Source organism: Ranitomeya variabilis, chromosome 1, assembly GCF_051348905.1.
Source record: "Ranitomeya variabilis isolate aRanVar5 chromosome 1, aRanVar5.hap1, whole genome shotgun sequence".
Lineage (NCBI taxonomy): Eukaryota > Metazoa > Chordata > Amphibia > Anura > Dendrobatidae > Ranitomeya > Ranitomeya variabilis.
Window position 1 is genome coordinate 441,711,309 of NC_135232.1, and position 138,540 is coordinate 441,849,848.

Sequence of the window (138,540 nt, forward strand, 5' to 3'; positions counted from 1 at the left end):
ATGATCAAGCAGTACTTGGCCAACCAAACCAGCATACTCCCTCTGTGACCTTCAACTATTGGTTCTCAAAACCAGTCACCTAGCATGAGCTGTCCCTCTATGCCTTGGAGGTGTTGTGCTGCCCTGCCACTAGCGTCTTGTCCGAGCGGGTTTTTAGTACCGCTGGGGGGGGTCATAATAGAGAGGCACTTTTGCCTATCAACAGAAAATGCTGTCAGGCTCACTCTGATAAAAATGAAGTCTGACTTAGTCCCGATTTTTCCACACCACCAGATGACAGCAGCACATAAAGTGTTTTTAATCTTCAATGCTTGAATGAGGCCCTCCCTTCAAGGGTGCATGGTTGACCCTCCTTATAATTCTGTAATTTCTGTATTTGCACTATGTGCAGTGCCTTTATGAGTGTAGACGTATCACAACTACACTTTGTTCGCAATATTTGAATGAAGTGCTACACTTGGTGCCTTCAAGAGTGTATGGATGACCCTGCTTGTAATTTTTGGCAGGCTTTGCATTTAGTGCATAGCCTTTATGAGTCTAGGAGTACCACTACATGACAATTTGAACAGAATGTGTATGATACCCTCCTTAATGTCTAACTCAGGGTGTATCCGAGTCCCTCTTCCATCTAATTTTTTGGCAGTTCTTGCTTCCTTTATAAATTACACTGAAGTTTCCATTTTTTTAATACAGATTTCAAATTTGGTTTACTTCAATTATTTTTTTTTTTAAATCCTTTTTAAATTTTGCCTGATGTACAAGTCGTTTTACAGGAAAGAATGTTTAACTTTTTTTTTTTTTTTTACAAACTCCAATTTCTCTTTGATTTTGAATGTTTTGTCAGTCCTTAAAGTAGGGTAAAAGTGTGACACCATTGTTCAAAGCAGTGATTTGGGAGGCAGAGATGCTTCCAGGGGTCTTCCCCATGCTGTTATCCTTTCAATTAGGCACTTTTTCCATCCATTTCAACATTTTCACAGTCCCCAGACCTCCTGCCAGAAAAATGCTCAGATGTCCCATTTACTTCAATTATACTCGTTACTCAAAAAAAAAAAGCATCCGAGCATTAGGAATTACTCGGTTTGAGTAATGGATCCAATCATTTTAGTGCTCGCTCATCACTAGGGGACCTGAAACAGAAAAAGGGAGTCAAAAATCGAGTGGGTCTAGTTGTGCCGGTTGCACCCATGTATGTTGGCATAGTCCTCTAGCAGGTCAGGAGACCCACAAGATTTGGGATTCTCTTGTGTCGATAGCCACAGACAACCAGAAAGGTAAGTTCCCCTCTCCCTGTTCAGTTGCTGTTTTGCTAATTGCACATTCCCCTGCTGGCAGGGGCGTAACTACCGCGGTCGCAGCGGTCGCCATTGCGACCGGGCCCCGCAGGTCAGGGGCCCCGGGCCGGCAGGTCTGAGCAGGGCCAGGCTGGCCATCGGGCACTTCTGGCAAATGCCAGAAGAGCCGATGCCAGTAGTGGGCCGCTGCGCTGTTCCTCCCCCGGAACCCCCCCAGTGCCGCCGCCGCATTTAACTATACCGGCGTCTATGACACCGGTATAGTTCAATGCAATGATGGGAGGAGAGAGCGTCACCTGACGCTTCCTCTCCCATCATTCCCCGCTCTGCCTCTGACAGTACACTGCGGGTGCGCGATGACGTCATATCATCGCGCACCTGCAGTGTCCTGGGCAGACTGCAGCCGCCGGGAGCAGCGCGGGCAAAAGGAAAGGTGAGGAGAGTTTTTTTTTTCTTTTTAACCGGACTGTGGGGCCATTATCGGGGGGGGGGGGGGATGAGATGAGATGTGGGCTGTGCTCTATATACCCCTGTGCGGGCTGTGCTGTATATACCCCTGTGGGGGCTCTGCTGTATATATCCCTGTGCGGGCTCTGCTGTATATATCCCTGTGCGGGCTCTGCTGTATATATCCCTGTGCGGGCTCTGCTGTATATACCACTGTGCGGGCTCTGCTGTATATACCACTGTGCGGGCTCTGCTGTATATACCACTGTGCGGGCTCTGCTGTATATAACACTGTGCGGGCTGTGCTCTATATACCACTGTGCGGGCTCTGCTGTATATAACACTGTGCGGGCTGTGCTGTATATACCACTGTGCGGTCTCTGCTGGATATACCACTGTGCGGTCTGTGCTGGATATACCACTGTGCGGTCTGTGCTGGATATACCACTGTGAGGGCTGTGCTGGATATACCACTGTGCGGTCTGTGCTGGATATACCACTGTGCGGTCTGTGCTGGATATACCACTGTGCGGTCTGTGCTGGATATACCACTGTGCGGTCTGTGCTGGATATACCACTGTGCGGTCTGTGCTGGATATACCACTGTGAGGGCTGTGCTGGATATACCACTGTGCGGTCTGTGCTGGATATACCACTGTGCGGTCTGTGCTGGATATACCACTGTGCGGTCTGTGCTGGATATACCACTGTGAGGACTGTGCTCTATATACCCCCTGTGCTGGCTGTGCTGTATATACCCCTGTGCGGGCTGTGCTGTATATACCCCTGTGCGGGCTGTGCTGTATATACCCCTGTGCGGGCTGTGCTGGATATACCACTGTGAGGGCTGTGCTGGATATACCACTGTGCGGTCTGTGCTGGATATACCACTGTGCGGTCTGTGCTGGATATACCACTGTGCGGTCTGTGCTGGATATACCACTGTGCGGGCTGTGCTGGATATACCACTGTGCGGGCTGTGCTGGCACCCAACACCATGTTGCAGTGCAGGAGATTCCTGCAACAGTCCGAGGCGTATCTAGGGGAAGCGGGGCGGGGGAAGGTGGGGGGGTTGCGGGGGCGGGGGAAGGTGGGGGGGTAGGGGGGGGGCCCCATTTGGAAGTTCGCACCGGGGCCCATAACTTTGTAGTTACGCCACTGCCTGCTGGATTGCTGAGACTCTGCAGCCATTGGAGGGTCCTAAACTCAAAGCTAGGACGGAGTTCCAGCAGACAGGAGAGGAAACAGTTAAAGGGACTGTGCCCAGTGTGAACTGTGTCCTTGTCACAAGTACCAATGTTTGGGGGGATAAACGATCCCAATGCCTCAACCAGATTGAAGCCTCATTGATGGCTTATGGGCCTTGGTGCAGCAAGGCCAATGTAGCCTCGGCAGGACTATTGCTGAGATTGAGTTGCGTCATGCCCATGAACTAGTTGTAGTGTTGGCCTGCGGGCCCAAAGAACTTGAGCTCTATATTCCAGGGTCCAAACCTAGAGGGATCGGTGTCAATGCTGACCAGTAGAATAGACACTATATACCACTGGAAGAGACCATTGTTTAACACCTTAACGACCGCCGATACGCCTTTTAACGGCGGCAGTTAAGGTTACCTAAACCACAGCGCCGTTAATTAATGGCGCTGTGGAAAAAGTGAATAGCGCCCCCCAGAGTCGGATTTTCTCTGGGGTCTCAAATGCCGGGGGTAGCCAAGACCCCAGAGAACATGATTCGTTTTTTTTTTTACTGACCCCCGAGTTGCGATCGCCGGTAATTAACCGTTTACCGGCAATCGCAAAAAAAAAAAACCGCGATCTCCCTTTTAATTTCTCTGTCCTCCAATGTGATCGCACATCAGAGGACAGAAAAATGGGGTCCCTGATAGCCCCCCGATACTCACCTGTCTCCCCCGGTGCTCCTCGTGGCTCCCGATGGGTGCCGCCATTTTCTTCCGGCAAAAAAATGGTGGGCGCATGCGCAGTGCGCCCGCCGGCCGGCACCCGGAGGATCTTTGGGGTCTCGGCTGCTGGGGGTAGCCGAGACCCCAAAGAACATGATCGGGGTCGGTTCTTACCGACCCCTGTTTTGCGATCGCCGGTAATTAACTGTTTACCGGCGGTCGCAAAAAAAAAAAAGCAATCGGTCATTCTCTGTCCTCTAATGTGATCGCACATCAGAGGACAGAGAAATAGGGGGATTCGGGGACCCTGCTATACTTACCGGTGTCCCTGGGTCCTCCTGCATCCCCTCCTGCCTGCCGGCTTCTTCCTATGGAAAGAAATTGGCGGGCGCAGTGCGCCCGCTCTCTGCTGCCATCTGCCGGCCGGCAGGAGAGAGGAGTTGGGGCTAAAATTAGGGTTATTGTTAGGGTTGGGGCTAAATTTAGGGTTAGGGTTGGGGCTAAATTTAGGGTTAGGCTTCTTTCACACTTGCGTCGGTACGGGGCCGTCGCAATGCGTTGGCCCGATGTACCGACGCACGTTGTGAAAGTTGTGCACAATGTGGGCAGCGGATGCAGTTTTTCAACGCATCCGCTGCTCACTCTATATCCTGGGGAGGAGGGGGCAGAGTTACAGCAACGCATGAGCGGAAATGGTGGACGCGACGTACAAAAAAAAGTTACATTGAACTTTCCGCCAAAACACAACGGATCCAGTGCACGATGGACGCGACATGTGGCCATCCGTCGGCAATACAAGTCTATGGGCAAAAAAGGCATCCTGCGGGCACATTTGCAGGATCCATTTTTTGTCCAAAACTACGGATTGCGACGGATGCCACATGACGCAAGTGTGAAAGTAGGGTTAAGGTTGGGGCTAAATTTAGGGTTGGGGTTAGGGCTAAAGTTAGGGTTAGGGCTAAAATTAGGGTTAGGGCTAGGGTTGGGGCTAAAGTTAGGGCTAGGGTTGGGGCTAAAGTTAGGGCTAGGGTTGAGGCTAAAGTTAGGGCTAGGGTTGAGGCTAAAGTTAGGGTTAGAGTTGGGATTAGGATTAGTATTAGGGTTAGGGTTGGCATTAGGGTTACACGTTTGGGATTAGGGTTAGGTTTGGGATTAGGGTTGGGATTAGGGTTAGGGGTGTATTGGGATTAGGGTTAGGTTTGAGGTTAGGGTTGAGATTAGGGGTGTGTTGGATTTAGGGTTTTGATTAAGGTTATGGTTAGGGTTGTGATTATCGTTAGAGTTGTGATTAGGATTATGGATCGGGTTGGGATTAGGGGTGTGTTGGGGTTAGGGTTGGAGTTAGAATTGGGGGGTTTCCACTGTTTAGGTACATCAGGGGGTCTCCAAACACGACAGCCAATTTTGCGCTCAAAAAGTCAAATGGTGCTCCCTCCCTTCTGAGCTCTGCCGTGCGCCCAAACAGTGGTTTACCCCCACATATGGGGCATCAGCGTACTCGGGATAAATTGGACAACAACTTTTGGGGTCCAATTTCTCCTGTTACCCTTGTGAAAATAAAAACTTGGGGGCTAAAAAATCTTTTTTGTGGAAAAAAATATATATTTTTATTTTCACGACTCTGCATTATAAACTTCTGTGAAGCTCTTAGGCATTCAAAGTTCTCACCACATATCTAGATAAGTTCCTTGGGGGGTCTAGTTTCCAAAATGGGGTCACTTGTGGGGGGTTTCTACTGTTTAGGTACATCAGGAGCTCTGCAAACGCAACATAACACCCACCGACCATTCTATCAAAGTCTGCATTCCAAAACGGAGCTCCTTCCCTTCCGAGCTCTGTCGTGCACCCAAACAGTGGTTTACCCCACATATGGGGTACTAGCATACTCAGAACAAATTGGACAACAACTTTTGGGGTCCAATTTCTCTTGTTACCCTTGTGAAAATAAAAACTGGGGGCTAAAAAATCTTTTTTGTGGAAAAAAAAATATTTTTTATTTTCACGACTGTATTATAAACTTCTGTGAAGCACTTGGGCTTTCAAAGTTCTCACCACATATCTAGATAAGTTCCTTGGGGGGTCTAGTTTCCAAAATGGGGTCACTTGTGGGGGGTTTCTACTGTTTAGGCACATCAGGGGCTCTCCAAACGCGACATGGCGTCCGATCTCAATTCCAGCCAATTCTACATTGAAAAAGTAAAACAGCACTCCTTCTCTTCCAAGCTCTGCGGTGCGCCCAAACAGTGGTTTACCCCCACATATGGAGTATCGACGTACTCAGGAGAAATTGGACAACAACTTTTGTGGTCTAATTTCTCCTGTCACTGTTGTGAAAATAAGAATTTGTGGGCGAAAAGATCATTTTTGTGTAAACAAATGCGATTTTTTATTTTCACGGCTCTACGTTATAAACTTCTGTGAAGCACTTGGGAGTTGAAAGTGCTCACCACACATCTAGATAAGTTCCTTAAGGGGTCTAGTTTCCAAAATGGTGTCACTTGTGGGGGGTTTCCACTTTTTAGGCACATCAGGGGCTCTCCAAACGCGACATGGCGTCCAATCTCAATTCCAGCCAATTCTGCATTGAAAAAGTCAAACGGCACTCCTTCACTTCCAAGCTCTGCGGTGCGCCCAAACAGTTGTTTACCCCCACATATGGGGTATCGGCATATTCAGGAGAAATTGCACAACAAAATTTATGGTTAAATTTCTGTTTTTACACTTGGGAAAATAAAAAAAAATGGTTCTGAAGTAAAATGTACGAAAACGTGGACACTCCAGCTCCAATAAAATGGTGAAATTCTTTATTAGTCCAACTTCATAAAACGGACAATCCTTACAGTGATGAATAGACACAGGTGGTTACACAGATATTGGCAACGCGTTTCGATCACACAGGATCTTACTCATGCCTATATGATTCCTTCCTTCAGTATTATACATATAGAGACCCTAGACCTATCACAAAAGCTTTAACAGTCACATGACAAATTGAAAGGTCCTACAGATCTCAAATGCGAAAATTTTAGCAAGAAACTGAATGAAAACAGCAAAATATAAAAAACATATAATTAAAATATCAACAATAATGATATAAAATTTCATTCCTTTTGTTCAAACCCGCAGGGAAACGAGTATTCAAATTATACATCCAAAAGGCTTCTCTGGTAAGTAAACGCCTCTTTATATCCCCCCCGCGGCTGTGGGAGTGAACTTTCTCAATACCCTGAACTCTTAGGCCATGTGCACACGTTCAGGATTTTTAGCGTTTTTTTCGCGTTTTTTCGCTATAAAAACGTGATAAAAACGCGAAAAAAACGCTAACATATGCCTCCTATTATTTACAGTGTATTCCGCATTTTTTGTGCAAATGTTGCGATTTTTTCCGCGAAAAAATCGCATAGCGGAAAAAAAAGCAACATGTTCATTAAAAATGCGGAATTGCAGGGATTCCGCACACCTAGGAGTGCATTGATCTGCTTACTTCCCGCACGGGGCTGTGCACACCATGCGGGAAGTAAGCAGATTATGTGCGGTTGGTACCCAGGGTGGAGGAGAGGAGACTCTCCTCCACGCACTGGGCACCATATAAGTGGTCAAAAAATAAGAAATAAAATTAAAAATAGGCCTATACTCACCCTCGATGTCCCGCGCAGTGTTCCCGCCTCACCGCTGCACGCTGCCGTTCGATTACTGTAGCTGGTGTGCGGCGAAGGACCTTGCCGATGACGTCACTGTCCTGTGATTGGTCGTGAGCGGTCATGTGACCGCTCACGTGACCGTGACGTCACGGAAGGCCCTGTGCGCACAGACCAGCTATAGGAAGACGAACGGACGCCGCTGATGAGATGTCTGGGTGAGTATAAGCATTTTTTTATTTTTTTTATTATTTTTAAACATTCTATCTTTTACTATAGATGCTGCATAATAGTAAAAAGTTGGTCACACTTGTCAAACAGTATGTTTGACAAGTGTGACCAACTTGTCAGTCAGTTTTCCAAGCGATGCTACAGATCGCTTGGAAAACTTTAGCATTCTGCAAGCTAATTACGCTTGCAGAATGCTAAAAAAACGCGAAAAAAAAAATGCGGATTTCTTGCAGAAAATTTCCGGTTTTCTTCAGGAAATTTCTGCAAGAAATCCGCAACGTGTGCACATGGCCTTAGGGCTGTGGTATCGCCATTATGTATCGTACTAAAATGTTTAGAAACCATGGAAACATTCCTAGTTGTGAAATTCTGATTATTAGCATCCCTAATATGTTCCGTGATACGTGTTTTTAATTTGCGTGTTGTACAGCCTACATATGATAATTGGCAGGCTGTACATTCTACTTTATATACTACATTCTTTGTGTGACAATTAATAAAATTATTTATATTATAATTTTTATTCTTTTCTGAATTTGTAAATGTTTTCCCCAAATGAGAATGTGCACACGTGCTGCACGCTGTGGTGCCACATTTAAAGGAATATTATAAAAAAAAGACTACCTATTCTATATGAAGATCACATTCTTATGGATATTCTAAAAGATGGGGTAAATGTGGTAGCCAGGAGAGCACAAACCATTGGGGATATTATTGCCCCAAATACAATCATGGCTAAACCTAAAATGAATACATGGTTACAGTATAAAGGTTTTTTTAAATGTGGCACCACAGCGTGCAGCACGTGTGCACATTCTCATTTCCACGTTTTCGTACATTGCAACTGCTTGGCGTCCAGGTCAGGACGAATCTCCGTGCTCAATTCCTGATGGTCTGGTTGGTGAGCTGGCTACGGCTTTTGGCCGATTTATTTTCTGTTGCATCTGAAGTAAAATGTTTGCAAAAAAAAGTTAAATGTTCATTTTTTCCTTCCACATTGTTTCAGTTCCTGTGAAGCACGTAAAGGGTTAATAAACTTCTTGAATGTGGTTTTGAGCACCTTGAGGGGTGCAGTTTTTAGAATGGTGTCACACTTTGTTATTTTCTATCATATAGACCCCTCAAAATGACTTCAAATGTGATGTGGTCCCTAAAAAAAATGGTGTTGTAAAAATGAGAAATTGCTGATCAACTTTTAGCTCTTATAACTCCCTAACAAAAAAAAATTTTGTTGCCAAAATTGTGCTGATGGTAAAGTAGACATGTGGGAAATGTTATTTATTAACTATTTTTTGTGACATATCTCTGTGATTTAAGGGCATAAAAATACAAATTTTGAAAATTGCTAAATTTTTAAAATTTGCCATATTTCCGTTTTTTCATAAATAATCGCAAGTAATATCGAAGAAATGTTACCACTATCATGAAGTACAATATGTCACGAAAAAAACAATCTCAGAATCAGCGGGATTCCTTAAAGCGTTCCAGAGTTATAACCTCATAAAGTGACAGTGGTCAGAATTGTAAAAATTGGCTCGGTCAATAAGTACCAAATTGGCTCTGTCACTAAGGGGTTAAGTGTTGTGCAGCAGAGTGATTCAGATGCTTCAGTGCTTAGTGGTCTTGACCGGCAACAATTTTTAAAATTCTAAGTAGCATGCAGGAGGAAGCCTGGCAACAACTCAAATTGTTATATATATGGTATTGTGCCTGGCATTGGAGTCTTCCAGGGTCGGATGGTCGAGGACAATCATCATTAAAATGGGGAGGAAGGTAAGGGTGGTGCACTATGCCGTCACATTCCTATCCCTGAAGTCAGCAATAGCGTCAAGTGTATTATGGCATGCTTCTTTGTATACATTGTCATGTGAATTGTATTGCATTGTGTTTACCTGTGTAATGTATAGTGTGTGAATAGTATTGTTAGTAGAATATGCATAGTGTGTAGCAGTGTTATAGGGAATAAATAATGTAAGATGAGTAATGTAGTACATAGTGTGTAGTGTGAGGAAGTTTTGCCCAGCAACAGACAGCCGGGTCAGAAGTATTTAAGTGTTAGGAATAGCCTTCAGTGGGAGGAAATAGTGATAAGGACAGGACTGTGCTTCCTGGTTAGACAGAGTTTGGAGAGTAAGAAGTATGCAGTGCCACCAAGGGGTCATCCACAGCTAGAAGAGACTGGAACGAGGAATAGCAAGATCCTAAACAGAGTTACTGATGAGACTGAGAGACCTTCTAGAAAGCGTATTCGTATAAGATGCCGAGTCACAAGAAACCTGAGAGCTTGCTATTGCCAAAGGTAACTGACCTAAAGAGGACTGAGAGTGTAGGACTATTGGGGGTCCCGAGTGGTAGATTCAGGGCATCCATAGTGATAGGACGCAGAACTGCTGAGCTTCTTGCTGTAAAGGAAATGTTCTTAAGACTGTGTACCCTCTATCCCTTATACATAATCCTTAACAAGTTCAGTAAAGTCCCCATGTTTAAACCGAAGTCTCCTTTATTAATATTTGGAATTTGTGGTCCTGGCCAGCCAATACCATCGGCTACTGGCAGCCTGCTCGGACATAAGGCCCAACACCAAACAATCATCCACTCTTTCATGTAGCGCACTGGGGCTTGATAGAAGACAAGTGCCTTGCCCACGGTCACCACCTCACGCCATGTCACATAGGGAAAATACAAACTGAGACTCTATAGTTGGTCTACATGGAGAACTGGTGCTTTGATCTGGTTGATCACATTCCTCCACGTTAACACAAAATCATCTAGTAATGTCCCGAAATGACACTCACAAACAAGCAAAGGAGTTTCTTGTTTTGTTGGATGAGTGGTTGTTGCAGAATCAAAGACAGTTTATACAGTAAATGCTTCAAGGTTACTAGGATTAGGAATATTGGGGCCCTCATCTGAAATATGGGTCTTCCTCCTTTTAAAAAAACAAACAAACACTTTTTTGCATTAATCTTTAACCAAAGTACTTTGAAACCTTCACATCTGTCCAATACTCTATTCTTAACACAAAGCATGCAGGATTCCACCAACTTACGATTTTGTTAAAGAAAATGCAGTTTTTTGTGTTATAAATCTTACATATCATAGTTTAGAATAGTTGGCAGAACATCCAGGCCTGAATATCATGGAGTCCATGCAGTAAAAGGGTGGAGAACTTCCTGCATCAGCAAATTTTCATTTTCAGAATTGGAGAGGATTGCAGAGGTCACCACAAATTCTATCAATATGCCATCACTTTCAGAGAGGGGAACGTCCCTTTAATTATGAAAACATTAACGAGTTTGCCATGGATTTTCTGCGTAGACTTCTTACTATTAGATGAACTTTAACTGGTGTTTTTATTTTAAACTTAATTTCGGCTGTAATTAGTGCTACTCCACTAATTTTGGAAAGATATTAATTCTACTTCTTTGCTTCCCCATTCCAATGTTATTGCCCCATGATAATAATGATGCAAAAGTTCTCTTAAGCCAACTGGGCATATACCACAGAATTTGGTGGTGTTTGCTTTTTCTCCTCTGATGCTCGTCAAACAAAACATGGCCATGCTTACAGAGAAGTTCAGTGGTATATTCCTTGTTGTTGAAGGGAAATTGTATTCCTTTATAACTAGTGGGCATAGCTATAAAACAGAGGAGCAAAGTAGAAAAAGAAAATCCATTCCACGATCAGTGAATCCTTTTTATGGCTGTTTGTCCACTATGAGATTTTGACGCTGCGTATTTTTGCTGTGCTAAAAATGCAGCATCTTACTTTTCCAGCAAAGTGGATGGGTGCCCACTGTGCTTTTTTTGTTACTTAGTGTAAACTGGTCTACGGTTCGTGTTACAAATCCACAACATGACAATTTATCTAGCTAGTATGCAGATTTTTCCCATAAATGTGCATTAGATGCCGAAAATCTGCAGGTAAAAAATGCACATAAATTTTTTGTGCATTTCCGCTGAGGAAACGCATAGAAAAAAAAAAAATCTTGTAATCCGCGCATGACATCATCAATAAAGGTTTGTCAAATACCAAATGCATGTAGGATAGCTGCGGAGACACCATCACGTGTTTCTCAACGCAAGCAGTGAATAGCCAGACCTTTCCCCGGGAAGGAACAACCACGGGAAGGGCAGCATCCAATAAAGGAGAACATCCAATACAGGAAAACCACCTATGCTATGTTCTCCTTTATTGGATGCTGCCCTTCCCGTGGTTGTTCCTTCCCGGGGAAAAGTCTGGCTATTCACTGCTTGCGTTGAGAAACACGTGATGGTGTCTCCGCAGCTATCCTACATGCATTTGCATATTTCCCATAAGGGATGGGGGCAGTGTTCTGGATCACTGCGTTGAGAAACACGTGATGGTGTCTCCGCGGTGTTGGATGTTTTGGTCTCCCCGAGGCCAATCATCTGTTCCTTCACAGCCTTTTACTAGGCACTGCTCCTAATTGCCAGATTCCTACTCCACACTGATGAGCGGCAAACACCCCGAAACAGCTGTCTGTGGATGGATACCATGCTTGGCATAGGTGGTTTTCCTGTATTGGATGTTCTCCTTTATTGGATGCTGCCCTTCCCGTGGTTGTTCCTTCCCGGGGAAAGGTCTGGCTATTCACTGCTTGCGTTGAGAAACACGTGATGGTGTCTCCGCAGCTATCCTACATGCATTTGCATATTTCCCATAAGGGATGGGGGCAGTGTTCTGGATCACTGCGTTGAGAAACACGTGATGGTGTCTCCGCGGTGTTGGATGTTTTGGTCTCCCCGAGGCCAATCATCTGTTCCTTCACAGCCTTTTACTAGGCACTGCTCCTAATAGCCAGATTCCTACTCCACACTGATGAGGGGCAAACACCCCGAAACAGCTGTCTGTGGATGGATACCATGCTTGGCATAGGTGGTTTTCCTGTATTGGATGTTCTCCTTTATTGGATGCTGCCCTTCCCGTGGTTGTTCCTTCCCGGGGAAAGGTCTGGCTATTCACTGCTTGCGTTGAGAAACACGTGATGGTGTCTCCGCAGCTATCCTACATGCATTTGCATATTTCCCATAAGGGATGGGGGCAGTGTTCTGGATCACTGCTTTGAGAAACACGTGATGGTGTCTCCGCGGTGTTGGATGTTTTGGTCTCCCCGAGGCCAATCATCTGTTCCTTCACAGCCTTTTACTAGGCACTGCTCCTAATAGCCAGATTCCTACTCCACACTGATGAGGGGCAAACACCCCGAAACAGCTGTCTGTGGATGGATACCATGCTTGGCATAGGTGGTTTTCCTGTATTGGATGTTCTCCTTTATTGGATGCTGCCCTTCCCGTGGTTGTTCCTTCCCGGAGAAAGGTCTGGCTATTCACTGCTTGCGTTGAGAAACACGTGATGGTGTCTCCGCAGCTATCCTACATGCATTTGCATATTTCCCATAAGGGATGGGGGCAGTGTTCTGGATCACTGCGTTGAGAAACACGTGATGGTGTCTCCGCGGTGTTGGATGTTTTGGTCTCCCCGAGGCCAATCATCTGTTCCTTCACAGCCTTTTACTAGGCACTGCTCCTAATAGCCAGATTCCTACTCCACACTGATGAGGGGCAAACACCCCGAAACAGCTGTCTGTAGATGGATACCATGCTTGGCATAGGTGGTTTTCCTGTATTGGATGTTCTCCTTTATTGGATGCTGCCCTTCCCGTGGTTGTTCCTTCCCGGGGAAAGGTCTGGCTATTCACTGCTTGCATTGAGAAACACGTGATGGTGTCTCCGCAGCTATCCTACATGCATTTGCATATTTCCCATAAGGGATGGGGGCAGTGTTCTGGATCACTGCGTTGAGAAACACGTGATGGTGTCTCCGCGGTGTTGGATGATTTGGTCTCCCCGAGGCCAATCATCTGTTCCTTCACAGCCTTTTACTAGGCACTGCTCCTAATAGCCAGATTCCTACTCCACACTGATGAGGGGCAAACACCCCGAAACAGCTGTCTGTGGATGGATACCATGCTTGGCATAGGTGGTTTTCCTGTATTGGATGTTCTCCTTTATTGGATGCTGCCCTTCCCGTGGTTGTTCCTTCCCGGGGAAAGGTCTGGCTATTCACTGCTTGCGTTGAGAAACACGTGATGGTGTCTCCGCAGCTATCCTACATGCATTTGCATATTTCCCATAAGGGATGGGGGCAGTGTTCTGGATCACTGCGTTGAGAAACACGTGATGGTGTCTCCGCGGTGTTGGATGTTTTGGTCTCCCCGAGGCCAATTATCTGTTCCTTCACAGCCTTTTACTAGGCACTGCTCCTAATAGCCAGATTCCTACTCCACACTGATGAGGGGCAAACACCCCGAAACAGCTGTCTGTGGATGGATACCATGCTTGGCATAGGTGGTTTTCCTGTATTGGATGTTCTCCTTTATTGGATGCTGCCCTTCCCGTGGTTGTTCCTTCCCGGGGAAAGGTCTGGCTATTCACTGCTTGCGTTGAGAAACACGTGATGGTGTCTCTGCAGCTATCCTACATGCATTTGCATATTTCCCATAAGGGATGGGGGCAGTGTTCTGGATCACTGCGTTGAGAAACACGTGATGGTGTCTCCGCGGTGTTGGATGTTTTGGTCTCCCCGAGGCCAATCATCTGTTCCTTCACAGCCTTTTACTAGGCACTGCTCCTAATTGCCAGATTCCTACTCCACACTGATGAGGGGCAAACACCCCGAAACAGCTGTCTGTGGATGGATACCATGCTTGGCATAGGTGGTTTTCCTGTATTGGATGTTCTCCTTTATTGGATGCTGCCCTTCCCGTGGTTGTTCCTTCCCGGGAAAAGGTCTGGCTATTCACTGCTTGCGTTGAGAAACACGTGATGGTGTCTCCGCAGCTATCCTACATGCATTTGCATATTTCCCATAAGGGATGGGGGCAGTGTTCTGGATCACTGCGTTGAGAAACACGTGATGGTGTCTCCTCGGTGTTGGATGTTTTGGTCTCCCCGAGGCAAATCATCTGTTCCTTCACAGCCTTTTACTAGGCACTGCTCCTAATAGCCAGATTCCTACTCCACACTGATGAGGGGCAAACACCCCGAAACAGCTGTCTGTGGATGGATACCATGCTTGACATAGGTGGTTTTCCTGTATTGGATGTTCTCCTTTATTAGATGCTGCCCTTCCCGTGGTTGTTCCTTCCCGGGGAAAGGTCTGGCTATTCACTGCTTGCGTTGAGAAACACGTGATGGTGTCTCTGCAGCTATCCTACATGCATTTGCATATTTCCCATAAGGGATGGGGGCAGTGTTCTGGATCACTGCGTTGAGAAACACGTGATGGTGTCTCCGCGGTGTTGGATGTTTTGGTCTCCCCGAGGCCAATCATCTGTTCCTTCACAGCCTTTTACTAGGCACTGCTCCTAATAGCCAGATTCCTACTCCACACTGATGAGGGGCAAACACCCCGAAACAGCTGTCTGTGGATGGATACCATGCTTGACATAGGTGGTTTTCCTGTATTGGATGTTCTCCTTTATTGGATGCTGCCCTTCCCGTGGTTGTTCCTTCCCGGGGAAAGGTCTGGCTATTCACTGCTTGCGTTGAGAAACACGTGATGGTGTCTCTGCAGCTATCCTACATGCATTTGCATATTTCCCATAAGGGATGGGGGCAGTGTTCTGGATCACTGCGTTGAGAAACACGTGATGGTGTCTCCGCGGTGTTGGATGTTTTGGTCTCCCCGAGGCCAATCATCTGTTCCTTCACAGCCTTTTACTAGGCACTGCTCCTAATAGCCAGATTCCTACTCCACACTGATGAGGGGCAAACACCCCGAAACAGCTGTCTGTGGATGGATACCATGCTTGGCATAGGTGGTTTTCCTGTATTGGATGTTCTCCTTTATTGGATGCTGCTCTTCCCATGGTTGTTCCTTCCCGGGGAAAGGTCTGGCTATTCACTGCTTGCGTTGAGAAACACGTGATGGTGTCTCCACAGCTATCCTACATGCATTTGCATATTTCCCATAAGGGATGGGGGCAGTGTTCTGGATCACTGCATTGAGAAACACGTGATGGTGTCTCCGCGGTGTTGGATGTTTTGGTCTCCCCGAGGCCAATCATCTGTTCCTTCACAGCCTTTTACTAGGCACTGCTCCTAATAGCCAGATTCCTACTCCACACTGATGAGGGGCAAACACCCCGAAACAGCTGTCTGTGGATGGATACCATGCTTGGCATAGGTGGTTTTCCTGTATTGGATGTTCTCCTTTATTGGATGCTGCCCTTCCCGTGGTTGTTCCTTCCCGGGGAAAGGTCTGGCTATTCACTGCTTGCGTTGAGAAACACGTGATGGTGTCTCCGCGGTGTTGGATGTTTTGGTCTCCCCGAGGCCAATCATCTGTTCCTGTCAAATACCAAGACGTATAAAAAGAAAAGCAGCTTTATTTAAAATACGACAAAAGCAAGAGACAATAAAAATGCGTTTAAAAAGCATGTAAAAAAAGACTCCAAAAAATATGTAACGTTATTTAATTAACCCCTTAGTGACCAAGCCAATTTTGGAAACCACATCCCTCAAGTATTTTATCCAGTGGTATATTGGGCATTTTGAACGACACAGAATTTGATAACATTAGGTCGTCATATTGAATACGTCGTTATTAGTATTGAGCGCAAGTGCTCGCTACTCCAGTTTGCCTAGGGTGCTCTGGTATGCACCAAGTATCACTGGTTCTTGAGTCCCTGCACCGCATGTTTCGCGGCTGTTAGACACCCCCCCAAAAAAAATGGGGATCAGCTATACTCTGCATACCCAAGCACCAGATGGAAACTCGAGTAGCGAGCACTTGCGCCCAACACTAGCCATCATATCTTTTTTACTTTTGAAAACCCCCAATTCTAACTCCAACCCTAACACTGCCCTATCCCCAAACCTAACTGCAAAGAATGGAATTTTTTTTGTAATTTTTATCTTACTAAGGGACAGGGGGTTTGATTTACTATTTTTTTTATTGTGATCACTGTGACAGGGTCTATCACAGTGATGAAAAGGAAGCAATAGGAAAAACTGCTTAGGCTAGGTTCACATTGCGTTAGTGGGTGATCGCTAACGGACAGCGTTGCACGGCGAAAATGTTGCAATTAACGCCGTGCAACGGGTCCGTTAGCGCACCCATTGACAGCAATGTAAATTTCGCCTGTAGCGCATCGCTAGCGCGTGCCTTTTTCGTCTCGCGCTAGCAATGTGCCGTTCTTTTGTAGCGTATCAGAGGAGAGGAATTAATTTTAAATCAAACTTTTTTTGTGATCGCTGTTATTATCACACCCGTGGAACCCTTTTTGATGAGCAAGCCTATTAGTGGATATCTTGATATATGCATTCTAGGGTGGGGAAAATGATGCGATATTGCACGTCTCAATTGAAGGTATCTATACAAGTCTCTGTGTGGAACTCCGGATTTTGTATAGATATGGTTAAATGATAATAAAATGTCATTTTTACAAACATGGTCTAGTGTTATGTTATATTGTTTCCAGAACATACGGTTCTGTAGGTTTTAAAGGTGCGGAAACTCGGAGTTATCCCATAACTGATTCTCACCCATTTGGTCAATAAACTTTTGAACGTGTTTACTCTCTTTCAATATCTGAATCACCAGGCTGTGCGCACACAAAATTCCCACTCAAGAAGAGGTGAGCCTCTGCATTAGGCAGTTTCTCACTTCCTAACCAATACTTTTAAGTAGCACAATTGGCTATAGAAACAAGTCAGGTACCATGTGACTACCCTGGTTCTTGGGCCTCTGCACGGTTCCAATACTAAGTTGAGGACTCGAGGAACCCTGTTTAAATGCTGCCATCATGCTGTGTAGTTTCTTGAAAAATATTTTAGAGATTTAAATAGAGGAATGTTCCATTATATTGAGGCATTTCAGAAGGATTATCATCTTACAAAGGTTGATTCTTCCAGCTACACAAAGGGTGAGATGTGACCAACTATCAATTTAAAAAAAAATATGTTAGAGGACAGGGACATCTCGGTTACCGCATTCATTCCAGTAAGTTATTTGCCGTGACTTTGTGCTTGCATTATGGATAGGCTAGGCTTCAGCCACCATTGATTTACCGGTATGTATTAATATTCGGGCACACTCTACTGTCACATTGCACTTTCTCATTTAGCTGATAACATTATGTGGTCTTTGCACGGTCACAGACACAATCACTTTATTTACTACATTTAGCGGCTTTTTGCATTTTCCTTTGAATCTGTGTTATATTCTTGCCTTTTGATTATACTGCGGTTAGGCACTCTTTTTTTTTTTAAGTCACTGCCATCATTCTTGCATTGCCACTTTCAATCTTTGTATTTGCACATTGCACTTTTTGTCCTTTGGTGCTAATCCATATGTGGCATTTTTGTGCTTCAATGTATTAAAACTATCAGGCCCCTGCGATCATAATGGTATCAATGAAAACAAAATCATCTCAAAAACAAAACAAGCCACCACACACCTCTTAGGCTACGTTCACATTTGCGTTGTGCGCCGCAGCGTCGGCGCCGCAGCGCACAACGCAAACAAAAACGCAGCAAAACGCATGCACAACGCTGCGTTTTGCGCCGCATGCGTCGTTTTTTTCATTGAATTTGGACGCAGCAAAAATGCAACTTGCTGCGTCCTCTGCGCCCCGACGCGGGCGCCGCAGCGACGCATGCGGCGCAAAACGCAAGTGCGCCGCATGTCCATGCGCCCCCATGTTAAATATAGGGGCGCATGACGCATGCGGCGCTGGCCGCAAATGTGAACGTAGCCTTATGGCAATTTTTTATTTTTTTTTTTTAAGTTACAGTTCTCAGAGTATGGCAATGCAAAAAACAATTTTTGTAAAATATTGTTTTTAATGTGCAAAAGTAGCAAAGAATAAAATAATGTATCTGGTATTGCTATAATTGTACAAAAACAACTAAATTGCTGTTTTTTTGTTCATTCTGCGTCTGAAAAATTGGAATAAAGAGCAATCAAAAAATTGATGCATCCCAAAATTGTACAAAAAAAGTCTATTCATCTAGCAAAAAATAATCCCTCATACAGCTCAGTATACCAAAAATAAAAATGTTATAGTTCTCCGAATAGGACGACGAAAAACCTTTATATAAAAAAGCATTTGTGTGGGATAGCAAAACTTAAAAATAGATATATTTGGTATGCTCATCCACCCAGCTCTCCTGCTTTGTCTGTCTATATGAAGTGCATATAATCCCCACCTTGTACATCACCCAACTTTCCACACAGACTCTTACCTCTGCTCCTAGTAGTCACATGGTATGTCTTTCAACTAACCCCTGCATTACCCCAGAGTTATTTATGACCTTGTTTACTTTGGCTTGATTATATGCATCTGGTCCACCCTTAATTCTCTGACCAAGATGAACAGAGACCACTCCTCTCTGCTTCACACCTGAAGGCACTTTGCAGCACATATATTGCAAAGACTTAAGTCTGCTGTGTGGATCCTATAAGTGTGAAGATCAGAATTAAAACCAGAATTGAACCAGAGGGGAACTAAAGGTAACTGGACACAGTCACTGTAAACAATGTTTCTGTTTCTTTTCACTCTCACCCCTATAATCCTTAACTTTCTGCTAACTCCCCTAATCCCTACACCTAGTAAGGAACTGTTCATCTCTTCAATCCTCCCCATCCATCTCACCTCCTCCTCTGAACTGTTTCTCAACATACAATCCTCTGCCTCCAAACACAGACAGCCACCTCATGCCCACTCCTGCTCCCACCTGCTAACACTTTCTCTGCTCCTCACTGTTGGTGATACAGTGCCTTGCGAAAGTATTCTGCCCCTTGAACTTTTCAACCTTTTCCCACATATCATGCTTCAGACATAAAGATACCAAATGTAAATTTTTGGTGAAGAATCAACAAGTGGAACACAATTGTGAAGCTGAACGAAATTTCTTGATTATTTTAAATTTTTGTGGAAATTCAAAAACTGAAAAGTGTGGTGTGCAATATTATTCGGCCCCTTTAACTTAATACTTTATTGCGCCACCTTTTGCTGCAATTACAGCTGCAAGTCGCTTGGGGTATAACTATCAGTTTTGTACCTCGAGAGACAAATTTTTGCCCATTCTTCCTTGGCAAACAGCTCGAGCTCAGTGAGGTTTGATGGAGATCGTTTGTGAACAGCAGTTTTCAGCTCTTTCCACAGATTCTCGATTGGATTGAGGTCTGGACTTTGACTTGGCCATTCTAACACCTGGGTATGTTTATTTGTAAACCATTCCATTGTAGATTTTGCTTGTTTGGGATCATTGTCTTGTTGGAAGACAAATCTCCGTCCCAGTCTCAGGTCTTTTGCAGACTGACAGGTTTTCTTCAAGAATGGTCCTGTGTTTGGTTCCATCCATCTTCCCATTAATTTTAACCATCTTCCCTGTCGCTGCTGAAGAAAAGCAGGCCCAAACCATGATGCTGCCACCACCATGTTTGACAGTGAGGATGGTGTGTTCAGGGTGATGAGCTGTGTTGCCTTTATGCCAAACATATCGTTTGGCATTGTTGCCAAAAAGTTCGATTTTGGTTTCATCTGACCAGAGCACCTTCTTCCACGTTTGGTGTGTCTCCCAGGTGGCTTGTTCCAACCTTTAAGCGACACTTTTTATGGCTATATTTGAGAAATGGCTTTCTTCTTGCCACTCTACCATAAAGGCCAGATTTGTGCAACGTACGACTGATTGTTGTCCTATGAACAGACTGTCCCACCTCAGCTGTAGATCTCTGTAGTTCATCCAGAGTGATCATGGGCCTCTTGGCTACATCTCTGATCAGTCTTCTCCTTGTTTGAGATGAAAGTTTAGGGGGACGGCTGGGTCTTGGTAGATTTTCAGTGGTATGATACTCCTTCCTTTTCAATGATCGCTTGCACAGTGCTCCTTGGGATGTTTAAAGTTTTGGAAATCATTTTGTATCCAAATCCGGCTTTAAACTTCTCCACAACAGGATCACAGACCTGCCTGTTGTGTTCGTTGGTCTTCATGATGCTCTCTGTGCTTCAAACAGAACCCTGAGGCTATCACAGAGCAGGTGCATTTATACAAAGACTTGATTACACACAGGTGGATTATATTTATCATCATTAGGCATTTAGGAAAACATTGGATCATCCAGAGATCCACAATGAACTTCTGGAGTGAGTTTGCTGCACTGAAAGTAAAGGGGCAGAATAATATTGCACGCCCCACTTTTCAGTTTTTGAATTTCCACAAAAATTTTAAATAAACAATAAATTTCGTTCAACTTCACAATTGTGTTCCACTTGTTGTTGATTCTTCACCAAAAAATTATATTTGGTATCTTTATGTTTAAAGCATGATGTGGGAAAAGGTTGAAAAGCTCCAGGGGGCCGAGTACTTTCACAAGGCATTGTATCTCTCCAAATCCTGGTCCTCACCACATCCCCACTGTCATTTCTACCTCCCATCCACGCTCTATCACAAATTTCCGTAAACTTTCTAACCTTAGATCCATTCGCCCAGCCCCCGCTTTCCCAGTCCCGCTCTGTGGAACGCTCGCTGTCTGCAGCAAGCTTTCCTACATCCATGATCTTTTTTGTTACTATCAAACTTCCTTCCTCGCCATCACTGAAACCTGGCTCACCCCCTGACACAGCCTCCCCTGCTGCCCTTTTGTATGATGGATTCCACCTTTCTCACACACCCCACCCTAGCAGCATGCATGGTGGAGGAGTTGGTTTTCTCCTGTAAGATAACTGCTCCTTCACTCCAATTCCACTGCCACCCTCCTTTCCTTTGAGGTGCACTCTGTGCGCATCTACTCCCCCACCAACTGGCTGTCATTTATCACCCCCCAGGGCCAGCCACCACCTTCTTTGACCACTTAACCACCTGGCTACTTCATTTAGTCTCTGCTGACATCCCCACTATCTTGGGTGACTTCAATATCCCCATTCAAAGTCAGTATATGGCGGTCATGTAGGAGCGCTGAGGAGGCAGCTCAAAGGATGAAAAGTGTCTAGTACCACCCACCGCAGCTCCAGCCGAACACCTCCTAGGGAGGAAGGAAGCACAGTTGGGGACAAGGGGTTACTTAAGAATGGAATCAATGAGGTGAGATGAATCTTTAAGGTACGAGTCTAAGCTTATGACATACTTCTTAATTTGGTACCCCCCCCATCAAGGTGACCCCAATAATTCCTTGTCAATCCTGTGTAATAAGCAACAGAAAACATTCTATAAACACAAAGTTTGAAGGGTAGTATTAACATGCATCCAGCAGGTCCTAGTACCTCTGAGTTATTGGCAGTATCCACCTCCCTTCCGGCAATAAAACAAAATATCATTGAATTACAACCCTCACCGGAGGATGCACCTTTGGTGGCTACCAGTTTGATCAATTCTTTGGAGGGTTCATCTGCAAACGAGACCTGCTCCATTTTAAATAAGCAGGACACTCTTGAAGGTTTTTCTCAATTTTCGGTTCATGAGACATACCCTACTTCCCAATTCCTCACTCAGCTTCCACTTCAAGTTTCCCCTTCCACTAGGTTGAGAACTTCCACTATGTTACCAGTCATTGACACTGTAGAATCTAATATCTTGGAGAGGAATAATATGGTTGGATTGCTCCACCAAGACTCCTTTACCTTATCGTCTCCTCTTAAGATTGACTTACAAAACACTAAAATCACTCATTTTTTTCCAGGTGGTACCGGGCCACCACTCAAAGATAAAAAGAAAAAACGAGGATCTAGGGGTAAAGGTAAAAACAAAAAAAGCATTTTGGGCAACTGGTAGGCTCTCTGGAGCAGGAACCAGTATCAACTCAGACAACTTAATTATCGGTTCCAGTATTTTCAATTTTATCGGTTTATAACTTGAGTAATGATGAAAGATCGCTCCTTGAACGAGGCCTGTCATTTTGTCCAGACTCACCGTTAAATGTATTTAATCTCTACCTCGACTTCAATGACTTCATACAGAGGCTCACGGTGCAACGTCATTTTCTCATTGAGGGTGACCAAATTGTCACCAATTCTACAACAGTGAACCCTCCCGCTGAACTTGATCCATTTCTACATGTTGCCCCAATAAATACTAATAGTCGATTCTACCCTCTTCATCATAAAGGGTCGCATATAGAAACATTTCAACAACTTCTATTTAAGGAAATCCAATCTTTATCTCCCATCAAGAGATTGAATACAAATTTGAATAACGGTGAAATAGCAGCTATTAAATCTCAACGGGAAAATATGAGGATCATTATTAAAAATGCTGATAACGGGGGGCGTGTCCAGCTTCTGGAGAAGGACGCATGGTGGAGATCTCCAGCAAAAAGGAGATATAGGCTTTTCCCCGGCCTTAATCGAGACGCAGACCACCAGATATTCTACACTAACATACCTGGATCAAGGGGGACCCTCGGCCTGTGGCTCCTAGCGACGAGGAGTCGACACACCGGACCCTCAGACGCGAGGCAGCCCCGCAGCACAGCCGCGTCAGAAGCAGACCGGCACAGTGAGGACACCGCAGGCCCTGCAGGAGGCATAGAGAGGACCGGCAAGCGGTACACAGTAAGGAGCACGGCGGGGGAGAGACAACCGTGGAACCTCCACTGAGCTGAGGGGGTGGTGAGGGAGAGTGGCCTTCCCGCCCTTGGATCTTCCGCGGCGCCCAAGCGGGGTGTGCCACGGACATGCCCAGCCGGAGGTCCTGCAGAAAAGGCCCCAGGGAATACGCGGACCGGGCCCCAGCGAGGCGGAGAGAGACCGAGGTAGGACTGGTATAAGTGGGACAGGGGGCCCCAGGAGCACCCGCCATTGAGTCTCTCGCTCAGGTTATTTTCCTGCCATTGGGAGGTGGACGCCATCTTGGGGACAGGCCCTTCCATAAAGAAGCACCCACATGACATGTATATACCTGAGGCTCTTGGTGCGCCTGTTCATTGATTTGCTCCTTACCTTTTTTCCTGCTGGGGAGGTGGTGCGGTCGCCCTGCCGTTGTCTCCCACCGGGTCATTGCTGTGCCTTTGTTATATTAATCCTGGAAAACTATCAGCATATCATCTATAATAGACCTGCATTTTACAATCTTAGATCTCTGGCGACACCTAGTGCTGGAACTGATAACAACAGCTGGGGGTTCTCCCTTTCCTCGCCTGAGGCACTGCACATGCTCCCCTCAACTCTAAGAACATAAACACACGCACCTCGGAAGGGGCTTGCTGATGGGGGGCCGCGATTAATGTGGTAATACTGCACCCCCATGTTCCCCTAAATATCTTCATGGGCAGTCAATAGCAGCAGCAGACATTTATGGGCAAAACTAAAAGGACTTCTGGACAACCCACAAGCGTACATGAGGGGCCTTTCTCGGAGGACATGAAACGGTTTCTGAACCAGCCACTCCAAACAAGGAACACGGGATCAACAATGTCGCAAGCCTCGCATAAAAATAGCTCCACTTCAAAAGAGCCACAGACTTCACATGCCTCTCCTATAAAATCTACAGATAACAGTAAAGGAGATAAAGATTTACATGAAGACATGAATATATCTGAACTAAGCAAATATATTAAAGCTCTCCCAACAAAAACAGACTTGGAAGGCTTTGCGTGCAGGCTTGAAAACTCGTACAAAAAGGAGATACATAACCTGCAGATGGAATTCACATCATGTATAGAGGACGTGGAAAAGACACAAGAAGATATCTCACAAGAACTTCAGGCACACAGAGAAATCTTAATGGATCATACTATGAAACTGGAGGAAATGTCATCTGGTCTTGAAGACTTGGAAAACCGCAACAGGCGTAATAATATTCGCATACGGGGCCTCCCAGAATCAGTTAGTCCTCAGGATTTAGATCATACAGTTCAGAGAATATTTCTGGACATTCTTGCGACTGCGAGGACAACACCATTGAATTTGACAGGATCCATGGATCCCTTGGTCCTAAACCCACGTCTGACTCACGCCCCAGAGACGTCATCTGTAGGGTGCATTATTTCAGAATTAAGGAAGCCATCATGATGGCCTCTAGGAAAAAGGGATCTCTCCAGTTTGAAGGCCAACCAATTCTACTCTTGTCAGACCTATCCAGACGTACCCTATTTTTGCGCAAAGCCTTGAAACCCCTGTTGGCGATTCTCAAAGAAAGAGAGATCCCCTATTGGGGACTTGGCTAACTTCCTAGGAACATTTGAACTTCCGCTAATAGATCTCCCAGAATGGCCCTTAACCCCAACACTTCCAGATGCTCCTCCGAGATGGCTTAAGGTCCCTCATTCTAAGAAACGGCACACCAACGAGGGCCCTTCTGACCCTCCATGAAGTCTTTTCCTTTTATCTCTATTTTTCTCTAGTTTCAATTAAGTTTCAGATTAGTACTGCAATGTGTTTAGATGCTCTGCAGCTGTTAAATGAGTCCTATGTCAACCTATTGTCAATTGTCTGAATCTCCTGGTTGGGCTGACAGACTTATTGTGGGTTTGCCATGGGGGTTTGGTCTTGATTTCTGAACATTTGAGCATATGGTGTCACGAATGTCATTACTGCTTTTAGTTCTGTTAATATGCAGGACACCTTGACCCTGTTAGGGTTATTATTATTTTGATTTGTTTAAAACTTTACATGTTTGTAAGTTCTTGTTCATGGGATCTATTAAGTCCACGGGGGTGTGGGGGGGCCAGTGCTCTCCTCGGCTTCCTTTTCCCATTTAAGGTGCGCGTGCTGGGGGAGGGGAGGGAATTTTCTCTTCTTTTTCACCAGCCATACAGATGCAAGGTCAGATTTGGTGCGTCAACCTTAACGCACCTCTTTCTATGTTCTTCATGTTCTATTACTTTCTCTTTACCGTACCTTTCCTCCCTCTTCCCCATCGTTTTCTCCCAACCACTCTTGGCTGTCCTTTGTTTCAGCGGACGGGGCGCATGATTCCACGAGCTATTAGAAAAACTTTAGATAATGGATAAAATCAAATTTTGCTCTTTTAACGTTAAGGGGCTAAATATCCCAGAAAAAAGAAGGCGGGTCCTGTTTGATGGTCACAAACAGCGGGTCTCTGTGTTACTGCTTCAAGAGACACATTTCAAAACTGGAGTAGTGCCACTCTATCACGAAAAATTATCCCAAATGGTATCATAGCCCAAACCCATACTCTAAATCAAAGGGTGTTTCAATAGCTTTCCACAAGTCCTTCGTGCCCGAGATCCTGGATTCTTTAATCAACAAAAATGGTAGATATATCTTCCTATTTATCACATGGGCAACATATAAACTTGTAATAGCTAACGTATATTTCCCAAACCAAGGGCAACAGAATTTTGGAGCTGACTGCAAAAGGCGCCTCGAGGAGTTTGCTGGCTCCTCTCCTGTGATACTCGGAGGTGACTTTAATATCCCAATGAGCCCTGCAGTGGATGTCTCTTCGGGTAAGTCTTCCTATTCTTCATCTTATATTAATAAAATAAGATCCCAGTTGCGCAGTTTGAGACTGGTAGACGTCTGGAGGGTTCTTAATCCTACAGTCAAGGACTATAGTTTCTTCTCGAAAATCCATAATACCTATAGTAGAATAGACTATTTTTTTGTTTCACATAAGCTGCTTGACCTACAGGTAAAGGCAGACGTGGGGTCGATACTGTGGTCGAATCACGCACCTATATACTTATCAATCTAGCTTCATACTGCTTTGAGACCAGGTTTCTCCTGGCGTCTGAATGAAAATCTGCTTCAAGACCCCATATGTAAATTCGAGATTGAACAGACAATTGCGGATTTCGTGACCGACCACGAGGAGGACACCACGTCTCCCACTGTGAAATGGGAGGCTTTGAAAAGCGTAGTGAGAGGTGTTCTCATCTCCCATGGTGCTCGGTTGAAAAAAGAAAGCGGCGGAAATAATTAACTTAACAGAACAAATCCATCAACTAGAGAACCAACATAAACGAGATCTTGAGGCCAGTACATTTGCGCGGCTCTCATCAATCAGGCAGAAATTGTTAACTATTTTAGATCAAAAATCCAAATGTCTTAGGGAGAGACTCAGAAGCCGCTTCTACCAAATCGGCAATAAAAGTGGTAAACTTTTAGCCAGAACTCTTAACCAACGTAATCCTAATACCTACATTCCTTTTATTAAAAACAAAGAAGGGAAAAAAGTGTTCAACACTAGAGATATTCTTTCCAACTTCAGCGACTATTACAAATTCCTATATAATATAGCAGGTCACTATAAAGATGCACCATTACAATCCCTCTGTAATAAAATTAAGGCATACTTACAGGAAAACAAACTCCCATACTGCCTGAGGGCGACCTGGTTGATCTTGAAAGGGAATTCTCAATAGAAGAGGTTTCTGAAACCATTAGTGCCTTAAAACAAGGAAAGAGCCCGGGCCCTGGTGGGTTCTCAGCAGGCTTCTACAAGTTGTTCAGCACACTGCTTAGCCCAATATTCCTGAAAGCTTGTAACTCTGTCTCTAATGGAGATTCTTTCCCTACACAGGCACTTACCGCTCACATCACGGTGCTTCCCAAACCTGGTAAAGACCTTTCTACGTGTAATAATTACCGCCCGATTTCTTTGATAAACTTACCGTATATACTCGAGTATAAGCCGACCCCCCTAATTTTGCCACAAAAAACTGGGAAAACTTATTGACTCGAGTATAAGCCTAGGGTGGAAAATGCAGCAGCTACCGGTGAATTTCACAAATAAAAATAGATGCTCCATACCGTTCATTATGGCCCCATAGCTGTGCCATATAGTGCTCTGCACCATTCATTATTGCCCCATAGCTGTACCATAGAAAGCTGTGCCATATAGTGCTCTGCACCGTTCATTATTGCCCCATAGCTGTGCCATATAGTGCTCTGCACCGTTCATAATTGCCCCATAGCTGTGCCATAGAAAGCTGTGCACCGTTCATAATTGCCCCATAGCGCTCTGCACTGTTCAGAATTGCCTCATAGCTGTGCCATATAGTGCTCTGCACCGTTCATAATTGCCCCATAGCTGTGCCATATAGTGCTCTGCACCGTTCATTATTGCCCCATAGCTGTGCCATATAGTGCTCTGCACCGTTCCTTATTGCCCCATAGCTGTGTCATATAGTGCTCTGCACCGTTCATAATTGCCCCATAGCTGTGCCATATAGTGCTCTGCACCGTTCATTATTGCTCCATAGCTGTGCCATATAGTGCTCTGCACCGTTCATTACTGCCCCATAGCTGTGCCATATAGTGCTCTGCACCGTTCATTACTGCCCCATAGCTGTGCCATATAGTGCTCTGCACCGTTCATTGTTGCCCCATTGCTGTGCCATATAGTGCTCTGCACCGTTCATTGTTGCCCCATAGCTGTGCCATATAGTGCTCTGCACCGTTCCTTATTGCCCCATAGCTGTGCCATATAGTGCTCTGCACCGTTCCTTATTGCCCCATAGCTGTGCCATATAGTGCTCTGCACCGTTCATTACTGCCCCATAGCTGTGCCATATAGTGCTCTGCACCGTTCATTGTTGCCCCATAGCTGTGCCATATAGTGCTCTGCACCGTTCATTATTGCCCCATAGCTGTGCCATATAGTGCTCTGCACCGTTCATTATTGTGCCATAGAAAGCTGTGCTGCTGCTGCAATAAAAATAAAACACATACTCACCTCTCTTGCTTGCAGCTCCTCAGCGTCCTGTCCCGGCGTCTCTCCGCACTGACTGATCAGGCAGAGGGCGGCGCGCACACTATATGCGTCATCGCGCCCTCTGACCTGAACAGTCAGAGCAAGAGGACGCGAAGACAGAGCGGCGCCCGGCGTGTGGAACGCGGACAGGTGACTATGACATACTTACCTGCTCCCGGCGTCACGCTCCTTCCCCCGGACAGCTGGTCTTCGGTGCCGCAGCCTCTTCCTCTGTCAGCGGTCACCGTTACCGCTGATTAGACAAATGAATAGGCGGCTCCGCCCCTATGGGAGTGGAGTCCATATTCATTTCTCTAATGAGCGGTCCCACGTGACCGCTGAACAGGGGAAGAGCTGCGGCACCCTGAGACCGTGGGACGGGCAGGGTGAGCGGCAGGAGCGCCGGAAGCAGGTAAGTATACCTCAGCGCCCTCTCCCCCTCACCTGCCGACCGTGACTCGAGTATAAGCCGAGAGGGGCACTTTCAGCCCAAAAATTTGGGCTGAAAATCTCGGCTTATACTCGAGTATATACGGTAGATATTAAAATATATGCGAAGATGTTAGCAAATAGATTATGCCCCCTCTTACCAAAACTAATAAATCAGGACCAGGTAGGCTTTGTCCCGGGGCGGGAGGCAAGACAACACAATCCGAACTATTTCTTTACTTGACCGAGCGGGCAGAGAGGGGGACCCCCTGTGTATCATGTCAATTGACGCTGAAAAAGCTTTTGACCGGGATCATTGGGAATTTATTTTTCAGACCCTAGAGGAAATTGGCCTAAAGGAAAATATGTTGCGCAGGATCTCTGCTTAAATACCTCTCCTAGTGCCCAGATCAAGGTCAACGGCTAACTTTCAAATGTGTTCCCGGTCGGAAATGGTACAAGGCAGGGGTGTCCGCTCTCTCCCCTCTTATATATATTAACAATGGAGCATCTGGCTGTGGCATTGAGAAATAACCCCTCAATTAAAGGTATAAAATTACATTCAGAACATAAGCTTGCACTTTTTGCAGATGATATCCTTCTATATATCACTTCTCCATCTGCGAGCCTACCAAACATTGTTTCGGAACTGCACAAATTTGGCTTCTCAAGTAATTTTAAAATAAACTCTCACAAATCCGAAATCTTAAACATTTCATTACAACTCCCTTTGGTTGACCAATTACGGACGACCTTTCCATTCAAATGGCTTTTGACTTCCTCACCTACTTGGGTATTAAAATTACAGGCAAGACATTAAATTGTTTGAGGCTAATTTTACAACAGCCCTGCAGAAAATCGACTTAGCAAAATGGCATATGCTTCAATTATCTTGGTTAGGCAGGATTAACGCAGTTAAAATGGACCTCTTACCATGCCTCTTATACTTCTTTTAAACAATACCTTTATATCTACCAGCCTCCTTTTCTCGCCTCAAACAAATAATCACCCGATTTATATGGTCTCACAGTCGGGCGCGTATTTCATACACGTTATTAAGCAGGTCCAAGCTGACGGGCGGCCTTGGCTTCCCAGATCTTGTGATCTATAGTTATGCATCAATAGGAACATGTATCCTGGACCTCTACCACAGCAAAAATAGCAAAAAATGGGTAAAGCTAGAAAACGATCTTAATGGCCGCGACTCCCAGGTTGTTCTTTGGTCCGGGGGTAAAGGGATGGGGCCAGGTGTCTACATACCCTTCCTCACACAAAACATTGCTTCTTATTAAAAATAGAAACAAAGACTTTCAGATCACAACCCTCCCAGGTCCTTTGATCCCAATTTACGACAACCCTACCTTCCCTGCGGGGCTAAATAGAGAGATGTATCTAAACAAGAGAAAAGATTCCAAACCCATTCTTCATGATTACTTAAAAGAAACTGGGATGAAGTCCCTTCAGGAACTATTTCCGGAGGAGGAAGCACCCTCTGCTGATTGTTTTTTCTACGAGCAACTTAAGAATTTTATTTACGTGATCTCTAAACAAACCAATATTGGCAGACTGCTAACTCCCTTTGAGACACTTTGCACATCACCAAACCCTCCAGACCATACTGTATCACTGCTATACAAAATCTTCCAAGGGGGGGGGGGGGGAGAGACTCCGCTGCGGGGTTCGCCATTGTTCTTCTCGAAATGGGGAGAGCGATCTGGGAAGGCCCTCATCACCTGAAGACAAGAGAAAAAATTCTTCTCTTCACGTTTAGATCGTCATTATGCGTGGTGTCACAGGAGAGGAGCTGTAAGATTTTAACAAGATGGTATAGATGTCCCTCAGTGGTGCATGCGGTGTTCCCCACGACTCCTGACACCTGTTGGAGATGCTTAAAAGTGATAGGCTCCTATATGCATATTTGGTGGGATTGCCCCCCCATAAAGGACTTGTGGTTGGCTGTCTTTGAACTTCATAATAAGATGTCTATCACACAGATCCAACCCTCAGCAAGCCTAGCATTATTGTCCCTTTGTGACTTGTCGATCTCTCGGTTTAAGAGGGGCATCCTCAGACACTTTCTTACTGCAGTTAGGAACCTAATCCCACGCTTTTGGAAACAAGAAAAATTTCCTTCATGTGCGGAGTTCGTGGCAGAACTCAATGACATTTATAGAATGGAGCAGTTGATAAATCAGTCTCCAGGCAATGCAGACAAAACTTACAATATATGGGCTCCCTGGATTGCTTTTAGGGAAACCCCTGATCTAGATCTCTGGATTTCTAGAACCTGACAGACTACGCAGCTCGCCCTCGTTTATCACTAGATCATTTTTCAGCTCGCGCCCTGGCTGCTGGAGCGAGATGACGGCCACACTTCTTTCCAACATATCCCACTCCCTTACCCATTCCTCTCCTCTTCTCTCTATCCCCCTTCTTCTTTATCCTACTTTGTTTGTCTCTCCCTTATTTAGTTTGAATGATCATTGTGATTCTCGAATAATCAAAAAGAGACTTAGTAATGGTTTCCAATTGTTCTTGTTGTTCTTTATTGTTAACACTTCATAATACCAATATAACCAGCAGTATTATCTATCAGAATGTTAAATTGCAAGATTCATGGCGATGTTTCAACGTCTCACTTGATTAACTTGTAACTTTGCCTAGTACCGTTAATTTACTTGATTGTACTGTTACCTTTATTTTTTGCTTTGATCAATAAACCTGATTTATACAAAAATGCTGATAACGGGGGTGGGGTGGTCATAATGAAAAGGGGATCGTACATCCAAGAAGCTCTTAGACTTCTTGGTGACTCCGATTTCTATTCTCGATTGGACCATGACAACTCTATTGATATATTCACTGAATACTTTGCATTCATCAAGGTAGCCCATTCTTCGCGTATCTTGAATAAAAAGTTTAAATTCCTCAACATTTCACGTTTTAGAACTCTATTTTTGTACTTTTTAACAAAAAAAAAATCACAAAAATCCGCTAAATCCTCCTGGTCGCCCAATTATTTATGGCATCGGTTCAATCACCAGCAACCTTTCTCACTATGTAGATCTCTTTCTCCAGAAGTATGTCATGAGCTTAGACTCGTACATTAAAGATTCATCTCACCTCATTGATTCCATTCTTAAGTTACCACCTGTCCCCAACTGTTTTTTAATCACAATGGATGTTCAAGCCCTATATACAAATATCCCCCATGATAGGAGAAATTGGTGCACTGCCTCAATGCCCCTGACTCATCACTACCTTTTCTTCAAAGGGACTTCATAATAAACGCCATTCGGTTTGTACTTAACAATAATGTATTCTCTTTTGAACATGTTTTTTACCGCCAGGTCAAGGGCTGCGTGATGGGGATGAGATTCGCCCCCAGTTATTCAAATACATTCATGGGGGCATTCGAGTCCGTCTTCATCGTGCAGTCCTTCCTGGCATCTCGCAAACTAACGTTTTATCGACGATTTATTCATCATATGGACTGGCACGGAGGAGGAAGTGCTAGAATTCATTTGTAATCTGAATAAAAATTCCTGGGGTTTATGCTTCACAGCCAGTATTTCCAATGTGTCCATTCAATTTTTGCGTCTTATGGTATATGTTTATGAATCAGGTTGTTTTTCCACTACCACACATTTTAAGAAAGTAGATGTGAACAGTTATCTGAGTTTCAATAGCGGCCACCTGCCAAGGTGGATTCAGAACATTCCATATGGGCAGTACTGGCGAACACGAAAGAACGGCACACAAGATGCTGACTTTCTCAATAAGGCTAAAGTCCTGAAACAAAGGTTCCAGCAGAGAGGGTATCCGAAAAAATTGGTCCATGATGCATTTTTGAAAGCTAAAACTCTTACTCAGAGACTATTATTAGAATCAATAATAAGAACTTCTCATGACATGGCATTTGGCAGATGGAGCTTTGTGACCGCCTTCAACCAACCTCATGGATTGATTAAGAAGCTCCTCTCTAAGCACTGGCTTATCCTCAAAGGGGTCCCAGTACTATCGAGGCATATCCCATCGCATCCCAAAACGATTTTTTGCAGAAACCGCACTTTGCAAAATCTTGTTGCACCCAGTAACACTACCATAAATCCAAGCCCTTCCTCATCTCATCAAATAACTTTGAATCCCGGTTGTTTTTCATGTAGAGCCTCGAAATATCTTTGTTGCACCTCCATCTTAAATGGAGCACGTGAATTTAAATCTAACACCACAGGTACCACCTATAAAATTAATTTTCATGTCAATTGTCAATCCACCTATGTGGTGTATTTGATAGAATGTGGTTGTGGTCTACAGTATGTAGGCCAAACCATACAAACGATGCATGCCAGGCTTAATAAGCATCGTCAAAACATCCGAAATGGATTTCTTCTACACAGTATCGATAAACACTTTCTAACGGTGCACCAGAAAAATTTAAAAACTTTAAAACTAACAATTATTGACCACATACCTGACACTGGCAGATCAGTTTAGTGGATTGATAAGTAGAGAAAGCTTTTGGATATTTAAGCTCAGCACACTGGCCCCTGAAAGATTGAACTTAACAATTGAAAAAGTGACCAGGCAGGGTTAATAATCATCAAATACCTTGACACTCATTTTAGTGGCATCGGTAGTATTGATTTTTTATATATTTTTATTTTATTCTATTCACTTCTATTATCTTTCAATTTCCCAATTTTTAATCTATTCTATTAAACCTCATTGGTTATTGAAATATATTATTCTGTTTTTATTATGTAATTTTTTATGTGACTGTCTGTTTAAAATTTTGTAATCCTGAATGGCAACAGCGCTGCGATTGGTCTTTTATCATTTAAATACTGCCTCTTCATTTTCAACAATAAACTCCCACATGATGAAGACGGCACGTCCATGGAAACGCGTTGTTGCTAAACTCTATCCTGTGTCAGAGTTTTCTTTCAGCGCTCCTGTGACCGATTCCCATCACCAGATTCAACATCCCCATTGACAATTCCCTCAGCTGCCACTAAGCTTCTATCTCTCACTTCCTCCTTCGGCCTCACTCAATGGTCTTCTACAGCCACCCACAAAGATGGCCACACACTGGACCTCATCTTCACCCGGCCTCTGCTCCCTATCTAACCTCTCTAACTCACCTCTTCCTGACCACAACCTACTCACATTCTCTTCCCTCTCCACCCCTTGCCTACAATCCCCAACCCACAAACTTGCACACCCTCGCAGAAATCTTATACACCTCAATCCAATCTACACTCACTCTCTGAATCCCTTCTCCCTCTTACAGAAATAAGTTCCCTACACAATGCGGATGCCGCTGCCGCTCTATATAACCCCACAATAGATGTAGCTTTGGAATCTGTTGCCCCTCTCACACGTATCAAAGCTCGCAAAATCAACAGACAGTCCTGGCACACCAGCCTGACCAAAGAACTGAGACGAGCTTCCAGGGCTGCTGAGCGGAGATGGAAAAGATCCCACTCCAACGAGCACTTCATCGCATTCAAACAGTCCCTCACTACTTTCAAGGCCACACTCACCACAGCTAAACAAATCTACTTATCTCTCATATCCTCCCTGTCTCACAACCCTAAACAGTTATTCAACACCTTCAATTCTCTCCTCCGTCCCCCAGCACCTCCTCCCTCCCCACTCATCTCAGCTTAAGACTTTGCCTCATTTTTCAAGCAGAGGAATGATAACATCAGAGACAGTTTTGGTCGACAACCCCCAGAGCCCTTCCCCCCAACTGCCCAGCCCTCCACCTCCAAAACCAACTTCTCCACCATTACAGAAGATCGACTCTCCACTCTACTCTCAAGATCGCATCTCACCACCTGTGCACTTGACCCAATCCCATCCCACTTCATCCCAAACCTCGCACAGTTTTCATCCCAATCCTAACCCATCTCTTCCAACCTATCACTAACAACTGTTTTCCCCTCAAGCTTTATACATGCCTCAATCACGCCTATCCTCAAAAAGCCCTCTCTTGACCCAACCTCTGTATCTAGCTATATCACTTCTCCCCTATGCCTCAAAAATACTGGAACAACACGTTCATCTTGAACTGTCTTCCCATCTCTCTTCCTGCTCCCTCTTCGCTTACAATCTGGCTTCCGGTCACACCACTCCACTGAAACTGCCCTACGGTCACCAATGACCTATTAACCGCCAAGAGCAAGCAACACTACTCTGTCCTCCTCCTCCTGGACCTGTCCTCTGCCTTTGACACAGTGAACCATTACCTATTACTACAGACCCTCTCATCCCTTGGCATCACAGACTTGGCCCTATCCTGGATCTCGTCATACCTAACAGACCGGACATTCAGCATCTCCCACACACACCACCTCCTCACCTTGCCCCCCCATCTGTCGGAGTCCCGCAAGGTTCAGTCCTAGGGCCCCTGCTCTTCTCCATTTACACCTTTGGCCTGGGACAGCTCATAGAATCTAACGGCTTTCAGTATCACCTCTATGCTGATGACACACAGATCTACATCTCTGGACCAGATATCACCACCCTACTAACCATAATCCCTCAATGTCTGTCTGCTATTTCATCCTTCTCCGCTAGATTTCTAAAACTTAACACGGACAAAACAGAATTCATCATCTTTCCCCCATCTCACGCGACCCCCCAACGAACCTATCCATTACATTAAAAGGCTGCCCAGTCCCACAAGCTCGCTGCCTCGGGGTAATCCTTGTAAGTCAGGAAAATAGCGTCTCTTAGGAGCGCTGTGAGGGCTGCAAGGGAATTGAAAAGGGAAAGCAGGATTCAACGCAGCTCCAGCCGTGCACCTTCAAGAAGGAACAAATTAACTTGAAACCTTCCACCTGATGAAGACGGGATACCGTTGAAATGCATTGTGGTTTACACCAATATTTTTGTCCTGTCTTCATTTCAGCCCTCCTGTGACAGTGCTTGTTTTTTCAAGTTTCAGGGTAATCTTTGACACTGACCTCTCCTTCAAACCACATATCCAAGCCCTTTCCACTTCCAGCCGCCTTCAACTCAAAAATATTTCACGGATCCGTACATTACAAAACCAAGAATCTGCAAAAACCCTAGTCCATGCCCTCATCATCTCCCGCCTTGACTACTGCAACCTCCTGCTCTGTGGCCTCCCCACGAACACTCTCGCACCCCTCCAATCTATTCTAAACTCTGCTGCCCGACTAATCCACCTGTCCCCCCTGCTATTCCCCGGCCTCTCCCCTCTGTCAATCCCTTCACTGGCTCCCCATTGCCCAGAGACTCCAATACAAAACCCTAACTATGACATACAAAGCCATTCACAACCTGTCTCCTCCATATATCTGTGACCTCGTCTCCCAGTACTTACCTGCACGCAACCTCCGATCTTCACAAGATCTCCTTCTCTACTTCCCCCCCCCCCCCCCCTTATCTCCTCTTCCCACAATCGCATACAAGATTTCTCTTGCGCATCCTAGTCTGGAACTCTCTACCAGAACATATCAGACTCTCGCCTACCATCGAAACCTTCAAAAAGAACCTGAAGACTCACCTCTTATGACAAGCCTACAACCTGCAGTAACCACCGATCGACCAAACCGCTGCACGACCAGCTCTACTCTCACCTATTGTATCCTCGACCATCACTTGTAGATTGTGAGCTCTCGCGGGCAGGGTCCTCTCTCCTACTGTACCAGTAGTGACTTGTATTGTTTAAGATTATTGTACTTGTTTTTTTCTGGGGCCCGAACCTGAACTGTAACACGGACTTCCTGGTGAAGTCAGTGTTAGCGCGTAGATGTTCACTACGGACGCCAAACTTTACTGTTCGGTTCGCCCATCTCTAATCATAGGTGTTGAAGTGATATGTTAAGAGTCACTGCAGCCACGTGTTTTGCGGCCATCTACCGCTGCAAAACATGCAGCTGCAGGGACACGAATATATTATTTGAGCATGCCCAAGATACTTTGTCTCAAGATAACACGTTGTCCAAGCAAGTTTGCTCATCACTTATTTTCCCATCCCAAATCAGTATGAGAAAATAATTGTAAATCTGAGATGCCCCATAGAATAACACTGGTATGAGTGCTATGTGATAAAACATTGCATAGCACTTGGCCATGTTATATGCTAGTGTCAGCGAGCCCTTCCACTGTATATTTGTCACACTGGGTGAGGGAGAAGCTAGGTGCACAACGGGAAGAGGGTGGGGGAGCCCAAACACTAGGAAAGGGGGAAGTGGAGACCCCTAGGCAGAGCTGACAACACCATATCTGCCCTTACGTCCCTAAATAGGTTCCGCACCTATTGCTGAGCAGGAACCTAATCCCTGACTGCCCCTAGCCATAGGCCCTGGATAGTGAAGGGACAGGGTTACACTAGTCAGCCCCCACTACAACTAAAGACAAAGCAGGAAGACAAATGAGGAATACACTTAGCTTGAGACGACACAAGAAAGCTCACATCAGTAATCCTCCAAGAGGCTCCAAGAATAAACTAGTTGACTTCTTGCACTTCCAACAGAGGTAAATAGAGCAATCACTGAAGAATGTAAGTCCGCAAGGACAGGGTCCTCTCACCGCTGTACCAGTCTGTCACTGTAAATTTGTTTACTATTAACGATATCTATAACTCTGTCTGTAACCCCTTTTCACATGTACAGCACCATGGAATTAATGGTGCTATATAAAATAATAATAATCACCGGCGCCTTGCTGAAACGACTAAAGATATTTAAGCCTGCAGCAAGGGGGTGTTAATCAGCAAACTGTGGAGATCACCGCTAGGTCCTAGAGGGAGAAGGAGATCACTCCACAGCAGAGATGCAAGATCCAGATGCAAGATCTCGCCACTACCATTTGGGGCTTTGCTTTTAGGTGTGAGTTGGACCTCTGCACCACCACTACATTCACAAAATAGCACTACTTCTGTGCCATTTTAGTTCTATAGTCAGAACATTGATTTTGGCAGGATTTCAGACATAGAAGGAAAAAAATTATGCAAATGCAATTTATTTGCAGTGTGTACCTAAATTTGTTACAGTATAAATATTTGATGTGATACATTGAGCTGGTGAAACATACAAAATAATACAGTTTTCTAATACACTTCTGCCCTATTACCTTTCCAGTTCTTTCTGAGTTTAGTGGTCAAGGGAATCTGTAAGTAGTCAGACCCTCCTACGCCGTCTATATGGGCATGCATGTCACAGAAAGTTGAATAAAGATACCGATCTGCAATATGATGTCTAATTCTAAAGAAATTCACAATCTTAATGTGTAAATAAGCTGGTAAAAATTTGCCTCCAGGGATTACTTTAAATGGAAGGGGGCATTACCAGTGTGAGACACCTAAAGACTATCATATTCGCACAGTTTCAATTTCACTGCAAGAGCTACAGTATTGGAAAATGGAGCGTGGTCTCATTACAAACATACACCTGCAGCTGTCCTCTCATAGTGCTTCAGCTTAACTCTCACAAGCAATGTGGGGGGAGTACAGTACAGCAGAGCAGACAGAACTATGAGAGGACAACTGCAAATGTGTTTATAATCCAAGAGTACAGTAGAGTTGAATTTTGTCTCATTACAATCAGGCACAAATCTAGAGCAGAGCTGACAGCGTCTTGAGAGGACAACTGCTGATGCAAATTGTTTAACCAGAAACACATGGGCTACTTGCACACTGAACAAGTTTGTAGGAACCTGTTCACACCACCAGAAAACTTGAAGACACAAAAAAGCACAGTGAGGTCAAAAATACTCTGTTGCAAAAAAAAAATCCCAGTAATAAGCAAGTGCTAGTCAAAAGATGTAAAGAAAACAGGGTATTTAGTTGATACGTTTTTTTGCAAAAAAATGTATACTAAGCTGCTCCACCAAATCGCCAAGGTATACCCTTATAGAGCAGTCCTAACTAATGTATGCAATCCCTATCTGATGTATTTAAAACCTGATTATCTGTATAGTACCTGTATAAGCAGGGTTCAGAGAGAAAAAAATATACATGTGGACATGCAGGATGGAACAGCTTAAATGCAAATGACCCACAGAGGAGTGGTGGACTCCCCAGTCTTGTAGAAACAAGAGAACAATTATAGAACCAGAAACACATGGGCTACTTGCACACTGAACAAGTCTGTAGGAACCTGTTCACACCACCAGAAAACTTGCAGACACAAAAAAGCACAGTGAGGTCAAAAATACTCTGTTGTAAAAAAAAAAATGATGCAAATTGTTTGTAACGAGACAAAGTTCAGTTCTACTGATTTCACTGCAGAGCTGTGTATATGGTCATAACATGCCTCACACTGGCAATGCTCCCTTTCATTTAAAATAAGCTATGGAGGCAGATTCTCTGGGATATCCGTGTCCTGCCCATAGATCTTAATAGCTCATTAACATAATACAAGTCAATCTGGAATAAGTGATCACAGATATTAAGATATTATTTTATTCAAATTTCTATTACCTGGAGGTCCATATATACAGCTTAGGAGGGTTGATCCCAATAAGATTGCCTTTAAAAAGGTAGCTTCGGTTGTACTTGGAAACATGTGAATAAGATATTACTTTGTGATTCTCTGACTGGCATTGTGAATATTGTCACATTTTGTGCATTAATACTTGATTATTCTATAAAATGGATGGATAGCAATCATAAAATACAAGCAAGGCAAAAACAAAATAGGATGTCAAATGGATATACATAAACAAGTCAGACAAGGAGCTTAAAAGCAAGGAAAAAGTACACTGAGATCTGTATTTTTTGAGAATTTACAGTACATGTCTTCTTGGGATTACCACATTAAATTAGGAAGAATTTCCAAAATAAGTACATTTTGTATACAGGTAATGGGAGATGCATACATATATATTGAACACATTCTATATACAGTAATTGAAGCCTAGATTTTGGAGATTCTAGGTTTTATATAACCATTGTTTCACTGTTACAATACACGATAATGATGTGTATTAGCAAAAGCAACATTATTTCAACTTAAAATTCATCTCGTACTGGTGAAACGGAAATAACTTATGTCTGTGTCCCATTAAGAATGCCTTCTGGTCTGTAAAAGGAAAGTGTCACCAGGACAGGTTCCCTGTATCTCAGGTCATCGAAACATTGTCCTATCAAAGCTGAATCACTGCACAACTACAAAGTGAGCAGTCTATACCAAAGAGGGTCCATGACCCACTTTCAGCCTGCACAGTGGCTGGGGGTTTATAACTTGGAAGTACCAAGCTATTACACAGCCCTCTGCTTAGCTAGAGGTGGTTTATTGGACACAATTGCACTTAAAACTTCATGTATTATTACCTGCCTCTTACAGTTGTAATAATAAATAAATATAACCTGGTTACTTTAGGAGATACAAAACATGCATTTTTATATGCATTTTGGACCAAACATTCAAAGTGTACCTTCCATGAAAAAGCCACTGTGCTGCAGACATTTCCTTATTCCTAACTCTCATATAAAAAGTCGATAATTATTGTCTGCCATGTTATAGCTCCATGCCTAGACACCAGGTCTACACACTTACATTCCTAAATGCTTGAGTCAGTGCAGAGGCTGCTGTAATCACAGGACGTTACTAGCCATAAACTTCTCTCTACAGACACACAACACAAATCCAGTTGTAATTCCTTGTTTGTGTATGTAAGATATTAAAGTTAATTTGGATATATCATATCAACTACTTCATCTGGAAACTATTTCTTCACCAACATCAGTAGAAAGGAAGCAAAGGGCTGCTGTAATTCAAGTCTCCAGCAACTGAGCCTCATTCAAATCAATATCGTGTGCAGCCTATAATTTAATGAGAAAACCACACAAATAACTGCATTTTTTAAATGAAACTATTAAAGAAGTTGTCCACTAGTTGGACATCATCTTGTCATACCCCTCGCTTGGCCCAGATAACATAAAACCTATACTCGCCTTCTTAGCCAGCGCCGTTCCAGCGGTGTCGGCACTCGCTCCTCCCGGGGCTCTTGTGTAGTGTTGTGACATGTGATGGCGGTGCTCACTCAGCACTGGCGTCATTGTCCCAGTTTTTGGATGTTTTGAGCTGGAAGAGGAAGCTAGGGATCAGCTGTAGCCTGGACATCCTCTTCATGGTCAAAACGTCCGAAGGTGGGAACAGTGATGCCAGCGCTGATTGGGCGCAGGCATCACGTGTCAAAACACTGAACGAGAGCCCTGGGGAGAGCGAGCGCCGACACCGCTGGAACAGCACCGTCACCGCTGGAACAGCACCGTCATGGAAGGTGAATATAGGCTTTATTATGTCATCAGGGCCAAACATTTTGATCAAGAAGGGTTTGTCATAGTAGTGGACAACCCCTTTGAGTTGAATTTACACACAGAGGAATCACAGTAGGTATGCTTGGAGAATAATTTAATAGTTTTAATTAGAGTTATTTTCTTCATACACATTGCATTGTTACTCCTAAATTTTGTCTGCATATCTTATCTAAAGTGGATGCCAAAAAATATTCATTAGGGATTATTCTACTATCCTGCCTTAGGAGTATTCTTAAGGGTCCCTGCTAAATATCGGTCAATTGAACTGGTTAAAACCTTCCCTGATTCAAGTCTACAAAATGCACCAGACCCTTTAAATGATATACTGTTGTCAGGAAACCTCAGTGTAGTCAGACACAGGGTTTCCAACCGTTGGAGAGTCTGTAAAAAGAGAGGACATTTTTATACTGGCAGTAAAAACAATTTGATGCATCCATAATTCTTTTATTTTGAAGCTTGAGAATTTGTATTATGATAATATGGTCTCAGTAAATTATACAGTGGTGTTGTGCTATGGTCATACTTTCTACATGTATGCTCTTTATGCTTCAATACACTTTTCCAACGTGTCAATAAGCAATGTTTGCAACCAAAATATTTGGATATGTTCTCCACAAAAAAGAAGGTTGGCAACCCAGAATGAATACTGAATCTATTAACGGATTTTAACAAAAAACAAATCAGGAAGTGTATTCTCTGAAATTAAAAGCGCCTATAAAATGTGTTCCATATCTGAGCAGCATGTCTGAGGAGGTCATGGAATTTCTATACCTCCTGCAGTACACTTTGGTCCTATAAGAAATGATTTCTTTAACCAAACTGCTATTAAAATCAATTTGTGTGGATATTTTCCAGAACAGTTTCCGAATGAGAATATTACTTACAAGACTAAAACATCAAACAGAAGCGCTTCATATCAGTAATCGGAGCATATTTACAACAAATTAAAATAATGACAATCTTTAAAATAATATTTGTTCTACAGAACACTGGATCCCACCCAAAAAGTACAGAGGTGGGTATATGTGGAGATCAAAAATCAAGTCGTTTAATACGCCTAAAGTGAGTTACAAAGGCGGCATCCATGGTAATGACAAGCAACCTACTAGTATGGCATGTTTTCAGTCTGCCTAGTCGCTATCAACTCCGTCACTTGTGAAATCATTCGCAGCAGATACTAACACCGGATCTGAGCAGCATAGTCAGGCACCAAGGACACTGTAAGCTTCAGAGCAGCAGCGGGCAAATGACCCGGTAATGATCAGTTTGCTTCTGTTTTTGGTGAACAGCAACCATGATGTTACTAAATTAAATAAGAGATAACTAGCAATCCACTCAGATCAGAGCAAACTTTCCATTATATCATCTCATGGGGTTATGTTATTGGGCAACGCTGGTTAAGCTGCTGGATGAACCGCTCATTCCATTTTCAGTCTTCTGAAGGGTCTTGACAGCGCTTGGAACCTGTAGTCCTGTGCATAATGTGATCCCACCACACCACACCTGTAATTTACAGAAAGGCAATTTTATTCCATTTTCCTATTCTCATTGCATATCTAGAACACAGGTGTGCACAGATTACCATCCATCACATCGGCTCTTGTCAGTGGCGCTCTTCAATCTCATACGGTAAATACACAGACTAGAGATGAGCAGATTTGAATTTGCCAAACCATGTGTTTATTAGGAAATTTGATTTGAGTTAAATGTAATCTAAGCAAAGTGACTGTCCATTATTATGCTTTTGGAGTCTTTCCAGAGCATAATAAACGTAAGACGTTAAAAATATATATATATATATATATATATATATATATATATATATATAAGATGTATGAAAAGTAAAATGTATAAAAAAGCATACAAAAAAACAAAAAATACTCACCTCTCCAACCATCTCCCCTGGTCTCTACTACCCATACAGTTCTCAGCATACTGAAACCCTGGGCTAAGGCCTTCCATCTGCGAAAAGGCCCGGGAGGTCCAGAGACTGGCTGGACTTAGTCTCCACTGAAAGTCCTGGCTTAGAGAACACATCGCAAGTTGCGTTGTCACAACCTTACGACACGCACACGAGATGTCCCCATCCTGCCTGGAAGTCTTGGCCCAGTATGAAGAGGCGCCGAGTTTAAGTGTGCGGTGATGGTGATAAGAGATGCGGAGGATCGTAAGCAGTGGAGGTGGCCAGAGAGGTATATGGGTTTTATGTCTGTTTTTTTTTTTTAACCTTTTGCTGACTCTCTAGGAGGTCAGCAAAAATGATGGTTAACTGTCCAGCATTTTACTGAGTTATCATGAAGAAAATGACAAAAAAAATTATCCATATTCTGAAGATTACGGATTTTAGTGAAATTGAGAGTAAAATTCAATTCCACTCACATAAATGTGCCCATCCCTACCTAGGACCCAATATTACAGTATTAACCTATCAAAAGGTTTTTGGTTTGAATGAGAAAAATAAAAGTGCCCAAAGGAAACCTACGTAAACTGAAGAACATACAATCTACATGCAGAGGCTGGACCAATCCAAATAGAACACAGGAACCCAGGGCTTCAAGCTACTAGTGCAATCAACCTCCATGTCACAAGCATATTGGTACATCTACAAAAACCTCAGTGAAAACATATTGAAAAATTACAGCTTATTACAGGATATAAATCCAATTACTACTTCTTCCCTTTGGAACACAAGGTTTGTCATGATATTTGCTGGGAACATAATGGCGCTTTTTATACTAACCATAAATCCAGGGACAACCGGTTGTGTAAACTTTGTTTTAAAGCTATACAATAATTGCTTTTTGTCGGCGTTGTAAAATGAAAGTTGACCTGCAAACAAAAACAAGGAAATAAATACATAAATGAAACAACGTATCAGCAATAAAATCAAAAAAGAATTAAGACCTCAAGCAGACTTTATTTTTAAAACATATATGGTAAGAAAGAAAATGTATTGTTGATTTTTTTTAATACAATGTTTCTCAGATTTTCCAAAACTCTTAAACAGTCCTATATACAATTTTCATTCACAAGAGAGTTTGTAAAATTATTGTCTCATCTTGATCACCCTTTTGAAAATTCTATACTAGAGCACATGGATGTTCTGGCTGATCCTGCCCTTTCATGTGCAATAGTATATAGTTGCTCATTCACTTGAATAGATGACAGGTAATACTATATTTGTCCAGTAGTGGTCACTGCAGAAAAAATGTATAGCCAGGAGAGGACATCTAAACATTTGAGGTTAGAGAGGCTGAACCTATGGCTTCTTTCACACTTGCGTCAGTACGGGGCCGTCACAAAGCGTCGGCGCGACGTACCGACGGACGTTGTGAATATTTGACACAACGTGGGCAGGGGATGTAGTTTTTCAACGCATCTGCTGCCCATTCTAAAGTCCCGGGGAGGAGGGGGCGGAGTTCCGGCCGCGCATGCGCGGTAGGAATTGCAGGATCCGACGTCCGAAAAAAGGTTCCCTTGAACGTTTTTTCGTGACGACGGTCCGCCAAATACCGACGCATCCAGTGCACGACGGACGCAACGTATGGCTATACGTTGCGATCCGTCGGCAATACATGTCTATGGAAAAAAAAACGCATCCTGCGGGCACATTTGCAGGATGTGTTTTTTTCCCCCAAAACGACGCATTGTGATGGATCAATAAAGACGGAAGTGTGAAAGTAGCCTTAGGTGATCAGATAAAAAAGCTGCAGGCTTCCATTTAAAAAATATTTTAGCCAACATATGGTTTCAAAATTCCTGTGTTTCTCAGCAAAAAAAAAAAGTATAAACCAATCTGACTATTTCCAAATAAGATTATTTTTTTTATTATTATTTTATCTTTTATGCACATTTTCACTTTCTCTGGACAAAGTAGTGTGTACACTAAATGACATTCTTCTAGTCCAGCCACATTTTTTAATGGAATGGACTGAAAAGGTAGAATGTTGTTGTTCTAAGGCTCTTTTTGAGAATTTAATAGACTTAATTCCCCAAAATGTCCCAAATAAATCAAAAAGTCATTCATTTGTCAAATTCAGTTTTGCCATGTGAATGAATGAGGGAAATGTATTGTATATTAATGTAAAGGGTTTGTGTCATCATCTCTCGGTCTACAACCTTTCTGGTTGAAGGGGGCAATGTGCTCCAGACACTTGCAATGGTGGTCAGAACTGAGGCCTCCCCCAGGCTGCAAGCATTGCCTCTGCTAGGATGGGAAGAGCACAGGCGGACTAAGGCTGGGGGAATCCAGCGATCCGGCCAGGTACAGAGGAACGTGAGCAGGCATAAAGCTTACTTGCGCGCTTCTATCCTCAGTAACCGGACATTCTAACATTGCCATGTAAGGGGGAACCTTGGCAGTGAGCCATATACTATACAATACCTCCTTTGTTGAGAACAGATTTGTAATGAGAGGTAAATTACAAAGCTGATTGTTTTTACAAGCACATTGCAATTTTATCCAATTAAGAACTTGAGAAAATGTCAACTTTTAGCACAATATGATGTACATGTACATCAGCACTAAAGTTGATGGAGGCAAACTCTGTCCAAGCGTGGTAAATGCCGGCTACGTCATATAGCCAAAATCTGTGCCTCACTGCAAGAGCGAAGATGAGCTCCAATCACTGCTGTATTATTTAGATACGGCTTTCGATCTGACAGTGGCATTTAAATGGAGCATCACTTCCATCCACCACTGGCATCGTGATTGCTCACTATAAACATAAAATAAACATATCTGGTACCTTTAAAAGTCGCGTCTATCGAAAGTTAATTAGCTCATATAGTAAATGCCATAAAGTGAAATGCCAGAATTGTGATTTGTCAGTCACCACATCTCATTGAAAAATGCAAAAAAAACCAAACAAACAAAAGACATCGTATGTACTCCAAAGTGGTATAACAAACAAAACATCGAGGAAAAAAGGAAAGCTCTCACACAGCTCCATTGCTGAAATAATTATAATGTTAATGGTTTCCGGAAATAGCCACACATACCAAAATAATAAAAATAATGTAGGCAAATTTGGTAGCATCGTAATATAAAAAGTTATAGCTGTCGGGAAAATAGGAAGGTGTGGTAGGGGGAGAAATGCAAACGTAGAAACCAGAATTGGCTGTGGAGGCAAGGGGTTACTAACAGATGTTGTGGTTTTTGGAAAGCATCCATATCTGTCCATACTAATCTATTCTTCCTACCATTTCATTATTCAGACATACCGTATTTAATAAGATAAAAGGGAGAACAATACCGTACCTCCATCAAAGTCGCAGTATACACCTATTCTTTCCGGTACGGCCACTTCCAGGGCTTTGGCTTTGTTGTTATGCTTTGCAGCAAATGTCGCCTGCAGCCAGTTGTTCACATGTAAGCACCAGCTTGTATTGGTCTTTCCTAGCTGGTCAAACTTGCCAATTGTTTTATACGAGACCCCCACACTGTAGGATTTGCAGTCCTTCTGAGCCTTCACTTCCCAGTAATATTGCCCACTTTCAATTGCCGTGTCACCTGTTTGTAGAACCATCCAATAGTCATTAGAAGACAATTCGGCTGAATTATTTAATCATTTTGCTGGCTAGATTTACAGAGTACTTTAATATAAGAGCATTTTATATCTAAAAAAAAGTGCAGTGCCTGTGGGGCTTTGTGGCATGGAATCACGAGGTCTCAGCCTTACAGCATGGGTGCTGTGGGGCAACATGCCGCTCACCCTGCTGGTGACCCATCGCTGTGGCAGTGGTTGGCACATTGCACCGCATCTGTAAGGTCAGAAACCCACAGAAGTTTGCTGTGACATGGCAGTGGGCTTCACACAGTTTGAGCAGAAAGATAAACTAAGAATCTCATGTTCAGTTTGGTAAATTATTGCTTAGTTGCAATAAACCTGTGTAAGTTGTGGATGTGCGGCCGTGTCTTTCTACAGCTATGATACATAAATGTCTGATAGACTGGGTCTCACCTCTTGGACCTAATCTATCTTCAGTCTGACCCCTGTGCCAACAATGAGGTAGTCAGGCATGTATGGCTCTATAAATTCACTAGGCTTACTTGTTTGTTTTTAGAAGACCTAAAAAAGTGAATAGAAGACAGGCACAGCCATGTCTCCTTTCATATCCGCTACCTCTTCCTGGCCTATTCTCAGACGTTTCATCTCTAATTTTCAATCACACTTGGTCAGTGGTTCCCCAGAGGTTTTCCAGTTGGCAAAAATCATGAAACTTCCGTTCCTACTTCAAAGATACTTAGTGTTGAGGTGGGTAAAGTTAAATGAAAACGGTCAGAAAAAAAAAAGAATCAAAATTATACCGGTAGCCAAAGTGTAATCTGCAATAAATACCGTTATAAATATGGGTGGCAGGTGAACAGAGTTATATTCTCCCTACAGCCACTCCCTTCCAGTCATTGGGGAGAGCCCCGCGGCAGTTAACAGTTGGAGCTCAGTACACAGTGAGTGCAAACTAATCACACACCTTGATCCTTGACTGACGACCTGCTCAACCGCATGTGTGGGCGCAGAGCAAAGTGTCAGGGGAGTGAATACAGCACTGACAGGGTAGTATAGTGAGCACTGAGTGTTCACCCGCTGCAGTATTGGGCGAGAGGTGACCAAGCAAAGTAGTCAAGGAAGGGAGTGCAGATGAGTGGGGGGACTGGATCTCCTTACATCTGTATATGGAGAAACTTGTCAGTTAAGCAGGGTCGGGAGGGGAAAATGAAGTACGTCGTGGCTTCCATGGCTAGTCAGCTTGGCCACTTCTTCTCTGCCTGCCACTGATTCATGTGGTTCAAGCGGTATGAATAACCCGACAAGCTCCCTTTATGGAGCACGGGCTGGAAAACACTGCTTTAGGTATTGGTGGTAGACCGCGAATCACCACTGCAAAGATGAAGTGATACGAAGTCAAAAAAAGACAAAAGAACATTCTACACATTATAACATGCCCTCCATTCATATTTATAAACTGCAGGAAACAAAATGATCATCTCAATGAGGATGTTCTGGACAGAGACTCCATCTTTCCTGCATGTTAAGTGCAGCACTTACCCAACACTGTATACGATTCTCCTGTGAATCGATCCCTGCTTCCCCTCCCCATCGAAGGCCTAGAAGTGACAGATGTTCTCTTCGGTGACGGAGTTGCACTTCTATAAAAGAAGAAATCAGGACAAATGAGATTTATGAGGAAATAAATGTGTATACTCTTCTGTCACATGGATATACTATCAACCATTCTACTACTGAAGATCCGATCCTACAGTAACAACGTCCTATTCATGCATCTACCTGAATATATAATACATACAGACAGACAGACATACCTACAAATACACACAGTGCAAGCAAAGTCATGAACTCCCATTGTTTCAGATGGGCATTACGTTTATATAGCGTCCCACTGGTGGGTGTCCATTGATGGGCCGCGGTCCTGCTCAGCCCTTATTCACATTGAGGTCATTTTTGACACATGGTAAGGTTTTAATACTAGAGGTTAGGACCATGCCGATTGGGTACACCTTCGCTGGTGGGATGGATTTTAGTTTTTTCTTGTTTTGTTTTTAATCAAAAACAGGGTTTACCAAGTACCCTGTTATTTATATGCACTATTGTGTTTAGTTTCTTACTTACAGCAGGGTATATGTTATTTAAAAAAAAAAAAAAATTAGAAAGACTATCCGCTGACCCTAAGTAGTAGAAAACAAAGCACAAACCCCTCATGCGGAGTAAATCGTTGTGACTGATTGTTCTAAGTGACTTGTGGCTATGTACAATCCTGTGGCTTACATCCCAAGATGGTTGCTTTGTTACTTTCAATACATATTCAAATATTGGCTTATGTCTCCCCAGAAACGGAACACCTTTGAGCGCAAGTACAATGTATTGATATGATCAACCAAACTATTTGGGCAATACTACAATGCTATTTCAGGTTACCTTTGAAAACAAAATAAACCCCTAATTTTCTAAGCGAAAAGCAAAGCTATTATTGCAATGTAATTTGGAGAGGATTGTCATTATACTTGTAATGATACACAATTAAAAATGTGGTTAGCTTCTATTGTATGTTCGATTTGTGTTAGCAAAGATCACATCCAAAAGGTTTAATAAGTACATATTTTATGCATTCCAATGTAAATAGCATAAAAGTCATTCTAATTCCTAACTACATGCAATAAAAGGTGGAATGATTACTGTTATATGACCATTAGATGTCCAAGACTGTTACTTTGTACATGTCTTCCTGAGTGTATATAAATGTTATAAAACACATTTTATGTTCTACAAATAAGAAAGGAATAAAATGATACCTGGGTGATGAAATCCGTCTAGTGGTTGTTATTTAAAGTGAACCTGTCACCAGGTTTGGCCGATAAAAGATATGACCACCACCTTTCAGGGCTGATATAGAGCATTCTATAATTCTGTATATCTGTCCCCAACCCGACCTGTAAGAGAAGAAAAATAACTTTTATTATACTCACCTGCGGGGCGGTGTGGTCCGATGGGTGTCACTGGTCTTGGTCCGGCGCCTCCCTCCTTGCGATGCTTCGTGTGGATGACGCGTCTCCTCGGCACCGTGCTCCTGTGCAGGCGTATTCTGCCCTATTGAGGGCAGAGCAAAGTACTGCAGTGCGCAGGCGCCGGGAAAGGTCAAAGAGCCCCGGCGCATGCGCACTGTAGTACTTTACTCTGCCCTCAACAAGGCAGAGAAGTGCGCCTAGGCCACAGCGCTGTGCCGAGGAGGCTGTGTGGATGACGAAGGGACATGTCATCCACACGAAGCAAGCAGGAGGATGGGGATCATAAGAAGATGGGAGGCGTCTGACCAAGACCAGCGACGCCCATTGGACCGCCGCCCTGGCAAGTATAATAAAAGTTATTTTTCTTCTCTTACAGGTCGGGTTGGAGGCAGATATACAGTATTCTAGAATGCTGTATATCAACCCTGAAACGTGACAGCCGTATCTCTTAGGCTACTTTCACACTAGCGTTTTTTTGCATACATCGCAATGCGTCGTTTTGGCGAAAAAACGCATCCTGCAAAGTCGTCTGCAGGATGCATTTTTTCCCCATAGACTAACATTAGCGACGCATTGCGACGTATTGACACACGTCGCAACCGTCGTGCGACGGTTGTGTCGTGTTGTGGCGGACCGCCGGCAGCAAAAAACGTTGCATGTAACGTTTTTTTGCACCAACGATCCGCCATTTCCGACCGCGCATGCGCGGCCGGAACTCCGCCCCCACCTCCCCGCACCTCACAATGGGGCAGCGGATGCGTGGAAAAACAGCATCCGCTGCCCCCGTTGTGCGGCGCTTGCACAGTATGCGTCGGTATGTCGGGCCGACGCTAGTGTGAAAGTAGCCTTAGACAAACCTGGTGACAGGTTCCCTTTAATCTTTATTTAGAGTTAGAGATTCTTGAGCTCCTGGGCGGCCTGTAAGGGGGGGGGTCTTCATGTGGTGCTCTGCTTATATATTTATAATGATGCCTTATGACAGGTCACTGATCCTTCAGTGACCTGCCCCCTATTTTACATACTGAATATTAAAAATAATATATATATATTTATTTTATTTGGAGATATACATGTATCCAGGTGCCATCTTTGTGGAGACAATTTTCTTTTCTCTAGCAAAACGGCGCAGGCCATTTTTTTTTCTGAATACATGTATATCACCAAATAAAATAATGACATGGATATTTTAGATGCGATCATGCTACAGCGCAGGCGCCGCCGACTGCCTGCTGAATGTGATTTTTTTTTTTCACAGCATATTATATTCAGTATGTAAAATAGGGGCAGGTCACTGAAGAATCAGGGACTTGTCATAAGCCATCAGTATGGACAAAATAAGTAAGAAGAAATCTAAATAATATTTGTGAAGTAGCAGTTTTCGTCTTAAGTATAGCCATTAGTCATTTGTTGAACATAGAAGAACCAGCATTTGTAAGGTTTAGATTATTAAAATTTGGGTTCATAGCTGGGTGGGGTCAGTAAAACCTATAAAGCAGCTAATGGCGCAAACATTGTTTTTCATAATAACCACAGGTGAGGCTCAGCTACATTGTCATTTAAAGGGAACCTGTCACCCCCAAAATGGAAGTTGAGCTAAGCCCACCGGCATCAGGGGCTCATCTACAGCATTCTGTAATGCTGTAGATAAGCCCCCGATGTATCCTGAAATATGAGAAAAGAGCTTAGATTATACTCACCCAGGGGCAGTCCGGTCCGATGGGCATCGTGGTCCGGGGCCTCCCATCTTCTTATGATGACGTCCTCTTCTTGTCTTCACGCCGCGGCTCTGGCACAGGCGTACTTTGTCTGTCCTGTTGAGGGCAGAGCAAAGTACTGCAGTGCGCAGGCACTGGGAAAGGTCAGAGAGGCCTGGCGCCTGCGCACTGCAGTACTCTGCTCTGCCCTCAACAGGGCAGACAAAGTGCGCCTGTGCCAGAGCCGCGGCGTGAAGACAAGAAGAGGACGTCATCATAAGAAGATAGGAGGCCCCGGACCGGACCCCTATCGGACTGGACCACACCGGACCGCTCCTGGGTGAGTATAATCTAACCTCTTTTTCTCATCTTTCAGGATACATCGGGGGCTTATCTACAGCATTACAGAATGCTGTAGATAAGCCCCTGATGCCGGTGGGCTTAGCTCAACTTCCATTTTTGGGGTGACAGGTTCCCTTTAATGGGAACCTGTCACTTGATTAATGCTGTCCACACAACAGGAGGCATAAGTCAGGGCCTGGTTACGTGACAGTGGTGTTTTAGAGAAAAATAGAGTGTGAGGAACCAACCGGGGACCATATCCAGAGAAGAGACTATTATTTCACAATTTTGTCCTATTTAATTCTAGTGATAATATAAAAATAGGTGCCCACTCCCAAAATCAAAACATTATTACAAAATCCTAGGTAAATATACCACCCAGGGAGAAGAGAGTGAGTGAAATGAACGAGTCAATATTACAAAAAAGTTTTTATTTTATTATTAGCTGGGCGAAACATGCGCGTCGGGGCAGAGGGACAGGACTTATTCACCATTTTGTATGCTGCAAGGATCAGGTATGAATTCTGTGCACTGGTTCTGTGCACAAGCTTTGAATTACAGCCACTAGTATGTGTTGTCACTATTTATGAATATCATGATGTTTTTAACCTCATTTTGCTCATGGATATAGATTTGCTTGGGACACGAGACACCTTTGTTTTGATATATTGGAGCTTTGTGTCATCACTGACTACCATTGACAATTTTTTTTACCTGACAGCAATTATTATTATTTTGAGTCCCAAGTCCCTCTTTTTTTCAATCCTGGATCTTTCTTAATATTTTATTTATTGATTATCATGTTACTGACCTAATAAAATAATTTTTTCCTTTTTTTTAATATTGACTTGTTGATTTGACTCACTCCCTTCTCCCTGGGTGGTATATTTACCTAGGATTTTGTGATAATACAGAGAAGAGACAAGTCTGGTGCTTCCCAGCGGCTTTCACCCCGCACTGCTCCAGCTGACTGACAAGTCTGGCACTATGGAAAGACCTCTCAATCACTGGAAGCAGCACTGGGAGAAGACAGAGGGTGGCGGGCTTGGACTAGTCTCTTTTTGGGTCATGGTCCCCAATTGGTTTTTCACACTGCATTCCACTGAAACATCGGAGCATTTCAGAGGAAAATATGCCAGGCTTAGATTTATGCTACTTGTTAGGGTAGAATGAAATCAGTGGACAAGAGAGATATACAAGTTTCTGGTGTTGTGTCAACCATACATAGGAAGAGCTCACATATACCGATGCTGGACAAGACATCTTTTCTAACACTGGGAGCTCCAGGAGGCACTGGGGTAGAAAAAGCTCAAATCCAGAGTGTGATATAAAGGGCATCTTGTATCTTCTTGACCTAATCGCCATGAAACATCAAAGTGTATGGACAACTTTACATTTTAAATGAACGAATCTCCATCATTTTCCAATTTTAGCATTTATATGCCATCATATAATTTTAACAGTGTACTACTTTTAGTAGGCAAATTTGTTGAAAAAAAATTAGCGACATTCAAAGTGCAACCAAAGAAAAACTGCAAAAAATAATTTAAAAAATTTCAACAGGCCAAATCCAATAGTCACATTCAAAATGCAAATAAAAATTGAAAAGACTAGAACATAAAGTTTTGGAAGAATTTACTTACCAAATGAAAGGGTAGCATACGAAAGCATGAAAAAGAAATAAAAGATACAAGCCAGGCTTAGAACCAAAACGTAACACAAACCGGAGTCCTTTTGGGGTTCATGGAGAGCCCTCTTCGGGGGAGTCCTGCCTCCATGTTCTAGAAGTGAAGGCAGAGACTCCAGAGCATTTCCCCAGTACAGGAGATCATTTATGGGCAACATCGTTACATTGTTTCCGTCATTGCTTATGGCTGGTGATGATGAATACATAGGAATTACCGGTATAACTTACAAAGCCAACTAAGTATTTACCCATAAATGATGAATGCATACAGGGAAAAAAAAAAAAAAGTTACATTTCCAGCAACAAAAATCCAGCAGCCTGACTGAGATAAAAGAAAGCGCATATAATTTTCCAATTAGCAAAGTAATGTGCAAGGCTTATGTACTTATAAAAAAAAGCTGCAAGTAAGCTTGTAAACAGGACCAGGCTTAGGACTGTAGATTCCTGGATCTGTCAAGGGGGATATTTTACACCTATGAAACGGAGGTAGGGTTCATGCACGGGCCATCATTTCAGGCATCCCCCAAAAGGCTAAACAACTTCAGATATGACATCCCCTCTCCTATGCCAATTACGCCTTGTTCAAGACGTGAATGAGGATTGCGCCCCCCTACTTGGTCTGGACGCTGCCACCTCACTTGAGATCACTTAAAAGGGGTATTTCAGACTCATTCTTTCCTGACCACACAAGTGGCGCCAAGTGGAGTTGAATGGAGCAATTAGCCGCACACTCACTCTGCCAGTCCATTTAAAGTGTATGCGCTGAGAAAGATAACGGACTTAGAATAGAATGCCAGGGTGCATGGGCGACTAGCAACTCCTAATCAGCTCATCCAGGTCGCTGCCTTGCTGCCAGGTGACAATGGTGGACACAAGTGACAGCAGTTGGACCCACATCCGTCCAACAAATTCCCAGTTCTCTAGTGGATAGGTGAACATTTTAAACTTTTAAAAGGGGTTGTCTGGTCCAAGTCACTCTGTGTGACTGCAGACTTAGGAATCTCCCCAGATCATGCACTGTGCGCTGCGGAAATTAGCAGGTTTCTGAGCTGGAACCGGTGGGTACTTATGCGTTATACATATTCCTGGACAGAGCCCATCCAGTGGGTGCGGCCTCACTCCATACACTTGTATACAGCGAGGCCGCAACCTTTAGCTGGTCATTAGACGGGGCGCGTCCTTGCTCAGTAAAAGTGTATGGAGCGAGGCCACAACCACTAGTCAGGGTCTGGCCGGGATTATATGTAACGCATACGTACCCTCTGGTCCCAGAGAACAGACAACCCCTATAATTATAGATTCAGCTCCTCATAATTTTCACAATCTCTTTTTGTTGCTGCCAAGCATCAACATAAATGGGAACCTGTCATCAGATTCATACCGCTCGACCTACGGACAGCCTGCAGCAGAGCTTCGAAAAGAAGTGCCAGCTGGGAACCAGAGCCAGCTTCTCCCCAACCCGCTCCAGTTATTGTGTGGCATAGGAAGAGACCCATCATTCAGCTGGTGAGGGGTGGGGAAAAGGGAACCAGGGACCACACTGGACTAGTCCGGTCTCTCTCCGGCTTGTCAAACTATTCCCTCTAAAACACCACAACATTTGAGCGTGAACCATACTTGGCTGGATCGGGCAGCATTATTCTAATGACAGGTTCTCTTCCAAAAGAGACAATTCATCAAGCGGTTTGAGCCAAAAAGTGGCTAAAATTACGTCAGAAATATTCCAATGACCGGAATAATTTCTTACACTTGTGGATGGCAGCTGAAAAATGTGCCAAATTCACTAAAAGGCACAAGCCTATTACAGGGAACCTGTCACCTTGGAAAATGCCATTTACTTGCAGATATAGGGTTAACCTGCAGGTAGTGTTACAATGCTACCAGGCCGCATTATTGAAAGTGTGGCTTCCGGGAGCTGCAGACTTGGAGATGTGCATGGAACAACTCCAGTCACCACCCACTGTATGCCCACCCCAGCACTTTGACTGATAGCCGACTCTGCAGTACATCTATGTAGAGGGAGCGGTCAAAGTGCCGAAGTGTGACTAACTGCTCCATGCAAGCCTCCATGACAAAGCCGGCAGCTGCAGGGAGAACATAATGTCATTCTCTTCCAGTAGCCGCACTTTCAGTGAGGCGCCCGGGCAGCATTGTGAAGACATTTACCTGCAGATTAACCCCTTACCTGTAGGCAACTTGCGTTTTTCAAGGTGATTGGTTCCTTTCATTAATTTGCCACACTTTACTCCAGCGCACCCTGAATCAAAACAGGAATACAAAAGGCTAGTCTTGTCAAATGAGTTCCAAATTGTTTATAGGGGCCAATTATGTGCTGCAAACCTGTCCGCAGCGCCAAAACCGCGCCTTGTGTGAACTCAACCTTACATTCTACTTTAGTTAGAAAAAAAATAATTTTTATATATATTTATTTATGTCAGAGAGTAAAATAAAGACAAATGCTTTCTGTGATCTAAGGAAGGCTGGCAAGATTGTTTGCATGGAGAATTCAAAGGAAACTAGGTGTTAGAAACAATTTAATGCTAGAAATTTCCAGGCAAGTCAGAAGAAAGGTCCTAGTGCTATTCATATCTACATTTTCTTCACCTGGGACTGTTCTTCAAGGTAACATGGCCACTGTCAGACAACAGAAACAAGCACAATGGTGAGTAATTTGGTTTTCACAGTACATGAGCAGAATGATGATAGAAATGGAGAAGTGTGTCAGTTTGCTTCACAGAGAAATTGCATATTTATAGGTCTTAATGTAGTAATAATATACATTGTGAATCCAGGTAAACAATTTCAACGTTTCCTTTGCTTTAAATCTAGGCGGGAGTAAAAATGCATCATATAATCCTGGCCATGCCCAATTCCTTTAAGATTTTTGAATGAATAGTCAAAGTTGTAATTTTAATATGAACATCTGTCATTGAAAATCATATAGATGAGATAATGGGCAGCACGGTGGCTCAGTGGTTAACACTGTTTTGCAGCGCTGGGGTCCTGGGTTCAAATCCCAACAAGGACAACATCTGCAAGAGTTTGTGTGTTCTCCCTGTGTTTGTGTGCGTTTTCTCCAGTTTCCTCCCAAATGTCCAAAGACATAATGATAGGAAATTTAGATTGTGAGCCCCAATGGGGACAGAGATGATAATCTCTGTAAAGCGCTGCGGAATATGATGGGTGTTATAAGCAATGCAACATAATAATATGCCAGTCTCAAAGTTTCCTCCTCTGGTAGGCATGTGCCCACTGCAGCCAGTTACTGGTCACAGCGTTGATAAGTTGCTCACCAGACAGTACACACAGTATGCAATGTGCTCTCTCTAGTGGAAGCCATAGGCAGCCAGAATTTTAGCAATGAATTCATTGCCAAAGCTTGGAGTTCAATATTTGTTACAAAGCTTTCGAAATTCTAACTATTAAAACATATGAAGAATTGAAGCATAGGGACAAAACTGACCATCAACTGAAGGAGGATGGAGGAGCCAGCCACTGATTTTACAAAACCTAAAAGATATTCAATCTGGAGTACAATTGAATGAAAATATCTTGGTCATGCTTTGGTCACTCCATCAGCATGTCCCTATTAAGAAAGATTACCGTAGATTGGATTTCTTAAACTGGTAATACATTTCTGACATATTATGATTGTTCAGGACACGTAGTATTGCAAGTAATACGAAGCAAACTGACATATGCCCTTACACAGAAGGAATGTATGTGGTGAACCATCTAAATCCATTTCCGCTTACCTGCCTTTGTTCTCTTTTCCCTTCACTTTACTTTCTTGACTTTTTCCTCCCATTGGATCCCATTCTACATAGGAGTCTTCAACTTTCAGGTTAAGGTGGGATGATGTGTTGTCCAGACCAAACGTCAGTGCTACATTAAAATAAACATACTTTTTGACATTACAGAAAAAAACCCACTATGCACCTTTTATATTAATGGTATGACAAAGATTCTCCAGGAATGTAATAAAATGGCCTCTGTCACATAATTCAAACACAGCCAGCCCTAGTCACGTGTCAGAATGGGCTGCAGTCTGAATAAACAGAGCTCCCAAGAACACACACCTCTGTATGCTGAGGAGGATGAGCAGTGTGTGACAGAAGAAGAAATAGATCCTCTACTCGGCTGACTGAGGGAGGAGGAGTAAGGCTGAATTAAAAAAAAATCCTTTGTGTTAAATCAACTGAGAAAATGTACGGTATTTCTTCTTCAGTCACACACTTCTCAGCTCAGGTGTGCGCGCTTTCGACACAGCTCCTGTCAATTGACGGACGGGTCTTGGGAGAAATGGTTATTCAGACTGCAGCCCGTTTTGACATTTGAATAGGATGGTTTGTGTTTGAATTATGTGACAGGGGACATTATTATATTACATTCCTGGAGAACCCCTTTAAGTCTGTTTCCGTCGGTCTCCGGTAATTTGGACAGAGCAAAAAAAAGCTTAGCACATCTATAGTATAATAGTAATATGTAGATGCACGTATCATGAGGATGACATACACATATGTACAGTATTTAAGCACTAAGCACCAGCACTCTGCAATTGATGAATATATACGCTCTACTAAAGCTATACAGGTTACAAAATGGTGATGTACTTGGTTAAGACTTTTGATCATTATTGCGTAAGCCCATCTACCACCATCAAAGTGACCTCATCTCAGATGGCACCCTAAATTCTATAAATGCCATGTGCCTAGATCTCAATGAACGAGGGAAGAATATGATCCAGATGTACTTTGTACTAATTAAAATGGGAGGATAACAGGGTGTACTAGAACTGCAAAATATACCAAAAGCCCTAATGGAAAGCACATACCACATATGCTGTAGTTGACACTTTAAGAGCCTTTGTCAAGGAACTTTTTCATTTCATTACAAAGCCAGGGTAGAAAAAAAAATAAAATAAAATTCTAAAAGCAACAGGTTTCCTAAAAATGAATTTTTGCCTTCACATTAGAGCTCAAAAGACCATCTGTAAAAAAAGGGTTAAAACTGTGCTCACAGATACCCAGAAGATGGGAAAAAAATGGGCAAACAGAAAAGCAACTCAGGTTTTGTCTCCGAGGCTTTAGAGCGCTCACCAGTAGTCAGCTCCAGTTGCAGCCTGGCTCCTACTAATGTGAAGTGACTCTTTGGCGTGAAAGCCTGAGAACAAGTTGACATGTCTTCAGCCACTTCAGTTCTCTATCCTGACCTTATTACCATAGTTTAGAAATTCCTCAGGGTAAATTAGTTTCTACTAGAAAAAAATATCTTTAATCTGAGATCACAGAAGGCGTTGTTCAACTTATCCTACTAATGTTACCAGTATTGAAGCTTCACAAGGGAAAAAAAGAACCCAACAAACAGAAACCTTCAGTTATAAAGACATTTCTAAATTATCCACGAGACAGGAAAAAACAAGGTTATCATGAGGCCATGTGGGGATCTTCTGGATGAGATCATGATAGGGGAAATCTGCTCAAAATTATCTTTCAAGAGGTTATTGGTGCAGGTGGGTAGATCACCTTAGTAACGCATGATTGGGGGCAGCACTCCAATCCTTGGTCATAGTTTAGAGATCGCATGAATGTTGTTGAAAAGCCGACAAAAAATTGTAATGATAGGACTGTTTCCTGGGGGTGTTCTACAGTTCTATACAGCCAGTACAGGTTCATCTGTCTGGCAAGGACCACTATTTTGGATCATGGCAATTCTAGTAGTCAAAAAACAAGGCTAGCAGAAAACAGGCCTGCTAAAACCACACGGACTCTCACACAAGTCATATAGTAGTAGAGGGAAAATGGTCAGGGAAGTACAGCGGCATCTTCTATGGGCACTAAACTGAACGTACTTGGACACTTGGTTGTCACCCGTAGAAACGAAACATCTGATAAATCGACAATGGCTAAAAAGAATATGATGGGATATACAGTGAAAGTAATAGGGAGAGGAGATCTTTAGCAGATAGCTTTGGCAAGTGAGGAGGAAGATGGACAATTAGCTAGCTAAATGGATAGTTCGCCATTTATCGATTCAGACAGCGTCACTTATTACGGTACCTTTGGTTTCCAGTGTGACTGGATCTGAGTACTCCCCTGCTACAGCTTTGTTACAAGCACGTATTCTGAAGTTCATAAACTTGGAGTCAAACTTCAAACCTGTAGGTGAAAACGATGAAAATGAAACCCCTAAAATACGATTTGGGAAAGAAATGGTAACATTGATAGGAAATGGGTAACTTAATGAAGAGTAAATGACCGGACAGGTTTCTCAACTATTATTGAAAAATATGGAAGGAACACATGCGAAAAAGTCACTATGCTTGAAGCAACCCTTCTACCATGGCAGTAAAAAAAGTACCGTAATTTTACATTTCTCATGTGTAGTCACTTCCTAGTGCACTCCGTTTGCCGCCTCCTCTAAAATCACAATGATTTTCCTCTTGCATCCAAAATGGGCACTGGGCAGTATATGGCAAGTCTAAACCATGCCTCCCTAACCTGTCCTGTGACTAGAGTTTGGAAAAACAGAGCATGGTTTAGACTTACTACCTCGCTCCCCATATCAGATACAGGAGGAATGGAAATGGAATACCGATTTGAGAGAAGAAGGCAGTAAAGGGCAAGTGGAGGGCAACTGGTAAGGTGACACTGAACACGAAAAATGTAAAGTCATGTTTCAGTACCAGGATGGAGGGTTACTTTGAGGAGTAAATGTTATAAAAAAAAAAAAAAAAAAAAGTGCAAGTACTTTTGTAAATATGTGACAGCAGACTTGCGAACAGGATTCTCCAGTGTTGGCGGTTATGTGACTGCAAGTATACAATATGCATACTCTCGACCACATTCAGACTAGATGGTCACGGCCTCGTTTGATGCAAGATTATTGAGAAAGGCCAGAAACTGTATAGTTGGGAGTACGCAAATCGCACAGGTCACATGACTGCTGCAGGCACCCAAGAATCTCCATGAGGATTTGTAAGTCTGTAGTCACAGAGTAACTGCAGACTGTAAAACCCCTTTAATGCAGATAGTTACATACCCTGGACTTAAATGGAATCTGTTGGACCAAACTGACAGTATAAACTAAGCACACAGCCTTGTAGGGAATATACAGGTGCGTCTCACAAAATTGTATCATCAAAAAGTTACTTTATTTTAGTTCTTCAATACAAAAAGTGACATTTATATACACTGCTCAAAAAAATAAAGGGAACACTTAAACAACAGAATCTAACTCCAAATAAATCAAACTTCTATGAAATCAAACTGTCCACTTAGGAAGCAACACTGTTTGACAATAAATTTCACATGCTGTTGTGCACATGGAATAGACAGCAGATGGAAATTATTGGCAATTATCAAGACACACTCAATAAAGGAGTGGTTCTGCAGGTGGGGACCACAGACCACATCTCAGTACCAATGCTTTCTGGCTGATGTTTTGGTCACTTTTGAATGTTGGTTGTGCTTTCACACTCGTGGTAGCATGAGACAGACTCTACAACCCACACAAGTGGCTCAGGTAGTGCAGCTCATCCAGGATGGCACATCATTGCGAGCTGTGGCAAGAAGGTTTGCTGTGTCTGTCAGCATAGTGTCCAGAGGCTGGAGGAGCTACCAGGAGACAGACCAGTGCACCAGGAGATGTGGAGGGGGCCGTAGGAGGGCAACCTAGCAGCAGGACCACTACCTCAGCCGTTGTGTAAGGAGGAACAGGAGGAGCACTGCCAGAGCCCTGCAAAATGACCTCCAGCAGGCCACAAATGTGCACAAACGGTTAGAAACTGACTCCATAAGGATGGTCTGAGTGCAGGACACTTGGCATTTGCCACAGAACACCAGGATTGGCAAATTCACCTCTGGCGCCCTGTGCTCTTCACAGATAAAAGCAGGTTCACACTAAGCACATGTGACAGACGTGGCAGAGTCTGGAGACGCCGTGGAGAGCGATCTGCTGCCTGCAACATCCTTCAGCATGACCGATTTGGCAGTGGGTCAGTAATGGTGTGGGGTGGCATTTCTTTGGAAAGCCGCACAGCCCTCCAAGTGCTCGCCAGAGGTAGCCTGACCGCCATTAGGTACCGAGATGAGATCCTCAGACCCCTTGTGAGACCATATGCTGGTGCGGTTGGACCTGGGTTTCTCCTAATGCAGACCTCATGTGTATAGAGTGTGTCAGCAGTTTCTGCAAGATGAAGTCATTGAAGCAATGGACTGGCCCGCCCATTCCCCAGACCTGAATCTGATTGAACACATCTGATACATCATGTCTTGCACCATCCACAAACGTCACGTTGCACCACAGACTGTCCAGGAGTTGGTGAATGCTTTAGTCCAGGTCTGGGAGGAGATCCCTCAGGAGACCATCCGCCGCCTCATCAGGAGCATGCCCAGGCATTGTAGGGAGATCATATAGGCACGTGGAGGCTACACAGACTACTGAGCATCATTTCCTTGTCTTGTGACATTTCCACTGAAGTTGGATCAGGAAACATTTAACTTCATTTTCCACTTTGATTTTGAACATCATTCCAACTCCAGACCTCCATGGGATATTAGTTGTGATTTACGTTGATAATTTTTAGGTTTTATTGTTCTCAACACATTCCACTATGTAATGAATAAAGACTTACAACTGGAATATTTCATTCAGTGATATCTAGGATGTGGGATTTAGTGTTCCCTTTATTTTTTTGAGCAGTGTATCAATATGGTTCCCCATGGCTTGCACGCCCACTGGCCGGGTCTCAGTCCCTCTCCACATGCATGTCACTTGACAAATAGTAAGGTTTTAATACTAGAGGTAAAAACCATGACTAGATGGACTTAAAGTCTTCCTTCAACCTTAATAACTATGTTACTATGTTACCATAACAAATAGAATCACCTTGACGTAGTGGGATGGCTCTTAACATAATTTTGATAAAAAAAAAAAATTAAATAAGCACCCTATATTATTTTCACACACACTTGCTGTTTAATGCAGGGTGCTTGTTTATTATGTTTTTATCTTGGGTTTTGTCTGTTTAGTGGCCAGTGTCAACATACGCTTACATGATACAATCACGCCAACTTTTAGCCCAATTCATCTCTTTAGGTTTTTTGTAGGGAACATAGCTTCTCTACAAGTCACACCTTGAGGGCTCTCTTCACTGAATCCATTCTGCAGAAACTGACATTTAATCAAATATGCCAATTAGGGAGCTTGGTGCACTCTCAGTGTTGTCAAGAGGTTTTGTGCACAGTTCAAACACTGGTTCTTCGTGTCTCCACCTTATCCCTCCTTTCTTACCAGGCAAGCTACTGATGTCAATCACCAGTGAGTGAGATGGGAATATGCAAAACCAGTGTACGGAATAGTGCACTGAACCTCTTGACCACACCAGGGGTGCACCTAGCTCCTAACTAGAAGATTTAAGCAAACTTCTGTAGAATGGAGGCGGTGAACAGATCACTAAAAAGGTGGGAATTTTATAGGCACCATGTCCCCTAAAAAGCTATGTGCTTAAATGATACTGTCAGTATGGACTAATAGACTCCATTTAAGAAGTCTAGCTTTCTTACACCTACAGAACTATGGTTAGGTGGAAACCTCTTCACAAATGCTAACAGTGAGGCTAATTTGCCATTTATCTCTTTTTATTTCAAAGCTGGTAATTTTTTGCCCTCATCTCGATATAACTCAAGCCAAGAGGAAAAGTAGAAAAAGTAGAGGAGTGGGTAAGCCTCAATGCAATACCTGGAAGAGGTCTCCAATCTACTATGTGGCAGAGAGGTGGACTTTTTGCCCTCTCTGACCTCTTGGTCTGCCATCGGATTAATAGGATATATGTACTAAAGCGGAGTAATAATAAAACTTACCGGAAAGCGTGTACTCCGTTCCCTTTATATTATCAATCATCTCCCAGCACCTCTCATCTTTAACCCTTGGAAGTCCATCATAGTTTGTCTTTCTGTATTCCAGAACATAATGATCAATCTTGTTGTCTTCTTCGGACATTCTCCATACTACTGTCACACAGTTATCAGCAACCATACAATCTGCTGGATCTATTTCTGGAGCTTTGGGCACTGTAAAAGAAAAAGGAAACTCAATCTTTCACTTCTCTACTTAGATAACTGGTCAGTCTACTCCAGCTTGGCTCCATTCACAGGGTTTTGCCTGAGAAAACACTGCTGGCTCCACAAACGACCAGTTTAGACATCAGAGGACATAAGAGCATCATGTTTGTGCAAAGATATAGAAAAAAAAACACCAATTCTTCAGTTTAGGAAAGATTCAGCTTTTTGGCTTCCGATACCCTTATGCTTTAAATCAGTGATGGACGTAAAAGGACAGTCAGCACACTAACACAATTAGCATAGTTAACCATGAAGAATATGAGAAATCAGATCATAAGGGCCAAAAAGAACATCTTAATGAATTATGTAACAGCGGATAGCTGTTGGGAAACGTGATACACAAAGTAACAGACACCTAGATTGGTACATGCAGCTCTGAAGAAGGACTATACATTTTACTGTTTGACATTAAAGGTTTCCCTCTAAAAAGGTTTAAGGCACATTGATTTAACACACGGATCTCCAACCTGGGGCTCATGGGGCCTTGCTGTGTAGCTTGCTGCCATCTGCTAACTTGGCAGAATCTGAGTTTATTGTAAGTACGGTGCCACTTGGACAGCCTTAGAAGATTATCTTGCTCCATTCACTCCTGTATCTGCAAGTCAGAGGTACTAGTGATGATTTTACATGTCATAAAAAGGGATGCATGCTAGATACTGTATCTTCCATCTACCGTGTAATGCGGTGCGAGTCTGACAATACATTTATAGGGGACCAGGCACTTCATGCAGTTACATTTCTGTATTATGTACATTGATGGTGTCATGCGCTCTTTATTACCAATTTGGTGGAGTTTCTCAGTTAAAAAGAGAAGTTGTGATCTTTTACACAACTTTGATAAAGCCCTTCTTGCCACCCACAAGAATATTGCAAATTGATTGCACCTTAGCAAATAGTGTCCTAGATTTTAAATAATGAAATAATAATTTATTAGGAAAAAATTATTAAAACACCCTCCATGATCGTTAAATCTTGGGCATACAAGCCTTTATGTTTTTTATATTATGTTTTTATTTTATGTTCAGCATACTCGAAAAGAGTACATAAAAGATTATCCTTTTAGTCACAAGTCAGTAGAGCTTATTCTCAGCTGTACACAGTCAACTATTTTTGGTTAATACATTTTTTTCACACTAGAGTCCATATGAAACTGTATTGTGCACAGTGGCACAGGGTGAGTTTCAGTTGACACACATGTCTGCAGGTTTTCCTATGCATGTGCACTTTTTTTTCCTTTGATAATGTTTATATGTCAGAGAAAAATTAAAAAGCCATAAGACAGCTCCAGAGAGAAGACATATCACCGGCACTTTGAACGTATGGGATTAATTGAGGCTGGGAAGAGAGAAACTAATTAAAACAAGGGAAATGAGAGAGCAATTGATTTAATCTCCTTTGAAGTAGGGGCCTCCTGCAGTGACCAGGTAATTACAGCTGAGAAATGCTCTGAGAAAAAAAGACAAAAGTCGGACATCCCTATATTCAAGAGGCAGAGAAGTGGAAAATCTAACACTTAGAGGTAACTTGTTCTCTTCAAAGAAAAACTGAACAATTGTAGTTAGACACTGTCTCCAGTGTCCACATATGTATATTGGGGTGTTCATCGATCAAATATTTATGATATATATTCACTCACATCACAGTAAGGCTATTCTAACCACTCAATCTTAATAACGGTCTGATGGATGATGACAATATGTACCGCCTGGGACCTCGAGGTTGAAGATATCCTATAAGCTTAGGATCTCAAAATTCTGAAAGACCTAGCACATCCCACAATCAGCCCCCACGTGAGCTCATCAAGGGTAAGTATGTGTGTGTAACCTTGGGCTAATGAAAAGTAGTATTTGGGTTTGGTCATTTGTCAATCCTAGAAGGTACAGATTGCTGTGGTTTCTGCCAATTTTCTTAAGGAGTACTTCCCTCCGCTAAGCTCAGAGCCATTTCCGTGGCATTATGTTTAAACACACACATAGAGAGATATCTCTACCACATCAGATTCCTGTCATGGGCAGCCCAATCTCCAGACCTGAACCCCATTGAAAACCTCTGGAATGTAATCAAGAGGATGATGGATAGTCACAAGCCATCAAATAAAGAAGAACTGCTTATATTTTTGAGCCAGAAGCAGTGTGAAAGACTGATGGAAAGCATGCCAAGACGCATGAAAGCTGTGATTAAAAATCATGGTTATTCCACAAATATTGATTTCTGAACTCGTCCTGAGTTAAAACATTAGCTTGTTTTCTTTGCATTATTTGAGGTCTGAAAGCACTGTCTTTTTATTATTATTTTCACCATTTCTCTATATAATAATAGAAAATAATAGTGTTCCTTGGGAATAACGCTCTTGTATTTCAATGATACAGAGTAACAGATCTGATTCCATACATCATTGCCCTGAGGGACAGGAAGGAGTACGATGCTTTTGATTCATCAGGAGAAGCATGCCTCTTATAGAATTAGGCGAGGCGCGAAGTGGTTTTCACCATGCCACAAACCTTGCTCTGGTCTCTGCTGGAGTAAGATTTGTGGCGTAGTGAACGCTGTCACTCAAACAGAGGTCTCCATTGCTCCAGCTCCATCTGTTTTGTTGAAGCTGGGCAAAAATGTTGTTAAAAGTCTCAAATTTGTGCCAAAATTTGGGGACTTCAAAGAGTTTTATGCCTGAATTCAGGCATAAAAAGCTTTACCGAAACAGGTCCAATATGTACAAAATATATTCATCCTACTACAGAAAACTCCAACATTACATTTGTCAGGCTATTGATTGCTATAAATACCATTACCTGGTAAGAATTTTAAGGACTGGAGCATTTGTCTTTCTTGGGAAAAATCCACCATCAAATGTGTCATGTTGTCACTGAGCTTTGGTTTCAGTGAAAGACGAAAAGCGGCAGCCATTGTGACCCTTTGGAATAAGAATACAGAGAAAGGGACATCAAAAGTGAGATTCAATATGCACCTATACCAAAATGAATGCCAATGATCTGTTCTATGCCACCAAAACCTGGGATAAGTATCGGTGGAGGAGCTAATCACTGGATAGTCACATATACTTTTTCTACAAGCGCTTTGGTGGCTGAGCAAGAGTGACCTGGGCCAAATATGAAGTAACCAATGCTTTGTATGGTTGGAAACATTTGCTTTAGCTCCATTGGAATAGCCCATTATCATTAGCCATCATCATGTATGTGAAGCATCAGGAATACAGCCACTTCTATTCAGTTTAGTCAGTCTGCCATAGAATTCTACATATTTAGCCCCCGTTCTACTTACTTAGCAAATCTGTCACAAACAGCACTCCCACTATCACAAAGCGTTTCTGTTCCTAGATGTTTTTACAAAGAGTTTGATTGGCAATACACATTAAATAAATGACAGATGAAGCCACATTTTATGTTATTCTAATGTGTGTGGTGAAAGCTCTACAGCCCCCCCAAAGTCTCCCTTCAAGGCAATGAAGGATTGTCCTGTTGGAGCTTTAACATGTCCAATGCAATGCTCCTTTAGGAGATGTATTGTAAGGCTGCAACTAGGTATATTACTTATTCTCTATAATAAATACACATTAATGGTCAAGTTCTTCCAATCCAATCATGCATTTCAATAGGAACAGGCAGATGTAGGTCAGGTCTGCCAACTGGATCGGAACCAGAACTTGTTAGGCTACATCTGAAGAACCTACCTTAAAAAAGTGATAAAATGAATGGCAACAAGTGTCTACTCCCTGATTTTAATGAAAATGGAAGAGACATATTAAAGAGAAGTCTGGAATTACTTCTGGCAGTCAACTGAATGGTGCAGACATGCGATACCAGGCATGGCCAGCAATGAAAATGACAAAAAAAAAAAAATAGACCCTTTACCCACCAAAAAAAATATGTGTTCTTATTTTAGCATTTGGAGACATTTCATTAGAAACATACGTCCTTGTAAACAAGAAAACCTATGAAACCCAAGAGGAAATCCAATGATTTGGTGTTAAAGGGGTTTTCCCATGAACAAAGTACATTTAATCAACAGATCTTGGAATAATAATCATTTTCACAATTGATGTATTAAATAAAATGTTCCTGTGCTGAGATAATCTTATAAATGTGTCCCTGCTGTGTACTGTGTAATGGCCGTGTCTGACCGTACAGGGACATGGTCTGATCATACCACAGCTCCTGGGCAGGGGAGGAAGCAAAAGAGAGTGTACAGACAAGACAGCATGGGATCACAGCTGATTCTGTGAGGTAAAACATTTTCTGCTTGTTTCTAAACATGTTTTACCTCACAGAAAGCATCTGTGATCCCGTGCTGTAACATCTGTATACTTTTGCTTCCTCCCCTGCCCAGGAGATGTGATATGATCAGACCATGTTCCTGTACGGTCAGACACAGCCATTACACAGTAGGGGCACATTTAGATTATCTCGGCACAGGGACATTTTTTTAAGCACATCCAATTGTGGAACTTATTTTTAATCCAAGATCTGTTGATTAAATGTACTTTGTTCGTGGGAAACCCCTTTAAGTTGGCACAACATGCCCAGCAAACCACCCTTAGCAAATAATGGGGTGTTTAAATGTCAGATTTTCTGTCACCTAAATTTATGTGCACTGCCAAATTATGCGATCTGCTCTGTAATAGCTATGGTAGAATAGCACACAAAATACACTGCAGTCATAATATCCAAAACACAAACATTTATGGTTAAAAAAAAAAAAAGGAAAAAAAAAAAAAAAAGGATAATGGTACAGTACCTATCCTTGATCTGTCTGGCAGCCTTGGTGCAAGAAGGAGAGAGAAAGCAAAGTTAGTGTATCCATGCAAGTGAAGGAGGGCAGCAAACTCCATGCAGGATTGTAGGGCAAGAAGAGAGAAAAAAACAAAATCACAGCCAGGTCCTGCGCACATGTAAGTAGTCATTGTGTAAGCCGCTCTTCAGAAAGACAAGAGACAGCAATGTTAATTCGAAGCGTTAGTCATCAGGCATCAAAGAAAAGAGCACAACAAAAACACTTTCTTGAACGGAGAAATGACACTGAAAGTACCATCCACCATTACCTTCTCTTATAGGGAAGCTATCAAATCAATGGAACCTCCAAAACTATTTAGATGATCATGTCGCTCTCTGAAAGATAGTGTCATCCACACCTCTATTGATGAATATGTTGCTCACTGACTGAAAAATCACTTTCCTAATTCATGTCCAAGTGGGGTCTGGCGGAACAGAGACCTAGACACAGCCTCCGTAGGGGCCGGCACTCTGCGTCCGTCCCAGGGTGGCTGACTGTCCAGAAATTCCAGGACAGTCTAATAAGCACTTTTTTCCCTGTCCATACAAAATGTAGATAACAGTTTTAATTTTTATTTCTATGTTAAAATTCTATGTAGATGAGGGGGAGGAGCTAGAGGCAGAGCTCCTCCTTCCTACCACCTATAGAATATTATCAGTAGCAGCCGCCATCTCCTATCTCAGTAATGGGAAAGTCTTCACTGAATACAGAGTTTATCTCAGAAATGAGAATTTTGATAATGACTGATGAATTCTGGCAGAGAAAGAAGCAAATTCCACCTATAAGATATATTACACAGCGGTTTATTTTCACGTGTACTATTGATAAATGGAATAAAAATTAAAACGACGGTTACTCGTTAAGGCGTCCGCCAGTTGTTTTTTGAAGCTGAAGAAACATACAGATTATTTTGATTGTAATTCCTATTTTACAGTTTACAGTGAATGCAGCTGTCAGAATTATGGGCTGTAGCAATGTGTCACTTAGAACCATAATGATTTATCATGGTTTTCCAATATCTATCCGTGACGTTTTGATGAGCTGTCCAGAAAAAAAATGTGTTTTTTTTTTGTTTGTTTTTTTTAAAGTCGAGTCCTCAACCCTGGTCCGTCTGTGTGTTACATGATTCAGCGCACCAATTTTGCAGTACAAATGAGTATAAAAAATATATAAAGAAAAGGAGTTGATGTCGTTTTGACATCAGGATAAATCGACACTCCGCATTGAAAAGCCAGCGAAGCTCGTTACACTATAGTAAAGTCTTCCACATTTCATGACAAGCGACAGATTGGAGTGCTGCTGAAAAGGTGACATTTTCCCTTCTGTTCCCAGAGACCGTGCAGAGAATGGAGAAGCATTGTCGACAATTCTTCCCACGTCTGGAAGGCTTGTGTTTGGTTAGTGATGTCATCCCTACGCTCCGCTGCTTCCCAATGCCGCCTACCAAGCTATTCATTGTGCACTTTGCTGCCCATCTGTAGGATTTTAAAGCCTGCCTTGTTTCACAGAACTTGCGGACTAAAGTTAGAACTTCACCATTTGTTCCCAAATTAAAGTTTCTCATATGAAGCAGAGAATTTATGGTATAATTGTCATAAAATAAAGGTTTTTGATCTTTTAAAAGGTGGCAGAAATTCACTAAACCACATTTTATAAAACAAGGAGGAGCCAGCTAAAGTTTACTTTAGGCACTAAAAATACAGCTGTTTGTATCAGGGTAATAAAGACGTATACACCATTCTAAGTCTTTCATCACAATACGACTGATGAAACCAAGCACATGTGCTCAGTGCACCCTTGGTGTGGTCATACGCTTCAATATACTCTAACTTGTTTTCCATTTATCTCTACAGAGACAGAAGGAAAACACCTACGGTATATGAAACGCATGTTGAACTATTCAGCCATCTCAAAAGGTCCAACCAAGCATCTGAGCTTGGTTTGTACAGTCTTTTTGCATGCTCTTTAAAGCTGGGTTAACAACATGCACTAGTATTTTCATTTCTTGTTCTGTATAACATAATGTGGTCCATCACTTTCAGGAAAAAAAAAAAAAAAAAGCTTTGCTTAATTTTTATAGGCATTTTTGACAGAATCTGAGACTGGTTCAAAGTCTATCAAAAAATGAGCAGTCACTTTTCCACATGTAGGACACAGGTGGATCTCTGTTATTTAAAGAAGCACTCCAGCATTTTTATGCTCTTAATATGTTGCAATCATATTATATAGCGCCGCCTACTTACAATTGCTCATTTTGCCCTTCTACCCAGCTAATTCTTCTCTTCTTTGCTCTATGTAAAAACAGAAAGTCTCTTGTCCCTGCAGAAATCATTCCACTATTCAACTCCTGACTCAGCTGCTCCCTTCTCCCCCCTGCCATTGACTTTTGCAGTGATGACTCAAGTAGGGAAAACTGGCCTCCTGTTTCTACATAGAGCTTGCAAATTGTCTCTTCAGAGAGGAAGAGGACTAGAACTCTAGTGCCACCTACTGGAAGTAGCAATCCTAACAGTCAATGTCGACCCTTTAAGCATTGCGGCTTTAAGTCTCCTCATCTCCACATGCTTAACATGTCACTCTCCGCAAGGAGGAACAATACTTCTTGGATCCCGATACAAAGAGCTTAGAAGGATTCGGCTAGTCAGTTTTTAATCACGTGATATCTTAATAAACCTAATGGAAAATAGAAGAATTTACTGGGCAGAAAGGCAAAATGAGCAATTTTGATATGCCCAATATGATGATTGCAATATACGGTATTAAGAAGATAATTTTGATGGGAATTCTTCGATACACTGGTTATGCACTTTAGAAAGTTGTCAGCTAGCTATTTAAAGGGGAGTAAAGGCCACCATACGCATTTGTCTAAAGAGAACAGCGCTAGACAATATCAGAGGGATCAGTTGATGGTCTAAAAAGTATGGAGATCTACCAAAGTATACTGCTTTGTTGGATTTACAATAGCCTATCATTTGTTCTACTATAAATAAGCTGCTGCCACTGGAGTCTGGCAGTGGCTCTCAGAGAGAACACAGGAGCGATAGGCTGAAATTAGCATTCCTGTGTATGTGAGAGATGCCTGTCATCCGACAATGTGTAAGGAGGTCTGGCAGCACCGAAATAAAATAAAACAAGACTGGAGTGGTGCAACTAATCTAAGCTCCCTACCGCTAGTATTATACCTACCAGCTGCTGTCTTCATCTGTTATCAGCGCCGCTCCAGTTGGTCTTCTGCTCTGTTTGCTGGTTGGGCCAGAAGTCACTACTCAGTGTAAATCTATGAGAGCCAAAACAAGGCTCTCAGAATTACAATGAGAGCTTGTGACCGTAACTCTGACTTCCGGTCAGCCAGAAGTTCCGCTCACAGATGTTGGATCAGGACTGGTACGGCACTGGGAAGAGTTGAAGACAGCAGCTGGTGATTATTATATTAGGGGCAGGAAAATTATATTAGGGGCAACACTCCAGCTCTGAAATAAAACAAAAAAAATGCTGGCGTTCAGCTTTAAGGTAATATAGCCCTTCTCTCCTGGGAACTAACGGACCAACAACTCGATCTTTCTAAATCTGTCATTGAGGAAAATTCAGGAAGCCCTTGTACACATTAGGTGCTCGACAGGTCCCACCGGTTTCAGTCAACATGAAATCTAATGTGTATGGTCAGCCTTACATCACAGCAGTGATTAGTCAGATACTATTCAACGTGACAAGCAATAAACACAAGCATCTTGGTATCTACCAGCCCACGCTGACCTAGTAACAGCTTACAGAGGTAGATCACTTTACAAAGGCAAAATTGCGGTTATGTCAGAAGTAAACAGAATCTGACGGCAGGACAGCTGTATGATGAGCAAACAATATTGGATGCAATGGCATCATACTAATGGGAGTTTCACCAGTCTTAAGATGGTGTCATCAGTATGATGCCAAGTCACAACTAACAGATTATACAAAAGGATCCTTTCAAATTTCAGGATCAGAATAAAACGATCAATTATGGCATACTTAAGCAACTCATTTCATTTTTTTTAGGCTTTATTCACTCATCAGTAATTTTGGTTTGCCAAAACCACCGCGTGTCTCCAAAACACAGAACCGGTGTCAATCTTTCAATTACAGTTTTTCTCTGTCAGTTCCAATCCTGGTTTTGGCAAACAAAAAAAGGTCTTAAAAAAACTATGGTCAGTTGCGAGTTATGCCATGTGACATCTTTTAGTTCTTCTGGAATTGAAAGAAGATAGGGCAGAAAGTTCTGAAAAAGATCACTATGAGCCCTAGAAATATTAAATGCCCTTTATAGGGTTTACAGCGTTAGTAGTTCACATTTATTTTGGTTGTGACATTTCAAAGGATCCTTAATTTTGTATGTGCAATTAGTCTTCATTGGGCATCATACCAATGCCACCATCCTAAACGGGTAGCCCAGGCTTAGCAGAAAAATCTGCAGTCACTATGCGTGACTGTAAATTGCTGAATCGTGACAGCGGTAGGCATGTACCTTGCCGCTCGAAACTCTGCCTCTCCACTGTTCTCTGCTGGACACTGTTGACAAGCCTGCAGTGATGTGATGTATACATCATGTGACCACTGCAGCCAATCACTGGATTCAGCAAGGTAGCCAGAATAAGACTGCTGACCCAGCGACTGACCGGAGAGCTCAAGTGTTGTAGACATAACTTCACTACTACAGCTCTGTTACCAATTACCAGTATGGAGCAGCGGAGACGTGACGCTGGGGTGGCAAAGGTAGGTAACTAGCGCTTAGTTTACCATTTTGCAAGGTCAGCAGACCCAGCCATTGTTTTTAATGACAATACCTTTAGGTAACGTGTAGCTTGGCGCCTAAAGTATTGACCAGTAGTCAGCATAGTTATGGCCGATCTGAATATAGTAAAACAAGAATGCTATGAAACCAGTGGAGGTGCCTAGCTATGCCCCTAAATATACTCATGCAAAGGCAATCCATGCTCCTACAAGTAACCATGTAAGTATACATGTAAAAAATGTATGAAGAAACATGTCTAAGGGTTCTCTTCAATGTCACATTTCTGTACCTTGGTAAACTCCTCAGGCTCCTTTACGTCCATCGACCGTGAAGCAAACTCTAATAGCTCCTCTGAGCTCTCCAAGGCATTTGTACATTGGGACAGCTGATTCTAGAACAGAATGGCGATATCAGAGGGCAATGTTAAGGGGGAGTTTGGAGTGACATCATGTCATTGAAGAGCAAAGATATTATCAATCAAAATCCATAAAGCTACTTATTCAAAATACCCAAATCTGAAAGGGAATCAATCATAAGAAAAATATCTGCTGTCTAAATAAGTTTTTAAGTACTTGAAAAATGGTAATTGTTTGGATATTTTATCTTACATATCATGATCTTTCATAAAAGAGAGAAAAAAAAAATAGTGATTCTGCAATTTTCACACTGCCCACTACAATTTCTTTAGACTCCTATTTCCTGTTCTTTAAGGAAGAGTTTACAGGAGTTTCATCATCAGAGGCAGGATTACAATGACAGGTAAGACGTCTATACACAGCTGATGGATTAAGGCGATGTCACAGTTGATCTTACTCCCCATCTCTGATCTTTATACATGCTCATTAAACACTTCAGTACCAAAGATAGGGTCACAATCTAACCATTGTGCCTATGTACATGTGTTGTTTCCTCAAACAAAAGGAAGTTATAGTCTTAAAAAGCCCAAATGATCAGTATGAAAATTGTTCATAGCACAATCTATTTAAGGCCATGTTCCCAACTTCAGTATTTGGTCAGTATTTTACATCAGTACGTGTAAGCCAAAACCAGGAGTGGAACAGTCAGAGGAAAAGTATAATGGGAACACGTCACCACTTCTGTATTTTTCGCTCACTTATGTTTTTGACTTACAAATACTGATGTCAAATACTGAAGGTGGGAACACGGCCTTAAGAATAAACACACATTACCAAAAATGTTTTGAACATTCATTTAACACAAAAAGATGATTTAATCAATGGGTCATTTTCAGAGGATCGCTTCCCTCCAATCTATGCTTGAGATCAATTTAATAAAAAATCCAATTTACCAATAAGTTTGCTTTTTGAGACTCTGAGTAAACCAGAAACCCAAGCAATCCACAGCAAAATTGAAGTAGTTGCTCCTGGCCTAATTTAATTCCAAAACCCAAATAAAAAGTATAGGCCTGTTTATACATACATATGATGTACATGTAAATCTTAATTCCATAAAGAGGAGTCAACTATCAGTATCCAGTAATAGACATAAAATTACCAATAAGCGCACACTCACCTGTAACTCCTGGCATTTGTGGGCTTGTTCTTGCTTTATACTGTTAGTCATGCTCTCTTTCATCTCGTCGAGCACTGAGTAAAGGCCATCAAACTCTTCATCCAAGTCTGACAGCACTTTGGTAGAGTTTGCCTTCAAAACAAAGCCAAGGTAGAGATCACCAATCGCCCCATAAATAAAATGTATCTAAAGTCTCTAAAACTAATTAACGTATATTGAGTTTAACCAAATTTGTCGATGGGCTGTTTTTTTTTTCCCAGGGCTCAAACAACTATTTGCACACCCTTTTATTGTCTATCCTAAATGAATAGTCCTCTGGGGAAAGATGCCATTAAACAAATAGCAGAAGGCATTCATTGCTCTCCTTAGTTAACAGCGCCAGACGGCTACTTGTGCGATGGACTCATTAAGGCCCCGTCTCACATAGCGAGATCGCTAGCGAGATCGCTGCTGAGTCACAAGTTTTGTGACGCAACAGCGACCTCCATAGCGATCTCGCTATGTGTGACACGTACCAGCGATCAGGCCCCTGCTGCGAGATCGCTGGTCGTGTCGGAATGGCCTGGACCTTTTTTTGGTCGTTGAGGCCCCGCTGACATCGCTGAATCGGTGTGTGTGACACCGATCCAGCGATGTCTTCACTGGTAACCAGGGTAAACATCGGGTTACTAAGCGCAGGGCCGCGCTTAGTAACCCGATGTTTACCCTGGTTACCAGCGTAAATGTAAAAAAAAACAAACAATACATACTCGCCTTCTGATGTCCGTCAGGTCCCTTGGCGTCTGCTTCCTGCTCTCACTGACTGCCGGCCGTACAGTGAGAAGTGAGAGCACAGCAGTGACGTCACCGCTGCGCTCTGCTCTCAGTGTACGGCGGCTCAGTCAGAGAGCAGGAAGCAGACGGCAAGGGACCTGGACACCGAAAGGCGAGTATGTACTGTTTGTTTTTTTTGGTAACCAGGGTAAACATCGGGTTACTAAGCGCGGCCCTGCGCTTAGTAACCCGATGTTTACCCTGGTTACCCGGGTGCTGCAGGGGGACTTCGGCATCGTTGAAGACAGTTTCAACGATGCCGAACTCGTTCCCCTGATCGTTGGTCGCTGGAGAGAGCGGTCTGTGTGACAGCTCCCCAGCGACCACACAGCGACTTACCAACGATCACGGCCAGGTCATATCGCTGGTCGTGATCGTTGGTAAATCGCTAAGTGAGACGGGGCCTTTAGTCCCCGCCATACAAGTGACTGTCTGATGCCTATTAGCCAAACAGAACACCAGATGCAGTGTCCCTGGTCCAAATAATTACTTTTAAGACGGCTCCTAGGAATGTAAGCAGGTTGTAGAACAGGCAAATGTAAGGAAATGTAGAGGGAGTCTGTCAACACAGAGTGACTGCTCAAACCAAGCACAGCACCTGGTCAGAAACCTAGCACTAGAAAATAAATAAATAAAAAAAGATCACCTTTAGTGTCCAAATCCATTTCAGTGTTTCACCAAAATACTTCTTTATTCAAATATCCTAATGAGGCGCTCTGTGCACCCTTGGCATAGCCGATCAGTTCAATTTACCTTCCCACCGACTCGTTTTCCCTTTGATCTCTAACCTCTCCTGTGTCCTGGGATGGATAACGAGGGTGGAGATGGAAAGCAAGTAGGTGGGAGGGTGCAATAAACTGCTCGGGCCACACCGAGGGTGCACTAAGAATCTTATTAGCATACATGAATAAAGAACCATTTCTAGAAAATACGGCAATAGATTTGGACACTAAATGTAGGATATTTAAGGTGGCTGGCTATATTCGCTACAAGATACTGTGCATGGTTTGGACAGTCATTTTGTGCCAACACACTTCCCTTAAAAGGAACCTGTCAGCAGGATTGTGCACAGTATTCTATACAGTGTCAGGTTGGTGCCGTTATACTGATTAAAATGCTACCTTGATTGATGAAATCCGTCTTGTGGTTGTTTTTAATCTTTATTTTCAGTTTTGAGTTAATGAGATTCTCGTGCTCCGGGGCGGCCTGTGGGGTCTTCATGTGGTGCTCTGATTAGGTATTCATACTGATGGCTTATGACAGGTCACTGATCCCTCACTGACCTGCCCCTTAGTTTACATAATGAAGACCTGTACATACTGAAGAAAAAAAACAAAAAAAATGGAGACTGCCAAGAGCTGCAATGGCGTGGGCGTGCAGGGTGTGCAGTGAGAAGGTCCTTTGCTGAGACCTGGAGATACTGCTATTAATCAGAGACACTGGACACAAGTGTGAGGGTGTGCAGTAGGAAGCTCCTCTGCTGAGACCTGGAGATACTGCTATTAATCAGAGACACTGGACACAAGTGTGAGGGTGTGCAGTAGGAAGCTCCTCTGCTGAGACCTGGAGATACTGCTATTAATCAGAGACACTGGACACAAGTGTGAGGGGTGTGCAGTAGGAAGCTCCTCTGCTGAGACCTGGAGATACTGCTATTAATCAGAGACACAAGTGTGAGGGGTGTGCAGTAGGAAGCTCCTCTGCTGAGACCTGGAGATACTGCTATTAATCAGAGACACAAGTGTGAGGGGTGTGCAGTAGGAAGCTCCTCTGCTGAGACCTGGAGATACTGCTATTAATCAGAGACACAAGTGTGAGGGGTGTGCAGTAGGAAGCTCCTCTGCTGAGACCTGGAGATACTGCTATTAATCAGAGACACAAGTGTGAGGGGTGTGCAGTAGGAAGCTCCTCTGCTGAGACCTGGAGATACTGCTATTAATCAGAGACACAAGTGTGAGGGGTGTGCAGTAGGAAGCTCCTCTGCTGAGACCTGGAGATACTGCTATTAATCAGAGACACAAGTGTGAGGGGTGTGCAGTAGGAAGCTCCTCTGCTGAGACCTGGAGATACTGCTATTAATCAGAGACACAAGTGTGAGGGGTGTGCAGTAGGAAGCTCCTCTGCTGAGACCTGGAGATACTGCTATTAATCAGAGACACAAGTGTGAGGGGTGTGCAGTAGGAAGCTCCTCTGCTGAGACCTGGAGATACTGCTATTAATCAGAGACACAAGTGTGAGGGGTGTGCAGTAGGAAGCTCCTCTGCTGAGACCTGGAGATACTGCTATTAATCAGAGACACTGGACACAAGTGTGAGGGGTGTGCAGTAGGAAGCTCCTCTGTGGCGTGTGGGTGGCCTCTCAGCACCCGGAGTATCTCCAGGGTGTTAGTGGAGCACATTTCCCTCCACATGAGGGAGGCCAGAGCTTCCTACTGCACAAGTTCACAAGATTGTTTTATCCTGTTTAAAGGGGTTGTCCATCTCTCTGAAGAGCCTTTCTAACCATTAATACACTTTAATTAGCCAAGGTGTCTCATTTGTCGAAATCAACCACAGGTCACTTTACTGTTCTGTATGGGTCTGTTGGCACTTACACTGAAGTCAGGTTTGGATGGCCAGTGAGTCCCTGAGATAACGATGAAAGTTGCCTGGGCTCCCTTCTCAAACGTAGAACGTGCTGAAAAACCTGGTGCATACAGTGACAAGGAGAAGGAAAGCCCACCACAAACAGCAGGCGGCATTGCTGATGTTGGGTTCAGATGCAGTCACTCATTGGGTGTACGAATGTGACGTCATCGCTGAAATCCAAATAGTCACATTGCCAGATGCCGGTTCAGGCTATGTGCACACATCCGGAATTGCAGCGGAAATTTCGCAACTGTGCCTCGGATAAAAACGCATGCGGAATTCGCATGCGTTTTCCCGCTAAACACTAGTGTTCGACAAGCGTAATTAGCTTGCAGAATGCTAGCGTTTTCCAAGCGATCTGTAGCATCGCTTGGAAAACTGATTAACAGGTTTGTCACACTTGTCAAACATAGTGTTTGACAAGTGTGACCAACTTTTTACTATTGATGCTGCCTATGCAGCATCAATAGTAAAAGCTCTAATGTTAAAAAAATCGTGATATTCTCACCTTCCGGTGTCCCTCTCAGCGTTCCCGCTCCTCGCGATGCTTCAGTTCCCAATAATGCCTAGCGGCCAGGGGCAGATTATAATAGGGTCAATCTGGGCGGTAGCCCAGGGCCCAGTGGTCTGGGGGCAATATGCTGGACACACTGTCTGGGGGCAATATGCTGGACACACTGTCTGGGGGCAATATGCTGGACACACTGTCTGGGGGCAATATGCTGGACACACTGTCTGGGGGCAATATGCTGGACACACTGTCTGGGGGCAATATGCTGGACACATTGTCTGGGGGCAATGCTGGACACATTGTCTGGGGGCAATGCTGGACACACTGTCTGGGGGCAATGCTGGACACACTGTCTGGGGGCAACGCTGGACACACTGGGGCAGATTGCTGGACACACTGGGGCAGAATGCTGGACACACTGGGGCAGAATGCTGGACACACTGGGGCAGATTGCTGTACACACTGTCTGGGGGCAATGCTGGACACACTGGGGGCAATATGCTGGACACACTGGGGCAGATTGCTAGACACACTGTCTGGGGGCAATGCTGGACACACTGGGGGCAATATGCTGGAGACACTGGGGCAGATTGCTAGACACACTGGGGGTAATATGCTGGATACACTGGGGGCAATATGCTGGAGACATTGGGGCAGATTGCTGGACACACTGGGGGTAATATGCTGGATACACTGGGGGCAATATGCTGGAGACATTGGGGCAGATTGCTGGACACACTGGGGGCAATATGCTGGACACACTGGGGGCAGGACTGGAGGCATGGGCAGAATGTAGATACGGGGCATGATTGGAGACACGGGGCAGAATGAAAGACATGGGGCAGGATTGGATCATGGGGCAGGATGGATACGATGGAGACAGATGGGGCAGGATGGGGAGATCATATGGGGTAGAATGGATACTCATGAGGGCAGGATGCGAGAACATATGGCTGGAGCCAGGAATGAGATACACGGGGCCAGGATGGGGAATATTATTACCATAGGGGCTAATTAAGGGATATTATTACTGCAGTGATGTATTTATTTTATTTTTGAGTATACTGTTTTAAATGGGGGAGCGGTCCTGTTACTGTGCAGAGTGACACTCACCTTTTTTTTCTTCATGTGGTGTAATGTACAAGTTGGGAAAAATTAAGTAATGTGTTCTGCAAGCGGAGCTCTAGATAACGGTGTTATTTCCTGCAGAAACGAGCCCTGGCTGGAAGAAATGATGGCGGTCTGTGCTGCATGAAAGATGAAGAGACGTCACTGGTGAGTCAGTGTTACCTATACACTGACACTATACACTGTATACTGTATACAGAGGTCCTGTGTATAATGTCACCAGTGATCACTGTATTACCTCTACACAGACACTGCAACCAAGTACAGATCTCCTGTGAATACTGGCACTGATGGTGATAGTATTGTGTTTTTGTTTTGTTTTTTTAATTACTGCTCAGTATTGTAGTATTCAGTCACTATGTGGTGGTAATATGTGGTCTGGAAATGGTGTTGCAGTATTTGTCCCTTGTATGTGCTATTTGGTCACCAAGTATTTGTTACTTGTATGTGATATTATTCGATCACTGTGGTTGTAATATGTGGTCTGGTCATGGTGCGGTGGTATTTGTTCCTTGTATGTGATATTATTGGTCATTTAAAAAATGTAAAAATAAATCAAAATATACCTAAATTGTATTGCATAATTTAACAAATATTTAATAGGTTACAGTAGAGTAGGGCCCGGTCAAAAGTGTCTACCGTGTTATGGTGGCGGCTTAAAAAATCTTTGTAACATGACACACATGACCCCGTCACATGACCCCGTCACATGACCGGGGGGGCCCATAGTGTCTGAACAGCCCAGGGCCCTGGCTACCCTTAATCCACCCCTGCTAGCGGTAATGACCTCAGATGACGTAGCGGTCTCGCAAGACCGCACGTCATCACAGGTCATTGCAGTGAAGCATCACTGGGAACGGAAGCATCGAGAGGAGCGGGAACGCTGCGAGGGACGCCGGAAGGTGAGAATATCACTATTTTTTTTTTTTTTTAATTATTTTTAACATTAGAGCTTTTACTATTGATGCTGCATAGGCAGCATCAATAGTAAAAAGTTGGTCACACTTTCAAACACTATGCTTGACAAGTGTGACCAACCTGTTAATCTGTTTTCCAGCGATGCTACAGATCGCTTGGAAAACGCTAGCATTCTGCAAGCTAATTACGCTTTTTTTAACAATTATATGGTTCTCAGGGCCTGGAGGAGAGTCTCCTCCACCCTGAGTACCAACCACACATGATTGGCTTACTCCCCGCATGGTGGGCATAGCCACATGCAGAAAGTAGGCGGATCAATGCATTCCTGTGTGCGTGGAATCCCCGCGATTCCGCACAAGGAAAAAACATACTGCATTTTTTTCCGGAATGCGATTCCGCCACAGAAAAAAACGCAACATGTGCACAAAAACTGCGGATTGCATTCTAATAATAGGATGTTTAATGTATGCGTTTTTTTTCATGGTCTGATCGTGTTTTTATAGCGAAAAACTGCGAAAAAAAACGAGATAAATCCTGAACGTGTGCACATAGCCTTAGACAAATGAGACACTGAAGGTAATCAATGGAATAGTAAGGTACACATATTGACTAAATTGATGGCTTAAAAAGCCATTGGTGATGGAGAATCTTTTAAAAAGGGAATCAGTCACCATGTTTTTGGCTATTAAACTGGTCCCAGAAAAAAAAAAAAAAAAAAAAAAAAAGGTATGTGAGGGCATCCTCTAATGATATAAAGAGTCTTTTAAACCTAATACTTGGACATTTTCTTTGACAAAAACATGTTAGTTATGCGCATTGCGTCACTAACAGCACACTGGGACCAATCTAATAGCCAAAAAACGAGGGACATGTTCCCTTTAAAGTCTCTTTCCGAATCTTCCTCAAAGAAAGGTATGCGTTAACTTAATATTTTAGACATTAACTCTTATTCGGTGATTACATATGCATAACTTAGGCAAATATCAAAGTTAGAGCTCTTGGCACTTACCTGCACACCTTTCAGTACATGGCTTAATGTGTCAATAAAATTCTGAATTTCATCATTTTTATTAGCAAGTGTGGTGATGATCCTCTGCAATGCTTCCTAAAAACAAAACAGAAGTGAATGAGATTATATTAAAAAAATAATAATAATAATAATCTGAATAATTTCTGCTCTCAATATTTTCATGCAAAACATAAAGGGGGAAAAAGCAGTGTAGAAATGTGGGCCGTAACTACGGACAGCTTCTGTCGACACTATGAGGGATGCATTGTAACAGTCTGATTCTGCGGATAGCGTAAAGTCACAGATTACTGAGCAAATCTTATTATTCTGCCATATAAGCAATAATCCCTCCCAGGACAGTAACAGCGCTGGTGCCAGGAGAGCCCTTTACTGGGAGGCTTCAGGTCAACTAAGGTTTTACTGAATGAGCATTTTACTTAAAACATGTTATTAGCAATACTGAATTACGGTATGTATCGTCAAGTTTAGAACTAGTTAAAGGGCACTGTATCCGGTTTAGCCATTTGCACCCTCCCTTAAAACAAATGTTTTCCGCAGAATAATGTTTGATTTAGTGGATTTGCAGAGCGGCAGATGGCAGTAAAATGCGATCGTCAGCAAACTACATGGACATATTCAAATACAAAGTCAGAGCCCAGTAAGTAAATACTAGGAGCCAGCAGTATCATATACAGTCATGGCCGAAAGTGTTGGCACCCCTGAAATTGTTCCAGAAAATGAAGTATATCTCCCAGAAAATTATAGCAATTAAACATGTGTACACTAAAACATGTATTTCCTTTGTGTGTATTAGACCACACACACACACAAAATAGTAATAATTTCACACAAAACCCCCAAAATAGGCCAGACAAAATTGTAGGCCCCCTCAACTTAATATTTGGTTGCACACCCTTTGGAAAAGAATAACCACAATCAATTGCTTCCTATAACCATCAACAAGCTTCTTACACCTCAACTGGCAATTTGGACCACTCTTCTTTTGCAAACTGCTCCAGGTCTCTCATAGTTGAAGGGTGCCTCCTCCCAACATCTATTTTGACATTTCTCCACAGGTGGTCAATGGGATTTAGATCCGGACTCGCTGCTGGCCACTTCAGAACTCTCCAGCTCTTTGCTTCCATCCATTTCTGGGTGCTTCTTGAAGTATGTTTGGGGTCACTGTCCTGTTGGAAGACCCATTATGCAAACTCAGCTTTCTGACACTGGGCACTATACTGCCACCCAAAATCCTTAGGTAATCTTCAGATTTCATGATGCCTTGCACACAAACAAGGCACCCAGTGCAAGAGGCATCAAAACAACCCCAAAACATTTTTTAACGTCCACCATATTTGACTACACGTACTGTCTTTTCTTTGTAGGCCTCATTAAGTTTTCGGTAAACAGTAGATGATGATGTGCTTTACCAAACAGCTTTATCTTGGTCTCATTTGTCCACAAGACGCTTTTCCAGAAAGATTTTGGCTTACCCACATACATTTTGGTAAACTGCAGTTTAGCTTTTTTATGTCCGAGTCAGATGTGGGGTCCTCCTGGGTCTCCTGCCATAGCATTTCATTTCATTTAAATGTTGACGGTAGTTTGTGATTAGGTACGGGCTCTAGCACAGCTACTCACTGACTCACATGAGTATCTGTATATATACGTGGAGGCCATGGCTTGTTAGACTTTATATTAGGGTCTTATTATAAGGCTCTTTTTCTATGCAGTAAAACTATCTGCAGATTACTATACTCTTATGGGCCGCACGTTTTGAGCTGTGTTAACCTTTGAGAATATTTTCCCACTTGTGCTTATATGTCACATGGCCATTTGTATCTATTTCCCATTGCTACTATTGATTTGGAGTGTTTTTGTACATGGTACTGTATTTTAATTGTTTTTATTATTTGCTTTGTTGTGGTGTTCAATAAATGATTTTGTATTTTTCTATCATATTTGGTTGTGCGGGCCTTTCATGGTCCATTCTTTTTCTTTGTTTTTGACGGATAGTTTGTGCTGACGCTGATTCACCCTGAGCCTGCAGGAGAGCTTGAATTTCTTTGGAACTTGATTGGGACTGCTTATCCACCATCTAAACTATCCTGCGTTGCATCACCAATTTTTCTCTGCCGTTCGCATCCAGATTAGCTACAGCACCATGGGTTTTAAACTTCTTGATTACATTGCGCACCAAGGACAAAGGAACATCGAAATCTCTGGAGATAGACTTGAAAACAAACAAAAAAAAAATTGGTGAAAAATATCAACATCCTCAGACAGTTCTCTTCTCTTTGTTCTCCATGCACAGTGTGGCACACAGACACACAATGGAAAGTGTGATTTTCATGTTGCCCACCCCTGTTACTTGCAACAAGCGAGTTTGAACACACATCACATGCTTGAAACGAAGTTGTTTACCCACGATTTTTAAAAGGTGCCAACAATTTTATCCAGCCCATTTTTGGAGTGGTGTGTGAAATTATGTCCATTTTGCCTTTTTCCCCCTCTTTTTGTGTTGTTCCAATACACATTTTGTTATACACATGTTTATGTGTAATTGCAATAATTTTCCGTGAGAAAAACCATACTTCATTTTCCAGGGTGCCAACACTTTTGGCCATGCGTGTAGGTAGAGTGTGAAACTATAGAGACGTGTTCACCAACTCCAGTCTTCAAGGCCCACCAATAGGTCACATTTTCAGGATTTATTTACTAATGCACAGGTGATGGTGTAAGTCCGCAAGGACAGGGTCCTGTCCCCTCTGCACCAGTCTGTCACTGTAAACTTGTTTACTGTAAATGATATTTATAACTCTGTATGTAACCCCTTTCTCATGTACAGCACCATGGAATTAATGGTGCTATATAAATAAATAATAATAATAATAATAATAATAATACTAAGAAAATGCTGAAAGTATGATCTAATGGTGGGCATTTAAGTCTGGAGTTGAGACTTGCGAAAGTCTGGAATATCAGTGGAAACAAATTTGTACAAGTTGTGCGACCAGAGTGTGATTTTACACATACAGATGACCAATTTCTATCCAATCAGACCATCAACAATCTTAACTGGAGTGTAAACTGCCATCTGATTGAAATCTGTCTCATCTGATGCGAGTATGTATTTATCTGCCAAATACAATAAATGCAGCTTGTGAATAGCATCCGGGTGATATCTTAAAGACAACTCCACTACAAGGCCTCATGCATATGTCCGTGTTTAAACGTGTATATGAAAATATGATACCGGTGTCATCAGCATTTTGGATTAGGGGGTCACCCGTGTACGGTCAGTGTGTCCATTTTTGCCATCAGTGTTTTTCACGGATAAATTACAAAGCTTTGCTTATCTATCCTTTGCAATGTTATACACATACAGTGCCTTGTGAAAGTATTCGGCCCCCTGGAACTTTTCAACCTTTTCCCACATATCATGCTTCAAACATAAAGATACCAAATGTAAATTTTTGGTGAAGAATCAACAACAAGTGGAACACAATTGTGAAATTGAACGAAATTTATTGGTTATTTTACATTTTTGTGGAAATTCAAATACTGGAAAGGGACAGTACAAAACACAGATGCCATGTTTTTCAGACCCATGGACTTATATTGGCACTTTTCATCTGTAATACTGGAGAAAAATGGACAGGTTTCGTAGTTTGGAAAGGATACCTGGTCCGTGAAAAAACATGGACATGTGAAAAGCACCATAGATTATAATTAATATTATAATGAATACGTGCTGTATCAGTGAAAACACATATAGAACATGTACATGCAACATGGACATCTGAATGAGTCCTTAGAAATAGGATAATTTTATTCTAGAAGGATAACCGATGACAAAACATTTTTGGGTTTTTTGCTTGCTAGAACCAGCATCTGTATTATCTATCTAATTCAACAGTCTAATGTGTATGGGCGCCCTGGGTAAATGATCGTGGATATTGCACAGTGACAAGAATCTACTGAGCATCCATCGGAATTGACAACCGACGGATGCTCAGTAGATCAGGAACTAGCCCAGCTCCTGAAATGGAGGTCACTGAGTGATGCCGCTTCATTACAGGGAGGGGCAGAGACTACGGCAGTGACTGCAGCCTCTGTCCCCCGATGACGTTTCGTTTTAGTATCCCAATATGCACTGGGAATTGTCAAACGAAAGGTCATCAAAAAGTAGTAGAAAAATAAGTAAATAAATAATAAAGCCGTTAGTGTAATTATGGAAGGATTGGGAATTTATTAAAGTATATTAGAAAATAGATTAGATTATGGAATTAAATGGATAGGCATTTAAGATGAAAATTAATTTGTGTTTCCGACCACCCCTTCAACCCCTTCCTGACCAATGCAGTACATGTACGTCATGGGGCTGTGTGTCAGCGATGGCCACCGGGTGTCAGCTGATTGACAGATGACACCCAGCTCTTAGTACCAGGAGCAATCCCGCACCGCTCCCGGCACTTAAACCGCCTAAATGCTTTTATTCAGCATGTAGGCAGAGGCAAAAAAAAGTCCCTCTGCCCATGGTTCGGAGACCCCGCAAGGTCACTGTGGGTCCCGATCATTGTCATGACGACATCCGGGTCATGGTGCATGATCTAACTAAACTTGTGTCTGCAGCACAGACAGGCTATAAAGATATAGCAATGCTCCTGCATTGCTATACCTTATTACAGCGATCAGACTGCAGAAAGTGAAAGGCCCATAGTGGGAATAAGTAGTTTAAAAAAAATTAAAAAAAAAAAGTGGAAAAATATTTTAAATCAAAAAATAAAAAAACAATATACACTGTGTTCCAAATTATTATGCAAATAATTTTCCTCATATTTTCTCTAAATTACCTATCTGAATTGCAGTCATTGTTGTTTTCCAGTCATCTACTATTCTAGTATAATTGCAATGTTTTGGAACAAACTGCCTATGAAAACAGTATCTTTTAAAAAAAAAATAAACACTCAAAATGCATGTTCCAAATTATTATGCACAGCAGAGTTTTCAACCTTTTTTATTTTATTTTGAACAAAAAAATGGACAATTGTGAAGTTATAAGCATTATCAGCTTATTACAAAATGAAATCAAACAGTTTTCAAGTGAAAACTTTATTCTAGGTGATGTTACATTTGCACATAGGACCCCTTGTTGGAAAGAAGCTTCTGAACTCTCTCATCCATTGAATTTGTCAGTTTTTGGATGGTTTCTGCTTCAATTGTTTTGCATGTGGACAGAATACCCTCCCGGAGCTGTTGCTTAGATGTGAACTGCCTCCCGTCATCATAGACACTCCTTTTGATGATGCTCCAGAGGTTCACAATGGGGTTGAGGTCAGGGGAAGATGGTGGCCACAACATAAGTTTGTCCTCTTTTATGCCCATAGCAGCCAGAGATGCAGATGTGTTTTTTGCAGCATGAGGCGGTGCATTATCATGCATGAAAATGATCTTGCTGTGGAAAGCACAGTTCTTCCTCTTGAACCATGGAAGGAAGTGTTTTTAGAAACTCCACATAGATTATGGAGTTCATCTTTACCCCTTCAGGGGTCATAAAGGGGCCGACAATCTCTCTCCCCATGATTCCAGCCCAAAACATTACTCCACCTCCTCCTTGTTTGCGCCTTAGCCGTGTTTTCATGGGGTGTCCATCAACCAGCCATCCTCCACTCCATCCATCTGGACCATCGAGCGTTGCACGGCACTCATTGGTGAACAAAACAGTTTGGAAGTCAGTCTTCATGTATTGTTTGGCCCACTGGAGCAGTTTCTGCTTGTGTGCAGTGGATAGAGGGGGGTGACAGGATGGCTTACGCACAGCTGCAAACCTCTGAAGGGCCTTGCATCTTGTTGTTCTGGGGACATTGGAGGCACCAGCAGCTTCAAAAACTTGTCTGCTGCTATGACAAGGCCTTTTTGCAGCGGCTCTTTTAACCTTACGCAATTGCCTGTTGGAAAGGGTCTTCAATTTTTCCTTATCAGCACGCACATGTGTGTGCTGGAAATCAGCTACATACTTCTTGATTGTGCGATGATCATGATGAAGTGTCTTGGCAATGTTGATTGTAGTCATGCCTTGACGTAAATACTCCACAATTTGTTGCTTCTCAGCAGCCGACACATCCTTTTTCTTTCCCATTTTGGCAAAAAATGTAGGCTGCTTAATAATGTGGAACAGCCTTCTTAAGTAGTCTTGCCTTTATTTGGACACACCTGCCAAACTAATGTGCACAGGTATCTGCAATTGCTTTCAGTGATATAAAGAGCCCTGACACACATCACCATCAATGAGTTTAAATGACAAACAAAAAAATTCTAACCTTATCACTCCTAAACTCTTTGTGCATAATAATTTGGAACACAGTGTATACTGTACTGTATCCATAAATAAATATTATGAAAAAAAATAAAAATAAAAACACATACTTGGTATCGCCATGTCCGTAACGACCCGACCTATAAACCTGTCCCAATAGTTAACACCTTTAGTGAACACCATGTGAAAAAAAGATTGTAAATAAAAATGGTATCTCTGAAACAGTCATCCTGTCCTGGAAAATTCAAGCTGCCATACAGCTCCATTAGCAGAAAAAAAAAAAAATAAAAAAAAATTTATAGCTCTCAAATAGGGTTGAGCGACCTTGACCTTTTTAGGGTCGAGTCATGTTTTGCAAAACCCTACTTTTTGAAAAGTCGAGTCGGGCGAAATCGGCCGATTACTACGAAAAGTCGAGGATCGGCCGGAACACGAAACCCTATGCACGTCAATGGGGATATTTTTTTATTTTTTTCTTCCCATATTCCCCTCCGTCCCATATTCTCCTCCGTCCCATATTCCCCTCCGTCCCAGCACAGAAAATCTCGTGTTACACATTGCAAATCCCTACTGCGCACAAGCGATAAAATGATGATAGCCGTGCACGCCCCTAACCCCTATGTCATCACTCTGCCCACACTCCTTCATTGGCTGAAAAAATGGCGCTAAACGCGTCATACGAAACGCGACTTTGGCGCCAAGATCGCGTACCGCATGGCCGACCCCACACAGGGATCGGGTCGGGTTTCACGAGACGCCACTATGCGGTAAAACGCGCAGGCAGCAGACCCGTGTAAACGGACATGCATCTTTTCAGAACGCAGCATGTCTGTTTACAGTGCGGCTACGCTCAGTCGCCGCGCCGTAAATTTCCCATAGATAATCATTAAATGCGGTAAAACCGCATCTAATGATTAGTGACATGCGTAGAAACTGCGTTAATGCAGCTTACTACGCATGTCACATGCCGGCTTACCTGTCCCGCCGCCGAAATGCCCGCGTCCACTGCAGTTCTCGCGGTAAGATAAGTTCTCGCAATAACAGCTTACCGCGAGAACTGCCGTGCACGTGACCGGGGGTTATCTCCGGTCACACTAGGCTGGTTCTCACGGTCAGCTGACTGCGAGAGCTAGAGTGTAGGTGATCGCTGGAGTTATCTCCTGTGGTCATCTACAAGCTCTGCTATGTCTGGATGTCAGGCATCCAGATGTAGCAGAGCTGGACTCGTCGTGGGACACTCGCTATGGGATATCTGCGGACAGGGAGTATGAATTTGTTTTTTGTTTTTTCTTTTTTGCAGGACAAGGGTCTTCAAGAGGATTGAGCATACAATAAAGATATGGTCAAAAAGTGTGTGAAATCATTTCATTAAAATACTTTTTTCTAGTGTCTGTTTTATTTACACTTTACTAGGATTAATAATGGATAGAAGTCTTATTGACGCCTCGCCATTATTAACTGGGCTTAATGTCATTAACCCCTTATTACCCCATATCCCACCGCTACTCGGGAGTGGGAAGAGAGAGGCTAAGCGCCGGAATTGGCGCATCTTATAGATGCGCCATTTCTGGGGCGGCTGGGGGCTGGTATTTGTAGCCGGGGGGGGGGGGGGGGGGTGCAATATCCATGGTCCCTCTCTAGGCTATGAATATCAGCCCACAGCTGTCTGTGTAGCCTTTCTGGCTAAAAATTATAGGGGGACCCCACATTTTGTTTTTTTGGGGGGTCCCCCTATTTTTATAGCCAGTAAAGGCTCCACAGACAGCTGCGGGCTGATATTCATAGCCTGGGAAGCTCCATGGGTGTTAACCCCTTCCCAGGCTACAAATATCAGTCCCCCAGTCCCTGGCTTTCCCTCTCTGGCGCAGAATTTATTTATTTTTTTAAATAAACATATTGAGCAGTGCTATGCAAAGTGTCAGATCAGCGATCTGATCTAACATAGTGATGTCCCACCCTAGGACATATACAGCTGACACCCCCACGAGATTGCCGCGGCGCTCACCGTGGGGTCGCGCGATCGTGCCACCGTACTAGTACTGCTCTGCGGGAACTCCGTTCCCACAGAGCAGTACTAGTATGGCGCATGTCGGGAAGAAGTTAAGCATTCACATGTTCGGCATTTCTGTAGCGATGAGAGCCCACCTAATTTACAGGTGCATGAGCTGGGAACAGCATACTGATCACTACGGCAGTTTGCAATTTTCACTCAGTAACATCCACTACTGCTTGTTTCTGGACAACTATCAGAGTCAAAATCGTCACTACACCTGTAGAAAAATTCCCAAAGGCGTATAGTTTCCAAAATGGGGTCACTTGAGGGAGGGAATTCTGCATTTCTAGCACTTGTATATGGAGTCCACAAACTATTCTGGTAAATTCTTTGTACAACAAGAAAAAAGAAAAAAAAAAAGGAGCATGAACCGCACCTCCAAAAATCATACGTTGATCTAAAGCCACCAGGCAAAAATTTATATTACTTAACATGAGGTTTTCAGTTTAACATTCTGATCAGACTTATTCTGGTAAATTGTGTGCTCCAGGATGCCTCCTGTATAACAGTACATTTGCCCCTCTCGAGTCTCTCCGCGTGACTAAACAGTACAGTAAAGCCACATTTGGGGTATTTCTACAGTCTGTAGAAATTGTGGGACAAATTTTGGTGCCATTTTTACCTATTTCCCCCTGTGAAAATGGGATTTAAACAAAATGTTGGTGGTAAAAATATTTCTTTCTTCGTTGCCCAATGGTATAAAATTGTGACCCACCTGTGGTGTCAATATGATCACTGCACCCCTAGATGAATTCATTGAGAGGTGTCGTTTATAAAATGGGGTCACTTATGGAGGTGGGAAAAGAGGGGTGGTTCTGCTGTTCTGGTGCCTCAGAGGCTCTGCCAATGTGACATGGCGCCCTTAAACCATTCCAGCAAAATGTGAACTCCAATCTGGAGCTTCTTCCCTTCTGAGCTTTACACTGCGCTTAAAAAGTGATTTTCAACCACATATGGGGTATCGGCATACTCAGAAGAAATTGCACAACCAATTTTGGGGCCATTTTCCCGTTATCCTAGTCAAAATAAAAGATTGGGGCTAAAATAACATTTTTGTTGTGGGAAAATTTTGATTCCAAAATGGTGTCACTTGTGGGTTTTTTTCACGGTTTAGTCTGCGTTCCAAAACATCACACCTTCTTTCCCGAGCCCAGTCGTGAGCCTAAACAGTATTTTACCCCCCACACACATATGGGGTATCTGTGTACTCAGGAGACATTGCACAACAAATTGTATAGTGCAATTTCTCCTGTTACTCTTGTGAAAATGCAAAATTTGGGGCCAAAAGACATTTGTTGGTGGAGAAAATGTAATTTTTTTTTTATTTTCAAAGCTCAATGTTATAAACTTCTGTGAAGCACCAGGGGGTTCAAGGTGCTCACCACTCATCTAGATCAGTTCCCTAAGGTGTCTAGTTTCCAAAATGGTGTACCTTGTGGGGGTTTCCACTGTTTAGGCACATCAAGGGCTCTCCAAACGCATCATGGCGTCCGCTGATTAATCCAGCAAATTTTACATTCAAAAGGTCGAATGGCGCTCCTTCCCTTCCGAGCCCTGCTGTGTGCCCAAACAGTGTTTTTTCCCCACATATGGGGTATCTGCATGCTCAATAGATATAGCACATTTTCATGTTACCCTTGCGAAAATAAAAAATTCAAGCAAGGAAAAATTTTTGTGACAAAAAAGTTAAAATGTTCCTCCATATTCCATTAATTCCTGGACAGCACCTGAAGGGTTAATACAGTTCTTGAATGTGGTTTTTAGGACCTTGAGGGGTGCAGTTTTTAGAATGGTGTCACTTTTGCGTATTTTCTGTCATATAGACCCCTCAAAGTCATTTGAAATGTGATGTGGTCCCTAAAAAAAATGGTTTTGTAAATTTTGCTGAAAAAGTAGAAATCAATGGTAAACTTTTAACCCTTAAAACTTCCTAACAAAAACGAAAAATAAAGTTTCAAAAATTGTGCTGATGTAATCTAGACATATGGGAAATGTTATTAACCCTGATTTAAAAGGCATAAAATTAAAATGTTTGCCAAATTTCATGTTTTTTGACAAATAAACTCAAGTCATATAGAAGAAATGTTACCACTAACATGAAGTACAATATGTCACATAATCTCAGAACCAGTGGGATCCGTTGAAGCGTTCGGGAGTTATTACCTGATAAAGGGACACTGGTCAGAATTGTAAAATTTGGCCTGGTCATGAAGGTGAAGACAGGCTCAGGAGTGAAGGAGTTAAAGTCATGAGGTCATATCGTTAGCTCCTGAGCCAATCATGTTTGATAGATTGCATCTTTTCTGTGGCCTGTAATAATTAGGGATTCAATTTGCTTCTGTATAAGCGATAACTAGTCAGTAGATAAAGCAATGGGCAGGAGACTACGCTCGTGTGATCCTTGGGAAACGGATCTAGGAATACTAGAACACAAACCACTACATGGAGACTGCCCAGGACACCAGTAGCACCAGAAGTGGGCAGAATGGTAGGGGCACTAGATCTGCCTTGCCAATTCCTCTCCGGGCAATATGTACATGTAAGTTCCATCCGTGAGCCTCCCGCTCTCTAGGATAAGTAAATGCCAGGACACCGGCTCTAGTTTCCCTAAGGCAGAAATAAAATGACTTGGCGCGGTCACTGTTGGAGCAGTGAACCTATAAATAACCAAGCAGATCAGTCCAAGAAAGTGCACAGAAGTCTGTGTGCCAACGTGACATGGCTTTATAGGTAGTTCTGTCATGTCGTTCTAACCCACTGGTGTGTAATAAAGGCTGACTAAGCATCGAGCTCACACAGTACTAGTAAAGAGAGCGTACACTTCTGCCATCATCATTATATTTAACAAGATTTGTATACTATGAATTTGGGTACATTCACAAAGAGATAGAATAGAACACAAAAAAGCGGCTTAGTAATATATCTTATGGAAAATTAATCAGATTTCTGAGATATCACTATCTATTTTAAAATAAATAGGGAAATCTTGCAATTTTCAAACAGGTTGCCAACCGTCATACTTTGTTTTATTTTTTTTGCCTCTTCATTAATAGCCACATGGACATAGTCAACAACATACTGACTCATTAACTTATGGTATTATTTTCTGGGCATGCTCTGATCTGGGCACTGGCCATTGTGCAGGGAGGGGAGGCAAGCTGTCACAATCACCTGTTGTGAATGTGAAATTTACTGTATATTAGGCTTAGTGGCCAGTGTGAAAATTGCATGTTTTTATTTTATTTTTAGTTAAAAACAAACAAAAGAAAAAAACGATAGTTTAAGAAAAATGTATTTCAACATCAAAGACTCATTTAAACAATAGGTTCTTTACAACACATTCCCCTTATAAACGTGTTGTACAACACTATTAGGGAATTGGCTGGACAGTTCTCTGGGCTACTTTTTTCTATAGGTTGTGTGGTCGTAGTACAAGGCCTTTGGACGTGTCAATTTGTAAGACTAAATATTTGCAATCAATTACATTTCCTAGTAAATTAAATGGAAACTCTTATTTAGAGATGGGCGAACCCGTACAGTAAAGTTCAGCATCCATACCAAACACCTACTGTTCGGGAACGGACACCGTGCCCGAACATACAGTGTGACTATAGGGTTAGTAATGGGGGTGTCTTATTGACACCTCTCCACTACTAACCTCGGGGCTTGATGTCACCAGACAATACAAAGGTGACATCAACCACCCCACTTGCCACCGCTACACGGCAAGTGGGAAGAGCCGGGCAAAGTGCCAGAATTGGCACATCTAATAGATGTACCTTTTCTGGGCAGCTGCGGGCTGCTATTTTTAGGCTGGGTGCCAATATCCATGGCCCCTTACCAGTCTGAGAATACCAACCCCCAGCTGTCTGCTTTAGCAAGGCTGGTTGTTAAAAATGGGGAGAACCCCACACGGTTTTTTTTTAATTATTTAAATAATTAAAAAATATGGCGTGGGGACCCTTTTATTCTTGAAAACTAGCCTTGCTGAAGCTGACAGTTGAGGGCTGCAGCCCCCAGCTGTGAGTTTTGATTAGCTGGTTAGCAAAATAAGGGGAAACCCATGCCGGGTTTTTTTTAAAAAATATTTATTTACAGCAGCTAATGAATACTACCATCTGCTCCTGCTCTCGCTGTTATTAGTGTCAGGTGTCGGATGATGGGAGCAGTAGTCCCATCAGTTGACACCAGTGACCAGAGAAACTTTATACCTCCAATCACAGTTGAGCTCTCACGCTGTCTTTTGATAGCATGGGAACCGCGGCTCTCTGACCGGAGGGGATGGTTTCACCACCGATCAGAAGCCGTGTTTGAGCAATGTCACGCACATGACAGCGCAGCAAACTGGATTTTTGGGCCCCCCATTCAAGTGAACGGGGTCCGAGTTCGGGTACTGTTCTGGTACCCAAACTTTTTGTAACTATTCAACTGAACCTGCTGGACCCGAACAGGCTTAAAACTAGGTGAAGAACAGACAAACGTTGTTAAGTTAGGAGAAATAGTTTCATGTGACAGCTCATACACCATGGCAAGACTGAGCACAGTTCCAAGACACAAGGTAATTATACTGCATCAGTCAGGTCTCTCCCAAAGATTTCAAAGCAAACCGGGGTTTAAAGATGTGCCGGTCATGCTCCTGGAAAAGAGCAACACTGAGGACCATACTTCTAGTGGTTGACCAAGGAAGCTTGGTGAAGAAAAACAAACAAAAAAAAAAAAAAAAACACATCATGCTTACTTTCCTTCAAAAATCAGGCAATATCCAGCAGTACAGTCAGTTAAAAATCAAGTAGTACAGAGATGCGTGTGGAACAGACCAAAATGTTGGTTTAACCTTAGATTCCTCAAAGTGCAAAGTGTCCCTTTTTACTCTGATTACAGCTTTACACAACAGTCTTGAAGGAGTTCCCAGGAGTGCAGAGCACTTGCTGGCTGCTTTGCCTTCATTCTGTTGTCCAACTTACCCAAAAGCCATCTTAGTTAAGTTGATGTCAGGCAACTGTGAAGGCCATGTCATCTGATGCAGCACTCCATCCTGCTCCTTCCTAGTCACATAGCATCGAGGTGTGTTTTGGGTCATTGACTTGCAACATAAATAATTGTCCCACTAACATCAAACCAGAGTGCCATGGCAAGTTGTTACAGAATGTGATAGACATGCTAGGAAAGTGTGCCATGATTTTGATCACCAACAGCGTCATCAGCAAAGCACCCACACATCATCATACCTCCCACTTCATGCTTCATGGTGAGCACAACAAAAAATCTAGAAAATATTTGCTTGTATTTTGTCTCTAACAAAGCATGGCAATTGGTACCAAAAGTCTCAAATTTTGACTCAGAGAACAGTAAAGATTTCCACTGATCCCATGTCCAGTCTTTGTGTAGCTTAAGCAAGTCTCTTCTCCTAAGGTCCTCAGTAGTGGCTTCTTCTCAGCAATTCAACCATGAAAGCCTGCTTCACAGTCTCCTCTAGACAGTTAATGAAGAGAGATGTCTGCTACTTGAGGTCTATGTATCATGTATGTGTGGACTTATCTGATGTGATGCCAATTTGCTGTTTCTGATGCTGGTAAATCTGATGAACTTATCTTCTGCAGAATAGGCAATTCTTGGTCTTCCTTTCCTGGGGTGATCCTCATGGGAACCAGTTTCATCCTAGCCATTGATGGTTTTCATGACCGCACTTGAGGATAACTTCAAGATTCAAACAATCTTCCTAATTGACCTTTGTGTCTCAAAGTAATAATGGAACGTTGTTGCTCTTTACTTAGTTAAGTGTTTTCTTTTCCCATATTTTGATTTAGAACAGTTATGAAATAGAACTCACCACTGTGTGGATGTGGACTAACACTGCCTCTGCAAAATATACCTGATGGTAGCAAACAATTTCTGAAGGCAGGCGATTTCACAAATTAACTCCTGATGAGGGATTGATGTTAAAATTTTACGCCTTAGGCTAAGTGCACACGTTACAGAATTGCCGCAGAAATTTCCGTGGCAATTCTGCAGCTCCTGCCGCGGGTATATCGCATGCGGAATTGGCATGCGTATTCCCGCTAAACACTAGCGTTTTGCAAGCGTAATTAGCTTGCAGAATGCTAGTGTTTTCCAAGCGATCTGTAGCATCACTTGAAAAGCTGATTGACAGGATGGTCACACTTGTCAAACATTGTGTTTAACAAGTGTGACCAACTTTTTACTATTGATGCTGCCTATGCAGCATCAATAGTAAAAAGATATGTTAAAAATAATAAAAAAATGGTTATTCTCACCTTCCGACGTCCCCCGATCTTCTCAGCGGTGCACGTGGAGGCTTCCGTTCCCCTGGATGCGCTGTGCGAAGGACCTGGGATGACGTCATGGTCACGTGACCGTGACATCATCTCAGGTCCTTTGCACAAAGCATCCCTGGGAACAGAAGCCGCCGCGTGCACCACTGAGAGGCGGGAGGGACTCCAGGGCCATCAGAAGGTGCGAATATCACTATTTTTTTTTTTTTTTTTTAACAATTGTATGGTTCCCAGGTTCTGGAGAAGAGTCTCCTCTCCTCCACCTGGGCACCATCCGCACATGATCCGCTTACTTCCCGCATGGTGGGCATAGCCCCATGCGGGAAGTAAGCGGATCAATGCATTCCTATGTGTGGGGAATCCCCGCGATTCCGCAAATTAATGAACATGCTGCATTTGTTTCCGGAATGCGTTTCCGCTCAGAAAAAAAGCGCAGCATGTGCATACAAAATGCGGATTGCATTCTATTAATAGGATGCTTAATGTGAGCGTTTTTTTCGCAGTTTTATAGCGAAAAATCCGGAACGTGTGCACACAGCCCAAAGGGTAACGTTTCTCTTTGAGGAGAGTGACATCCTGGCTCTGGCATGCCAAGGTAAGGAGGCTTATTCACCGTGCAATGCTCCTCTGGGAAATTACTATAGATTAGATACGTAATGATTTGCATCTCACCTTATCTTGATTATTTAACCCTTGATGGGCAGTATTCCTGTGCCTTTTGTTTATACCTATGTCTATTCCACATTGCAGCTTGCCCTCTCCTAAAGGCTATGATGCCTTTCTTGCATTATAGTATCCATTTTCAATCATGCTCATGTTATCTAATATACATATTTTTACAAAAATTGTTTCACTGTTGTAACCATTTGGTCGGGTGTGTATTTTGTGTGAAAATCTTGTTAGGTTGCAAACAACCAGACCAGTATATTTCCGTATTGAGTATGCCACCTTCGGTTACTTTACTACATGGTCATCAATTCTTACAGGGGTGGCTTTTTGTTCCCTGCCGCTAACTTTGCCATTTAGTATTGTTGTGTTGCTGTTGTAATGGAGATAGGAAACTGAAGCACAGCAAATGACTAGTGACTGGTGATAAAAGAACCCTATCTCATGCATGCGAGATTGAAATGGATTTGTTCCCTATGGCAGATGAGCATGTTAATTGAATTACTCCAAGCTTCCCTTACGTCTCCAGTCACAATGACTAATCTGGGCAGTTTGGCAAATCTAGGATCATTTGTTGCGTTATTTGCCAACTGGCTATTCTGATAACATACAGTAATGCAAATGTGACAGTTCTTGTCTGAAGAATTGGTGCAGCTATTTTTGAGAATTTGGAAGCAAAAATCGTCTTTGTCAAAAGTTATTGATAAGAATGGATTCTCAACTGCTGTCATTTCACAAACAATGATTTTATCAAAACTATAGGAAGATGCCCAGTAAGTGACACATCGCTGGAATCAGGGTCTCTGTCTCTACATTATGCTGCTCTCAGATTAGGTAGCAAAAACCTGGTGACAGATTACATCCTGCTTAAAAGGAACTATTCCTACCTTGACAGTTGTGGCAGATCCACACAATGCGCCATAAATCTGTCACTGGACATGCTATATCAACTTCCTAAAATTATTCCCAAGTGGTTTATGACAACGCTGCTCAATTATCTGAACCATAGTTTCGGAGAGTGACATTATTAAATTAAGTTGCTATTAATCTCCTTCAAAAGGCATTATCACACAAACTGAAAATATATACGGTATCTGCCAGTCATTAGTTCATCCATATCAATACAAAAAACTAAACTCTGAAGGGTAAATGTCAAGTCTTCCAGCTTTTATACACACTCATCTGGAATTTTGGTTTCTTCCCTTCCAGTGTATGCCCAAAAATGTTTGATTTTGGAGTGCCAATCCTTTTATTCTCTTGGAGACAAGCCACTGCCAGAGGTCTGGCAGCAGCTCTCTCATACAGAACAGTAACATTGAGGCAAGCGAGCGCTCCTTTGTATGGGAGACCCGGCCAAGATCGCCTGCAGCTGAACAATTGGCTGAACCATCGTTGGACTGACAGCCATCTGATGGAAGCTCTATCTGGGATTGTGCAATCACATTAGGCAGTAACAACACAATCACTGCTGGGTTTAGAATGAACTGGAGGCTTCCATTACAAGCAATGGTATGCATAATTGAGCAGCCTGGAAATACTGTGATCCAGGGAATTCAACCAACTGTATGTGAAGGGTCAAGAATTAATATTCCCCCCACCATAAGCTGAATGAGCCAAAGTTGTCGAGGGAATTAGAAGCAGATTTAACCCTATGAATATTGGTCTTTTTGCAGTCTGGTTACTGTACATTTTATACTGATGTTTGATTGCATTTTACAATGATCACTGACTTGACCCTGACCGTACCCAATTTTTTTTTCTTTAGAATTTGAATTGTGACAGCAACCAACATATTTTTATATCATATACTAATGTAAATCTTGTTTCCACTTTTTGACTCTTCTGTGAAGGTATTGTAGAGAATTCAAAGAACACGGCTGTTTTTATTTATTTTTTCCAAAAACAGATCCATATCTGTATATGGGCTGCAGACGATACTGCAACTGCTGCGTGGCAATGCCACAGACAACACGTACCCAGGTGAGATGGCTTTTGAAAACAAAGCAGCCATGTTTTTCCCAGTGCTAGCTGCTTAATAGTTAGCGCTGCTCCATTAAAACACAATTATGATCAGGAAACTGCAGCATGCCTGCATTATTTAAAAGTAGTCTCAAACAGGTCTCCAGGCATATGCTTCATGATGGGTCATCAGTATCAGATTGATGGAGGTCCAACATACGGCACCCCCACCAATCAGATGTTGTGAGCTCAGATGGCCAGATATTAACAACTTTGTCCCTTGTGTAGTGGCCATTGCCGTGATTAGCTTCTGTTTTGGAGAAGGAGCTGATCTGCAGTACCTGGCAGCGACTGCTACACAATAGATGCTCAATAATTACATGCGGTCATCGATGGAGTTCATAGAAGCTAATTGGTGGGGTTACCAGGTGTCATTAAATGCACAGAGAATCCCTTTAAATGGCACAAAACTGCTTTTTGCAAGTTAAACTGACTACCTTATAATAAAGGTTTTTGCTCAGGATAAGCTATCAACCCTTCAACCAGTTGGGCATTAAAGAAGCACTCCAATCACAATGTTTAACCTCTTTATATATTGCACTGTGTACTTACAATTGTTCATTTTGTGTCTTTACCTAGTTAATTCTGTTTTCCATTTGGTCTAGTACATTGTGTGAATAAAAACTAACTAGCTGAATGCTTCTAAGTTCTATGTAGAAACAGGAGGTCAATTTTTTCTGTGCAGGTTATGAGTCACTGCAAAAGTAAATGGCGGGGGAGGAGTTGAAAAGTGTAATGAGTCATGCAGGGAAAAGAGACTTCCTGTTTCTACATAGAGCAAAGAGAATTATTAAAGGGAACCAGTCACCAGGTTTTTTCCACACCTTTTATTATACTCCCCCAAGGGCAGTCCGGTCCGATGGTCTTCATTCTCCTCTCTTCTTGCAATCGCCGTCCTCCTTCTCTGCTTCATACGGATGATGCGTCCAACGTCATCCACACTGTCCCCTGTTGCGCTCCAGCGCTGGCGCACTTCTTTCTGCCCTGCTGAGGGCAAGCAAGGTACTGTAATGCACATGTGTTGGCGCTCTTTGGCATTTCCCTGTGCATGCGCAGAACAGCACTGTACTCTGCCCTCAGCAGGGCAGAGAGAAGTGAGAAGTGCACCTGCACAGGAGCATAGAGGGGAACAGTGTGTGGATGACGTAGGAGTCAGCCACACGAAGCAGAGAAGGAGGACGGCATCACAAGAAGTGAGGAGGCGCTGGATGAAAATCAATGACACCCATTGAATTGGACCACCCCCTAGGTGAGTATAATAAAAGGGTTTTCTTTTTTCCTTACAGGGCATACTGGAGTCATATATACAGCATTGGTATGCGGTCACATTGGGATGAAAGGTGGGAGCCGTAGGTTCCCTTTAACTGGGTAGGAAGGCAAAATGAGCACTTGTAAGTACACAATGCCATAAAATATGATGATTACAATATATTAAGGAGGATAAAAACTTTAATGGGAGGAGTGATTCTTTAACAGATATTCTTCTCAGAGGGGGTTTACTTTTTCCCCATATACTGTTGCCCAATCATAAGAGGGCAGCATCATACACAGAACAAAAAAAATACAAAACACAACACTCCAGGGAAAGGAAGTTCAGGTTTTCTCAGCGTGCTCTTGTAACAATCACACAGATCTCCTCACTCCCATCAATCTCTAGTATCCAGGAATATCATCCCAATACCTGGGGATAGATTCAAAGATGTGTACATAACCAACGCTGCCCGCACAATCATTTTCATCGCTGCTCTCTGTTGCAGCTCTCATTTCCCGGCACTGTAATGTCTTTACATCACAGGGAGAGCTTCAGTATGCAAGCAGTGATGAAAATAATGGTGCATGCAGCATTTGACATGCACAACACATTATTGCCCAATACCTGGGATAGATCCAAAGCTTTGTACGTAATGGCATTACAGTGCAGCTCTCCTCTCTCAGCACTAGCAATGACAGTAAGTGCGGAAATCTTAGTGTGATAAGATTAGACACATCAGTCTCACCAGATCACACAGAAAAAGCTTTTCCCAACCTTCTCTGGGGGTATTTGCTTTTCCTTCCCCTGTATGATGCTGCCTTTTTAGATGAGAGGATCGATTTGCAAGACTCCGGTCCAGTGGCCAGGTCAGTGGTACTTGGCGGCTAAATGGGAGACCTTTGAATCTCTTAAATTCCAGAGTCACAGGAGTGGCATTTGATTTTTCAGGATTGGCGTGACATATGTGCATTGTAAATAGATAATGGCTGCACTCAAGTTTATTGTGCTAAAGCAAGGAAATGTGCAATACATGAAATGTGAACAGCATAATGGCTTGTGAAATTTATGAAAAAACACATGAGATTTTTAGCACAAAATTTGGCCAAATGTGAGCCCATTCACCAAACGTCAAGGTAATCTCAGATCGAATGGGCACCTGACCTGTCTGCCTAGTGTGAACACTTACCTATGGCTAATAACATGGTAAAGCCTGTATTTATAGAGGAGGTTAGAACCAACTGTGTTTGGATGTAATTAAAATCACAGCATGGTGAAGGGTGGGGCGTTCCAAGTCAGAAAAAACAGTACATAGTAAATATAGGAAAACTGACTGAACATATATTTACTATGTATTGCTTTTTCTGACTTGAACGCCTCGCCCTTCACCATGCTGTGATTTTAATTACATCCAAACACAGTTGGTTCTAACCTCCTCTATAAATACAGGCTTTACCATGTTATTAGCCATAGGTAAGTGTTCACACTAGGCAGACAGGTTAGTTACCCATTCGATCTGAGATTACCTTGACGTTTGGTGGATGGGCTCACAACATTTGGCCAAATTTTGTGCTAAAAATCTCATGTGTTTTTTCATAAATTTCACAAGCCATTATGCTATTCACATTTCATGTATTGCACATTTCCTTGCTTTAGCACAATAAACGAGTGCAGCCATTATCTATTTGCTATGTAAGACTTTTTGGTTATGCACCAGTTCAGACTAGATGGCTGTTCAGTCAGTTTTTCTATATTTACTATATGTGCATTGTGACACACAAATGACGTTGCGTCAACACTAGCTAATGAAAAGCCGCACCAGGGACACAGCAAAGTAACAGAATCACAGGCCTGCCATTTAGCCACCAGTTACCACTGACCTCAACACTGGACCAGAGTCCCATGAATCGATCCTCTCATCTCTACGATCCAGAAGTAGCATTGCTTTGGCTTATTTTCGCTGCCGTCTATTGAACACAGGTAAATCCGCATGTGTACCGCATCCAATACATTTCCATTAACTGGATAGTCCAGCAAGTTTCCGGGACAGTTCCCGGTCAGAGTGACATGCAGTATACCCAGGCATGGATATATATAGCAGAGCACATGAAACTCTATTCTGTATCGGCTAATATGAGCCTGTGTGACAGGAAAGGTTTCCATCATAGTCAGTGTCTATAATGCTCCTTTTCTCTATCGTTAGGAAACCTGTTCTACTACTGCTGTATATGTAACATTTAAAAGGAATCGGTCATCAGATCTTTGCTACCTATTCTGAGAGCAGCATGATTTAGGGGCAGAGACCCTAAATTCAGTCATTTTCTGGGATACATGTTGCAGTTTTGATAAAAATCACTGTCTTATCTGCTGCAGATCTATTATTTTTCTGAATACTGAGCTCTGTATAACCCCACCCACACCACAGATTAACAGCTTCCTGTGTGCACCCTGCATAGGCAGAAAGATGCCAATCAGTGGTGAGGAGAGGTTATACTGAGCTCAGAAACAGGGTATGGAGTCTGTAAGCCAAACCTCCATTTTGGTAGAATCGGTATTAAAAGGGCCAACTCGGACTCACAAAATATACAGTATAATACATTGGATACAGTAGTACAATGTAGGATGTGCTGTAAATGTTTTCAGAAAAATTTGGGAAAGTTATGAAATGTCCTAAAAATGTCTGTTCTGTTCCTGATCTAAGGATCTCGGCTTTTTAGGTGAGATGAATCTGTGCTGCACTTTATGGACATGCTCAGTAGTGACCAGTGCTGTGGGTCATGGAAATTGAGAAGTCGGAGGACTGGCTTAGGCTACTTTCACACTTGCGTTTTTAGCAATCCGTCGCAATCCATCGTTTTGGGAAAACAAACGGATCCTGCAAATGTGCCCGCAGGATCCGTTTTTTGCCCATAGACTTGTATTAGCGACGGATGGCCACACGTCGCATCCGTCGTGCAACGGATCCGTCGTGTTTTGGCGAACCATCGGCATGAAAAAACGTTCAAGTGAACTTTTTTTGTCCGTCACGTCCGCCATTTTCGACCGTGCATACGTGGCCGAAACTCCGCCCCCTCCTCCCCGAACTTCAGAATGGGCAGCGAATGCGTTGAAAAACTGCATCCGCTGCCCATGTCGGGCACAAATTTCACAACGTGCGCCGGTACATCGGCCCGACGCATAGCGACGGACCCGTACTGACGCACGTGTGAAAGGGGCCTTACCAACTCCACAGCAAGGCCTCCCTACTGTACATAAAGTGCAGCACAGATTCATCTCAGGACATCCTTAGATCAGGAACAGAACATAGTTACATAGTTATTAAGGTTGAAGGAAGACTAAGTCCATCAAGTTCAACCCATAGCCTAACATGCCCTAACATGTTGATCCAGAGGAAGGCAAAAAAAAAAAAAAAACCATGTGGCAAAGAGTAAGCTCCACATTGGGGAAAAAAAAACTCCTTCCCGACTCCACATACGGCAATCAGACTAGTTCCCTGGATCAATGCCCTATCAAGGAATCTAGTGTATATACCCTGTAACATTATACTTTTCAAGAAAGGCATCCAGTCCCCTCTTAAATTTAAGTAATGACTCACTCATTACAACATCATACGGCAGAGAGTTCCATAGTCTCACTGCTCTTACAGTAAAGAACCCACGTCTGTTATTATGCTTAAACCTTTTTTCCTCCAGACGTAGAGGATGCCCCCTTGTCCCTGTCTCAGGTCTATGATTAAAAAGATCATCAGAAAGGTCTTTGCACTGTCCCCTCATATATTTATACATTAAAATAAGATCACCCCTTAGCCTTTGTTTTTCCAAACTATATAGCCCCAAGTGTAATAACCTATCTTGGTATTGCAGACCCCCCAGTCCTCTAATAACCTTGGTCGCTCTTCTCTGCACCCGCTCCAGTTCAGCTATGTCTTTCTTATACACCGGAGACCAGAACTGTGCACAGTATTCTAAGTGTGGTCGCACTAGTGACTTGTATAAAGGTAAAATTATCTTCTCCTCATGAGCATCTATGCCTCTTTTAATGCATCCCATTATTTTATTTGCCTTTGTAGCAGCTGCCTGACACTGGCCACTGAATATGAGTTTGTCATCCACCCAGGTCTTTTTCATTGACGGTTTTGCCCAGAGTTTTAGAATTAAGCACATAGTTATACATCTTATTACTTCTACCCAAGTGCATGACCTTACATTTATCCCCATTAAAGCTCATTTGCCATTTATCAGCCCAAGCTTCTAGTTTACATAAATCATCCTGTAATATAAAATTGTCCTCCCCTGTATTGATTACCCTGCAGAGTTTAGTGTAATCTGCAAATATTGAAATTCTACTCTGAATGCCCCCTACAAGGTCATTAATATGTTAAAAAGAAGAGGGCCCAATACTGACCCCTGTGGTACCCCACTGCTAACCACGACCCAGTCTGAGTGTGCTCCATTAATAACCACCCTTTGTTTCCTATCCCTGAGCCAGCTCTCAACCCACTTACACATATTTTCCCCTATCCCCATTATTCTCATTTTATGTATCAACCTTTTGTGTGGCACCGTATCAAAAGCTTTTGAAAAGTCCATATACACTACATCTACTGGGTTCCCTTGGTCCAGACCAGAACTTACCTCTTCATAGAAGCTGATCAAATTAGTCTGACATGATCGGTCCCTAGTAAACCCGTGCTGATACTGGGTCATGAGGCTATTCCTCTTCAGATACTCCAGTATAGCATCCCTTAGAATGCCCTCCAGGATTTTACCCACAGTAGAGGTTAAGCTTACTGGCCTATAATTTCCGAGTTCAGTTTTTGTCCCCTTTTTGAATATTGGCACCACATTTGCTATACGCCAGTCCTGTGGTACAGACCCTGTTATTATGGACTCTTTAAAGAATAAAAATAATGGTCTATCAATGACTGTACTTAGTTCCTGCAGTACTCGGGGGTGTATCCTATCCGGGCCCGGAGATTTGTCAATTTTTGTGATTTTTAGACGATGCCATACTTTCTGCTGGGTTAAGCAGGTGACATTTAAAGGGACACTGTCACCCCCTCCAGCCGTTATAAACTAAAAAGATCCACCTTGTGCAGCAGTAAAGCTGCATTCTACCAAGGTGGCTCTTTTAGTTTTTGTTGCGGTTATTCCCTAAATAAAGCGTTTTATAACTTCTCCAAAATACCTTTCTTTAGACCTGGAGGCAGGTCTGAACCCCCCTCTTTGAAGCGCCAAACTGCAGTCAGTCATATCTTCTGGGGCGCTGGTCGCCGCCCCCTCAGCGCGGTTTTCCTCGGAAATCCGGGCCTGCACTGTGCTCTTCTGCCTTGGGCAGGCGCATTGAGCATTGGCCGTCTGACCTCACCTGCTGGGTTGCAGACTGCGCCTGTGCGGGCAGTGCGGCCACCCAGCTACTGAATCCCCGCCCCGCAGTGTGTTATGCATTATGCACAGTGCGGGGCTGGAAGGCGGGGGACCTGGGGGAGCGTCTGACAAGTGCAGTGCGCATGCCCAGGAATCCCAGCCCCGCACTGTGCATAATGCATAAAACACTGCGGGGTGGGGATTCAGTAGCTGGGTGGCCGCACTGCCCGCACAGGCGCAGTCTGCAACCCAGCAGGTGAGGTCAGACGGCCACTGCTCAATGCGCCTGCCCAAGGCAGAAGAGCACAGCACAGGCGGATTTCCGAGGAAAACAGCGCTGAGGGGGCGGCGACCAGCGCCCCAGAAGATATGACTGACGGCAGTTTGGCGCTTCAAAGAGGGGGGTTCAGACCTGCCTCCAGGTCTAAAGAAAGGTATTTTGGAGAAGTTATAAAACGCTTTATTTTGGGAATAACAGCAACAAAAACTAAAAGAGCCACCTTGGTAGAATGCAGCTTTACTGCTGCACAAGGTGGCTCTTTTAGTTTATAACGGCTGGAGGGGGTGACAGTGTCCCTTTAATGGGGAATTTTTGTTATCACTGATCATATTGTCTGCCATGGGACTTTCTTGTGTAAATACTGATGAAAAAAAGTCATTTAGCATATTGGCTTTTTCCTCATCCATCATTTCACCCAGACTATTTTAAGGGGGCCAACACTATCATTTTTTAGTTTCTTACTATTTATGTAGTTAAAGAATATTTTGGGGTTATTTTTGCTCTCTCTAGCAATGAGCCTCTCTGTCTCAATTTTTGCTGCCTTGATTTGCTTTTTACAGAACTTATTTAATTTTTTGTATTTATTTAATGCCTCCTCACTACCTACTTCCTTTAATTCTCTAAATGCTTTCTTTTTGTCACTTATTGCACCCCTTACAGCTGTATTTAGCCATATTGGTTCCTCCTTTTTCTAGTATGTTTATTCCCATACGGTATATACTGTGCACAGGTCCTATCCAGGATGCTAATAAACGTCTCCCATTTTCTTTGTGTATTTTTGTGTCTCAGGATATCGTCCCAGTTAATTGCACCAAGATCATCTCTCATCCGTTGGAAATTTGCCCTCCTGAAGTTTAGTGTCCTTGTCACCCCTCTACTACACATCTTATTAAAGGATACACGAAAACTTATTATTTTGTGATCATGATCACTATTCCCCAAGTGACCCCCAACCCTTATATTTGATATGCGGTCTAGCCTGTTGGTTAATATTAGATCTAGCAGTGCCCCCTTCTTGTTGGGTCCTCAACCAGTTGTGAAAGGTAATTGTCTCTCATAGTTGTCAAAAACCGATTACCTTTGCTGGAACTGCAGGTTTCTGTTCCCCAATCTATTTCAGGGTAGTTGAAGTCCCCCATAATAATGACTTCTCCTTGAGTCGCAGCTTCATCTATTTGCTTTACGAGGATATTCTCCATTGCTTCCATTATTTTTGGAGATTTATAACAAACCCCTATCAGTAATTTATTATTTTTCCCCCTCCCCTTATCTCCACCCACAGGGACTCTACATTTTCATTAGATTCACCTATATTATCACGCCGGATGGGTTTTAAGGAAGATTTTACATATAGACACACCCCTCCCCCTCGCTTATCTGTACGGTCATTTCTGAACAGGCTATAGCCCTGCAAGTTAACAGCCCAGTCATGGCTCTCATCCAGCCATTTTCAGATATCCCCACCATGTCATAATTATGTTCCAACAACATTAGTTCTAATTCGTCCATTTGTTGGCGAGGCTTCTGGCATTAGTATACATGCACTTGATGTTCCTCTCTGTACCTCTATTTTTTCTTAAATTATTAGCTGTTCTAACCCCACCCCCCATGCCACCGCCACCCCCAACTTCCTTGTGCCCAGGTCTCTATCTGCCCTATCACAGACATTTATAGGACATTACATAACTTTCCCAAATTCTTATGAACACATTTACAGCACATCCTGCATTGTACTACTGTACCCAATGTATTATATGTATTAGGAGTCAGGCGGTCCATTTTATACTGACTCCACAAAAATATGGAGGACTAAATGGCGGCAGGTTTACTTGCCCTCTAGCGATAATACCCAGCTGATAAAACAGTGATTTTATCAAAACTACAGCAAGGATCCCAGAAAGTGACATAGCTGGAATCAGGATCTCTGCATCTACTTTATGCTGCTATGAGATTAGATCACAAAAACCTGGCGACAGATTCCCATAACAAATGTAACGTCAGTTTGAAGTTATAGAAATTAATAACCTTTTAAAAAACACTCGAGAATATCCTGCGTTTCTCATTCACTGTCTTAACCCTCATTCAGATGCCAGCTTTTCACATACGCTTTCTATCGACGTTTTTCAGATAACATTCGTCCTATAAGGCCTCATTCAGACGTCCATTTTTCTCACGTAGGAGAAAAACAAAACGATTATTATGAACATGAGTTTGAGCAGTTTTTCTTGTACGTGGAGAAAAAATAAAAAATCAGTTTCTCCACCTTCGATGTGGCAGTTGGTGAAAATCAGGCCCCACTAGGATGGCCTCCGAGTGAGGTCCGATTTGATCACAGATCCATAGCAGACCTATAGACTTGCACTGCCAATTCTGATCTCATACTCAGATCAATATCGGATATGTACTTGGAGATTTTCCATGAAAACTGGACGTCTGGAATAAGCGCTTATAGTGTATGGGGCGGTTTACATGTGATTTTTTTTCACGGACTGAGTTGTCTGCGCAAAATTGTGGACACATTTGATATTGTATAATCGTATAAGCTCCGTACAATTTATATTCTTATAGGATTATACTACTTGGGTCTGACTGTTCCTTACTCAATTTGGCATTACCATTTGGTATGCATATTATTGATCTGAGTGTCAGATCAAAACAGGCAATGCAAATGTACGGATCTGTCAAAAGGAGAAACAAAAGAGTCAGCCATTCTTGTGCAGTTCGTTTTTCACCGGTAGAAGAAGGAGGGTTTTTTTTTACTTTTTATTGAAAAACCAAGGAAAATCACACCATACTGATGACATTCTGATGAAAATCCAGATAAAACTTGGTCCATTTTTTCTCATACATGAAAAAAACTTGATGTCTGAATGAGGCCTCGCACATAAAACATATCTGACTTTGTCCCAAGTAGACATAGCCCAACTTCATATACAAGTCCCCAGTCAGCCCCAGCCTAACAAGTCCAATCTACAGACCCCCCCCCCCCATCTCCCATACCAACATACCGCTGTTTATGGCCACCATGATGTGTTCTGGTCGGCACTGTCCACCATTATGCCCTCACTATAGGGTCAGATCACACACGGTGCAGCGACTGGGGACCCTCGTCACATTGCAGACATATCATGTCATTTAGTCACCAGGGTTATTAGCTTTGGAGGGTCTGACAGCTAAATGCCCTGATAGTCAGCCGTTATCACGGCGGAAGCCCATGCCACCTGCACGTTTAGCCTTGCCCCACCTGACAGTCGGTGAGGGTATACACTGGTGGTGACAAGGCTGGTACCTGTTCCCCCACATGACCCCGCAGCCATGCCAGGCTTCCTATAGCGGGTCGCCCCCGATTCTACAAAGCGCTGTGGTTATGACTACGCCGTGCCCATGCCACACCCCTAATATGCCCATTGTGTGGGAGAACCCTCACAAGGTATCATTAGCACATCTGTGGGGTGCGAGCCCACACCGTATGGAGCATACCCACTGCCAGGCTGCCCAGCCACTAACTGCTCACTACACAAGCTGTTTAATAATGGAGCCCACCTGCTCCTGGCTGCCACCATGACAACCACCTAGACAATAAGTGCTAACTCATCCGCCCATGGTAAGGGCATCAGCACCAGGAGGAGGCAGACCCACGCCCATGACGTGCCAGCATCCTCTCCCCACTGCACCTATTGTCCCTGCAGAGCAGCACTGAATGGCTGCGCGCCCACCCCCAGTGATGGAGCCCCCACTACAGGTAACGCGCCGGCAGCTTACTTTCTGAGCGTCCATCGCCAGGCCCGGGCTCTTCCAGGCGGTGCTGCAGAGGATGTGTGCAGGGGAGGAGAGAGGAGAAGAGACCGCTGCTGATGAGCGAGCGGCCGCAGCTCCGCCCCCTCCTCGGCTCTCCGCACACAGGACCAGCCAGAAAGGCGAGCCACCATCGAGCCGGCGTGGAGGACCGGGACAGAGCGTCTCCTGTCTGCACCATCGAGCACAGCGGCAGACAACGCCCCTGTGTCAGACCAGAAGGAGCCATTTTGGTTGAGGGCAATTTATTTAACCCTATGCTGCGAAGAACATATGTGTTTGCTGCATTTCTTGCACAACCTCCTCCCAGGATATAAACATCAAACTGAAATAGAAGTAGGCGAAAAAAACAAACTATATTTTTTGTGCATCGCCATAACTGATGACTGATTTGTAGGGACAAGATCCTTACCAAATGGTGTACATTGTTGCAGGAACTTGCTTTAGGTTTGATCTTAGGTTCTGCAAAGGGTCAGTGGCATGGTTTGGGTTGTCAGCACCTTGAGCAATGCAGGTACATTGCGCCCCCTAATGCTTGTGCAGTCAGAATCTCTTACCCCAAGTACTCACATGTACAAAGCCACAACATCTATACATTCAACCAATCAGAATGCAGCTTTCATTTTACCAGAGCAGAGAAAGCGGAGCTTTGATTGGTTGCTATGGGCAGCTAAGCCAGTTTTGTAATTAGGCCTGCTTCACAGGTCATGATTTTTTGGGTACTGGAGATGTCTGTGTCCGTATGTGTAATACTTCAGGCAAACGTTTGGCAACCGTGTGTCGCATCAGTGCCACAGGCACCAGCACCTGAGAAGCAGTGGTACAGTTAGAGCTGTTCCCCGGTGCTGGGTGCTGAAGACGCTCTCATCATTCTCCTCTGCTCTGCCGGCGATCAGGGAAGAATGATGAGAGTTGTATTCAAGTGATAACAATGAGAGCAGGAGAGGCTGATGTGACTATTCATCACCCGCTGCCAGCGCTATAAGTAAATAATTTTAAAAAAACAGCATGGGGACCCCTCTATTCTTGATAACCAGCCTTGCTGAAGCTGACAGATGAGGGTTGTAGCCCCCAGTTCTGAGTTTTGCCTGGCTGGTTATCAAAAATACAGGGGAAAACACAACAGATTTTTTATTTCTATATGGCGCAGGAGCCGGCTGATGAATACTCCCATCATCCACTCCTGCTCTCACTATTAGCCACAGAACGTGTAGGCTGATGGGAGTAACAGCTCTCATTGTTATCAGTTGAATATAACTCTCCTCATTCTCGCGCTGATCGCCAGCAGAGCAGGGGAGAGCTGTGTTCAGCACCTGGCGCCGGGGAACAGCGCTTACTGTAACGCTTCTTCTTACTGATGATATCCGTGTGCATGTGTGCGGGGTGTATTGCAGCCCGTGCTGCTGGTTAAAAATGCAAATGTCGGCGTGTTTTGCCTGCATACACAGAGTCCCTGGAAACACACTGACATGTGCACGGAACCATTCACTTGAATGGATCTACATGTGTCAGTGTCTCTGATACGTGTGAAAACTGTCACCACACGCACTGAACACACTGACGTCTGAAAGAGGCCTTGGACTGGCTTTGATTATCTCCCCCATTTTGTGCACGTTTCAGAAGAGTTTTTGGACCGGTGGAATTGCCTTAAATCTGCAGTGCGTTGTGCACACAATGTTAGTCAATGGGAAATACAGAAACGCTGTGCATATGCTGCAGAAAAAAACGTGGGGAATCCAATCATCTGGTTACTGTGTTCGAGTGTGAAAAACCAAAACACATACACACATACAGTACGGACAGTACATACATATAGACATACAGTACATACAACATAGAGTACATGCTCACCAATCACCTAGTCCCTGAAGCCCTCGATCACCTGTAAGAAATATAAAAATAATAAACCAACAATATACTCCCTAATCCGCAGTAATCCATGTAATAACGAGTGTCCCACGACGATCTTCCGTGGGGATCTGTCACATCAGCAGATGCAACCGCTCCCCAGGGGCTCCGGCCATACAATGACGGAAGGTATCCTTTTACACTGTATCCCTCCTCTGCTGTGAGTACAGTATAGTTCATACTGTCACTTGCGGCACAGCTGCTTGGGAAAATTCTCACACAGCAGTGCCGTAAAGTGAGTGCAATGAACTCATTGAACCCTCAGTGATAACACTGCAGGAGCCATTGTCTCCTGTCAGTGGCCTATAGAGCTGTCACATCTCCTGATGTCACTTTTCTATAGAGAAGATCGGACAGGGAGTATACGGTTGGATTATTATTTTTTGCAGGCGATCGATGGCTTCGGGGAATTAGGCGTGGTTGTAAGTATAGTGAAATTAAGAATATTAAAATACTTTTTCTGGCTGTCTTTTTTTAACTCTTTCACTACTATAGGATTAGTAATGGACAGGTGTCTTATTGACGCCTCTCTATTACTCACCAGGCTTGTTGTCACCTTACAATACAGAGGTGACATTAACCCCTTATTACCCCACTAGTTGGTGGCCCGATTCTAACGCATCGGGTATTCTAGAATATGCATGTCCACGTAGTATATTGCACAGCCCACGTAGTACACTGCACAACCCACGTAGTATATTGCCCAGCCACGTAGTATATTGCCCAGCCACATAGTATATTGCCCAGTGACGTAGTATATTGCCCAGCCACGTAGTATATTGCCCAGTTACGTAGTATATTGCCCAGTTATGTAGTATATTGCCCAGTGACGTAGTATATTGCCCAGCCACGTAGTATATTGCCCAGTGACGTAGTATACAGCACAGAGCCACGTAGTATATTGCCCAGTTACGTAGTATATTGCCCAGTTATGTAGTATATTGCCCAGTGACGTAGTATATTGCCCAGCCACGTAGTATATTGCCCAGTTACATAGTATACAGCACAGAGCCACGTAGTATATTGCACAGCGACGTAGTATACAGCACAGAGCCACGTAGTATTTTGCCCAGTTATGTAGTATATTGCCCAGTGACGTAGTATACAGCACAGAGCCACGTAGTATATTGCACAGTGACATAGTATACAGCACAGAGCCACGTAGCATATTGCCCAGCCACGTAGTATATTGCCCAGTTACGTAGTATATTGCCCAGTGACGTAGTATACAGCACAGAGCCACGTAGTATATTGCCCAGCCACATACTATATTGGCCAACCATGTAGTATATTGCCCAGCCACGTAGTATATTGCCCAGCCACGTAGTATATTGCCCAGCTACGTAGTATACAGCAAAGAGCCACGTAGTATATTGCACAGCGACGTAGTATACAGCACAGAGCCACGTAGTATATTGCACAGCGACGTAGTATACAGCACAGAGTCACGCAGTATATTGCCCAGCTACGTAGTATATTGCCCAGCCACGTATGTCACAGGTTAAAAAATAAAAAATAAACATATACTCACCTTCCGAGGGCCCCTTGTAGTTCTGTCGCCTGTGTGCGGTGCAGGCAGCAGCTTCTGGTCCCAGGGTGTGATGACGTCGCGGTCACATGACCGTGACGTCATGGCAGGTCCTTCTCACGCAGGCACGCAGGACCTGTGATGACGTCGCGGTCACATGACTGTGACGTCATGGCAGGTCCTTGTCGCACACCATCCTTAGCACCGGAACCTGCCGCTTGCATGGAGCAGTCACGGGAGCGTCGTGAGGAGCGGGAAAGGTGGCGGAAGGTGAGTATATAATGATTTTTTATTTTTTTTATTATTTTTAACATTAGATGTTTTTACTATTGAGGCTGCATAGGCAGCCTCAATAGTAAAAACTTGGTCACACAGGGTTAATAGCGGCGGTAACAGAGTGAGTTACCCGCGGCATAACGCGGTCCGCTGGCATTAACCCTGTGTGAGCCGTTACTGCAGGGAGTATGGAGCGGGCGCCGGGCACTGACTGCAGGGGAGTAGGGAGGGACTAATCGGACTGTGGCCGTTGCTGATTGGTCGCGGCAGCCATGACAGGCAGCTGGCGAGACCAATCAGCGACTTGGATTCCATGACAGACAGAGGCCGCGACCAATGAATATCCGTGACAGAAAGAAAGACAGACAGACAGAAGGACAGACAGAAAGACGGAAGTGACCCTTAGACAATTATATAGTAGATATGCCACCGTTACAGGGCAGTGGGAAGAGAGAGGCTAAGTGCCGGAATTGGAACATCGTATAGATGCGCCATTTCTGGGGCGGCTGGGGGCTGGTATTTGTAGCTGGGGGGCCAATATCCATGGCCCCTTTATAGGCTATGAATATCAGCCCGCAGCTGTCTGCATAGCCTTTCTGGCTATAAATTGTAGGGGGACCCCATGTTATTTTTCTGGGGGGCCCCCCTATTTAATAGCCAGTAAAGGCTAAATATACAGCTGCGGGCTGATATTCATAGCCTGGGAAGCTCCATGGGTATTAACCCCACCCAGGCTACAAACATCGGCCCCCAGTAGCTGTAGATAGATCTATCTATCTATCTATCTATCTATCTATCTATCTATCTATCTATTTATCTATCTATCTATCATCTATCTATCCCATATCTATCTATCTATCCATCTCATATATCTATCCATCTATCTATCTATCTATCTATCTATCTATCTATCTATCTATCTATCTATCTATCTATCTATCTATCTATCCATCTATGTATCTATCTATCTATCTATCTATCTATCTATCTATCTATCTATCTATCTATCTATCATCTATCTATCCCATATCTATCTATCCATCTCATATATCTATCCATCTATCTATCTATCCATCTATCTATCTATCTATCTATCTATCTATCTATCTATCTATCTATCTATCTATCTATCTATCTGTGTGTAAACATTATTCCTCAATGCAGTATGTAAATGAAGAGGTTGGACAAGAAATTACATCACAATTCTTTTTTTTTGTTCAATAATAGATCTTTATTTAGCTTTCAAAAACGCATACAATCCGCATCAAAAATGCATGAAATTCGCACAAAAAAACGCATTAAAAACGCACCAAAAATGTGTGGATTTTTAGCTGCGTTTTCTGGCAAGAGATGCAGATTCTGTGCGGAAAAATCTGCAGGCAAAACCGCAACGTGTTTACATAGCCTTAAGAAGTGAAATCATGATGCAGATTTTATATGTAAAGTTCTTTTTCACAAGTGTAAAGATTTTATTTGCTTTCACTGTATTTAAAAACAAAAAAAATGTAAATATTATAATATTGTAATTATACTTTTGACTTTTGTTTTCTCAGCTAAAACTAAAAAAAATTGTTTTTTGACCATAAAAGCTGATGTCAGCTGCAGAGCCATACAGTTGGCTACACACTTGCCATTATGGCAAATATTTTAGCATCTATATGCCACGTAACGGGGTCACCCTACAACCGTTCGGACCCTCACATTTTCGGGATGTTGCCTAGCAATGTTACGTGATCATGTGCTAAAGTATCATGTAACATGTCATGTAGCTGTCCTCCAAGAGCTTCACAGATGACCTTCTATGTATAGACTACATTTCTAGCACATAGTGCTTCAGTGTCAGGGAAGACAAAGGGGACAAGTGATGAAGAACCAAACTGGAATCTTCCCAACTAAATCATTATTACGCTACTATTCATATTTGCTAGTGTTTATAGGTATTGAATAAAACAGTCCTCAAAAATGGTGACTCCAAGGGGTTGTACCGAGATTGTAACTTATTACCAATCCACATGATACAGTAGGTGAGAGTTGCAGATCGTTGGGGGTCTCACCTCTGAAATCATGAGAGTGTCTATGTGACTGGTGGAGATAGCTGAGTTAGGCCAGCGTCACACTGGCGTATTACATCCGATGAGAGAGCATCGGATGCGATATGCTAATGACCCTCGGCTCCTGCTCGCAGCAGAGCAGAAGCCGAGTGTCATGCGTCTGTGCTCCGATTCTCTCGCACAGGGAGGATCGGAGCACAGCTGCGGAGGAGGCGGAGAAATGATTTTCTCCATCTCCTCCATTGCTGGGGTCCGCTTATAACGCACAGCACTCGGATGATATCCGAGTGGTGTGCGCTGTCTCACTCGCACCCATAGGCTTATATGGGTGCGAGTGAGCCGAGAGTTTTCCTCGGTCCGAGACAATCGCAGCATGCTGCGATTGTCTCGGACCGAAGAAAACGGCCGACAAAAAGTCGGCTGCTGGGAGCTGCCCCATATGTTAACATTGGTCCGAGTGCAATGCGATTTTTTATCGCATTGCACTCGGCCGTTTAAAACGCCGGCCTTAGGCTGCTTTCACATTTGCGGTTGTGTCTGCAGCGTTTCTGACGCATACATCCGCATGTGTCTTGATGTCCTATCTTTAACATTGTGGACGCAGGTGCATGCGTTTGCATACATTCCCCTGCTGCGTTTTCTTACGCATACGTCTTTTCGCGGTGTGCGGTGGGGCACGGCTAATGTACCATGTTGCAATTTTTGAGGCAGCAAATTTCCATCAAATATGCGCAGGCATGCGCACGTGGATGAGTACGTTAAAAAACGCATTACTGTCTATGGGAACGCATGCGTACGCATGTCTTTGCATATGCATGTCTTTGCGTATGCATGCGTTTGAAGCGCTTGCGTACTTCGGACTGCGCATGTCCAGGAACTGATTTAGACATGCCCATTGAGACATGCCCTCCTGGAAATATCCATCGCATACACATAAAAAGCGCAAACGCATTTTTTTGCCGTCATGTGTAAGCTGATGCAGATAAAAAAAACGTTGCGTTATCATGCGTTTGCATGCATTTGTGGTTGTGGAGGATACGCTGCGGACTCAACCGCAAATGTGAACCTAGCCTAAATCCAGAGTGTCAGTGCACATGCCCAGCCGCCATTCAGAGGGCTCAGGGTTTTCTTTATATGCAAATATTCTATTTTGTGTCCAAAATGAAATTAGTTCTAGAATTATTCTGCTGTTTCCTGGTTTTAGAAATACCCTACATATGGTCCTTGCCTTTTTGCGTGGACATACAGTATGAGAGGGCTCAGAAGTGAAAGAGCACATGTGCACTTGATGTCTAACGTTGTTATTTACTCTGCTTTGGCTGACAATCTTAGGGGGGAACCTGTCAAATCCCCCCCCCCCCCTTCCTCTGGCATTGTTAACTAAAAGAGTCACCTTGTGCAGCAGTAATTCTGCATTCTATGAAGGTGGCTCTTTTTTTGGGGTCCCTTCCAACGCTGCAATATTACTTTTTATAATTTGCCCGCCATACCTTTAGTCTGTCTGGGGGGCACGTCTTTTTCCCCCGGACACAAACGCCTCCCAGACATCGCTCAGCCCCTCTGGGCGCCGCCTCCTCTGCTTTCATTAACATCCCCGCTGCCTGCGCTGTAAGTTTCCATAATGTGATGTGAGTCGAAGGGAAGCACAAACTGCGCATGCCCGAAAAAGGAACTTACAGCGCAGGCGCCGGGGACGTTACTAAAGGCAGAGGAGGCGGTGCCCGGCGCACGGAGGGGCTGAGTGATGGCTGGGAGGCGTTTGTGTCCGGGGGGAAAAGATGTGCCCCCCGGACAGACTAAAGGTATGGCGGGCAAATTATAAAAAGTGATATTGCAGCGTTGGAAGGGACCACACAAAAAAGAGCAACCTTCACAGAATGCAGCATTAGTGCGGCACAAGGTGGCTCTTTTAGGTAAAAATGCCTGGGGGGTGGGGGGGTGGCAGGTTCCCTTTAAAGACCAGAGCAGATTTCCTTGTAAGGCCTAACGAATGACATCCAATGCGATATACTAATGATCCTGAGTTCCTGCTCTGTTGCAAGTGTGAGACGACTGTCAGTGCTCTACGTTCTGATCCTCTCACATCAGAGAATGACAGCACAGGTGCGGAGGAGACAGAGAAAGTCATTTCTCCATCTCCTCCATTGCCGACATCCGCAGGAAGTGCACTGCACTTGGGTGACATCCAAGTTGGTCAAGCTAAAGAAAGGTGTGGAAAATTCTAATTGAGAGGGCGAAACCATGCACTGCCCCCTTGGCCGAAGATGCACCGAGAAGCCCTCATTGGCATATGTAATGAAAGAGTTTTTATGTAAAACTAACGTGGTGAAATCTATACTACAAGTAGTATTTTTGTAGTAAGTAAAGTCCCCTATACGACTATATTTTCAGTTTGGGGGTAAAAGACTACCTTTAACTTTGCATTTACAAAGTAAATGGACAATTAAAAAAATAATATCCTTTAAATGTTTTTAGTAACTTGATTGGGAGAGGAGTTTAGCAACATTGTTGTGAATTCTGCTCTTGGGTTCCCTCCGGTGGTTGTTGGTAGTAATGCAGTTGTCCCTGGGTTGCAATCCTGGGCAGGTGTCCCTGCTGATTGCAGCTCTGACTGGGATATTTAGGTGTGCAGGATTCATTAGCCCTTGCCAGTTGTCCATTGTTCTTGGAGGTTTTGCATCTCTGTCTGGTTCCTCCAGCCCTGCTGCCAAATCAGCAAAGATAAGTGTCTGGTTTTGTTTCTACAGCACACATGCTGTGTGCTTTACAATTCTGTACTATTCAATGTTTTTTCTTGTCCAGCTTAGACTGTGTTTGGATATTTCAGTCTAGTTGGATTCTCAGGAGATGCAGATATACATTCCATGTCTTTAGTTAGATGGTGGAATTTTTGTATTATCTGCTGTGGATATTTTTAGGGTTTTAATACTGACAGCTTAGTATTCTGTCCTATCCTTTCCTATTTAGCTAGTGTGGCCTCTTTTGCTAAATCCTGATTTCTGCCTGCGTGTGTCTTTCCTCTAATACTCACAGTCAATATTTGTGGGGGGCTGCCTATCCTTTGGGGTTCTGCTCTGAGGCAAGATAGAATTCCCATTTCCATCTATAGGGGTATTTAGTCCTCCGGCTGTGTCGAGGTGTCTAGGATGTGTTAGGTACACCCCACGGCTACTTCTAGTTGTGGTGACACTTTAGGGTTTGCGGTCAGTACAGGTTCCACCTACTCCTGAGAAAGTCTCATGTGGCTCCAAGGTCACCGGATCATAACACAACATGAAGGAATGCGGGGCATTGCTAATAAGTTTTCAGGGCTTAGGTGTACCATGGGCCTCCTACCATGAAAGGCCCTTCCTTTCTCAGGGACACGGGGGGATTTACTGCGCAGGGTCGACGGGCTGCATTTAGAGGGTGGTGCTCTGATGGTTTTAGCAGATGTTGAATCCCTGTACACCAACATCAGACATACTGACGGCTTGGCCGCTGTTAAATTCTTTTTGAGTAGCTCTACATTGCCGGTAGGTATTCGGGATCTTCTGCTGGAGCTATTGGAGTTCACCCTCACCCACAACTTTTTTGTGTTTAAAGGGTCCTTCTACCTGCAGCTCCAGGGGACCGCCATGGGGTCGGCCTTTGCTCCGTCCTATGCTGGCCTCTTCCTGGGGCTGTGGGAGAGGGACCTCTTCCTGTCAGACAGAGTGGGGTCTATGGAGCGTGTCCCTTTTTGGACACGCTACATAGACAATATCTTCTTTGTTTGGCAGGGCACCCTGATCGACCTTGCGCAGCTTATTGACATACTGAATGGCAATGACCTGAACATCCATTTAACATTCACATCTAGCGCGGTGTCTCTGGAATTTCTTGACGTGACAATCAGGAAAGACCATTCTGGTATGTTGCAGACCGATATCTTTAGGAAGGATATAGCAACAAACACACTGTTGCATGCATCATCTGGCCCCCCACGGCATATGATCAGATCTGTCCCAATTGGTCAGTTCCTCCGCATCAGGAGGATCTGTTCATCTGATAGTGTCTTTGAACGCAGAGCGGGGGAACTGATGGAAAGGTTTAGGTCTCGTGCCTATAGCCGGAGGTCAATTAAACGGGCATGCCATCGGGCAAAATATGCCTCCCGCCATGATCTACTCTACGGCAATCGTCCGATGGGTAGATCAGGGGACAAGCAGATATCGAGATTCGTCACAACTTTTAACTCTCAGTCCGATAGGGCTCGCTCCATTCTTCAAAGTGCCTGGCCCATTTTAAGGGTGGATCTGATTATTTCCAAGTTTATTTCTATGAATCCCTCGATGGCCTTTAGACGGGCCAAAAATCTGAGGGACCGTCTTGTCTCTAGCCATTATTCCAACTATCATAAACCTATGTTTTTGGACGGATTAACAAGGAGGGTGGGCTGTTCTCCGTGTGGCGGCTGTGTCGCATGCCCCAACATTGATCGTTGTGACAGCTTTGTCAACTCTGATGGAACCAAGAGCTATAAGATCTGACAATATATCACTTGTACCACCAGATACGTGGTTTATTATGCAACCTGCCCATGTGGGTTGATTTATGTTGGGCTCACTACGCGGCAGCTCAAGGTTCGCATCAGAGAGCACGTCTTGGGCATTCAGGCGGCAGCCAGTCACACGGAGGCGTCCACTCTTAAAACTATACCCCGACATTTTAAAGAACTGCACAATTGTGACAGCACCCTATTGCGGGTGCGTGACATTGATGCTATTAAGATTAACATTAGGGGTGGTGATCTGTCCAGACGTTTGGGGAGGCTGGAGACAAGATGGATCTGGCAATTGAATACGGTCCATTCTTTTGGACTTAATGAATGCATTTCATTCGTCCCATTCCTCCGGTCTTCTGGCTGCTGAGAGTATATATCTTGTGTGCCACTCTTTCACATGGTTTCTTTTTATTTATTTTTGATTTTAACAGGTGTCTTTTATTGTTTTAGTGATCTTCGTTTTTGCCATGATACCTACTCTTTGGCTGCAATGGAATCCTTTTATCCTAGGATGTATCGGGGACCTTCAACTTGTTGGAATTTATTTGCATCTTTATATAATGATATAACACTATAATAAAATATGTTTTCTCCGTATGTAGGAATTATTATATGTCATTTGTTTATGTCATTATATGATGTGGTCCTAGTTATATGCTGGATTATACTTTTTTTGTTTATACTTTTTTTGATTAATCTTTGTGGGTTATATTTTTGATTTGTGTAATGTTTCTTATTTATTGGTATATGTATATATATATATATAGATATATATATATATATATATATATATATATATATATATATATATAGATATAGATATATGCAGCGCCCCAGAGTCCTGGTCGTTGCAGTACTGTGGCTCCGCCACTAAGGGGAGCTATGGTGCGTCTGATGGCACTGAAGGAGTTCATCTGACCAGGTATCACAGACACCAATACATTTCACAGTCGGGCCTCCGGGGGGAGCTAAGGGTTCTATTCACTAGGCCACTCCCCATCATAGTGGGTAAACTGGGGGTCAGGCAGGAAGTGAGATCAGAAAGCTGACTGGGTTGGAACCAGGCAACACCTTGTGGCAGAGGGTCTTGTGGGGGAAGATACAGTAGGGTCTCTGTCAGGGGTGGGATCCTGACAGAGGCTTGGCAACTTGAACGAACGTAACGGGACCGTGCCTGCTCAGCATAGCGGCGGTGCCCAAGGAAGGATTAGAAGCGAGATAGATTGTGCTGAGTGAGAAACGAGATCACGCAAAAGGAGAAATACCAGTAGGAGTCGTGCTGTAAGACCGAAGCAACATCCTACTGAGGCGCACTACCGGTGGCCGGAACGCCGAGGGAGTATCATAACATTCAGCTTCAAGCAATACTCCAAACAGCGGCAGGACAGTCAGTCTAAGGCGGGCTGTCTAACTTAAATCACCTATGCAGTCTTGGGGGGCAACTTGTGGAGAGGGGCGACTCTAGGGTCCCGGAAGAGCTCCGAGCCTACCCGTCAAATGGGTGCCGTCCCAACCAGAACACCAGGGAGGGACGGAGGATTAGCAGAACATCATCTAATCGAGTTGTGAGGGAACTTAAGAAACAGACACAACAGTTGTGGGGACTTTCTGTAAGCACAGCAGGGAAGGACCGCAACACATAGCGCTAGAAGGAAGGCACAGATTTCCACCTGCTAAGAGAACTCTGGAGGTGCCATTGGACCGGCCAGACTTGCACAGCCTGGTTATCCGGATTCCGGACTGAGGACCCAGAGATCTTCAGTAAAGAGGTAAAGAGACTGCAACCTGGTGTCCTCGTTATTTACTGCACCACACCACTACAGCCTCACCACCAACATTCATCTATCCACTTCATTCACTGTGCGCCCCTCGGCAGGGTCACGGACCGGGGCCTAGCCACCGTGACAACCCCAGAGCAGAGACTCACAGGCCCGGTACCGGGTACCCCTCGGCCCTGCGGCGGTGGGGGCGCTACATATATATATATATAGATATATGGGTATGCATAATCACTTTGGATTGGTTCACATGTGCAATAGTTATGGCCATCGTAGTACTTTGTCTGCATTTGTATGCTCTGAGTGCTGCTCTGTTTTGTTTTTATACTTCGTATGCGGCACAGTCTGCCATTTCACTATTTATGTGCATACACTATTGCGCCCCCTTGTTCTGTATATACAGTACCTTATAGTATTGTTATCCGACTTTTGCACCAGACCAAAATGTTTGCAAGCACATTTCCGGTTATGCGCTGTTGGTTCCTCACCACTTCCAGTCCGCGTCCTGCGCTGGCGTACATGGGCCCGTGTATATCCGGCGTTGGCATGCGGAGAGGTAGTGCGGGCGCGCATTGGCCAGTCCCAGCTGTTTGGCAGCTATATAATTCAACTAGTGTGAGTACATGGCACGCCCCCTGAGGAAGGATTATACCGAAACGCGCATCGGGGTGGGCTGGAGCTGGTGTGATCCCCTGTGCATTTGTGGTATGTTCTTATATTCGTCCATCTGTACATATGTATGTCTTTGATCTTTTTGCTATGTTGCTGCTATACTATGTGAACTTCTGTAGAAATACTGCCAACTTTACAAATCTTATTTGATGTGATACAGTATGTTCCAGTTACTATTATAAGACATTTCTTCTACTATTTATGTGAACTTCCCATGCACTGTGTATGATGTGCCTTGTATAGTACCGCTTATTGATATTTATCTGGGGATCATTACCTCCCTCCTAGTCTCCATGTCGTACGTTGTCACACATCCCTTTTCTGCTGTCCATGTTCTTTGTTTTATATTTATCCAAACAAACTTTTTCTATAAATTGCATGAATATTGGACTATGGCACTATTTTCTTAGTGGTTTTGTTGTTTATAACAAAGGTGTGTCCCACACTTCTCCATGTATTGGCTGATTTCATGGGATGTACCTTTTTGGTATCATGATTATACATCCCCATAGCTGCCTGTAGTGTTTGCCTTGCTTTTCATGAAAGTAAGGATGTATATGCCATCACTGCAATAGACAGCTGGTGTTACAATGTGAAAATGTTTGTAATGATTGATATGTGTAGTTATCAACATACATCCAGTGTATTAGTGAGTAAACATGCAAAATCTGAAGTGTGTGCTGCATATGTCTGAATTATGAAAGGTGAGTGACTACTATACAGTCATGGCCAAAAGTGTTGGCACCCTTTAAGGGAACCTGTCACCCCCAAAATTGAAGATAAGCTAAGGGTAATAATTATAGGGGATAACTCAGGAGACTCTTTGCCTGGAACAAGACAACTACAGGACACAGTTTTATAAGTAGTAAAGTCTATATTATCACACGGTGATTCAAACAGGTGCAGAGAGAAACTCAAGTCCACAACACTTGGTGTAAATATTAAATGCAGCTTAGCAGTCTATAGGAAACTTCAGAGGAAAATGCAATCAAGCAGAAAGTCTATGAAGCACAGTTATTCTTGAGGATACTTGACACAAATAAATCCTTGTCTTAGTTCAAACACAGATAGATAAGCTTATAAGGATGTTCAAATCATATCTTAGCTCAACCAGGGAGGCCTGGTTAATAGTCTCAGGTTTTTGCAGAGCAGCAACAGCTTACATGTCCAGCAAATGCAGATGGAAGTAAACATGAGCAGCAGATGAAGGATGATTACTGGAAACTGGTGTATACATCAGGAACTCAGAGCAGAGTAGCAGGATCACCACACAGGTTCACAGGAGCAGGTATATAGCCAGGAAGTAATCAGAGGTCAGGAGCTGGATGCAAGGCAGAATACTCTAGCACAGACTGAAGGCTGGGGTGGAGTTTTATAGCAGAAAGACACAGTGCACATGAGACCAAAGACGCCATCTTGGAAAAGGGCAGTAATGCACAAAAGGTAAAAAAATGTTCAGAGTCCTGGCATTACTCCCTCCTTAGAAGCGGCCTCAGTACAATCCTGGACCTGGTTTCTCAGGGAATCTCTGATGAAAACGAGAAATCTTCTGTTGGGCATTGATGTTTTCCACAGGTTCCCAAGAGTCTTCCTCAGTGGGATATCTGTTGTGAAATTGGATTTTGGGCTCCCCCGGTGGCCACTGGTGGAATTGAACTGGTGTGCATCATCCTCTCTGTTCACCTGTTTCCATCAGGATGTGGGAGTCGCTATTTAGCCTTGCTCCTCTGTCACTTCCATGCCGGTCAACATTGTAATCAGAAGCCTTTCTGTGCATGTTCCTGCTGCTAGACAACTCCCAGCTAAGTTGGACTTAGTCCTTGTTTGTTTTTGCATTTTGTTCCAGTTCACAGCTGTAGTTTCGTTTCTGTGTCTGGAAAGCTCTTGTGATCTGAAATTGCCACTCTGATGTTATGAGTTAATACTAGAGTCTTAAAGTAATTTCAGGATGGTATTTTGATAGGGTTTTCAGCTGACCATGAAAGTGCCCTTTCTGTCTTCCTGCTATCTAGTAAGCGGACCTCAATTTTGCTAAACCTATTTTCATACTACGTTTGTCATTTCATCTAAAATCACCGCCAATATTTGTGGGGGCCTCTGTCTGCCTTTCGGGGAAATTTCTCTAGAGGTGAGCCAGGACTATATTTTCCTCTGCCAGGATTAGTTAGTCCTCCGGCCGGCGCTGGGCGTCTAGGGATAAAACGCAGGCTACGCTACCCGGCTACTGTTAGTTGTGCGGCAGGTTTAGTTCATGGTCAGTTTAGTTTCCATCCTTCCAAGAGCTAGTTCTTATGTTTGCTGGGCTATGTTCTCTTGCCATTGAGAACCATAACAGTTTGACCGGCCCCAAAGGGTTAAATTAATTGACAGAGAAAGGAGAGAAAAGAGAAGTCTGCTGAAGATTTTTTTTTTTTTTTTTTAGTTCTGAGTGTGCTTGTAATTGAATCTCTTGCAAGTCTGCCTATATTGCAGCCTTTCTCTCTCTCTCTCCTTCTAATCCTGGAATGGCTCTGTGTTCACCTGTTTAAAATGGATATTCAGAGTTTAGCTGCAGGTTTGAATAATCTCACCACGAAAGTTCAAAACTTACAAGATTTTGTTGTTCATGTTCCTATATCTGAACCTAGAATTCCTTTGCCTGAATTTTTCTCGGGGAATAGATCTTGCTTTCAAAATTTCAAAAATAATTGCAAGTTGTTTTTGTCCCTGAAATCTCGCTCTGCTGGAGATCCTGCTCAGCAGGTCAGGATTGTGATTTCTTTGCTCCGGGGCGACCCTCAGGATTGGGCTTTTGCATTGGCTCCAGGGGATCCTGCGTTGCTCAATGTGGATGCGTTTTTTTCTGGCCTTGGGGTTGCTTTATGAGGAACCTCAGTTAGAACTTCAGGCGGAAAAGGCCTTGATGTCCCTATCTCAGGGGCAAGACGAAGCTGAAATATACTGCCAGAAATTCCGTAAATGGGCTGTGCTTACTCAGTGGAATGAGTGCGCCCTGGCGGCGAATTTCAGAGAGGGTCTCTCTGATGCCATTAAGGATGTTATGGTGGGGTTCCCTGTGCCTGCGGGTCTGAATGAGTCCATGACAATGGCTATCCAGATCGATAGGCGTCTGCGGGAGCGCAAACCTGTGCACCATTTGGCGGTGTCTACTGAGAAGACGCCAGAGAATATGCAATGTGATAGAATTCTGTCCAGAAGTGAACGGCAGAATTTTAGACGAAAAGATGGGTTGTGCTTCTATTGCGGTGATTCAACTCATGTTATATCAGCATGCTCTAAGCGTACTAAGAAGCTTGATAAGTCTGTTTCAATTGGCACTTTACAGTCTAAGTTTATTCTATCTGTGACCCTGATTTGTTCTTTATCATCTATTACCGCGGATGCCTATGTCGACTCTGGCGCCGCTTTGAGTCTTATGGATTGGTCCTTTGCCAAACGCTGTGGGTATGATTTGGAGCCTCTTGAAACTCCTATACCCCTGAAGGGGATTGACTCCACCCCATTGGCTAGCAATAAACCACAATACTGGACACAAGTAACTATGCGGATTAATCCGGATCACCAGGAGATTATTCGCTTTCTTGTGCTGTATAACCTACATGATGTGTTGGTGCTTGGATTGCCATGGCTGCAATCTCATAACCCAGTCCTTGACTGGAAAGCTATGTCTGTGTTAAGCTGGGGATGTAAGGGGACGCATGGGGATGTACCTGTGGTTTCCATTTCATCATCTATTCCCTCTGAGATTCCTGAATTCTTGACTGAATATCGTGACGTTTTTGAAGAACCTAAGCTTGGTTCATTACCTCCGCACCGGGAGTGCGATTGTGCCATAGATTTGATTCCGGGTAGTAAATACCCTAAGGGTCGTTTATTTAATCTGTCTGTGCCTGAACATGCTGCTATGCGAGAATATATAAAGGAGTCCTTGGAAAAGGGACATATTCGTCCTTCGTCATCTCCCTTAGGAGCCGGTTTTTTCTTTGTGGCTAAGAAAGATGGCTCTTTGAGGCCGTGCATTGATTATCGGCTTTTGAATAAAATCACGGTTAAATATCAATATCCGTTGCCACTGCTGACTGATTTGTTTGCTCGCATAAAAGGGGCCAAGTGGTTCTCTAAGATAGATCTTCGTGGGGCGTATAATTTGGTGCGAATTAAGCAGGGGGATGAGTGGAAAACCGCATTTAATACGCCCGAGGGCCACTTTGAGTATTTGGTGATGCCTTTTGGTCTTTCAAATGCCCCTTCAGTCTTTCAGTCCTTTATGCATGACATTTTCCGTGATTATTTGGATAAATTTATGATTGTGTATCTGGATGATATTTTGATTTTTTCGGATGACTGGGACTCTCATGTCCAGCAGGTCAGGAGGGTTTTTCAGGTTTTGCGGTCTAATTCCTTGTGTGTGAAGGGTTCTAAGTGCGTTTTTGGGGTTCAAAAGATTTCCTTTTTGGGATATATTTTTTCCCCCTCTTCCATCGAGATGGATCCTGTCAAGGTTCAGGCTATTTGTGATTGGACGCAACCCTCTTCTCTTAAGAGTCTTCAGAAATTTTTGGGCTTTGCTAACTTTTATCGTCGATTTATTGCTGGTTTTTCTGATGTTGTTAAACCATTGACTGATTTGACTAAGAAGGGTGCTGATGTTGCTGATTGGTCCCCTGCTGCTGTGGAGGCCTTTCGGGAGCTTAAGCGCCGCTTTTCTTCCGCCCCTGTGTTGCGTCAGCCTGATGTTGCTCTTCCTTTTCAGGTTGAGGTCGACGCTTCTGAAATCGGAGCTGGGGCGGTTTTGTCGCAGAGAAGTTCCGATTGCTCCGTGATGAGACCTTGTGCTTTTTTCTCGCGTAAATTTTCGCCCGCCGAGCGGAATTATGATGTTGGGAATCGGGAGCTTTTGGCCATGAAGTGGGCTTTTGAGGAGTGGCGTCATTGGCTTGAGGGGGCTAGACATCAGGTGGTGGTATTGACTGACCACAAAAATCTAATTTATCTTGAGTCCGCCAGACGCCTGAATCCTAGACAGGCGCGCTGGTCGTTGTTTTTCTCTCGGTTTAATTTTGTGGTGTCCTACCTGCCGGGTTCTAAGAATGTTAAGGCGGATGCCCTTTCTAGGAGTTTTGAGCCTGACTCCCCTGGTAATTCTGAACCTACAGGTATCCTTAAGGATGGAGTGATATTGTCTGCCGTTTCTCCAGACCTGCGGCGGGCCTTGCAGGAGTTTCAGGCGGATAGACCTGATCGTTGCCCACCTGGTAGACTGTTTGTTCCTGATGATTGGACCAGTAAAGTCATTTCTGAGGTTCATTCTTCTGCGTTGGCAGGTCATCCTGGAATCTTTGGTACCAGGGATTTGGTGGCAAGGTCCTTCTGGTGGCCTTCCCTGTCTCGAGATGTGCGAGGCTTCGTGCAGTCTTGTGACGTTTGTGCTCGGGCCAAGCCTTGTTGTTCTCGGGCTAGTGGATTGTTGTTGCCCTTGCCTATCCCGAAGAGGCCCTGGATGCACATCTCGATGGATTTTATTTCGGATCTTCCTGTTTCTCAGAAGATGTCTGTCATCTGGGTGGTGTGTGATCGTTTCTCTAAGATGGTCCATTTGGTTCCCCTGCCTAAGTTGCCTTCTTCTTCCGAGTTGGTTCCTCTGTTTTTTCAAAATGTGGTCCGTTTGCATGGTATTCCGGAGAATATCGTTTCTGACAGAGGTACCCAATTCGTGTCTAGATTTTGGCGAGCATTCTGTGCTAGGATGGGCATAGATTTGTCTTTCTCGTCTGCTTTCCATCCTCAGACTAATGGCCAGACCGAGCGGACGAATCAGACCTTGGAGACATATTTGAGGTGTTTTGTGTCGGCAGATCAGGATGATTGGGTTGCTTTTTTGCCTTTAGCGGAGTTTGCCCTCAATAATCGGGCCAGTTCTGCCACCTTGGTGTCTCCCTTTTTCTGTAATTCGGGGTTTCATCCTCGATTTTCTTCTGGTCAGGTGGAATCTTCGGATTGTCCTGGAGTGGATGCTGTGGTGGAGAGGTTGCATCAGATTTGGGGGCAGGTAGTGGACAATTTGAAGTTGTCCCAGGAGAAGACTCAGCTTTTTGCCAACCGCCGGCGTCGGGTTGGTCCTCGGCTTTGTGTTGGGGACTTGGTGTGGTTGTCTTCTCGTTTTGTCCCTATGAGGGTTTCTTCTCCCAAGTTTAAGCCTCGGTTCATCGGCCCGTACAAGATATTGGAGATTCTTAACCCTGTGTCCTTCCGTTTGGACCTCCCTGCATCTTTTTCTATTCATAATGTTTTTCATCGGTCATTATTGCGCAGGTATGAGGTACCGGTTGTGCCTTCCGTTGAGCCTCCTGCTCCGGTGTTGGTTGAGGGCGAGTTGGAGTACGTTGTGGAAAAAATCTTGGACTCCCGTGTTTCCAGACGGAAACTCCAGTATCTGGTCAAATGGAAGGGATACGGTCAGGAGGATAATTCTTAGGTGACTGCCTCTGATGTTCATGCCTCCGATTTGGTCCGTGCCTTCCATAGGGCTCATCCTGATCGCCCTGGTGGTTCTGGTGAGGGTTCGGTGCCCCCTCCTTGAGGGGGGGGTACTGTTGTGAAATTGGATTTTGGGCTCCCCCGGTGGCCACTGGTGGAATTGAACTGGTGTGCATCATCCTCTCTGTTCACCTGTTTCCATCAGGATGTGGGAGTCGCTATTTAGCCTTGCTCCTCTGTCACTTCCATGCCGGTCAACATTGTAATCAGAAGCCTTTCTGTGCATGTTCCTGCTGCTAGACAACTCCCAGCTAAGTTGGACTTAGTCCTTGTTTGTTTTTGCATTTTGTTCCAGTTCACAGCTGTAGTTTCGTTTCTGTGTCTGGGAAGCTCTTGTGATCTGAAATTGCCACTCTGATGTTATGAGTTAATACTAGAGTCTTAAAGTAATTTCAGGATGGTATTTTGATAGGGTTTTCAGCTGACCATGAAAGTGCCCTTTCTGTCTTCCTGCTATCTAGTAAGCGGACCTCAATTTTGCTAAACCTATTTTCATACTACGTTTGTCATTTCATCTAAAATCACCGCCAATATTTGTGGGGGCCTCTGTCTGCCTTTCGGGGAAATTTCTCTAGAGGTGAGCCAGGACTATATTTTCCTCTGCCAGGATTAGTTAGTCCTCCGGCCGGCGCTGGGCGTCTAGGGATAAAACGCAGGCTACGCTACCCGGCTACTGTTAGTTGTGCGGCAGGTTTAGTTCATGGTCAGTTTAGTTTCCATCCTTCCAAGAGCTAGTTCTTATGTTTGCTGGGCTATGTTCTCTTGCCATTGAGAACCATAACAGATATCCCTGCCATCTTATCAGATATTGGAGCCGATTCCTGCGAATCCTGGAATCAATAATTTCCTCCACCACAAATTGTTCTTGCCCATCAATCACCACAGGCTGCGGAGGTGGCACAACACGTCCCTGGAAGGTATTAGGAGATACAGGCTTTAGTAAAGATACATGAAAAACTGGGTGTACCTTCATAGTCCTAGGCAGCTTCAGCCGGCAGGCCACAGAGCTCACAATACCGATGATCTTGAAAGGGCCAATGAATTTCTGTCCAAGTTTTTGTGAAGGAACGTTTAACTTCAGATTCTTAGTTGCTAACCACACGGAATCTCCTACCTTGAACATGGGTGCAGGTTTACAGAATCAGCCGATCTCTTATAACGTTCTTGAGCTGTGGTCAGGGATTCCTTCAGAACCTCCAAATTTTGTCTCATCGCAGTCAGCCTTTCCTCCACTGCCGGAACCGGAGAATTAATTGGAGACCTAGGAAAAATACACGGATGATAACCCAGATTGGCAAAGATAGGTGTAAATTTAGTGGAGGCGCTCTGAGAATTATTATATGGAAATTCGGCTAACGGCAGCAACTCCAACCAATCATCCTGGAGATGGCTGACATAGCATCTTAGATATTGTTCTAGCGTCTGGTTGGTACGCTCAGTCTGACCATTTGTCTGGGGATGGTAAGCGGAAGAGAGACAGACATTAATATTGAGTGCAGAGCAAAACCCCTTCCAGAATCTTGAAGTGAACTGTACTCCACGGTTAGAGATGATCTCATCCGGAACCCCATGCAACCGAAAGACATTCTGTATAACCAAGTTCACTGTATCTTTAGCTGAGGGGAGGGCCGGTGCATGGAACAAAATGAGCAGCTTTAGTCAGGCGATCAACTACCACCATGATTGTATTCATGCAACCCGATGTAGGCAGCTCCACAATAAAGTCCATTGATATAGACCCCCAAGGGCGGGACGGAACAAGTAATGGTTGTAGAAGACCCGTAGGTGCCACATGAGGAGTCTTGAAACGGGCACATACCTCGCAAGAGAGAACATAGTCCCTGGTATCCTTTAGGCAAGTTGGCCACCAGAAGAATCGGCTCAGGAACTCTTGTGTCTTCTGTACCCCCCTGTGACCAGCCAACTTGGAGTCATGTACCAACTTGAGGATCTGCAGACGGACGACCTCAGGGACGTAGATACATCGATCTCTGAACCACATGCCACCCTTAAAGACAAGATTAATATCCACAGGTGGGTTGGCCAGAAATACATCACCGTCATAGGCCTCTCTGCACTCCTTCCACAAGTCCTGATCGTGGATAACTCCGATGAAATTGGCATCAGATAGAATGGTCTTGGACGGGGCTCCAGGTACGGAATCCGCAGCATGGATTTGGGATGAAGCATCAGCCTTCCCATTAAGAGAACCTGGACGGTACGAGATAACAAAGTTAAATTGATTTAAAAATAAGTTCCAACGAGCCTGACGAGGAGAAAGACATCTAGCGGATCTAAGGAACTCTAAATTGCGATGGTCAGTTAGCACTATGATCTGTTGTGCAGCTCCTTGCAGATGATGCCTCCATTCTTTGAAAGCCGCAATAATAGCCAGCAATTCCTTGTCTCCCACATCGTAATTCTTCTCTGCTGAGGTTAGTCTACGGGAAAAGAAAGCACAAGGATGTAGCAGACCCTTCTCTCCAGTTCTTTGAGAGAGAATAGCCCCCAAAGCATTATCAGAAGCGTCCACCTCCACAATGAATGAAAGTGTTGGATCTGGGTGTATCAACAGCGGTGCTGATGTGAAACAGATCTTAAGCCGATCAAAAGCTTCTTGAGCCTGTGATGACCACTTAAAGGGCTTTTCCTTCTTTGTCAAGGAAGTAATGGGACGGACAATATCAGAAAAATTTCGAATGAAGCGTCTGTAGAAATTTGCAAAACCAATAAAACGTTGGACCTCCTTAATGTTCTTGAGTACCGGCCAGTCAAGGATAGCCTGAATCTTACCAGTTTCCATGTTCAGCCCCTGGGGAGAGATGATATAACCTAAGAACTGTATCTCAGAACGATGGAACTCGCATTTCTCCGGCTTAATATACAGACGGTTCTCTTTCAGACGTCTTAAAACAGTTTTGACATGTTCTTCATGTTCCTGTAAAGAGTCAGAAAAGATTAGTATATCGTCCAAATAGATCACCACAAACTGGTCCAACAAATCTCTGAAAATGTCATTAGCAAGGTGTTGAAGCATTGCAGGGGCGTTACAAAGCCTGAAGGGCATCACAAGATATTCAAAGTGTCCATACTGGCATCTGAATGCTGTCTTCCACTCATCCCATGGACGAATACGCACCAAATTATAAGCCCCACGAAGATCCAGTTTAGAGAACACCTTAGCATGGCGGACTCTTTCCAGTAATTCGGGAATCAGAGGCAAAGAGTAACGGTTTCGTACGGTTACCTTATTGAGTTCCCGATAGTCAACACAGGTTATCAGGGTCCCATCCTTCTTTTTTACAAAAAATATAGGTGCCCCTGCTGGTGAGGAAGAAGGACGTATGAAGCCTTTGGCCAGATTTTCATCAATATACTCCTTTAAGGCTTGAAGCTCAGGTGCCGCCAAAGGGTATACGTTACCAAAAGGAATAGCTGCCCCAGGAAGCAGCTCAATGGGACAGTCATAATGCCTGTGTGGAGGAAGCTGATCTGCATTCTTCTTGTCACAGATGTCAGAGAACTCTTTATATGCTGAAGGTAAAGAAAATACCTGTACATGTGGTTCCGTAGCCGTGGACTCAAGGACAGCTTCTGTTAATGCTGAGTTGCTCCTTGTTGGAAAGATATTCTCCTTGGTCTCCCAGTTGATAATTGGGTTCTGAGAACGCAACCAAGGAATGCCTAAAATAACAGGAAAATGAGGAGAAAAAATTAGCAAGAAAGAAAGTTGCTCCTGATGATTAGGCTCCAACAAAATTTCAAGGGGTACGGTCTCCTGATCCACAGGCCCAGAGATTAAAGGTGACCCATCCACTGTTTCCATGGTAATTGGAGAGGCTCTTTGCTGAATTTCAATACCATGTTCCTTGGCAAATGCGATATCCATGAAATTGCCACCTGCATCAGAGTCAATCATAGCTGAACTGGAAATCCACTGTCCTGAACACAGGATCTTAATATGGAGAGAACAGTGAGAGTTCTTTTCCTTCAGCTCCTTGGCGGGGTGAAGTCATAGAAAGTGAATGGAATACAGCGTTTAAAGGCAGGCTACATTCAGAGATGTCAGATTCATCATCGCAGTTGTCAGACTCCCCTACTGCTGCTAGCACCTTGTTAGGCCGTCTAGGACACTTAGGACAATTGATCAAGAAGTGGTCAGACTGGCCGCAGTAGAAACATAGACTTTCACGAAGGCAATGCTCCCGGCGCTCATTGATCTCGCGCGTCCGAACGGAATCAATTTGCATGGGCACCTCTCCACCTCCCGAGAGGTTTTACCTGCAGGCTCTTTGTAAGGAAGGGGAAAGTTAGAAATACGGTTATATGCAGCAAATTTATCCTGCCTACGCTCAGTAAGGCGAATGTCTATGCGCACACAATGCTGTATAAATGTCTCTAGCTCTTGTGGTGACTCAGAGCGAGCTAGTTCATCTTTTATAATACTAGACAGACCCCTTTTAAAAATAGGCAATTGTGCATAACTGTCCCAATTGGTATCTAACGCTAATCTCCTGAATTCAGTGGCATACTCAATAACAGAACGTTTAGCCTGGCGTAAAGACAACAAAGCAGATTCAGTGGTTACACGGCAATTAGGGTCATCAAACATTAATGCCATAGCGGCCAAGAAATCATCCAAGTTATTTAACCGTGGGTCACGAGACTCAATCATCGGATTCGCCCAGGCGAGCGCTCGTGAGGTCAGTAGCATTATTACACACAATACTTTGGATATATCAGTAGGAAAACGGTCAGCATGCACATCAAAATATAGCATACATTGATTTACAAAGCCACGAAATTTGTCGCGATCACGATTAAATCTGAATGGGGGCAACTTAGGTGGGCTAGCTGGTGGTGGTTGCCCAGAGGTTAAAGTCACTTGTGCAGCTATTTGCGTGCTTATGTCCTGAAAAGCCCGTCCATACTGGGACTCTATGCCAGCAAGTTTGTTTTCCTGGGCTACCATGCGGTTGCTTAAGTCCTGCAAAGTTTGTCCAAACACTTGTTGATTGTGTTCAAAGCTTCCAAACTTCTTTTGCAGACCTTCCACATCTTTCTGCAGTGATCTAATTATGGAAAACACCTGCTCTAATTTGCTTTCTGCAGTCATTGTTCCAGCAGTCTCCTTTTTTTTTTAGGCTAGAGTATCCTGTAATAATTATAGGGGATAACTCAGGAGACTCTTTGCGTGGAACAAGACAACTACAGGACACAGTTTTATAAGTGGTAAAGTCTATATTATCACACGGTGATTCAAACAGGTGCAGAGAGAAACTCAAGTCCACAACACTTGGTGTAAATATTAAACGCAGCTTAGCAGTCTATAGGAAACTTCAGAGGAAAATGCAATCAAGCAGAAAGTCTATGAAGCACAGTTATTCTTGAGGATACTTGACACGAATAAATCCTTGTCTTAGTTCAAATACAGATAGATAAGCTTATAAGGCAGTTCAAATCATATCTTAGCTCAACCAGGGAGGCCTGGTTAATAGTCTCATGTTTTTGCAGAGCAGCAACAACTTACATGTCCAGCAAATGCAGATGGAAGTAAACACGAGCAGCAGATGAAGGAGGATTACTGGAAACTGGTGTATGCAGCAGGAACTCAGAGCAGAGTAGCAGGATCACCACACAGGTTCACAGGAGCAGGTATATAGCCAGGGAGTAATCAGAGGTCAGGAGCTGGATGCAAGGCAGAATACTCTAGCACAGACTGAAGGCTGGGGTGGAGTTTTATAGCAGGAAGACACAGTGCACATGAGACCAAAGACGCCATCTTGGAAAAGGGCAGTAATGCACAAAAGGTAAAAAAATGTTCAGAGTCCTGACACTAAGCCCACCAGCATCTGGGGCTTATCTACAGCATTCTCATTAGAGAATGCTGTAGATAAGCCCCAGATTCTGGTGGGCTTAGCTCATCTTCGATTTTGGGGGTGACAGGTTCCCTTTAAAATTGTTCCAGAAAATATACATAGAGAGATCTCAGAATGATGACAGCATAGAATATGGATACTTAAGTTTTAGATGTCGTCAGAACCTCTACGCTTTCTCCACTTATGGATCATCAGGAGGCTGGATAATATGATGCATCATTAAGTATCCATATCTATGCTGTCATCACGCTGAGATCTCTCTATGTATATTTATATGTTTTCATTTTTTTTATATGCTGTGACAACGGATATCATTTGTTGCAACAATGGGTGATTTGGTGGAATAGTATATGATCAATCAGAGATTCACCAATATATAGGCATATGCAATCTATAATGCCTTTCTGCATACTTATTTTGGATTTTGAAATTTCTCTCTGCATGCATCAATAAGTTTATCTGCCTACATTGTGTATTTTTGTGTCAGATAGTCTGGTGGCGGTTATATTCAATTAATCAAGGGATTCCCAGGGTCAGCCGCTGTGGAGTTGGGGTGCCATATCCGCTGACAATTAGGGTGCCAACCCCAACTGGTAGGCAGGTGTCGATACAGCAGGGAACAGCATAGTTAGGCAGTATTTTAAAGGGAACCTGTCACCCCCAAAATCGATGGTGAGGTAAGCTCAACGTCATCAGGGGCTTATCTACAGCATTCTGTAATGCTGTAGATAAGCCCCCAATGTATCCTGAAAGAGGAGAAAAAGAGGTTAGATTATACTCACCCAGTGGAGGTCTCGCTGCGGTCCGGTCAAATGGGTGTCTCAGGTCCGCTCCGGCGCCTCCTATCTTCATTACATGACGTCCTCTACTGGTCTTCACGCCGCAGCTCCAGCGCAGGCGTACTTTGTCTGCCCTGTTGAGGGCAGAGCAAAGTACTGCAGTGCGCGGGCACCGGGCCTCTCTGACCTTTCCGGCGCCTGCGCACTGCAGTACTTTGCTCTGCCCTCAACAGGGCAGACAATGTACACCTGCGCCGGAGCCGCGGCGTGAAGACCAGAAGAGGACGTCATGGAATGAAGATGGGAGGCGCTGTACCGGACCTGAGACGCCCATCGGAGCGGGACAGCCCCTGGGTGAGTATAATCTAACGTCTTTTTCTCCTCTTTCAGGTAACATCGGCGGCTTATCTACAGCATTACAGAATGCTGTAGTTAAGCCCCTGATGACGGTGGGCTTACCTCACCATCGATTTGGGGGGTGACAGGTTCCATGTCACTTTACTAGTAGAAATCTGTTCACCCTTAACTTATATGTACACCGACTGCCTGTCTTTTATTGTTAGTCCTCGGCTGACATCTTTAAAAACTCCTTTTTCCCTACGTATGTATAAATGGTTGGTCGAATGAGGCACTAACATAGGGCTATCTCGGAGAAATAAAGGGAGAGTCGCAGAGGAGCGGGGGCGCCATTCTCTCGTTTATATGTTTAGGGTGCCAACCTCCGCTGTCAGGCAGATATTCAGGATAAGGGTCCCAGTGTAGAGTGAACATAGTGAGCACTATATTTGTTTGGTGATTGTCTGTTTTTTAGATGTCTGAATAAAAGTTTTATTTTATTGTATCATAAAATGTACCAGGGGTTTCTCCCTCTGTTTTTTTCTTGATTCAAAAGAACCCCATTGACATATATGCTTTTTCAAAATTTGTAATGTATGTATCCAGGAAATATTCTTGAGTTGGAGTCGGCAGGAAATGGAAAGGGCTTTGTTATGTGGTTTGAAGGAGAGATCAGAGTCAAGGATTATCCCGAGGCAGTGAGCTTGTGGGACCCGGAAGAGTGAGCAGCCATTTACTTTAATGGATTGATCAGTTGGGGGGGTTGAATAACATGGGGGAAAGATGATGAATTCTTTTTTGCCCATAATAAGTATTAAAAATCTAGTAGAGAAGAAGTATGAATTAGCGGACAGACATTGTGGGATTCTGGTTAGTAGGGTGGTGATATCGGGTCCAGAGATATAGATCTGTGTGTTATCATCATAGAGGTGATACTAAAAGCCTGGAGACTCTGAGTTGTCCCAGGCCAAAGGTATAAATGGAGATGAACGGGCATCCCAAGGACTGAACCTTAGGGGACACTGACAGATAGGGGGCAAAGTAAGAAAGTGGTGTGTGAGTGTGAGATGCTGAATGTCCGGTCTGTTAGGAATGACGAGATCCAAGATAGGGCCAAGTCTGTGATGCCAGGAGATGATAGAATCTGTAGCAATAGGGAATGGTCCACTTTGTCAAAAGCAGATGACAGGTCCAGGAGGAGGAAGCCACAGTAGTGTTGCTTGGCTTTGGAAGTTATTAGGTCATTGGTGACTTTAATCACCTTCTGTATTGGTGGATTTGGTTTTGGAGGATGAGGGCTGAGCAGAGGCGTATCTGGGGGGGCAGCCAGGGCATGTGCCCCGTGCACAGCCGGCAGGGGGCGCAGTCGAGCCACCTAAAGCGGCAGTCCGCAGTGTCTCCCCCGGCGGCTGCATTCTGCCGCCCCCCGGACTGGGAGTCAGCTGTTCTCCGTGCCAACTGTCAAGCTGACAGCCAGCACAGATAAGCTGCAGCGTGCCCGCTCCCAGTGTTCAATTGTACTCGCATCTTACAGACACTAGTACAATTGAAGCTCTGAATGCAGTGACTAGAATGGAGGTGATTTTTTGAGGCAATGATGTCACCGGAAGGGGCGGGGCCTCCTTCAGTCCAGTGAAGACCAGATAGCAGGAAGCTGCTAAGGCTGCTGGTGAAAAGAAGTGGGAAATCATGGGTTGCATCTGCACCATGGAGCCGTGTGAGGAGATTACCGAGGGGCTGCACCATGGAGGTGAGGAGAGGACTGAGGGACTGCACCATGGACCCTTGTACAAATGGGAATGAGGATGCAGGACTCGGTGTGAGTGCTCTGAGAATGTATTTTGGAAAGGGGATAAAGTTACTTGAGTGGGGCTGCATAGGGAAGATGATGATGAGGTGCTGTGTGGGGAATGGGGGGATGATGAGGTGCTGTGTGAGGAATGGAGGGATGAGGTGCTGTGAAGAATGGGGGATGATGAGGGGCTGTGTGAATGGGGGGATGATGAGGGGCTGTGTGGGGATGATGAGGGGCTGTGTGAATGGGGGCATGATGAGGAGCTGTGTGAGAAGGGGGTATGATGAGGGGCTGTTTGGAGAAGTGGGGATAATTAGGGGCTGTGGGGAGAAGGAGGGTGATGAGGTGCTGTGTAGGGAATGGGGGATGATAGGCTGTGTGGGGAGAAGGGGGGTGATGAGGGGCTGTGGGGAGAAGGGGGTGATAAGGGGCTGTATGGGGATGATGGGGGGCTGTGTGGGAGAAGGGGGGATGATGAAGGACTTTAGGGGAGAAGGGGGGTTATGAGGGGCTGTGTGGGGGATGAGGGCCTGTGTTGGTAATGGGGGGATGAAGAGGGGCTCTGTGGAGAAGAGGGATGATGAGGGGCTGTGTGGGGGATGATGAGGGCCTGTGTGGGGAATGGGGGGATGATGAGGGGCTGTGGAGAATGGGGGGGCTGTGTGGGAAATGCGGGGATGATGAAGGGCTGTGTGGGGAATGGGGGGATGATGAGGGGCTGTGTGAGGGATGATGAGGGTCTGTGTGGGGAATGGGGGGATGAGGGGCTGTGGGGAATAGGGATGATGAGTGGCTGTGTGGGGGATGATGAGGGCCTGTGTGGGGAATGGGGAGATGATGAAGGGCTGTGGGCGGATGGGGGTGATGAGGGGCTGTGGGGGATGAGGAGATGGGGTGATGAGGGCCTGTGTGGGGAATGGGGGGATGATGAGGGGCTGTGGGGGGATGGGGGTGATGAGGGGCTGTGGGGGGATGAGGAGATGGGGTGATGAGGGGCTGTGTGGGAAATAGGGGGATTTATTGTGTGTGATAAGAATTGGAGTGG

The 138,540-nt window shown here is 43.7% G+C and overlaps 1 protein-coding gene and 1 long non-coding RNA gene across 4 annotated transcripts; one reads left to right on the top strand and one right to left on the bottom strand.

The window, feature by feature from the left end:
• Positions 1 to 41,842: 41,842 nt before the first annotated feature.
• FSD1L (fibronectin type III and SPRY domain containing 1 like) lies at positions 41,843 to 109,554 on the bottom strand. Of its 3 annotated transcripts, XM_077249373.1 has the most exons (14): positions 109,399 to 109,554; positions 81,392 to 81,487; positions 74,386 to 74,517; positions 73,142 to 73,243; positions 68,052 to 68,074; positions 66,089 to 66,210; positions 63,039 to 63,248; positions 59,235 to 59,333; positions 56,931 to 57,060; positions 55,780 to 55,809; positions 47,978 to 48,078; positions 46,189 to 46,440; positions 43,669 to 43,757; positions 41,843 to 42,431 (listed from the first exon to the last, which is right to left on the bottom strand). In XM_077249373.1, the coding sequence occupies exons 1-14, from the start codon at positions 109,411 to 109,413 to the stop codon at positions 42,309 to 42,311; spliced, it is 1,524 nt and encodes a 507-aa protein (XP_077105488.1). In that variant the 5' UTR covers positions 109,414 to 109,554; the 3' UTR covers positions 41,843 to 42,308. The 3 variants fall into 3 exon arrangements, with proteins under 3 accessions (XP_077105488.1, XP_077105467.1, XP_077105478.1); XM_077249352.1 differs by lacking the exon at positions 55,780 to 55,809 and having other exon boundaries at positions 109,399 to 109,541; XM_077249363.1 differs by lacking the exon at positions 55,780 to 55,809 and having other exon boundaries at positions 47,978 to 48,075; positions 109,399 to 109,540.
• On the top strand, positions 101,852 to 120,316 carry LOC143764142 (uncharacterized). The gene is made up of 2 exons (XR_013213070.1): positions 101,852 to 101,970; positions 120,170 to 120,316. It is a non-coding gene; the product is annotated as an uncharacterized LOC143764142 (long non-coding RNA).
• Positions 120,317 to 138,540: the final 18,224 nt, after the last annotated feature.

Excerpts from the sequence above, each read along its gene's own strand:
- FSD1L (XM_077249373.1), bottom strand. Across the intron at positions 55,810-56,930 it reads GGAAAAGAGAACAAAGGCAG|TGGCCATGTTACCTTGAAGA; the intron begins GTAAGCGGAAAT and ends GTTGTCTGACAG. Across the intron at positions 42,432-43,668 it reads CGGTTGTCCCTGGATTTATG|GTGTGGTGTGGTGGGATCAC; the intron begins GTTAGTATAAAA and ends TGTAAATTACAG.